Raw genomic sequence first — 131,239 nt, 5'->3', positions numbered from 1 at the left:
TGTACACATCAGCGAAAGAGTCATGTTTTGAGGATCCTGGTTTATTATGCAAGTGAAAATGGAGTCATGTTTTTGTAATTTGATTATGAATGAGATTTTAAGAAAAGTGTTTTTAAGAATTAAACCATTATATTTAAATGAAAAATTGTTTTAAAATTTACGATGTTACAAGTTGGTATCAGAGCCTTGGTTTGAGGGATTCTGATGCACCTTTGGGTAAATCTGGACTCAAACTGAGGAAGTAAGAAAAGTTTTCAAAGAAATAATTTTCTAAAGCGAATAAGAGTTCAAAGAGAAAGCGAGAAAGAGCATTGTGTACAATCAGCCAGAGCCCGAACGGTGATTTCCCAAAATACCATTGCTTTTGTGTTATGAGGTAATTATGATACACTTTATGAGATATTATTGCATGCTAGAGACAGGCTAGGTATTTCATATCTTAGGACTAGAGTGGCCTGATTTGTGATGCCTTAGCCTAGGAATTGTTGTTATATGCGATGTGCTTTTGAGTATGTGATGAGTGGGAATATTTAGATGGAATCCTTTAGGGGGATTTGAGTAGAGGAGTAATCTCGGGGAGATACCTAGATGAGTACCGTGGTACTTAGCGAAAGAATAGTTAGAACCCGCGAGGGGAAGAGTTGCAGAGTTCGGTGGTACTTTCGAGGATGAGCAGAGCAAGTGGAGTTATCACCCAGAGTGAGTCCTATGTATTCTTCAATGCTCGAATGTTGCTTGCTTCGTGCTTCGTGGAACTCTCGATGATGGGAATCAGCTACCTAGCGAATATGACGATATTCAGGAGGTAGATGGATGGCCTCATTAGGAGCTCTTCAGCAGCCGATGGCAGAGAAGTGTGGGAATCTAGGAAGAGCCTAGGGAGTAACCTTAGCCATATGAGTGTGCTGGCAGAGTAGAGAATTTCGTTGGGGAGTGAGCACGCGCGACGGAATTGGTGAACGAGAAGGTCGAGCAACTACTTAGGAGCTCCGGGATAGTCCGTGTGGAAAGTATGAGTAGATGTGGCAGGTAGTATGGGCCCGTACTACTGAAAGCAGAGGATCCATACTTGATACAGGGAGTATTCTGAAGGTTCTAATGAGCGGAATGAGGAGTGATGTTATGGTTCGAGTATCATACATCGGAGCAAATGGAGGAGTGATGTTATGGTTCGAGTACCATACATCGGATCAGATGGAGGAGTGATGTTATGGTTCGAGTAGCATACATCGGAGCAAATGGAGGAGTGATGTTATGGTTCGAGTAGCATACATCGGAGCAAATGGAGGAGTGATGTTATGGTTCGAGTACCATACATCGGAGCAGATGGATGAGTGATGTTATGGTTCGAGTACCATACATCGGAGCGGATTGAGGAGTGATGTTATGGTTCGAGTACCATACATCGGAGCGGATCGAGGAGTGAAGTTATGGTTCGAGTACGATACATCGGAGTGGATGGAGGAGTGATGTTATGGTTTGAGTACCATACATCGGAGCAGATGGAGGAATGATGCTATGGTTCGTGTACCATACACCGGAGCATATTGAGAAAAGATGTCATGGGACGAGTACCATGGTTCCTAGTGAATGATGCTCGTAGTTCTTCGGTTATCCGGTCATGATTGATGAGGTAGAGCCTTTCAAAGTATTTTGGTAAGGAGCCAGAAGGAGGGAAAAGTTTCAGTTTGAGTTGAGCAATCAATCGATCGAGGAGATGTCACCTTCTATGACCTGGGTGGTAAACCCTGCAGGTTGTTTAAGTTTTGGGTTTGGGGGTAAACCCTGCAGGTTGTCATTGAGGATGACTTTCCATCAGAGTATCAGGTAGCAGGTGTGCCGCGAGGCAGTAATTTACCATGAGCAGATAGTCAGTTGGGACTGTGATAGTCGAGGACCACGTTACACCTATTTGAGTATAGTAGGGCGTATTGTAGAGGTATCAGTAGGGAGTCCAGTCGATTTTATCAGTGCAGTGGTTTTCTATCTATGATTGGTTATTGAATATGGGAGTGGGTCCCTGTTCTTGGGAAGATCCATGTGATGGAACGTCGGTTGATGAGTCGAGATGGGGGAGTATGATGATTTCGTGGACCAGTCTATGAGGTAGTGATGTTATTGGACAGTTGAGTTGTTTGGTTTTGGATTGGTACGAGACTTGGAACGACTAGAGGCAGTCGTGACGAGAAGTTCTTTAGGATTTCATCTGAGGTTCAGAGTATATGAGATCGATTGATTTCCTTAAAGGGGATTATCAGGCATTGCGTAGCACTTTCCAGGGGCAGGTGCATTATTGCTGGTGAAAATAGTTTGTGAGATTGTTGATGTGTCAGATAATGATGGTTCGAACCCTAAGTGGGGGAGAACCGGATGGTTTATCGAGAGAACCAGAGATTTGTGCAAGAGCAGTTAGGAGATTGAATACAAAAACCTGCGGCTTGAATTCATGAGATCAGGGTCATTGGTGATCAAGGAAAGGTGCAGCGCGAAATAATGCATGTGGTATATGTCTGAGAGAAGGATGGGTGTCTCCACGACGGGTGGTCAATGGTCAGGAATCTGGTGGTGGTTAGAGTCGTTTCAAGCGGAAGACTTGTAATGATGGTATGGGCAGTTGAGAACTTCTGGGTTGAAATATGGGTAGAAGATTGTTGAGTAGCCAACTCTCGGGCTGGGATGTGTATTCTTGCTTGGATTTTAAGCAGTAGTGGAAAGGGTTTCGGAGGATCATCAGTGTGTTCTGAAGAGTTAGCGCCTTCCTTGTATTCCAATTGAGTGTTTGGATGCACTGAAGTTGCGCATTGAGTGAAATAGGAAATTATTATAGGATTCAGAGGAAATGTATTGATGTATGTGTATGGTGTTGGGAGTGAAGGAATCAGTGGTAGAGGCAGGACATTGTGATGCTCTGTTATGGTGTTCCGTGGTTCCGCGTATAGCGTCCCGATTTCGGAGTTATTTAGAGTCTTAGATTTAAGACGACTAATGATGTGTCATGTATCTACGGTTCCAGTGGGAGCCCTTCGTGTATTGTCATCAAGATGGGTTATTTAAGGAAGTGGATCTCCGCAGAGGTAGGTTCTGTGTTATGACGGTTGCCGCCAGAGTCTGTAATGCATATCGGGGCAAGTGTGTGTGTAACTATCCATTACCCAGTTGGTCCAAAGAAAAGAGAAGGGGCAAAGCAGCAAGGATACTTTCTTTCTGCCTCGGAAAAGAATGCGAAAAGGGAAGGGAAAGGTGATTTGACGGGGCGACACGATCAACATTAGCAGGTGAAGGGTTTTTTTTTTGGCTTTTTGGGGAATCATAGAAAAAAAGGAAAACAATAGGGGTTGTTGCCCTGTGATTTCGCAGTAAAATCTCACATGAAACTCGATGGATGAAACAGGATATGGCGAGGGATCTGCTTGGGATTCGAAAACAGGAGGGAAGTCGAAGGTTCTCTGCTACCTTTCTTCTCTAGTGAACAAAACTTACTACATTGTCCTAACTGGTGAAACAAATCACAAGTTTGTCTTATTCACTACTGTTACATAATCATTCACAGTAGGTTTACAAAATCGAATTAAACAGAGTATAAGTGAAACAAAGCATAATTTGAATAAAATATTGTCTGTTGTCATGTACCAATTTAGTCAATGGGTGGTGCGGAGCGGGTAAGAACTGGTCACATAACGTGTGCACACGATGTGTTTGTTGAAATGCTTGAGCATAAATCAAACCTAGTGCATATAAATATTTTTTTGCTTAGCCAATAAATCATTTTTCTGATTCATTTAAACTTAGTTCCCCTGTTTTTGTTACTGAAATCGTGGATTCATATAAATATTTTTGGAGATGATGTTTCGTCATTCTTTTCTTGATGAACATTCTTTTGCTGATGAACTTGTAATTGTGGGTTTAAACAAAGATTCATTGGTTTAAATCAGTGGCTTTGTGAATGCCTTTCAAGTATGTATGTGTGTGAAAGATGCAGGTGAACACAAAGAATAAGACCATGGGAATAAGATGTAGGCATTGAGAGAGAGAGAGAGAGAGAGAGAGAGAGAGAGAGAGAGAGAGAGAGAGAGAGAGAGAGAGAGAGAGAGAGAGAGAGAGAGAGAGAGTTTATATATTAAGTAATTATATTTCTTTTATTTTTTTAATTAACAAAAAACTTCATAAAATGGTCCATGTTTTGTGAAATGACGGAAATGCCATTTTATTAACGACCAAAAGATGATGGCGTCAGTTAAAATAATCATTTGTTAAAAGTTTTGAAACCACAGGGACCATCTGTGATGTTTTTTGAACTTAGGGATTAAACTTGATGTTTTTGAAAACCACATGGACCATTTTTGAAGTTTTGTCTTCTTTTAATTTTGAATTGAAGTTGTTGCTATGGATGGTTAAACACCGATGAAAAAAATAGTTGCTTTAATAAGTTATTTTCAAGCGATATTGACTATTTGTAGGGTTTTTTCAATTAAATTCCATTAACATTATGCAAAAGGTGTGATCATTAGGTGAAAATAGTTGCTTTAATAAGTTATTTTATTTGAATATAAGTGAAAAAAAAAATCAAAATAGTACAATATATTTAGCCCCTCCGAAGTACCATCAACGGAGGGCTTCGTTGTTCATGTTGGCATGAACCACAAAAACGAACACCACTCTGATATCTCATTGTTGCTCGTTGTCGTGAAAGATTGTAGTGGGGAGGACGAGAGACGACAATAATAGAAGCTTTTGGGTGTTTGACTTGGTTGACTAGCCGTTCAACGGTTAGTTTTTGATTTTACAATTCTTTTTAATAAAATCTTGCCTATAAATACCACTATATACAAACATATTTTTTGCAACAATATTCACTTACTCTATTTACATTCACACATTTGTATTATTTTAAAATCCAAAAACCATCTATCCCAATTAAAATGCCCCACGACATTGGTCAATCCACATGGATGCTTGAAGTAGCCCGTGCTACCCCATAATTTCGTTTAAAAAGATAATTTTTTTTGTAAAATTTTATTTTATACTGCAGTGTTATCCCGGTAAAAAAATATTGGATGACTTATATTATAAATCCAAAATATTTAAAATCCAAATATAATAATCAACTCTTTTAAAATAGCCCAAAATGATTAAGCTTGACCTTTTAATGAAATAATAGATAGTCTAATATCAAAATTCTTGTACCCATTTGAAAGGAAAAAAAAGGAAAAAGGAAATAAAAACAAAAGCATCGGCTACTCGACTCCGCCCTTGCTCCATCCGTTGTCCTGCTCGATGTAGTTGTTGCTTTCGTCATTCACTATTGTCGGCGACCAATGGCTTATCTCCATCCAACGACTTTGAGCCTTCATTTAGATTTACTTTCATATAATGATGTTCTAAAAATATAATTACAGTTAACCTAATGAATCAAGTTAACTGTAACAACAATAACGAAGAAGAAACAAAACATAACGAATCATAAAAAAGAAAAGAAGATTCTAAAAAGATATTGCAAACACGATTTCATATTAAGTTGATTCATACTAACAATAAAAAGAATAGAGAAGATAATGAAACCTGATGGATGATGGAAACCTGCATCAACATGGACGTCGAAACAGGAGCTGAAGAGAGATTTTTTTTCTTTTATTTATTTATTGTGTGTGCGCATGGAACTTATGATACATGATCTTATATAGGTAGATTGGTAAATTGTGTGTTATCTTTCTCAATGATTCTTTTCTATCACAATCTCGCCAGTTTGAAAGGAAGATTATCCTCTAATTTCCTTTCTTTTATTTTCAAATCATTTCAAAGAAAAAAAAAACTTAGGAATACTATGACTTATACTTTCTCTCCGATTGCCTCCTCCACTTCCCTAGTTAAATGATATCGGGAACAAGGGTGTAACATAAAATATGTAAAATAATCATATAATTTCATGATGAATAACATTTCACGAATTTACTTTAAGTTTGCAAAATTCATACAACGCAATATGAATTTTAATCTTTTAAAAGAGAGAAATTTACAAAAATAGCTATTTACACTAATGATATTACAAAAATAGTAAAAAAAAATCGAAATTATAAAAATGGCCACCCATTTCGCAGATGAGAAGGTCCCATCTGCGAAATGGACTTCTCATCTGCGAAAGTACAAGTACCTAAAGCACAGTTGTGCTTTAGGTACTTGTACTTTCGCAGGTGGTTTTAATATTTTTTTTAAAATTTTTTTGCTATATATATAGGGGTAATTTCGCAGATGGAATAGGTCCATCTGCGAAATCCTCTGACTCTATCTGCGAAATCGTTGTTATTTTTGTATTTTTTTTTTTAGGTTGACTATGAAATGGTTTGTATTTTTTAGGTTGACTATGAAATGGTTTGTTTTGACTTGTGTTTTACGTTAATGCTTTGTTCGTATTATGTCGTTGTTTTTCATGTAATTGTTGTGATGTTTTTAATGTAATTGTTGTGACTTATGTCGTTGTTTTTCATGTAATTGTTGTGACTTGTGTTTTACGTTAATGCTTTATTCGTATTATGTCGTTGTTTTTCATGTAATTGTTGTGATGTTTTTCATGCTTTGTTCGTATTATGTCGATGTTTTTAACGTAAAACACTATTTATATAGCAACCTGATTTCGTAGTCAAAATAAACCATTTCATAGTCAACCTTAAAAAAAAATAAAAAAAAATAACAACGATTTCGCAGATAGAGTCAGAGGATTTCGCAGATGGACCTATTCCATCTGCGAAATTACTCTTATATATACAACAAAAAATTTAAAAAAAAAATATTAAAATCACATGCGAAAGTACAAGTATCTAAAGCACAACTGTGCTTTAGGTACTTGTACTTTCGCAGATGAGAAGCCCATTTTTGTAATTTCGATTTTTTTTTTTGGCTATTTTTGTAATGTCAATTAGTGTAAATGACTATTTTTGTAAATTTCTTTTTAAAAAAGATGGTAATTCGGCTTAACAACAATCATTTTGATCATTAACTGGAGAGCCATTAATTTGTTCCACTCAGGAGCATTTCTAATCACTTTATTAACGTGATTTGTTTTACATGTCCAAAATGTGACAAAAGAGGAAGGGTTTAAGTGTGGTTTTTCAGAAAATATTAGGGTTATTGTTCATCTCATATTTGCTCCATAAAGCTCATAGTAATCATAGGCATCAAAAGGAATCGCAGGTATTTGATTTTACATACGACGCATTTTGGCAGAACACAGCTGCTTGTTATCGACAGAAGAACGCGATTTTATCTACTCCAGTGTCCATCTCCAGCCGCGATCTAAACCATCGTCACTGCCATGTTTTCTACATTCTAATGGCGGCGATAACCGTTAGACGTAATGTGTTTCTGTTGCCTATTAAACCACTTTTCTCGTTACAGGTACGCTTCATTATCTACCCCTCGTTTATCGAACATATTCATCTGGATATTTCGTTGAACACATTATCCGCAGTTTTAATATATTTTTTTTGCTGCAGGGGTTGTTCCATAAATTCGTCGAACTTGATGATTCTAAACCTCGACTACTTAGCGAAGACGATTATTTGATCTTCAAACCAGGTGTGCCACGAATAAGTCTGAAACTTCATTTAGTAGAATTCGAGATTTCTATCTTATACTTAGGTTTTTAATCACATATCGTTGCTGATTCATAGCTCATGAGTGGATAATGCTGCAGGTGAAATCAACGTTTCAAAATGGAAAAAGTTGGATTCAAGGTCCTTGGGGATAACTCGAACAATACCTCCATCCCCTTTTGCTGTCCTGCAGATTCTTCGTACCAGAGGTCACATCTATTTTATGCATTATATATGCATTACTTCCTTGTCATTAGTAGTATACGAAAGATTTACTCTATCCTTTACAGGGTTTGAAGCCTACTTAGTTGGAGGATGTGTGAGAGATTTACTTCTCAACAGGACACCAAAAGATTTCGATGTCATCACTACTGCTCATCTGGAACAGGTTTTTCTTTCTTTAAACTACCATGAATTGTGATTTTTACATGGTTCCAAGCTTTTAATGTTATTATCACTAATCCCTAAGTATGTATGTACTACAATTTCAGATTAGCAAGCAGTTTCATAACTGTGAAGTTGTGGGGAAACGGTTTCCTGTATGTAGGGTGTATATAAAAGGCTCCATTGTTGAGGCAAGTTGGTGGATTCCTGTTAACTGATCTTTTCATGTTCCTTTACGTTTTTTTTTCTCACAATTCACATTATGTAATCATATGCTCTTTACTAGGTTTCTAGTTTTGATACTTTGGCCAAGGAGACAGAAGGAAAAGAAAAGTTTCTGATCTCCCAAATGCCTAGAGGCTGTGATAAATTGGATCTTCTTCGTTGGAAGAACTCAATGCATCGAGACTTTACCATTAACAGGTACTTTCTGCTGCTTTGATGTTTCAATTAATCACTCCATGTTTCCTATGAATTCAAATTTTGATCATGAAATTGTGGAAGCAGCTTGTTCTTTGACCCTTTTATTCACACAATCTATGATTACAATGATGGAATGAAGGATCTATTGGAACTAAAGGTTAGATATAATCATATAATATAATCATCTTGCATTTATAATATATAATGCAAATGGTTTAATTCTATTGTTTGAATTGGTAAGATTTATTTGTGATTTGATTTCAGCTACGGACATTAGTACCTGCTCAACTGTCATTCACAGAGGACTCTGGTTAGTGTATTTCCCTCTAAATCATACATTTTGTCAAATATGAAACTATGGTAAATGTAAATCCTTTTTTTCTTATTAAATTTATAGTAGAACTTACTTGTGTTCTTACATTCAGCAAGAATACTTCGGGGTGTAAGAATTGCTGCTCGTTTGGGATTATCATTGTCAAAGGAAATCAAGAGTGCAATTTTTAAACAAACATCATCTATTACAAGATTAGGACAGGTGCTATTTTGAACTTCATGAGTGTTGATTTGGTATAATAATTGTTTTATATTTACCTTTTTAGTCTAATGTTTCTTTATTCAGTCCAGGACAATGATGGAGATAAATTATATGCTATCATTTGGAGCTGCTGAATCTTCATTCTCCTTGCTTCATAAATACCATCTTCTTGAGATTTTACTACCATTTCAGGTGAGTAATCAATCAGTGATTCTACTTCTACATTATTATTATTTCTAATAAAAAACTAACTTTTGCAATTGAAAATTGCAGGCTGCATACATTTCTCAACAAGCAACTAGGTTTGACCAAAGTTCCATGATGTTAATGGTATGCCAAGTCACTATCTTTTTATTTTTTGGCAACAAAATATAAAACTTTCATCTTTATATATATATATATATATATATATATATATATATATATATATGTTTTAATATATTTACAGAAACTGTTGTCTCATTTGGATAAGTTGGTTTCTTGTGATCGGCCTTCTGGAAGTCCCTTATGGTGAGTGATTTCTTAATTTGTACATATGAAACATCAAAAACAGTTTTGTTTAAATAAATATATATATTTTTTTAATATTTTTGATACAGGATTGGAATTTTAGCGTTCCACCTGGCACTAGTAAACAACCCCCAACACCCTTTTGTTATCTTGACTTTTGCATCTGTTCTTTATCACCAAAGTTGGAAAGATGGTCTTAAGTTTGCAAGGAAATATGGTCAACCACCGGTCAACTTTGATCCAGAATCTTTAGACACATATGATGAGTTCATTTCTGATGATGAAATTGCCACAAAAGTAAACCAATTAGCAATTATGGTTATAGATTCTGTTGATGTTTTGATGGAAACATATTGCCTAAACCATGCAATGGAAAATTTCCCTGGTTCTCCTTCTCCTTCTCCATGCTCTGGTTTTGTATGTAACTATTGTTAATCTAATTTGTTTCATGTTTTTTGTTAATTATTTATGTTTCTGATTGTTGTTTTTTTGTTTTAGGTATTTATATCCAAGAACATGGGTTATAGTGCTCAACAACTTTTTCATGTTCTTGCCCATAAATTGGAAGCCTACAATGAGGGAAGAACTTCTTTTGAGATAAACTTTGATCTTCTTAAAAAAGGGTATTCCCTAGAGACCAGGTTTGCTCTTGGGAAGATCATTTTGAATACATTGGGGTGTGGAATTGGTCAAACTAAGGTCAACCCTTGTAGTCTGGAAAATGAACGTTTTGTGAACAAAAAACATGATATAAAACAACCACCACTATCATTTAATATTAATTTACAACAAGAAAGTGTCACCAAAAGTCCAAAAATGATTACAAAACTTAGTAGTATTATGCAAGATAAATCCAAAGGGGTATTTTCAAAGCATAAGGAAGTAGTTGGCATTTCTTCTGATCCAAAGAACAAGGTATTGTATTGCTATTATGTAACTTTTTAAAAAAAAATATATAAAAATTCACATCAAGAAAAAAAGTTGGTTTGACTTTGACTTTGACATTCGTCTTTTTTATTTGGTAATAAATTGCAGGATTTAACGACAAATAAGCAAGAAATTGGTTCACCCATGGAAGAACTTATTTGCATGGTGGAAAGTTCAATTGATAACGATAAGTTAGAATCTCAAAATCATGAAGAGAGAAATAGAAAAGTCAAAGTAAACCAGTCAAACCAAAATGGAACAACAATGTTAGTGGAAAGAAGAGTAGAGAATGACGAAACTGGAATTAGTTCACTCTTAAGGTCTGTTCAAACTAATTTCAACATGGCAATTAAAGAAGCAAGAGATTCAATTCCTGAAATGAGAAAACTAAATCGGTTTCTTGAGAGTTTTGTGGATGAACAAGCGGAAAGAAAGAAGGAAAAGATTGAGAGTTTTCAAGAAAAGAGTATACAATTAGAATCTGCATCTAGTTTGGTATCTGAAGTAAACAACAGTAAGGAATTAGAATCATGTAGTAGTTTTGAAGTATCTTCTAATGTTACTTTAAGTACACCTGAAATACATGTGCAACACCTTGACCTTGATGAAAAAGTCAACAAGAGTAGTCAACATAAGAAAGTCATGAAGGTGAAGGGAGAAAGAAAGAAGCAAAAGGTTTGTTCTTATTGTAAGGAAGTAGGCCACAACAAAACCGGATGTCCTAAAAGAAAGGTAAATTAATAAATACATTGAACAAATTTACCATTTCATGAAAAATTTGAGAAAACAATTTACATTTTGTCGTGTTTAATATGTTGGTTATTTTAAGGTTACACATTACATATCAATTGCAGATTGAGGAAGCGTCTTTTTCTTGTCAGGTTGACACAGATTCAACATGAACTAAATGGATTATTCAAGTTTGCTCAAATCTTTCCACTTGTTGATTGATGTCTATAAGCTAAATATTTTATAATGGAAATTTTCAAGAGTTATTTTCCTTCAAGTTTTGAGGCACAATTTGTTAGAGTGTTTGACTTTTTAGACTGCTATATAGAAGAGTATATTTACATGTACAAGAATTTTGGATAAAAATCATAATTTCCAATTTTGGTCAACAATGCTTGTGATTTGCTAACTGTTCAAGCTTTTAAGGTAGCTTTGAATTTTTTTTTTTTTGTTAGTGACATGATTATATTGCCGGGGAGAACAAAGATAAGCAAAAGGGTATGCGAGATATTTATCGCCTTCATGACATAAGCAAAAGATAAACAAAATATTAGAGACTCCTCTTCTTCTATAATGTTCCCAACCTCTTGTAGACGGGCGATGAGAGCTTTGTGTAGATAAGAACAAGATACAACTTGTGTTGCAAGAGCTACCGAACAACAAGGAAAAAAGAAAACGACTACAAAAAAAGTAATTACTTGATTCCAAAGGTTTCACCAAAATGTGGGTTTCTCACTCAATTAAAAAAAACAAACTATTACAACTATATATACTAATTGAAACTAGATGAGAATCATGCGCGCCCGTTGGCGCTGAGTCATTTTATTTTTTCTTCTTTCAGGTTGTATATGTAATTGGAAGTGAGAAAATTTGTAAAACGTTCAAGTTAAGTCGTCCAATCGTTTGTTTACTACTTGCCCGAATTTTCAATTATCATTTTAGAATCTATCTAAAAGACAAATAAAATTTACACCAAAAGAATAACAAATGCTATAATAATTATATTGTTTTGCAAAGATGCTTTACCCTGAGAAGAAAAAAATCATGTAACGAAAGAGAGAAATCCCATCCTTCATCCGTCAGCAAGATAATCCTTCTGCAACATGAAGTTTTGTCCCAACATCTAGGCGGTCCATATTTGTCATCTACCTCAAGGGCAGTTCCACTCACATGAGTTGCTACAAAAAGCATAGTATTTACTCAAAGAAAGGTATTAAGTATGAAATCGCCCTTTTACTTGTATTAAGAAAGACATCGATGAGAGATGATAAAAATACTAAGAATTTGCAACTGAAAACAACCAAGAAGCAGAAAGTTCACTTGCCTAACTAAAGTAACTATCAAATATTCTCGATATTGTTTATAATGAAAGTTCACTTGCCTAACTAAAGTAACTATCAAATATTCTCGATATTGTTTATAATGAGTCGTAATTTCTAAAACAGTTTACAATAACATAATTGGGAAAATGACAAAAACCTTTCAGCAGAGAAGGCAAGATGGAGAGTCTGGAAATAAGCTTTACATTTTCTGGTTTGACATGAGAATGGTATATATGAAAGGTTAATCTTTAAAATAACTGGTTTTATTAGAAAGTAATTAATTCTTTACTTGGTACCAGTTTACCACCAATGTAATCAGTTCATAATATTTGTTATAAACAAACAATTAACTTATAAAAAGTTAGAAAACATATCAAAATATTGAATAGTTGTGTATGTGGCCCATAAACATGAAGTCTGGCTTGTCTTTCAAAACAAAAGAAGCAAGTTTTTGGATTGCCCTTAACTCAAGAAACCTAAATACATGATACAAGATTCTAATATTGAAGATACTAAATTTATGAGTCAGTCACATCTTGAGCCATTTGCGAGACAACATCAGCTAAATTTGAAGACACTTCTTCCTCAGAAATTCGCTCAGAAAACTCAACCAACTCCAGTGCTGGTTTACATCTGTGAACTGACAGCTCTCCTCTAACCTAACAATCAGATTCAAACACAAACATATTTACGATATGTGATAAGACACATCACAAACAAACATAAACATGATGATGGAATGTAATTATCTATTCCATTCCTTTGTGATACTCTTCCTTGATTTCCATCGTACAAAAAAGATCCTTAATATTATATTATTTGACAAAGAATGAAAGATTAATCTCTAAAAACCAAAGTTTTTTTTTATTTTTTATTTTTTATTTTTTATTTTTTTTTTAAATTTGAAATTTTCTTTTTAATTGATTGTTGTTGTGACTCAGCATCCACTGCTAAAAATGGATAAGAGGGAAATAAAATAAGCAACCTATTGCATTAGAACCAATCATTATTGATTATATATCTCTATTTTCGAAATAAATAAAGAAAGTAAATTGCTATTTCTTGTAATTACCTTTTCAGGAATTCTTTTATTTACTTCCAATGACATAAATGCCCCAATTGAGTGCCCCACCTCTAAGGAGATAGAAAATGAGTTTAGGTCATACGTATGAAACTCTTAATAAAAATTTAATCATACTAAATACCACTATAAGAGGGACTTCAAGAGCATGCCGTTCTTGCTGGGTGAAATTGATCTGAATGAAGAAAGAAAGGTGTTCAGATTTAAAAAAATGTAAAAGATTATCAAAACAAAAAAGGGAATGTTGGTTTTATTTAAAAAGGGACAAAATATTCAATCTTTATATAATTTCTTGCTACAAAGACGAATTTGTCCTCAGAAAAGCCGGATTCTTGAATTCAAGTGGACTAATGTTTGTTGCTATTTAATTAAGTTAAAGACTCAAAAAATATTACCTTATGATCAATTTGTTATTTTAGGCTAAACAACTTCCCATGCTCCCGATCCTAACAAAAAAAATTGACACAATTCCACAAAAGAAGAAATTAACTAAATTTTTTTTAACATTTTACCACTCTATAAGTACCAACCATTTTTAATCAATCAAAACTGATTCTCAATAAAAGATAGAAATGAAGAAAGAATTCCTTTTCTGAGTGCCAATTCCTGATCATGTACACAAAAAAATTCACAATCAGTCATCAATTACAACCCTTCATCTCTTCATTTTATAAAATTAAAATGTTATAGAACACTTAAAACCTGCAGTAAATGTGGAAGAAAAGAAGATAATACACAATAAAATTCAAAGTATATCCAAATCCAAATGTAGGTTCACTCATCTGAAAAGGAAAAAAAAAAGCAAAGTCAATTAGGATTCATTCAGAAATTTCTAAATTTTTATGAAAGGAAAAAAACTCATATGGTCTATATACGACATACCTCTTTACTACTACGGTCATGAAGGATACGAAATCCATATTGATTGGTAACATAAGAACCATCTATCTGTTTTATTTTCCAATCGATGTCTATTCTAGTTTTCAACATCAAGATATCGGAAACCCATTAATGATAAAAATGAGATACTAAACATTTATTGAAAGATTTAGACAATTTGACAGAGAAACATGATAATAATGTGTAAAACCCCACAAACCTTCTCAAATCCCAACCATTTCTTTCCCCTACCAACAACAATTGCTTCAATTTGCACCTATGTTCCTATAAGACCCGATTAGTCCATGCCAGCTTTCACGCACAATCTTCCCTATCTGAATCTCTCAGAAATGGTTTTCTCCAAATCAACAAAGGCCCCACCACATATAAAAAGGATATCTTTAGTATCCACCTGCAAATATTCCAATCAACATGAATTCCTAATCAGTATTTTAAAGAAAAGGGTAAATTAGACATTAGCCATTAAGGCAAATAAAAGACCTGAATGCCATCACCCTGAGGCTACTTTCGAGCTCGATTATCAAGAACATTAACAATCTGAAAAATAAACAATCAAATTTTATAAACTTTACAACTTTAAATAATAAATAATCAAGAATGTACATATGAATCAATACAACTCACAGTTCCTTCAAAGCTTTTTGAGCAATGCTTGTTGAACCCTTTCACCAGATACATCTTTGCCACTATTTAAACTTTCAGCCTGCATACATATTTATAAATTTTAACCAAAAACATATAAAAAAAATATATATAAATCTAAGTTTTCTTCCATGAATGCAAACAACACAAGACCTTTTTAGGTATCTTATCAACTTCATCTATGTACACAATTCCTTGTTGAGCTACTTCCACATTGAAGTCAGCAGCCTGAATCCAGTCAACCAAAATACACCAAATGATCAACACGTATATGCATAAAGTCAATGTTGACCAAAACTATATATTTATAACTTACCACAAGAAGCTTATACAATATTGATTCCACATCTTCTCCAACATAACCTGCCTACATAAGAGGGTAATGAATTATCAAGAAACTGATACATACATACATACATACATACATACATACATACATACATACATACATACATACATACATACATACATACATACATACATACATACATACATACATACATACATACATACATACATACATACATACATACATACATACATACATACATACATACATACATACATACATACATACATACATACATACATACATACATACATACATACATACATACATACATACATACATACATACATACATACATACATACATACATACATACATACATACATACATACATACATACATACATACATACATACATACATACATACATACATACATACATACATACATACATACATACATACATACATACATACATACATACATACATACATACATACATACATACATACATACATACATACATACATACATACATACATACATACATACATACATACATACATACATACATACATACATACATACATACATACATACATACATACATACATACATACATACATACATACATACATACATACATACATACATACATACATACATACATACATACATACATACATACATACATACATACATACATACATACATACATACATACATACATACATACATACATACATACATACATACATACATACATACATACATACATACATACATACATACATACATACATACATACATACATACATACATACATACATACATACATACATACATACATACATACATACATACATACATACATACATACATACATACATACATACATACATACATACATACATACATACATACATACATACATACATACATACATACATACATACATACATACATACATACATACATACATACATACATACATACATGCATGCATGCATGCATGAATTTTGTATCTGATGTAAGGTACAACTTATATCAAACCTGCCTGTGTCAAAGTAGTAGCATCAGCAATAACAAAAGGAACATTCACTACTCGAGCTAAGGTCTTTGCAAGTAATGTCTTCCCTATCCTTTCAGTCAAATTCATGATATAACAATCAAAACAAAAGAATTTTGAATACGATAAACAAAAAAGAGAATCAAGAAATAAGTGAAAACCTGAGCTAGTTGGACCCATTAACAAAACATTGCTCTTATCTAACTCAACATGATCCACATCTTGGTTTTTAGTTTCTTGATTTGTATGCATAGATGCATGATAAATTCTCTTGTGGTGGTTATAAACAGCAACTGAAAGGACCTGTCAGATTGTCCATATTGCATAAACGTTACAAATACAGAAATCAAAAAGATAAATCATTTCAATTGATACAACTCTACTGTGAACGTTACAAACTGACGCCCCATAATAATTAGTAAAACACGTACCTTTTTAGCCTGTTCTTGCCCAATTACAAACTCATTAAGGCCTCTGCATATCTCCTTTGGTGTTGGCAACTCTATCCCAAACTTTGATCTACCCGACCACCCATTGTTACCCTGTCCATCGCCACCACACTCTCCACGCTTCTCTTGCTCTTCCACTGCCACACCACCAACATCTACCGTCGGACCATCTACTGTATCCCCACCACCGTAAGACCTTAACTTTTCCCACATTTTAATGCCTACTTTGCTATTTTTTTCACCATCATTAGCAGCATTAGCATTAGCATTAGCAATAGTTCCCACATCTCCCTCCTTCCCGGCTCTAATCCTTCCAATTTCAATAAAGCTCCCTTGAAGAAGCGGGTCTATCTTAAAAAGAAGCAGTACACAAGATACCTAGAAAAGAAACCGAGACGGGGATGGAGAATAAGAACACATATCTCTGGGAAGTTCACGCCAATTCTAATGGACATAACGTTGAACGTAAGCTCATGGTTGATTATCTTCTTCTTTTCACCATTATTGTTCTTTAGTGCCTTCTATTTGCAATTATGAGCAGATGAAACAACGGATGTGTTAAATCACGCACCAAATATCAAATTTTGTATGAAGATTGACCCATAATCCAACAAAACAAAAAACCCTAATCCTGATGTTCGACTTAAGGTCTAGAATCGGGCTGGGGTGAGGGATCGAATTTTGATGAAACCAACCCTGTACAAATTGAATTTTGGGTGAAGAAAGCTGGAAGGAGGCTGAGGATTGGTGCGAAGATGAACAACCGCCATCGCACCACCACCATCACCAGCGCCGGTATGCGTTTTTGCTTGTCGAACGCATCAACTGGATGAAAGAAACTCCCAATCGATTACAGTAAGTGAAAGGATAGAAGAAGGTTGGAGAAGAGTTTTTTGCATCTCATTGGTGAGGATGGTGATGGAAACATAAAGATAAAGATGAGCCAAGGCGGTGGAAGAGAGGGAGGTAAGTGTAACATTAAAAAAAAATTTGTGACAAATGTTTAAAACCCAGAGAAATCTGTGGCAAAAATCAAAATCCCAAAAGTTTCCTGTTCATCATTCTTTTAAGGATTAATAGTATGTATAATAGAATCCTATCCAAACTCTAAAACAATAAAATAAAACTTAAATATGGAACTTTCCTAAAATGCCCTTGGTTTAATATCCGATTAACCCAACAATCACCCCCTTAATCGGATTTGTCATACGAGCCACTCGTTCAAAACAACGCCGATTCCTCTTCGGTTAGGCTCGCCTCTTCTTTTTCCCATTTAGGACACTTGTTGCTATAGTGACCAAGCTCACCACATTTGTAACATTTAATGTGACTTTTATTCCGTTGGAAACGTTCACCATCTCGACTTTTCTCGGACCCCCGACCTCTTCCTCGGCCACGTACAAAACCTTCCAGATTTGAACCTCCATTGCCACAATGCTTACAAACATGTGATTTTTCCTCACTAGCCAACAACAATCCACCTTGAGTGTCCTCCACTTTCTCGGTTCCTCTTATACGCTCCTCATACGCCTTCAATTTACCAACCGCTTCATCGAATAACATTGAATCCAACTCGAAACATTGCTCTATTAAAGCCACGATTTGAAGAAACAACTTAGGCATCGAATCTAGTAACCTTTTTATCAAATCATCTTCTTCAAGCTCATATCCAAGACTCCTTGTTTTTGAAGCTAAACCGGATAATTTTGTCACAAAATCATCAACCATTTCACCCTCCTTCATGCGTAAACTTTCAAGCTCCCTTTTCAAGGTTGCAAGCCGAGCCGTTCTCACCCGATCCACTCCCAAATACCGTGTTTTTAGCCCATCCCACACTTTCTTTGGTTCAATGTAACTCGCCATTTGCAACACCATATCTTCGGGTATCGCTTGAAACAAAAAGGCAAAAGCTTGTTTTGACTTCTTTTGATTTGATGCTTCACCTAATGCCTTTGGTTCGATCGTCTCCCATATGCCATGTGCATCCATAATCGACTTGACTTTGACCGCCCACACCGGATAATTCGTTTGAGTCAAAACCGGAACTTGATATGTCATCGAACCTTCTTTCATTGCCATTCTTCCTTTTTATAGCTTCAACCCTATTCCGATCAAACTTGTTCGAAGAGATCTATTCCACCGATCAAGAAAACAAGCAGCCCCGCTCTACCGTCTTCTTGCACCTGCAAAACGAACCAAATCCAAAGTCACCTGCTTTGACGGATCTCTTCCGTTCGTTTATTCCGCACCTCCCCGGTTAGTTTCTTCCACCCGAACAAGCCTCCGATCAAAGGATGAAGCCTACACCCCTTACTCGAACCAACCCTCTTTAACCTTTGCTTTGATACCAAGTGTAGATAAGAAACAAGATACAACTTTCTTGTGTTGTGTTGCAAGAGCTGCCGAACAACAAGGAAAAAAGAAAATGACTACAAAAAAAGTAATTACTTGATTCCAAAGGTTTCACCAAAATGTGGGTTTCTCACTCAATTAAAAAAAAACAAACTATTACAACTATATATACTAACTTAAATAGAATCCTACCCAAACTCTAAAACAATAAAATAAAACTTAAATATGGAAGTTTCCTAAAATGCCCTTGATTTAATATCCGATTAACTCAACACTTTGGAAAAAACTTCGAACCTGATGCGTATGTATTTTGATGCGTGCCATCTATAACTAGTAGGAGAACAATAACGTTTTTCAATGTCCCATTAAAAGCCCAAAGAAGATAGAAACTTAGAAGATGACGTCTTATAAAAATATCCAATACGTAAACTTAGAAGATGACGTGTTATAAGAAGTAGGCGATTTAAAAAAATGTATTTTTTTATTCGTTGAAGTTTATTTTACACATAAACGTAAGAGTTCGTACTAGAGTCCTATAACTAGTTCTTACATTTTGGCGAAAAGAAAACGGTCAACGCGAAAAGAAAACGGTCAAGAAGATGTGAGTTATAATAATTAGTTTTACTGATACTAATTCTTTTAAACACTACTATCTACATCTATATATTTTGTGCTCATAACTTTAGTATACAAGACTTATTGAAATCTATTGAGGAGCTCCATAGCTCTGGTGAAAAAACAAATCAAATATATCAAACACAAATGGTATATACATATATATATATATATATATATATATATATATATATATATATATATATATATATATATATATATTGTAACATCCCGAAATATCAAGAGTAGAGTTGAAGGGATAAAAGAGTAAATTGGGAAAGAGTGACTCGGCGAGTCAGTGTAATGGACTCGGCGAGTAGGCGCTAAGTGGAGAAAACCTTAATTCTCGGGGTTGAGCCTTATATAAAGATCATTATGTTTCCCTCCCAGCCTCTTTATCACCCCTTGAGCCCCAGAAAACCCTAAATCACGAAGAAGCACCATTGTTGAATGGATTGGAGCTTGGAGAAGTAATTGTGAAGGAATTTTGGGAGATTGAAGGCTTGGAGCAAGGAGCTTTGTTTGGATTCGAGTCTCATTTCAGTTGGGGCATTCCTTTGAGGTAATATCTCGTTTTTTTGAGTTGCTATTTCTTAGATGCATCATTTTGGGGGTGTTGGAGATCATATCTTTGGATGTATTGGAGTTTAGAGGTTAGATCTGAGGTTGCTACCTCAGATCTGGAAGGGAGAAGGTCTAGAGTGCATGAAAGTCCCTGTTTGTGAGTGGTTGATGGAGCCATCTTGTCCCAAATCCTAGCCCTATGTGCAAACGGCTTAGATCTCCTTGGATTCACGTAAAGTTTGCCACTTTACGTGATGGATGGGTTGTAGGAGGCTAGATCTATGTTTTGGATCAATTGCATGGCCTGGAGTGCTTCTGAATGGATTCAGACCAGTGGTACTCGACGAGTCACATGGGTGGACTCAACGAGTTGGATGAAGATGGCCTGGAACTCGACGAGTTGTATGAACAACTTGGCGAGTAGGTTGAAGATAGCCGTAGACTCGACGAGTCTGTTCTTGGACTCGACGAGTCTTGTCGAAGAGTCCCAAATATTTCCTGGTTGAGTCGAGAATCGGTGAGTCAAGGGATGACTCGGTGAGTTGTGTGTGAGTGGACTCAGAGTTGTGGGACTCGGCGAGTCTCGGGGTGACTCGGCGAGTTGAGTCGCGGATTGGGGAAGTTCTGAACACGGGGACTCGACGAGTCGACGGGTTGACTCGGCGAGCAGGGTCAACCAGGAGGATTGACTTTGACGGAGGACTTTGACTAGAACCAAGAGTTGACCGTTGACTTTTAGGGCTTGGTCAGCGATGTGGCCTTTGGGCCAAGAGAGGGGTAAAATAGTCCTTTACCCTTAAGAGGGTGCCATGATAGGGTTGATCCTAGTCTCGAGTGTTATATTCATGAGAGTATTTGCCTTACGTGTTAGGCGGTGGCGGGTTCGAGATTCAAGTGTGGGGATGTCTGCTTTTTGTTTGTCAGGTGAGTCTTCTCACTATACTTTACCTTGAGTAAGTAACCAGAGTTATGTGATCAGAGTATTTGTATGCTATATGTACGTGATGTGTTGTACTGCATTACTTCTATGTGATTTATGCTGTGCATGTTTATAGAGTTGGAACCGGAAGGTTCCCAGAGTTAGAACCCGAGGGTTCACAGAGTTTGGGTGCACGGACCCATAGAGTTATAGCCTCGAGTGGCTAATATGTGTTATGTGTGGTATTTTGGGGAACTCACTAAGCTTCGTGCTTACAGTGTTTTGTGTGATGTTTTTTTCAGGTTTCTTTCAGTATCACGGGACGGCACCGGCTTGATTGTACACACCAGAGAAAGAGTCATATTTTGGAGGATCCTGGTTTTTTATGCAAGTGAAAATGGAGTCATGTTTTATAAATCGACTATGAATGAGATTTTAAACAAGTGTTTCTAAGAATAAAATGATTATTTTAAATGAAAAATTTGTCTGGAAATTTACGGTGTTACAAGTTGGTATCAGAGCCTTGGTTTGAGGGATTCGGATGCGCCTTCGGGTAAATCTGGACTCAAACTGAGGAAGTAAGAAAATTTTTAAGGAAATAATTTTCTAAAAAAAAATGAATAAGAGTTTAAAGAGAAAGCGAGAAGGAGCAGTGTGTACAATCAGCCAGAGCCCGAACGGTGATTTCCCAAAATACCCTTATTTTTTTTTTGTGTTATGAGATATGTATGATGCACTTTATGAGATATTATTGCATGCTAGAGACAGGCTAGGTATTTCATATGTTAGGACTAGAGTGGCCTAATTTGTGATGCCTTAACCTAGGACTCGTTGTTATATGTGTTATGCTTTTTGATGGGTTTTGGTCATAAGACATCCTATGTGCTCATACAAACCCTAATGCTAGGATCTAGGTTTCTCTATTGTACATGCTTTGAATCCAAGACTATAAACCCTAATTCTAGCATACAAGTAATCATATTAATATGTAATTAGGTTTAAGATCATACCTTGATTGTTGTGTAGCAATAACAATCCCAATTCCTCCTTGTATTGACTTTGGAATGCTTAGAGTCACAAGTGTCACTCCTCTAATGGCTCACAAACACCATAAGCAAATGGAGAAGGTATAAAGAGAGAGGTGAGAGGTTAGAATTCGTATCTAGGACCTCTTGGGAAGGGATTCACGAATTCATGACCCTAGGGGTGTTTATATAGGTGTAGAGATAGAGTTTCAGTCATTATCCTTATCTAGTTGATTATCCATTAAGCAACCAATAAGATAATCCTTGAATCCTTATCATACTCGAATTCTAAGGCTTTCCAACCTTAAATTCGTCCACCATATAAATAAGATAATCCTTACCTTATTTTGTAACTATCACATAATTACAAATCAGCCCCTCTAGTTTAATTAATTACATTTGATCACAAAACTAATTCTTAATTAATTATTGACCAATATTAATTAAACAAATATGATTTCTCCTTTAATATATTATTCTTATAACATATTAATAAATCATATTATCCTCTCTCTCTTTATTCATTTCTCCAATCAAGTTGCTTTGGTGAAGGCAACCCAAAAGGACCATGCACCATCGGGTCAAGTACATACCAAAATAGTTATGGACTTAGACACTAATCCAACACTTTTGAGTATGTGATGAGTGAGAGTATCCAGTTAGAACCCATGAGGGGTAGAGTTACAGAGTTCGGTGGTAGTTTCGAGGATGAGCCGAGAAGGTGGAGTTATCACAGAGAGGGAGTCCTATGTATTCTTCGATGCTCGAATGCTGCTTGCTTTGTGCTTTGTGGAACTCTCGATGATGGGAGTCAGCTACCAAGTGAATATGACGATATTCAGGAGGTAGATGGCTGGCATCATTAGGAGCTCTTCAGCAGCTGATAGCAAAGAAGGGGAGGACAACGGAAGAGCCTAAGGAGTAACCCTAGCCAGATGAGTACGCTTGCAGAGTAGAGAATTTCGCTGGGGAGCAAGCACGCGCGATGGGATTAGTGAAAGGGCAGGTCGAGCAGTTACTTAGAAGCTCTGGGATGGTCCTTGTGGAAAGTATGGGTAGATGTGGCAGGTAGTATGGGCCCGTACTACTGAAAGCAGAGGACCCATACTTGATACAGGGAGTATTCTGAAGGTTCTAAGGAGCGGATTGAGGAGTGATGTTATGGTTCGAGTACCATACATCAGAGCAGATTGAGGAGTGATGTTATGGTTCGAGTACCATACATCAAAGCAGATTGACGAGTGATGTTATGGTTCGAGTACCATACATCAGAGCAGATTGAGGAGTGATGTTATGGTTCGGGTACCATACATCGGAGCAGATTGAGGAGTGATGTTATGGTCCGGGTACCATACATCGGAGCAGATTGAGGAGTGATGTTATGGTCCGGATACCATACATCAGAGCAGATTGAGGAGTGATGTTATGATCCGGATACCATACATCGGAGTGATGTTATGGTTCGGGTACCATACATCAGAGCAGATTGAGGAGTGATGTTATGGTTCGGGTACCATACATCAGAGCAGATTGAGGAGTGATGTTATGGTTCGGGTACCATACATCAAAGCAGATTGAGGAGTGATGTTATGGTTCGGATACCATACATCAGAGCAGATTGGGGAGTGATGTTATGGTTCGAGTACCATACATCAGAGCAGATTGAGGAGTGATGTTATGGTTCGGGTACCATACATCAGAGCAGATTGAGGAGTGATGTTGTAACACCGTAAGTTTCAAGACAAAATTTTCATTTAAAATTATCATTTTAATATTGAACACTTGTTTAAAATCTCATTCATAATTGAATTACAAATCATAGTTTCATTTTCACTTGAATAGAAAACCAGGATCCTCCAAAATATAACTCTTTCTCTGGTGTGTACAATCGAGTCGGTGCCGTCCCGTGTTACTGAAAGAACCTGAAAACAACATAACACAAAACACTGTAAGCACGAAGCTTAGTGAGTTCCCCAATATACAACTTACGCATATACGCCTTTCCAGGCCCTGACCTTCCGGTCCACAACACAACGCCTTCCGGCCCATAACGTATTGCCTTCCGGCCCATAACACATTGCCTTCCGGCCCATAACACCTTGCCTTCCGGCCCATATAAACATACACAGCACGCATAACAATTAACTTACCACATATAACACATATATCACATATCATATCCGACCTTCCGGTCACACAGTCAAACCCTTCCGGGTACAGTATAGTGAGAAGACTCACCTCGTGGATACTGAAAGTTAGCAACTCCTGAAATCACTCGTACTTGATCCGCCGAGCTACAAACTCCCTATAACATCATATATCTCTTATTAACACTTTTATCTTCCAAGTTAACTGACCCTAAGAAATCACACATAGGTCAACTCTGGTCAACAGTCCACGGTCAACTCGATCGGACTCGGCGAGTACTCTGGCAACTCGGCGAGTCTAGTCGTCCTTCAATCCTCTAAGGTTTCCCTTCTACTCGTCGAGTATCCTCGTTGACCCGACGAGTTACTCCTGGAAGAATCGCGGGGCCACCCCGACTCCACTCGCCGAGTCTGAGGAACAGCTCGACGAGTCCCAGTTATTCTTCAAGCTACTCGCCGAGTCTGCTCATCTGACTCGGCGAGTCCATGCCATGCAACCGCTCAAACTGCTTCCTAAGGTCATAAGTGCTCCGACCATTCATAGGTCTGGCCTTCCTCTACTGGTCCATTACGTAAGGTCTTCATTTAGGTGCTCAAGCTACACCCCGAGACTTATAATTCACGTGTTGACCTAAGGCATAAGGATTTCAATCCAAAACCTTCACCAATTCCCGAAATGCACAGATATGGGACATTCTGGACCTCCAAGGGTCCCAACACGGGGTTACAATCGTTTGGGGACTAAGGTAACATTCAATCTATCCACAAAAGGGTTCCATAAACCCTAATCCTCTAAATACATCACCATAGCAGAGTATACTCGAATTCTTACCTGGATAATGTACTCTCTCTGTCCCCAATCCTCAGAACGTGATTCCCTTGCTGTTCCTTTAGCCAAGCCCTTCTTTTCCTTGCACAACAACTCCTTCAAAATCACCAATGGCCTTTAATCTTGCTCTAGATGCACACAATCGATTTAGGGTTCTTCTCAGAAGGCTAAAACGAACAATGACGGCCTATAAGTCCTTTTTATACGTCCCAAAACTGAACGGCTAGGGTTTTCGCTAAACAGCGCAGACTCGCCGAGTCCCTATCTGGACTCGTCGAGTCCAGTCGCGAATCCGCGATCAGGTCTGCGATCCTACTCGGCGAGTCTGGCTCCAACTCGCCGAGTCCCCTCTTAAAACACCTCAAAAATATAATTTTAACAATACTTGAAATTCCGGGCTGTTACAGATGTTATGGTCCGGGTACCATACATCGGAGCAGATTGAGGAGTGATGTTATGGTTCGGGTACCATACATCAGAGCAGATTGAGGAGTGATGTTATGGTCCGGATACCATACATCAGAGCGGATGGAGGAGTGATGTTATGGTTAGGGTACCATACACCGGGGCATATTGAGAAGAGATGTCATGGAATGAGTACCACGGTTCGTAGTGAAGGTTGTTTGTGGTTCTCCGGTTATTCGGTCATGAGTAAGTTCGAAGAGGCGTCCCTTGAGAGGGAGATCGAGAGTCCCTCAGAGTATTTTAGTAAGGAGTCAGTGAGAAGGGAGAATTTCGATCTGAGTTGAGCGATCAGTCGATAAAGGAGATGTCACCTCCTATGATCGGGGAGGTCCTGATTATGTATGTGTGAAAATATGAGAAGCATGATGTTTTAGTTTTGGGTTTAGGGGTAAACCCTGCAGGTCGTCATTGATGATGATTTCCCACCAGAGTATCAGGTAGCATGTGTGCCGCAAGGCAGTGATTTATCATGAGCAGATAGTCAGTTGGGACTAAGATATTTGAGGACCACACTACACCTATTTGGGTATAGTAGGAGGTATTGTAATGGTATCAGTGGGGAGTTCAGTCGAGTTCAGCAGTGCAGAGAGTTTTCTATCCATGGGGTGTTGAATTTGGGAGTGAGTACCTGTTCTTGGGATGATCCCGGTGTTGGAGTGTTGGTTGATGAGTTGAGGTGAGGGGTACGGTGATTTTATGGTTCAGTCTATGAGCCAGGGATGTTATTGAGCAATTGAGTTGTTTGGTACTAGATTGGTACGAGATTTGGAACGACTAGAGGCAGACGTGACGAGAAGTTCTTAAGGAGTTCATCAGAGGTTCAGAGTATATGAGGTCGATTCATTTCCTTAAGGGGGATTATCGGGCGTTGTGTAGCACTTTCCGGGGGCAGGTGCGATTTTGCTGGAGAAAATAGTTATGGGTTGGTTGTGTGCTATTTGGTGATGGTTCGAACCCTAAGTGGGGGAGAACCGGGTGCCGTATGTAAGAAAGCAGAGATTTGTCAAGAGCAGTTATAAGTGGAGTATAGAGATATGCAGTAAGGAATCATGAGACCAGAGATGTCGGTGATCGAGGAAAGGGGTCAGAGTGAGTTAATGCGGGAAGTACTTGTTTGAGAAGGATGAATGTCTCCACGACAGGTGTTTATTAGTCAGGAATCTGGTATTGGTCAGTGTTGGGGCAAGTAGATAGAGAATGATTGGGCAGCCAACTCCCGGGTCGGTATGCGTATCCTTGTTTGGATTTTGAGCGGTGGGAAAAAGGGTTTCGGAGAATTATCAGCATATTTCATAGCGTTAGCGTTTCTTCGTATTGCAATTGAGAAATTGAATACACCGAAGTTGCAACTTAGGAAAAATGAAGATCTAGTTATGGGGTTTAGAGGGAATGTATTATTGCATCTATATGGTGCTTGGGGTAGGAGATCGGTGGTTATGGCAGGATCTCGTGACGTTCGGTGGGGGTGTTCCGAGGTATCCGGGTATTGATATCTTTATTTCGAAGTTATTCGTGAATCTTGAGTTGAGACGACTTGTGGTATATCAGGTATCTATGGATCCATTGAGATCCCTTCGAGTATGGGCATCCAGGGAGACTACTTGGGAGAGTGGATCTTCGCAAGGGTGGGCATCTGTTATGACGATTGCCTCCAGAGTCTGTGATGAATATTCGAGACGAGTATGGGTAGCCGCCTATGATATTCTGTGGAGCACGAGCTAGTGGAGTCAGAGGGTGTTGTGATACTGCGGGGAGCTGTAGTACTCACTAGTCAGAGGGTGTTGTGATACTGCGGGGAGTCGTAGTACTCACTAGTCAGAGGGTGTTGTGATACTGCGGGGAGCCGTAGTGCTCACTAGATGGCAAGAGAGTGTGGTGATGGAATGTTCTCCGATCAGTGTATGATGTGGAAGAGTTTTGGGCTTGAGTAGCCCTAGTATTGAGTCTTTGGAGCCTGGATGTTGGACGAGGGGCGAGACTGGGGTCCCCGTCTCTGTCGGGGAATGTGGTGAGATGCGCAAGGGATATGCGCAGCAGAAACCAGAGATCAGAGTGGAAACGATCCTCGGTTGGATTGTACTTTCTTGCATAAGGAAAAGAGAATTTCGTGACTTGCGTGTCACGGGGCCGGGATAGTGGTCACGGGGAGGAAGTTAGTGGGATATTTGGATCATGATTTGGGTGACCTTTGGAGGCTCAGCTGTGGAGTCAAAAGCTGACCTGGTGCCCAGTCTCGAAGAGGGATATGAGATGAGCTAGAGCTTATCATGATGATGTATGAGGACACCTCAGAGGGAGTGAACGATTCAGACGCTCAAAGACATGCTTCGGGCATATGTATTAGATTTCGGAGGGTGTTGCGGCACGTATTTATCCTTGGTTGAGTTATCCTATTTCAACAGCCATCATTAGTGCATTGGTATGCCACCCTTTGTGCTGTTGTATGGGAGGAAGTGTTGGACCCTCATTTGCTGGGGAAAGTGTTGATTCGTGGAAGTGAAAGTTGTAGTGAGAATGGATGATTTGGAGTATGGTGGTCGAACATTGTGTCTGTGATAGTGGTATGGAATGACATCATGATGGGATGTCTGCTGAGGACGCGGAAGGATTCTACGGATGTAGAGCCAAGAGTCTCAGGATGGATGCAGGGATGGAGTCTGGGACTCCCAACTTGATTCTGATCAAGGGCTGTGTGCGTAGTGGTGGTTTCTCCTGGGGATGTTAGAGATGTCATCAGTGTGACGGGTTTTCCTAACCCGAGAGTGCGAAGGTTGGTGTGGCATGGGTGTATGATTGCGAGAAGAGGACTCATGGGAGTTGCTCTGGGATTCAAGAGTGGGTCTTTCCGTCGTCACGGATTGGATAGAGAGGGATTCGAATCGGGGATCCGATGGTTCATGTCTTCTAACCCTTATGGGTCGAGTGATTGTTGAGATTTGGGGCAGTGATACTTCATGGGTAATTCTCGGATCGTTGTGTGTGGTCATCAGAGGGTACATCCGATGCCCGATTCGAGACAGTGGTCAGGACACAGTAAGGAAAGGGAAAGTGTGTTCGAGTTTTGATGGGTATGCCTTGTGAGATCTGGTCCGATTAAGGCCAGGTGGCACGTTGTGGGGGTATTTCCGGAGTTGAGTTGCTGTAGGCTTCGAGGACGAAGCCTAATTTAAGTGGGGGAGAATTGTAACATCCCGAAATATCAAGAGTAGAGTTGAAGGGCTAAAAGAGTAAATTGGGAAAGAGTGACTCGGCAAGTCCATGTGTGGACTCGGCGAGTAGAGTCGCGACTTGGTCGCGTGTTAAGTGGCCGACTCGGCGAGTCAGTGTAATGGACTCGGCGAGTAGGCGCTGAGTGGAGAAAACCCTAATTCTCGGGGTTGAGCCTTATATAAAGATCATTATGTTTCCCTCCCAGCCTCTTTATCACCCCTTGAGCCCCAGAAAACCCTAAATCACGAAGAAGCACCATTGTTGAATGGATTGGAGCTTGGAGAAGTAATTGTGAAGGAATTTTGGGAGATTGAAGGCTTGGAGCAAGGAGCTTTGTTTGGATTCGAGTCTCATTTCAGTTGGGGCATTCCTTTGAGGTAATATCTCATTTTTTTGAGCTGCTATTTCTTAGATGCATCATTTTGGGGGTGTTGGAGATCATATCTTTGGATGTATTGGAGTTTAGAAGTTAGATCTGAGGTTGCTACCTCAGATCTGGAAGGGAGAAGGTCTAGAGTGCATGAAAGTCCCTGTTTGTGAGTGGTTGATGGAGCCATCTTGTCCCAAATCCTAGCCCTATGTGCAAACGGCTTAGATCTCCTTGGATTCACGTAAAGTTTGCCACTTTACGTGATGGATGGGTTGTAGGAGGCTAGATCTATGTTTTGGATCAATTGCATGGCCTGGAGTGCTTCTGAATGGATTCAGACCGGTGGTACTCGGCGAGTCACATGGGTGGACTCGACGAGTTGGATGAAGATGGCCTGGAACTCGGCGAGTTGTATGAACAACTCGGCGAGTAGGTTGAAGATAGCCGTAGACTCGGCGAGTCTGTTCTTGGACTCGACGAGTCTTGTCGAAGAGTCCCAAATATTTCCTGGTTGAGTCGAGAATCGGTGAGTCAAGGGATGACTCGGTGAGTTGTGTGTGAGTGGACTCAGAGTTGTGGGACTCGGCGAGTCTCGGGGTGACTCGGCGAGTTGAGTCGCGAATTGGGGAAGTTCTGAACACGGGGACTCGACGAGTCGACGGGTTGACTCGGCGAGCAGGGTCAACCAGGAGGATTGACTTTGACGGAGGACTTTGACTAGAACCAAGAGTTGACCGTTGACTTTTAGGGCTTGGTCAGCGATGTGGCCTTTGGGCCAAGAGAGGGGTAAAATAGTCCTTTACTCTTAAGAGGGTGCCATGATAGGGTTGATCCTAGTCTCGAGTGTTATATTCATGAGAGTATTTGCCTTACGTGTTAGGCGGTGGCGGGTTCGAGATTCAAGTGTGGGGATATCTGCTTTTTGTTTGTCAGGTGAGTCTTCTCACTATACTTTACCTTGAGTAAGTAACCAGAGTTATGTGATCAGAGTATTTGTATGCTATATGTACGTGATGTGTTGTACTGCATTACTTCTATGTGATTTATGCTGTGCATGTTTATAGAGTTGGAACCGGAAGGTTCCCAGAGTTAGAACCCGAGGGTTCACAGAGTTTGGGTGCACGGACCCATAGAGTTAGAGCCTCGAGTGGCTAATATGTGTTATGTGTGGTATTTTGGGGAACTCACTAAGCTTCGTGCTTACAGTGTTTTGTGTGATGTTTTTTTTCAGGTTTCTTTCAGTATCACGGGACGGCACCGGCTTGATTGTACACACCAGAGAAAGAGTCATATTTTGGAGGATCCTGGTTTTTTATGCAAGTGAAAATGGAGTCATGTTTTATAAATCGACTATGAATGAGATTTTAAACAAGTGTTTCTAAGAATAAAATGATTATTTTAAATGAAAAATTTGTCTGGAAATTTACGGTGTTACATATATATATATATATATATATATATATATATATATATATATATATATATATATATATATATATATATATATATATATATATATATATATATATATATATATATATATATTTGTGTTTTGTCATTTTGTATGATGCAACTTTTAAAGCAATTTGATTCATAATAAAACAACACTATTTAAGCCCACTAAAGGAGAAACATTTCTTAGATCCATACATAGATGTTTCCTTTTTACGCATCTAAAACCAAAATGTCAAAAGTGTCGATCTTCTTTTCGATGGGTTAATCAATAAGTTTACTTATTTTCTTAATGGAAACCTCAATGCAAATAAATGTTTAAAAAAATCTCTTTAATTATATCGTATCAATATTTGAAATTCGAAAGCTCTCTACAACATACTATATGCTCCCCAACAGAGTCTAATTATGTTTTCGACAAACTGAAGATATTTCATCAACCAGAAATAATGGAATCAAGACAATAATGAAATATACCGGCTAAGACCATCTTTATGAATTGCCAAAAGAGAAATATGAGCTTTTGGTGTTTTTAGACACTTAAAAACTATTTTGTATTCAATTATTTCGAAATTCACTTTCATGTTGAACAATTTTATTAAATAAGATACTCATCAGATGCATGTTGGGTTTTAAGCATGACAATAATTTTTTTTTTTTTTTTTTTTTTTTTTTTTTTTTTTTAATCTTTTATAATATTTGCCTTACATCAATTTTGAGTTTCTAAAACCAACCCCGGTTAGTTTTCATCCGTTTTGCTGGTTAATATTCTTTTTGGTCTAAATTTTAACAAGTTCAAAAATTCAAAAATAATTAATATAAACCTTCGTAACCTTCTATTTATTTAAAATGTTTTTTTGGATTTACATTTTATCTAGTTGACATATCAAAACTTATATAAACTTAAAGAAAAACAATTTATAAATAAATGACTTGAAAGTGTCGATATGATAAAAAAAATGTCACTTGCATATTCAATAGGTACAATCTTTAATTGATTTACTGCTTAGCTTTATATTCGAACATCGATGCGTTTTGGTTGAACTATTTTTTCCCGATTGTGTCATACGATCTTCAAATGGGAAAAGTACGAAAGTATAAATACTAGGATTTGACTCGCAGACCTCCCTTTCGCCCTTCAATGACCTCCCGACCAATAACGCCGCCGTGGCAACTGCCCCCACCTTGACGTTTCCATGGCGGGGATATCCGTTAAACGCCATACCCTTCTTTCTCGCTTCAAAATCCTTCCATCACAGGTTTCTCTCCCTATCTGTAACATTAACCTTTTGTATTTTTTTTAAGCATTTCATCGAACATTTGGTGAGCAACGTATTTGTAACTTTTTAGCTGCAGTGTCTTTACCATAAATTCGCTGAAGTCGGAAATAAACCTCGACCCCGTAGCGACAAGTGCTCGGATTTTCAACCAGGTATGTTAGGTCTCTGTATATGCGACAAAGAAATTGTCAAATTGATACCTCATCACTTAAATTTTTTGAAGCAATTTGTTTGTATTGCATTTGGTATGATCAGATGCTTAAGCTTTGTATAATAGAGCTACACTTTGATTTTTTTGCATGTCCGACTTATATGTTCCTAGCAACGTTTATGTTGAGTTTTCTGCAATGTTAATTGTTAACATCAGCATTGTGCTGTTCGCCTGTTCGTATGACTCTTTATGAAGTTAACAAAATGTTTATCGGGAAGGACATCCAAATCAAAGTGTAGCTCCTTCTGGGAACTGAAGGAGCATATCATGTTTCTAACCTAAAATTAAGACGGATTATCCAAGCTTGTAATTATCTTCCTGGGTTCATGCTCATTTGCAATTCGTGAAATTGAGTTGAAGTACTTGATGATACTTTTCAGGTGAAATCAATATTTCTAAATGGAAAAAGATGGATTCCAGATCCTTAGGGATAAGCCGAACAATGGTCCCCTCGGCTCCCTATACTCTTCTAAAGATTCTCCAAACCCAAGGTTACTTCTGTTCATGTTACATTTACTTTCTATGGAGCATTTTTCCACTTATGAGAATGCATTTCCCCCAAAAAAGCACTACTTATTAGTTATTATGGTTTTGAACATAACCAGTTCTACCATTCTTTCTATGTTCTATGATAATTATCAGACCAATAATTCTCTTTACATCATATGTTTCAAGCTAAAAGTTGTATTTGTTTACAGGATTTGAAGCCTACTTGGTTGGTGGTTGTGTGAGAGATTTACTTCTAAATAGAACACCAAAAGATTTTGATGTCATCACTACAGCTGATCTTAATCAGGTTTCCTTCATTGAAACTACTCCATTCATATGCCATTTACATGTCTATGTAATCATGATCCATATTAGTTGTATCATGTATGTATGTATGTTGTATGTTGTATGCTGTATGTTGATTTAACAGTTAAGTACATTGCTATTTTTGCAGATTAAGAAGCAGTTTCATCGATGTCATATTGTGGGGCGCAGATTTCCTATATGTATGGTGCATATAAAGGGATCAATTATTGAGGTACCTTTTTTATATTCAAATTAGTTTTCTGTATAATGTTATCAAATTATGTATTTTGTATGTTTTATAATACCAGGTATCCAGTTTCAAGACTTTGGCAAAACATTCTGAAGATAAAGAAAAATTTCTTGTATCTCACATGCCTAGAAACTGTGACAAATCAGACCTTAAACTCTGGAAAAACTCCATGCATCGTGACTTCACTGTTAACAGGTATTCTTTGCAACTCTTGTGTAAGATTTTGGTTCTTTTATGTTTAATTTTTCTATGGTTTTGTTGATGCAGCTTGTTCTTTGACCCTCTTATGCACAAGATCTATGATTACTCCAATGGAATGAAAGATTTATTGGAGCTAAAAGTAAGACACAACACAACACAATACAATCATCTGCATTTTGCTCACTTTTGTTTTCATTGACTTTGACCAATTCAAGTTTGTTGTTATTCACTTATTTGTGATGTGATTTCAGCTAAGAACATTAGTACCTGCTAATTTGTCATTCACAGAGGACTGTGGTAAGTTGATTTCATCACTCTTGTAATCATATATTTCCATTTATCAAGAAATTTTATAGTTGCAAATTTTAGTTTCTGTTTTAATCTTGATGAACTAACCATGGATTTGTATTATTGTATTCAGCAAGAATACTTCGTGGATTGAGAATTGCAGCTCGTCTTGGGTTATCATTTTCAAAGGATATTGACTCAGCAATTCATAAACATGCTTCATCCTTATTGGATTTAAGCCAGGTATTATTATTATTATTATTTTAAATATGTTATTACAATTATTTTATGTTGTGATATAAGCTTGTTTATTCAGACCAGGATCATGATGGAGATTGATTATATGCTATCGTATGGAGCTGCAGAATCTTCAATCCGTTTGCTTCACAAATATCACATTCTTGAGATTTTGTTCCCATTTCAGGTTATAATTCAACAACATTGTAATATTTGCATTCTTGTTATGATTCATGAAAGAATGTAGTTAAAGTTTTTCAAAATGTTGGATTGTATTTGTAGGCTGCATATATTTCTAGACAGACTTCTGGATCTGAGCAATGTAGCATGATGTTAATGGTATTTAAATTTGACATTGCATCTATTTGTATTGTTATTAAGTTATTAATATTATCTACTTTCTTTCTACTTCGGCTCATTAATTGTCAAATGTAATTTGTTTTTTCAGAAGATGTTATCACATATGGATAAGCTTTTTAGCTGTGATCATCCATGTACCTATCGATTATGGTGAGTTAGCTAATGTACTTGAATTGAAGCTACTACTTATATCAATGAGTTACAATTTGAAGCTGTGTAAATGTTATTGATTTGAGTTTTTGACACAGGATTGGAGTTTTGGCGTTTCATCAAGCACTTGTAAAAAAACCACAAGATTCTTTAGTAGTCTTGACTTTGGCTTCTGTATTATATCATCAAGAATGGACAGCTGGTGTTGAGTTTGTAAGGCAATGTAGTCCATCACCAGTTAGTTTTAAACCCGAAATTTCAGAATCAGAATCATCTGACTTGATATCTGATGAAGATGAACTTTCTGAAAAAGTGAGCCAATTAGCATTGAATGTGTTGGATTCGATTAATGGTTTGGTGAAAGATACAGATAGGATGCATAAAACAAAGTCAAAACTCCCTCGTTTAGTAAGTCAATCTTATTGGTTTGTATTTGAAATTTTGAATGACATTGATTTAATTGGGTAGATGTTTGTTGCTGTATTTATTTTTTTTTATAATATTTTTTGCAGGTATTCATATCCAAGAACTCAGGACATGGTGCTGCACAGCTTTTTAATGTTGTTGCACATAATGTGGAGAATTACAATAAAGGAAGAAGTTGTTTTGAGATGGAGTATGGGTTACTTGGAAAGGGTGATGTTTCAGAAACTAGATTTGCCCTAGGAAAGATCATCTTGAATACTATGGGGTGTAGGGTTGATGATGAAGTAGATTATGAAAACAAACAGTTTATAGAAGAATCTGATTCAAGATTATGGTTACTTAATGATGCCCATATGAAACAGAAATGGAGCACTAGAAAGAAGCAAAATATACTAGTTACAGAGGTGAAAAAGATTAATAAAGATGAACAAGTTTTTGCAGTGGAGAAGGCAGAAGAGATGAACAACACATTTGAATCCAGAATCCAGAAACTGGAAGAAAGCATCATATCAGCAGGAAATGAAAAGTTTCCATCTGAATTAGAATTAGAAGCTCAAACAGAAACCCTAAAAGTAGATGAGTCAAAGTCAATAACTCAAGAGCAAAGCCTTAACAGAAGAAGCCACAAAAGGAAAGGATCATTGTCCATTCTGTCGTCTCTTTTCAAGTGAATCTTAATCTGGAACATCTTCACCTTTGCTTCTTCCATATCTTGTTTGCAACTAAACTCGGATAACATTTTGGGGCTGTTTGAGATGCCTCTTACTGGGCCTGGTAAGAGGCCCGGTCTGACTTAGTCAGATTCAGATTGTCTGTATCACAATTAGAAGCCTCTGATCGGTCATGTTTTCTCTGATATGTTTCTTTCTGGGTCTGATAAGAGGTTGAGTCTGACTCAATCAACAACTATCATATCATACAACTCCTTTGTCATATTTCATTTTTAGGCTATTAATGACATGTTCACTAAATCAAACCAATAATAGTGACTAGTGTAGTATGTTGATGATGAGGTAGGTGTACTGTTTTTAATTCATAAAAAATTACAGTGTTTGATTTTGACTATTTATTTAAATTGTTTTACTTCAATTAATCAGTCCGATATCCTATCTTAGATGATGATAAATAACTAAATAACAGAATTTACAACGGAATAAAAATAATTCTAGCCCTATTAGACCTTTCGCTACAAGTTGTTTTTCGTGAGAAATCTTGTAAAATTCTAACTTTAGTAGTAATGTTAAATCTTTGGTTATTGGCTAATTGCTAATCGACAAATTTACTGTGGATGTTTCAAGATTTTGCTGAAGTTATGTATCAGGTCTCTTATTTTATTGATATAAACTGATTAAAGGTTGTTGACTTGGTCAACAAGGGAGCTTTTTATTATTTTATGTCTTGAAGATAGCCAAATAAATTAATAAAGTATTCAAGTAACGATCATATATCATATTTTTAATCACAAATGTTGAGAGAAGATGAAATTCTTAAACAAGTAGTCATCTTGAAGAAATTAAATTACATACTCGTTTCTAACTTTAAACGACCAACATTGAACCCTCTGTAATAAACCAACAACTTCTAACGATGTTAATGTCCACAAGTTTAAAGTACAATGTTTTATCATATGATCCTTGGTTGTACAGTACAACTTGGTGATGCACAGTGAGTGAGTTGTAAAATGACATAAAAGCAACCCCACTGGAAATTAGGTGGTTTTCTGACAAGCTAATAAATTAAGGCAAGAGATAGGAGCTGTGTATTTGTCAGTCAAATTATTTCATAAAAAAAACCACATTATATGCTTTCTGTTTATTTAAAGAATCAGTAATATTACAATAAAAAACAATATTAGTTAATTCTTTTATTTATTATCATTACTTTTCACAATACCATCCAATACCATTTTGATGTTATAACTACTAGGAAGGGATGAAAAATTTGACATGACATAGACCTCATATCAAAATAAATAGGTTTGGATTGAATTTTTTTAAGATATTAATCTACTACAAAGAGTTCATATTCAGTTTTATAAATAATTTTATGGGTTGACCAATGAACACGATGATTTTATTAGATTAACAAAATTGAAAAGTACGTTTATCAAATAAAGGAGAGAGTAAAGACTCATATAATTTTTTTTTTCCTGTGACCGACAAACACGAATTTGACCCGCAAACCGGTATAATTAAACGAGTTATATGGGTCGTGTCTAGGTTTGATTTATTCAGGTTAGGATTGAATAAGACGATACAAATATTTATATAAATTCCGTCCAGATTGAGTTTTCTGATCCACTAACCTGTCAGTCGAACACAACACAATTGACACCCTATAGTTAGGTAAATCTTTTAAGTATATAATATTTTAAAAAGAAAAGATTGAATGTTTTGATAGTTTGGATAAGAAAAAAGAATATTAATAATGAAATATTAAATTTTTGATTGATTTTTCAAACTAGATTATCTTAATAAAAAAAGTTTAATAGTGTTGATCCAAACAAGTGGTCGTTGAAGATTCTTGAACATTTCCTTTTATGTAAATACTTTGTTGCTCCAAATAAAACGCCAAGATCGATTGCATAATCCCTCAGAGATTAAAGATTTAATGTGGATAGTCGTTGATCATGATGTAAGTGTTTTAATAAACATGTTAATCATACAAATAGTTTCCATTTTTAATTATTCTTAAAATCTAACATTTTCTTGAAAATTTGAATTTCCAAATTTATTTATTTATCAACAATAACTAGAAGTATATTGGAACTTATCATTTCACAATTTTTTTTTCATAAAAAGTTGTATTAAGTATTTTATTCATAGAAATCTAGCCATTACATTAACTATTACAAATTACATATAAAACGAAAATTATAAATTTTAATTCTTTATTTATATATCGTTGAAAGAGAGCTAACATGCGCCCAAACTCCAAGGAGGAGGAGCCGGATTGTAGAAGACAAATTTACCCTTGAAAGTGGGCAAGAGCGCCTCTTTGGCCCTTTCTAATTCTCTCCTCATCCAAAAAGTGCAAACTCTATCAATTATTATATTACTCTACTAGTTAGATTTATGTTTTCAAAAATAAAATCGGTGTTAAATAGAAACAATTTATACTAAATTATAATTACTTTTAAAAAAAACTCTAAATACTAACTACTAATTGACAAAAAAAATTTACATATCTTGTCAACAATATTATATGAATATTTAGAGTATTATTACTTACTTAATTAACGTGTACTCAAAGTAATTTTTATTAAAATATATTTTCACCTTTAATATAGTTACCATCTTTTGTCAATATATAATGATTTGCTTCTTTATCAGATTTCATAATTTAGTTTTGAATATAAAGAAACCTATTTTTATGTTTCAGTTTTATCATATATTTTTAACTTTTTAGATAAAATCAATGCTTTGTAAGTTACTATATAAAATCGCAAATAATTAATTTATAATTTTATAACTAGAAGTGATTATTACAATTTTGTTAAAGATAACTAATAACCAATAATAGAAATAACGAAATATTACCTTACTTAATTTTAACATAAGTTTTAAAGATTATTGTTAATTTACCAACATATTATTTTAATTTAAAGTCCAAATAAAAACCTTAACTTCTAGAAAGAAACGAGACACCGATATTTATTTCTCAGTCTTGCATTTTGTATGAGAAAATAATAGATACTTAATATAATTTAAACAAAGTTATTTTTTAAATAGGATATTACATTATGCATAAAAGATTGCTTTTTATACAAAAATTTACTGTATTTCTATTATTTGGAAATAAGGGAAATAGGAAATAATACTTATTACTATTTTTATGATCTCAATCATTTATTAGGCTATTCTTTATGAGCAATATTCGTAGAAACGCGTACATGACACGTGTCAAAAACCTCAAAGGTGACCGTTGCTGTACAAAGACCCTTAAAAAGCGCCACCCTTTTTTCCAGATTAAACATTAACTATTTCAGATCATAATACAGATTTTGATGAAATATACACATGACTACAAAGCATAATAAATTTGAAATTAGCAAGTTTCACTCTGGAAAAAGTAAATTCATACAATTCCTATTACGCAAGCCGAATATTGTAATGAGATTGATTATCTTAAATCCAACGGACAGATTTTCTAGCCGTTGATTTCAAATATAATGGCCACCTTCATACACACTTCTATTCACTTCTTCTGATTTCATCTTCTTATCATCTTCTGTAGATTTCATTGCCGTTTTCAGAACTAAATGCGATTGGTTTGCTTGCGTTCCGAGATTCTTTGATTTGTGGGTTTCTTGATATTCAAGATATTTCATCAAAGAGATTTTCAAAGTTGGGTTTTTGATTCTTCATCAATGGAGATTAATTCTGTTGAGAACAATCCAGCTTTGATGAAACCCACAAATAAGCAAGGTATCTTTTAGCGCCATTGACTTAAGTTAGATCCATATTTTGCGGCATCTTCATTACTTCAATGTTTGAATCTTGACATCTGCAGATTTGAATACGAATCTGCGTATTTAAATCCGAGCTTGTTTACAATATCTGGGTTCTTGTTTGATTTTTATTTCCATTATGTTTCTTGGGGGTATATAGGTAAAAAAGACGTTATGGGTGGCGGAAAGTTTGGTACGGAAGTTGTACATAACCGGAGAGTATTGGGTGTGATTAATCAGAATTTGGGTGGTGCCGGCGGCGGCGCCGGCGGATTTCGAGGAGGAGCTCAACCTCATCCTTGTGTTGCTAACAAGAGAGCTTCATCGCAGTATGTTTATTATATTTTATATTTATTTATTTATTTATTTATTCATTGATAGTGTAAGACATTCAAGTTGAGTTTCGCATTCAATCATATTAACTTCAAATTAAAAGTTTACTTTGATCTTTTTAGTTTCTGGCCTAAAAACGTTTTCCAGTTAAAAAGATTATCTAAGAAACTTGGTTTGATAAATCATTCAAATTGACTCTTTAAGTCAAAACTGGATTTTAATTCGGAATAATGTTTATGATCTTTTTACATTCTGGACTAACAATTTGATCTGATTTTTTTTTTTTTTTTTTTTTTTTTTCTAAAATAAGGAAACTTGCTGCAAATATTGCGAACAAGAAACAGTGTTTCCCTGAGGTACAATACAATTCATCTGATTCTAAATTCTACAAACCATGTTGACGTTTCACTACTTAGTTAAAGATTTTGACTCTTAATTCAAACAATTTACCAGGAGATTAAGTCAGATCCCTCAAATGACGACTTTGGTGTATGGGAAGATCAACCTGTGCCAATGTTCTTGGAAACATCAGAAACAACGTCGGATGAAAGAGATCATCATATGGTATTTGTTTCAATTCAATCTTTGTGTTTGACTGAAAATTCTTTTAAGTTCATTAGTTGACTTTTTGCGAAATTCGGTAGGAGGAGGTTGAAATGGAGGATATTTTCGAGGAATCAGTAGTCGATATTGACAGTTGTGATAATGAAAATGAGCTTGCTGTTGTTGAATATGTTGAAGATCTTTATGCTCATTATAGAAGGATGGAGGTATAAAAAAAACCATGCTCATCACTCATCACTTTCTTTGATTTGATCTTTGAAACAAAATTTAATTCATGTTGTTTGCAGAGTTGTAGCTTGGTGTCACCAGACTATATGACACAACAATTTGACATAAACGAGAAGATGAGAGCTATACTAATTGATTGGCTCGTTGAGGTTACTTTTAAATTTTCAAAAATTTGAAATTTGAACTTGATTAGTCGATTAACTCCCCAATATCATCGATACCGATCAACGATTTTCTATATCTCTTACTGAATTCAACAAAAATCAACAGGTACACCACAAGTTCGACCTTCAACATGAGACATTGTTCTTGACAGTCAACCTCATTGACCGATTTTTAGCTAAGCAATCTGTGATTAGAAAGAATTTGCAATTAGTTGGTTTGGTCGCCATGCTTTTGGCTTGTAAATACGAAGAAGTTTCAGTCCCTGTTATTGACGATTTGGTTTTCATATCAGATAGAGCTTACTCAAGAAGTCAAATTCTTGAAACGGTACTAAAAAGTCAACATTTTTCTTCATCAACGTTGAATCTTGATCTTACTTATTAAGGCTTATAGGATTTGTATCTTTAAAACTAATCATTTCCCATTTTGGCGACAGGAAAAGTTAATGTTGAACACGTTAGAATTCAACATGTCGTTGCCAACAGCGTATGTGTTCATGAAAAGATTCTTGAAGGCAGCTCAATCGGATTCAAAACTTGAGCAATTGTCGTTTTTCTTGATTGAGCTTTGCCTTGTGGAATACGAGATGCTTAAATTCCCACCATCGTTCATGGCTGCAGCTTCGATTTACACAGCTCAATGCAGTCTTTATGGGGTGAATCAGTGGTCCAAGACTTGCCAATGGCATACCAACTACACTGAAGATCAACTTCTGTAAGCGATTGATTGATTTGATTGATTATTAACCTTGTAAAGATTTATGTAATGAGTTTGACTTTCTAATATTGGATTTGGTTTGACTTGTGTTTAGGGAATGTTCAAAGATGATTGTGGGGTATCATCAAAAGGCAGGAGTTGGGAGATTGACTGGTGTTTATAGGAAGTACAACACGTCGAGGTTTGGGTATGCAGCAAAAAATGAGTCAGCGAAGATTCATGTATAGGAGATCAATTTTGCTACAGTGACTTGTACCATATGCAATGGAACTAGTATGAAGATGGGCTATTATAATCCACAGTCCATGTGTGTGCTTTAGGAAATAATTTTAGCAACTTCCTTTGTTGCCCATGGTTTTGGGGGAGGGGGGAGGGGGTGGTTTTGTGTGTTGACTATTTGGGGATTCTTGTGATGTTCATATTGAACATATTTTTTTTTTACTAATTTGATGTTATGATTTCTTTGTTTATTTTGACAAAAAACAAATGATTATACAAATTGATGTTATGATTTCTTTGTTCATTTTGTGGGTTTTAAGTGATATTCTATGCTTTTATTAACAAACAATGGATTACTTGTTTGTGCATTGGTTATCAATAAAGTTAAAAACTTTGATAAACAATTTTTAAACAATATTAGAATACACACCTTGTGCATTTTAGACAAAATTAGATAAGATGAAATTTACCCAAAATAAAATAGAAATCTATAAATAACTAAGTACCCCTAATCAGATAAAAGTAAACTAACTCTTAATTTCAAGTTTTTTCATCAAAGTGACAAATAATTGAAATAACCTTAACTTAATGTTTACTTGTTTCATTATTGAAACCTAAGAAGGAAATAAGCCTAATAAATAAGTCTAATTGCTATTTTCAAGTTTTCAATAAAATGACAAATAATTGAAATAACCAATGCTTAAGTTAAAAACTTTGATAAACAATTTTTAAACAATATTAGAATACACACCTTATCATGCATTTTAGACAAAATTAGATGAGATGAAACTTACCCAAAATAAAATAGAAATCAGTAATAACTAAGTAGTAAAACCCTAACAGAAATGAGATTCGATCCCTTTTCACTAGTGACGCGAGAAACAAAAAGTATGTAACTGAAAATGAGTGAAGACGAGCTTATGCCAGTATAATCCAATATTGGATAATTATTATCATTGACTTTTGTTAATGACCATAACAAAATAAACTACTATGGGGGAATTGCCTCCACTGAAAACGAAATGAGATTCTTTTATTAGATGGAGTTAAATTCATGCAAGGTATATAAGTAGTCTCGATAAAGAATCTAACATATATGATTCAGGCTTCAACGACATTTCTTCCAAGCCTAACCATCTATAATCTAGTACCATTGCATGGTCCTTTGGTTTGGTCGATATTACAAAGTAATATGACCGGAACACCTATTTTTAGTGTAAGTTTATGATTGGAAATTCTAGATGCCTTAAAACCATTCAATACAACTGAAGAGTAGATTGATTCCTCAAAAAAACTTGGTAACGCTGTACCACATAAAGAATTTGAAGTCGTATATGTTTTCCCTTCATCTTTCATCAATCCTAAAATGTAGTCATTGGTAGCATCAAATTCTTCATTTGTAGGGACCAAACTAGCTTTATCTTGAAAATATGATCGATCATCAAGATGGTTTTCAAATGATGGATAAATGGTGGATATAATTGAATGAATATGGTCACCTATAGAGCGAACACAACGTCTTCTGAAAATTCAATTTAAACTTCACCATCATTAGGGCCGCCAATATTACCTTCACCAATTCTAAGAATCCACTCATCAAATGCTTTTATATCATCCAAATCATTAGTTAGACAACCAAAATAAATCTCATGTTTACGGTTACACATAAATCTGTACATCACGCCGTAATTTGGATGAATATGATGCATGCACATTATCTGAACAATTGCCTCTTTGTATTGCTAGAAGAATTTGTCAAAAGCCATCTCCAAATAAAATGGTCTTGGCTCCAAACGATTCTTAAAGATAAATACCTACAGAGCAATGATATCCTCTTTGTTGACCATATTTGATGTATAAACTTCATTATTGTTGAACTGTTCGTCAGAGTTCACTAATACTTTTGTATTGTCACTTATTATCCCTCTAGACAATGTCATATAAAGTTGGCCATGCATGAAACCGATTCTAGGAGATAAATACCTACATTTGGAATTGTTTCTCTGTAAGCTTTATTGATTTCCATCGCAAAACATAATTTGATTAGAAATTGTTTTCGTATCAGCTTGAATGGTAATATGTCATCTTCATGCGGACATAGAGGAAACCTTGGAACAAATCTCTAGATAGTTTATTTTGACTATTAGTGATGCAACAATACCAAATAGTATCTTTTGATGATCAGTTTCAGACGATTATTTAGGGGTTTAAGGTTTAGAGGGAGGGTGTGTTGCAATAAATATTAGCAAATTGGTTAAAAAATGAGACTTATTTATGAATGCAAATTTGCATATGTTCTTAGCAGGAACATGCTATACTTTAAAGAACATGTAATATATTGTTCTTGTATCATCTCCTATTCATATATAAATATATATTAATCCTAAAAAATAGTTATTTTGTCAAAATATATGTTTAAAAACTAAAATAATATGTGAAGTTTATTTTAAAATGGATAGATGCTAGTACTCTTTTTCGTAATATGATTTTCATATATGGAAAACATAAACCATGATTACTTTTATAATTTGAAAAATTAAAACATGATTACTTTTATATATTTGACAAAATTTGCGTAAAACAAAACATTAGAACATAATTAATCGTTTAAAGATCATAATGAAATATTGAAATAGAGAATTAATTAATTGGTTGCTATCTTATTGTTATTTTTATAAGATGGTAATCTCGTTATGTCTTATTCAAAAACTTATATTATAATATAACTTATATATATATAACTTATATATATATATATATATATATATATATATATATATATATATATATATATATATATATATATATGAGATAAATACAAAATAAATTAATATACTGTTATCATGCTACTTTTTTTTTTTTTAAATTTCAATACTATAAACAAATTTTTCCTAGGAAATTGTCATATTAATGACTTACTAATTAACAATTAAATTTATATACTATATAAATGGTTTAGTTGTGAACAAAAGTACACAAATTGTCCATATTTGAAATGTTTTTCTTACATAAATGGTCTATTACGCGAAAGAAAATAAAAATATATTTTCCATTAACAAATTGTTTTCAAAAAAATCCTATTAATGAGCTCTAATGTAGAAAAAATACATTTTTTCAAGATTAGCCAAAAAGAATACGGAAAAGTCATTTTTTGAAACTACGATGCTATTAATGAACTTTTTTGCAAAGTTTAATGCTATTAATGATTTTTTTTCCTAGAAAACAATCATTTAAATGAACTTCAATATACAAAAAATGTAAATTTCCATATCAACTAAAAATAATCCAAAAAAATCATTTTTTTAAGAGTATGATGCTATATATGAATTTTTTTTTCAAAGTTCAATATTAAAAACAATTTTTTTTTTCAAAAAAAGGTCCTAATATAAGGTTTAAAGAACATCTTGTAAAATACTTATCGATCTACATGAACAAGAATTAAACGTTTCCATCAATACCCAATAACGTATATCAATCATGCCTCCTTTTGTAATGAATTCCAACGCCCCACAATGTGGAATCACCTCAGTCGTAGCATTCCACAACTCAAACCACATCTGATAATCAATACGAAGTGAAACTGCAATAAAAAACAATAATTGTCACCATCTTATACAAATATTAGAAATTATTGGGATGTTAGATAGTGTAATAACTTGCAATTAAATATAATTTTCAAAGAAAACTTAGTATGAGAAACTAACCAATGTGATCAAGGGTCAAATAAGATATTATAACTAAAACATAAACAAAGAAATATTAGGGATGAAACATGAAACTTTAAGGAGAAACATACAAATTTAAACCATGAAGGATAACAAAAATCGACAAGTATATTTTTTAAGTAATTTAAACCAATATATTTTTAAAGTAATTTAAATCGGGCCGTAGGTTTATCCCAATATTGTTCTCTTAAGCATTTCATCGAACAGATAGTAGACAGGTAGATCAAACAAAATTTTCAAGTCAAGGTCTCAAATCCTAACACATCCAAAAAAACGAAAAAGAATCAGATTTGTGATTTTAACAACCAAAAGCAAAGGATATGACGCACATTGTGTATGAGTCTATTGTTTTTAATTTGATTGCTCAACATATTGAACAATTCGTCAAAAGTATGAAAAAAATGGGGAATCCCATAAAAAGGTCCGATTCAAATTTCTAAAAAACACAACTGTGAGAATTAATTTTCAAACCACAAAATTTGACATCATCATAACATAAAAATCAAAATATATTTTACTTACATTCACAAGGATGAATTCGACAATTTCTGTTGTTCGTCAACTCCAATTTCGACCTACAAGAAATCCAAAAAAAATCAAACAACTTGAGTAATAATCATTCTCATGTTGTCACAACTTTAACACAAATATCGATAAATAGTACAAATATTAGTTATAAAAAATAAGCATATATGAGATGACTAAAAAGTTGTCTAGTGGAATTTGAGTGATTTGTTTTCTTACCTTTCTCTAATGTATTTATAATTTCAGTTGTTCGACTACAAAATCTAAATCGTTAAGTAAAAATCAAAACAACTTGTTTTCCCTCATTTTCTTCTCAACTACTAAAACTTAGGTTGGATATATCATGTAAAGAATTGACTGAGGCGGGGTATTTTTTCATTTTATTTTTTGTGAGATTTAATTGTCATTAATAGAATTTTTAATTTAGTTCATTTTATTTTTGGTGATATTTAATTATCATTAATAAAATTCTTAATTTAGTTCATTTTATTTTTAGTGATATTTAATTCTTATTTTTGGTGAGATTTAAGTGTCATTAATAGAATTCTAATTTAAAACATAATATACGCTTTATAAAATCTATGGATAAAAATAAAGGGTTTGACAAAGATGATTTCATCAAATAATTCAAAGGTGGAACATATATAATTGAAATGCAATCAATTGTCATGATTTCTTTAGTTTAGAATTAAAGGTTCTCTTTTAATAATATTTAGAGATGTTGGATTTGTTCAAAATACTCTTAATGAGAACATTTAAAAAATTGGTTCTTAGGGTTCTTAACATTAAGTGTATTATATAAATCATATGTGTGTTAAATAATAAATCATTAAGTGTATTATACATATTAATCTTGAAATTCTTGATTTTTTCTCCTTTTATGACAAATTTGACCAAGTTTGACCGAATTGGCAGAGTTTGACCGAGTAAGCCTGAGTTTGAGAGATATTGACCGAGGTTGACCAATTTTTGACCGAGTTCGACTTAATCTAAGTTTTTTTGCCGAGTACACAACTCGCATCGGTGGAGGGCCGATTCTACGTACTTGTCCGAGTAGGTCGATTTTTATGACACTGAATCCAACTAATGAGATTATAGTAGGCAAGTACACTAAGACTACCCCCATTAGGGGTTTATTGCGATCCACTCGTTAGAAAAAAAAAATATTAAAAAAATAAAAATGTGGCAATCCTTCATGATCTAGCTCGTGCCCACAATCTTTGCTCGGCCTAGATTGTAATGAAAGTCATGCTCACGGTGCAATTTTATTTGAGGAAATTAATTATTTTTATATCAAAAATTAACTTTTGTTAATAAATAAAATTAATATTTAATATAAAATAAAAACAAAATATATTAAAATACCTAATTTATTTTTCTCTGTAAAATAAGACTAATATTGATATAATTTTATATAAAATAAGTTGGGTTGGATTGCTAATGAGTGTAAATACTTGGAATGAGTTGTATTGTATAAATTAAATAGAGAGAAATTATTTTTTTATTGAAAAGTTGGGTTTGATTGAATTGCTAACCAGGGTAGGCTGCTAAAGTGTCAAAGAATTAGTAATAACACTCGAGATCATAATTATGTATAACATGGAACACATTGACTCATTGTGAAATTACCAACTTACCCTCATTTTGTATTATTATTTTTAGGGATAATGACTTGGGAGGGTAATAAGGTTTCCAGCTTGTCCGTATTAGGTCACTAAGGTTTTTTTTTGTGCGTATTAGACCAATATGGTTGTTATTACCGTTTAGAAATAGTCCTTTTACCGGTTTTAACGGGTAAAAAGGACTATTTCTAAACGGTAATAACAACCATATTGGTCTAATACGCACAAAAAAACCTTAGTGACCTAATACGGACAAACTGGAAACCTTATTACCCTCCTAAGTCATTAACCCTAATTTTAAAGATATTGAGAATATATGACCATCAACAGTAAACTACTTCGTTTAGAACTCGCGTCGTCCCATATAACCTGCTACTCCTCTATATGGCGAAGCTCTTCATCTATAGTCGTCCCTTTGGGGACATCCGATAAAATTGGAACGATACAGAGAAGATTAGCATGGCCCCTGCGCAAGGATGACACACACAAATCAAGAAATGGTCCAAATTTTTTTTTAACACTAATTCCCTTTTCAAATGCTAATAGAGTTCAATTGCAATTCTTACGTTTCAGTAGTTCATCTACTGAAGTCATAATCAGACAACATGTGGATTCTATAGTCAGATTGATCTTCTTGTTGATGTCTTCAACCATTTGTGGCAAGTAAAAGTGATCTTTCTTTCTATAAAGTCTCCTTTAAGTTTTTTACTTTTCCTGTCATTAAGTTTCATGCTTTATAAACTTCCGTTTATGTGTTGTATATAGTCTGTATATGTTTGTTTATGTGTTGATTTTGATTAATTTTGCAACTTCAGTTTCTTAGTTCATGTTGTGGTTTTGCTTTTTATAAAATAATTGATAATAGACATCATCTGCAAGTCCCTGTTGGTTTTACATTTCCATTCGTTATCAAATGTAGATATTGATGGGAGGTATCAAAGTGATATTTTGTTTTTGTACATATGGATGTGTTCATGTAAACATTTAAATGACAAAAAAGAAGTTATTGATAAAAATGTTGCATATTTATGTAATGAAGATCATCAATCATATGAGTTTCTGGACTTAGAAGTTCTGGAAGGATGTGAAATAAGTTTAAATGGAAGCAACTATTTTCAGTCAAACAAATCAGTCACATTGATTAGTAAGCATGTTTTCTAAATAATTAAGGTTAATGACTTAGGAGGGTAATAAGGTTTTCAGTTTGTCCGTATTAGGTCACTAAGGTTTTTTTGTGCGTATTAGACCAATATGGTTGTTATTATAATTTAGAAATAGTCCTTTTTACACGTTAAAACCGGTAAAAAGACTATTTCTAAACGGTAATAACAACCATATTGGTCTAATACGCACAAAAAAAACCTTAGTAACCTAATACGGACAAGCTGGAAACCTTATTACCCTCCCAAGTCATTATCCCTTATTTTTACTTGTTGCATTTGGAGCGAAATATAGAAAAAACACAAGGGATTTGACACAATAACAAAAGTGACATACATTACAGTATTGTAATCAGATTCCAAATTTAAAGTAACATAATATAGCAATTCAAAAAAAGAAAAGGTTAAAAAATAGTTAAAAGTAAATATAAATATCAGGCTGCATGATGATTTCCATCGATTGTTTCTCTCATTCCATCCAATTTTTGAAGAACATATTGGACTTTTTGGCAGCAAATTTCATTTGATATTCTTGCTATGTAATCACACTTCTCAAATGGACGATATTCACATGCACTCTTGATTTCTTCCCTTAATGTCACTTGTATATCCTAAATAATGAAATGATGTTTAAGAAAATGTTAGTAAAAAAGGTTTAAAGACATCATTCATTTCCCTAACTTTCTGTATTAAGTCAATAAGAAGAAATGTGAAAGAAAAGAGTAAGACCTTGATTAATTGCATGAACTCACTGCAGTGACTGTTGACCAATTCCTTCCTTGGTCCACTAGGATTTGAGAATTCTTCCATCACTCCACCAGCAAGTTCCAATACTCTAACAATCCTCTGAAAACAAAATCAATTCTTTTGTTAAACTACTTTTCAATTTTCATTTTAATCAATCAATATATTATTATTTACATATTACCTTTTCCACAGTTTGGAGACGTTGTAGTGATGCATTTTGGGTTTGTGAATCCATGATGATTTCTAATTCTATTCACAAATCAGCAAATAACAGCACAAATGATCATAAATCAGCAACATATTTCAGCACAAATCAATAAACACATTATCAACAAGTTTCACCAATAGATTTCAGTTATGAATCAACAAAATCAGCAACTTATTTTCAGAAAACAGTCAAATTATAATTAACATCACAACATATTTTAGAAATTAACAAGAAATCAACCCATATATTTCAGAAATCAACATAATTTTAGAAATCAATGAAGAATTTTCAGATTAGAAATATCAAAAAAAAAAAAAAAAAAACGACAGCATCTTCAAAACTTGAAGAAGTATGATTTTGAAGAACAACAGGAAAAAGAAATGATACAAAAGAGGAGAAATATGGAAGCATCTTCTACATTTGAAGAATGTGATTCTGAAGCAACATCAGGAAAAAAAAACCGAGAAGAAAAGAGGAGAAAAGAGAAGAAAAGCGAACGAACCTTATGATGTTGCTGGAGTCGGCGACGGTGAGGATTGCGGCGGCAGGAGATGGCGCTGGGGAGGGTGGCGACGGCGGCAGAGATGACGATGGGAGGAAGGTCTTCGGTGGCGAAAGTATAACGAGACGATGGAAGCGAGAGAAGCAAGCGAAAGCTTACTTAGCCGGTATCCCCCATGGCCAATTAAACCTCTTGTTTGGACATTGGGCTTGTTTTTCTTCGGCTAACTAGGTGATTAAACCTTTTAATTTTTTTTTTTTTTTTTTTTTATTTTTTTTATTTTTTTTATTTTTAAATTTGTACCGGTTTTGCTTGTCTATCTATGTGTTTTTTATTTTAGTTTATTTTTTTATTTTTTATATTTTTTTTATAAAGTCGGGTATTTAGTTTGTACAGAATCATGATTTTTGATTGAAGGGGATACAATTAGCTTTCTTGATTTTATGTTTGGAAAGATCCTGTAATTTTTCAAGTTGATTCATGTTTTATACTATTATTTACAAATCTTCAATTTTATCAAAATGATTAACTAAATTATCATTAGAAATTTTGCATAAGGTAACAAAAAGCTAAACAATTAACACGCAAATAAACTAAACAAACATTTATAAATAGATGGGTAACTATCCAAAAATGGCTAACAAATGTTTGTAAACTAAAAAAGCTTTTAGGTTAAATAAATAAGTAAAAAGAATTACAATTATTAGGAAATGACAATTCCATGTTAATAAAGCACATTAATTCAGAAAGAGAAATTAATATTCTCCTACATTTTCTTCCTACTTATCTTCCTATCCATGTAAAATGATGACATGTGTTATATTTGGATAAGATTAATGATATTTTAATACATTTATCATTATTTTAAATGGGTAGGAAGATATATAGGAAGAAAAGTAGGAAGATATTTAATTTTTCATTCAGAGAGTCTTGAGGCAACACGTGAATGTTATATCTAGCTAGGTGGAGAATTAAAAAAAAAACAAATAAAAAAGTAAATTTATAAGAAGACAATCTAATAAGTTAGCAGCACACGACACTATTAATCTTATAGATATTGGAGAGTTTGAGAGAAACTCACAGTGAGCTTTTGAGAGAATAAGAATAAGTTGCACATCAGAGGCGACAACCAACAATAACGAGTGGTAACGGGGAATGGCGACCAACTAGAGAAGGAGAGAACGTCATCTGAAAGATTTAGGGATCAGATCAAAGAACACATGGGTCTTCGAGAGGCTGAGGCGTGAAGGAGATTCCAAGAGGGTGAGTCTCAGACGGTGAGACCATAGACGTGAATCATGGAAGCGCGATTTGTGGCAATTTTTTCTAGGTTATGATTTTTTAAATTGATCTATGAAGTTGTAAACTCTCTTATGATTGAATTTCTTTAAATATTTTGAGAACTTTTTGGCTAGGATTTCGACTTTTTGTGATAGATTTAAGGTTTTTTATTAGATTGAATTTGATTTTCTTCGATAGATTCTCTAAATAATATGAATTAATTTCCTATTTTCATGGCCTCTTCTTCAAAAATTACTAGTTTCCTTTTCTTTTTCAAATTGAAATGGTTTTTAAATGTTTCATATTATATGGACTATTTTAGACAAGTTAGGGATGGCTGAACACCCGTACGCCCATGTACTATCTCCGCTCTTGTTAGTTTGTACTAAAGAAATGCCCATTATTTTGGGGTTCTACTTATATATAAAAATTCAAAAGTTTTTATAGTTTTTAAATTTTTTTGAAGGGTATCAGGACTACTAACATCCACGTTCCTGCCACTTAAATATACAACCGATTTATTTGGTTGTCCGCTTGGAAATCACTAGATTCAAAGTTGTTAAGATTTCAATCCAGACATAAGATCCTACGACCCTACCTGTGTGAAAAACGATCTATATTGTAATGCGATTGAAGTTAGCATAAGACCACATTTAGGATCGTGAAATAGGATCGTACAATTCCATCAAAATATAAATTCAGTCTTTACTCAATAGGTTCATACCCATTTACCTTCAATTTCATTTCATTTTTTAAACCGTAAAATACTAAAAGGTAAAGTAAAAACAATAGAAACTTTTTTTTCTCCCTTTAGCCACCAAGAAACCTGTCACACCCTAAAAATCCTAAAAACCAAATGAAGAACGAAAATGAAACTCAAGAAAAGAATCCGGAAGCATCTCCAAAAAAATATAAATAAATAAAAAATATAAAATAAAATAAAATAAACGTTTTCCTCTATACATTTACATGGCTAGTAGTCCCTATGTACATTTTCACGTTCCAATTCCTGTCTATTGTCACGTATCCACATGGTCAATTATACGCAAACTACAACAATAATGGGCATATTGGACTTTAGACTTTAGTTGGTACATGTTGCTGCAACATATCGTCAGTTGTTATGTTGTAATAGATTAGATAGTGTTTGTTATAACTAATGTGTGAAATTTAATTATAACTTATGAACGATAACCAAAAGTTAGGTGGTGTTTTCAGTAAATAACCATGAAATTCCGAGTTTCGTAAAATAATCATCAGATTCGCAGAGGGGGCTCTGCGGATTACTTAGGTGTTGTTTGTTTTTTCGAAGCCAAAAGATTTGCAGTCTGCGGACCACATCTTCAACCCTCTGTGGTAGAAGAGGTGGATCAAACGACTGCAGTCTGCAAGAAGACGATCGTTTGTTTTTTTAACATCTGTAGCTTACTGAAATAATTTTTCAACACCAAAATTTAAATAAGTCTAATCCTACAATACTAAAATAAAATTCATACAACCACATAATAATTCTTGTCTTACAAAATGAATGGAATTAACACAATACTAAAACGAATGGAATTATATTTGTTTAAACGATAAAATAACTATTTTATCTTAATTTTAAAAACAAACAAATGACTTTTTTTTATATAACAAATGGTTAAAAGTTAACTTGAATACATGATCGTATCGAACACCATATAATATATTAGAGCTTGATTATTATTTATAATAGAGAAATAAAGGATAATTAAAATATTAGGTATGAAAAATTAGAAATGTTGATAATGCATGACAAAGAAAAAATAATAAAATAAAATAAAAAGTGAATCTTGATATGAAGAAAAGTAGCAACAGAAAAAGAAAAAAAAATGGCTGCGACACAAAAAAAAAAATGGGAGCGTCTTAATATAAAGCCCTCAAATCTGTTGTTTTATTTATTAAGGAACGAATAAAGGAAATTGTGGGTTGCATAATGTGTTTTTCTTTAAGTGGGTGAGAAGATGTTAGAAAACACATGTTCATGTCTACACCACGAAGAGGATGCGTAGATATTTTTAGGCATGCGCTCTTCTAAAAAACAAACGGTCTACAAGAGCATATGTTTGCGCGACGTAGACATAAGAGGTCAAGAAGAGGTTTTTGAAAAAAAAACACCCCCTTAATGTCTCTGAGGAACTTAGCACACCTCTGCGGAAATTGCATGACACCACTAAAAGACAAAAAAAAATTGGGGTTCGAATGGTTCAACAAAGATGCCTCTGCGGATCACTTAATGTCTCTGAGGAATGGTTAAATACTTAAAAATCCCAAAAAAAATCTCTTAAAAAATTGTTCATACCTATTCCTCAAAGACGTTAAGGGTGCGTTTGGTTGTGGAAAACTGTTTTCATTTTCTAAGAAAATGTTTTTAGAAAATAGAATTGAGTTTTATTTGTAGTTTTCAATGAAAATGTGTTTGGTTGGAACCGGTGGAGTTTTCATTTTTCATCTTAGAAATTTGGAAAACTATAAAAATCACTTTTCTAGTTTACATACAATTTGGAAAACCGAAAATTTTCATTTTCTTAGAAAACTTTGGAAAACTGGATGAAAAAAAAACGTGTTTTCAGAATTTCCGTTTTTCTTGGAAAATTTTCCTAGAAAACTGAAAAAAATTTCACAACCAAACGCACCTAAACGATCCGCAGAGGTGTTCACAAGATCCGCATACACACCTCTATGGAACCTTAAAAACCCCCCAAAAAAATTATCTTTTAATGATACCACGTCATTTCCGCAAAGGTGTGCTAAGTTACTCAGAGACATAAAGTAATCCACAGAGTCCCCTCTGCGGATCTGATGGTCATTTTATGAAACTCGAAATTTCATGGTTATTTGCTGAAAACACCTCCAACTTTTGTTTATTTAATGAATTTTCTCTTTTTAATATTTATAAACTTATTACTATGTCATTTTTTGGTAGCAGTTTATGATCAATTCTATGTTCCTTTTCCATTTTAAATACATCACATCTTTCATTTCTTTCAATCAACTTTTGATGTGGGATCAAAATCCTCACATACATAAAATCCCGGGATCAAAATCCTCACATACATAAAATCCCGGGATCAAAATCCTCACATACATAAAATCTTCAATATTCCTTGTATTTTGATCACAAGTTAATTTCATTTTTATTATTAAAAAAAGGGATTCCTCCATAAAATCTTCAAGTCGAGTCCAGAAACACTTGGATTCGGTTAAAACACATCCTACAATTTACATATTTAGTACCGCAAAAGTTAAAGTTGATGCACTTTTGATAAAATTTCATTTCCAGAAATTTTCACAATCATTTCTTTTCTTTGAGTTAATATAATCATTTAAAAAAACAATTCATCCATCATGTGTACCTATTTTACTTACTTTACTCAATCCAATCAATCAATCATCATTAGTTTCATCCTTTGCTTCTTCAAACTCTTCTTCACCTCCATCTGTATCTCTATCTCCATTTACCTTCACCTTCACCTTCACCTTCATTTAAATTCAAGCTTAAACCTACATTGCTTTTGTTCAAGACTTCCCTTTCTACATCAATATTCTCAGAAACCTGAAACAATATCAAAGAACTGAGAATACATTTTCATTTCCCTAAATTGCAAAAAATGCAATATGTTGAGTTCAGGGCATTACCTGATTCTCTTCCATTGGTATATCATTGATGTCAAGTTTTTCATTCTTCAAAGATGATTCATCATCTGCTGCAGCAAGCGAGTCACTCTCAACAGGTTTAGGTTTATCTTCATCTGCCTGCACCTCTGCTTCCTCATTATTTTGTTCCCCCAGTACAACTATCTGATCAATTTCAACCATCAACAACAAATCCATAAAACAACATACTTTAGCAGCCATGGATAAATATTCAAATTGAAGCCTGTGACTGTTATTAGATTCAACTTTTAGAAAAAGTATTGGAAATTGATTCTTTTAATGTACAATTTGGACTCAATTTGGATTATAAGTTACTTAAGGTAGCTAGGGCTACAAATTGGATTCAATTTCTTATACGAATTTATACTCTAGCATTTGTTTTATATGTATCCTATTTCAACTTGAAATTCCACGTGATCTTCAAATATAATATATTACATAAACATACAGATAAGGACAAACACAAGCTAAAGTTTAGATCGAACAAAGTTAAATTAAATAAAACAAAAATCCAGAAGAGGAGTGTTGGAAATGTACCGTAATATATTTCATCTTACGGCGGGGTGGCTCTTCGTCCACTTCGGCGACACCACCGTCGTCTTTGGCGTCACCATTGCTATTGTTGTTGGCGGAGGTGTTATGATTTTGACGAAGTGGCGTCCATTTGTAAAGCAAAAGATGAGAGGCAGAGCCATTATTATTGTTGCCTATTAGAAGAAGAGTTACCGTTAGATTTATGTTGATGATGATGATGATTGTTTGACGCTGCGGTGGTGGGAGGCGTTACGTGGATCCACTTCTTCTTCCACTTCCTAACTGGACCTGTAAACACGGTGGCCGGTCCGTAGTGAGTTGAGGATCTGCCGAGTCGAGCTCCAACACCTTCCATATATGATTTATTTGCACGGATCGGCGGTGGTTGTATCGGTGGTCGGAGATTGGTCGACGATTTTCTGTTTCTCTGTATACAAAGTAGGCGTGGTCCCGCCCCCTCTCTCTCTCAAATTACTTTTGTATCAGTATTTTATATATTAGTAAAGATCTAGTACGGGCGGATGTAGACTATTTCGTGGTGCCTTGAATAAGAGCCCCCGATAGTGATCCCTCCTACCACATTCAACGTATCCTCAAAATATCATGCCAAATACTCTACATCTCCACCCACGATTTTCATCTGCTAATAAAAAATTCACATTTTTACGCTTAAAATAAAAATCATTTTTCAAAATTTTTTCACCTTTTTTACTGCCATTATCGATTTTCATCGGTTAATAAAAAAAGTTACGTTTTTGTTCAATTAAAAAAAAATAGTTAAAAAATTGCACATGTGATGCAAATAAGCATACAATGTTGATTCACACATTTTGTGACATCCCCAAAATCACGGCCAGAAAAGACCGGTTTTGTTTATACTTTCTTTCAAAATCAGAGTTATCTTTAATAAAAAGATTGCGGAATTTGTCCCAAAACAATAATATGATAAAGATTTATCAAAAGCATTTCCATAGAAATGTATTTCATTAAAAGACTCGGGATGTCATGTTCGTACAGATCAAAAGTATAAACAATACAATATAAGCCTTACTACATTATTTCATATCTACAAGCATATATCCGTAATCCCTCGTCCAAAACATCACACCTATGCTCATGCGCCACTACCTGTAATACATAAAACTGAGGGGGTCAGGCTTGGGAGCCTGGTGAGCACATAGGGTTTTCAACCCACAATAAATAAGTTTATTAATTTCATCAATCAACAATAACCCGATTACCCGTTCCCGTTATCCTCACTTTACGTCCCTAAACACCTATCATAAGGGACCTAGCCTAAGGATCATCATCGGGACGGACACTACTGCTAAGGGGATTCCTCAGCAATAAATGTCCTAATAGGCAACCATGTGGGGGATGGAGTACACCGGTGAACACATCGTTCACAACACCTACAGGTTGCGAGCCTGCTAGTGTTCCACTGGACTGTCTAGAAGAGTCCGTGGTCGTCATCTATACTCTGCTAGATGACTGGATCAACAACAACAACATCGAGGCCTCTCATCATTTTATCACACATCACCTATTACATCTACCCATGTTTTACCCCAATATTTTCGTAGATATAAAATACGTATACAGTTTAAATCATTGAAAATATGTATAACAACGTTCATCTAGCATAGATAGCAAGTATTCAGATAATATGCACACATAGCACGTAATTTATATAAAATACTTCATATCTATGTGTAAGTTGAAGGTAACTATGCACTCACCTGATTAGGTGGTGACTCAGCACTCGGACAGCGCTTCGATACTCTCAAAATGATATTCCTCCGATAAAACCTAGTATCGATACCACTAGGGTTTAGTCTAATGATAACCGTGACAAATTAATTGTCTGAGTATTATTAAGCATTAATAATACTCGATATATCTCATAATAATAGCCCAAATAATTATTTTAAGGACCTAATAACATTCCTATAATTATTTGAAAGCTATATTAAAAATTGCATAAGCGTAGCATACTTACAGCGAATTTTATCGAAAACCGGGACTTAATTGGAGCAGCGTTTCGAAACTGAAAAACTCCTTTTTCTCGGGACTCCGGGAGCCTCGGGGCTTCCTTAGGGTGCTAGGGGTTTAACTAGGGCTTAGGGGTGGTTTGGAACCTTAGAGAGAGAAAGAAACTAGAGAGAGAATGAGAAATGGTGTGAAAACTGAGGGCACCTTCAGCCCCCTTTTATAGGCGCGAGGGCCTCGGATACGCGACGCGTCCAGCAGCGCTACGCGGGGCGTAGCTCGGAGGTGGCTACCAGCTCGCAACAGCTGGCTCGCACTCGGACTCGGACGGATAAGGCCGAAGGTACGCGGGGCGTACCGGACCTCATACGCGGGGCGTAATGCGAGTCATCGTGGCGCGATCCGGAGCGAAGCCTTGGTCAGCAAGCAACGGCTCAGAAGCGGCCACGTCATCATCTTCGCAACAAGTTTCGCATTTTCGAGTCCTAACTTCAAAAATTCGTAACTTTCGCATACAAGCTCCGTTTTTGACGTTCTTTATATCCACGTGAAGGTGGGAACATACTCTACAACTTTCGTTTAGACTTCGTTGGCTAATTTTGACTCGATTTTAAATTTTATTTTATCAACGGGTCGGGATAGGATTGGTCTGTTAAATCCTCATAACTTCTTCATCCGACATCCGTTTTCGCCCATCTTTTTCTCGTTACGTTACTCTTAACGAGATCTTCGATTCTTGTTTAGTTTGTGTCGGCTAAAAACCGCTCGATCAAACATTTGAATTTCGGGCAGTACACTGCTAGTCCGAAACTTCGAAAAATCGTAACTTCTTCATACGGAGTCAGATTTGGGCGTTCTTTTTATCGATGATCTTAGTTTAACATATTCTACGACTTTTGTTTATATTTCTAAGGCTAAAAAGTCTTCTATCGTGAATTCACTATTTTATGTCTTCCGGTGCCGTGTCCTTTTTGCCGTAAAACTTCGGCGGGTCATAACTTCTTCGTTATAGCTCGGATTTCGGCGTTCTTTATATGTACGAAACCTTGAGACATATTCTACAACTTTATGTAGAGAGATCGGGATTATCTCACACTTTAATTTTGACGCTCATTTTTATTCTTTATTAATTATACATTTATAATTAAACAATAAACACACAATCACACATAATTCACATAATACTCAAATATTTCATATTTATTACTTCAAAAAGAGTTACAATAGTTGACCTAGACTATTACATTGACAAAAATGCTTAGCCCTGAAAACCCGGGCGTTACAATTCTCTCCCCCTTAGGATGATTCCGTCCCGGAATCATGCATCAGCAAACAGATGTGGATAACGACTCATCATGTCATCCTCTGTTTCCCAAGTGAGATTCGGCCCATTCGAATGTTTCCATTGGACTAGCACTAAGTCGACCATCTTGCGTCGTAACTTCTTAGTCTTACGGTCAACAATTGCCTCGGGCTCTTCGATCAGCCTTTTATTCTCATCCATCCTTAACTCTGAGATTGGAATTATGTCGGGAACATCTCCCATGAATTTCCTCAAATAACACACATGGAAGGTGTTATGAATACCATTGAGTTCTTCGGGCAATTCCAGCTTGTAAGCTTGGTTCCCAATCCTCTGAAGAACTTTGAACGGTCCAATAAACCTTGGACTCAACTTTCCTCGTTTCCCAAATCGTATAAGTCCCTTCCACGGTGAGACTTTAAGTAAAACGGAATCCCCAACTTCGAAGGTTATCGGTCGTCTTTTCTTGTCGGCATAGCTCTTCTGACGATCCTGAGCTGCTAACATTCTTTCCCTAATCACCTTCAATTTCTCAGCAGTCTCATGGACTATCTCGGGGCCCATAAACTGCTTCTCTCCGGCTTCAAGCCAACAAGACGGCGTACGACACTTCTGTCCATACAAGGCCTGATAAGGTGCCATCTTGATGCTCGAGTGAAAACTATTGTTGTAGGAAAATTCTACTAGAGGTAAGTGGTCGTCCCAATTCCCTTGGAATTCAAGGGTACATGCTCTCAGCATATCTTCCAACGTCTGAATCGTTCTTTCGCTCTGACCATCAGTTTGCGGATGGTAAGCAGTACTCAAACACAACTTTGTACCCAAATCCTCTTGTAGACTCCTCCAAAACCTTGACGTGAAACGACTATCACGATCTGACACAATCGTAAGAGGGACACCGTGAAGTCTTACAATTTCCTTCACGTAAGCATTTGCGAGCTTATCCATAGACCACTTCTCGTTGGCTGCTATGAAGTGTGCACTCTTGGTGAAACGATCCACGACTACCCAAATCATGTCATGTCCGTTCTTCGTTCTAGGCAGTTTAGTCACAAAATCCATGGTGATGTCTTCCCATTTACCCATGGGTACAGGTAAAGGTTCTAAACTCCCATACGGTTTCTGATGTTGTGCCTTAACCCTCGTACATGTTACGCACTCAGCCACATACTTCGCAACATCGAGCTTCATCGTCGGCCACCAGTAGTAGGGTTTTAGGTCCCTATACATTTTAGTGCTACAGGGATGAATCGAGTACATGGTCTTGTGTGCTTCTTCCATTAGAAGATCTCTTATTCCTCCCGTCTTAGGTACCCAAATTCGATCTTGGAATACCTTCAGTCCTCGACTGTTCGTACCGAACACTAACGTTTTTCCCAAACGTTCTTCCTTTCGGTCATTCTTTTCTAAGGCTTCTTCTTGAGCTTTCCTGATACTTTCCACAATCGTCGAGACGACTTCAATTCTTAACGCTCTTGGCCTTTCTCTTTCAAGATTGACTTTCCGACTGAGAGCATCAGCAACAATGTTTGCTTTACCTGGGTGGTAAAGTATCTCACAGTCGTAGTCTTTGAGAAGTTCTAGCCAGCGTCGTTGCCTCATGTTCAACTCCTTCTGATTAAAGAGATACTGGAGACTCTTATGATCAGTGAAGAGCTTGTACTTCGTGCCGTAGAGGTAATGCCTCCATATCTTTAAGGCAAATACTACCGCTGCCAACTCCAGATCATGAGTGGGGTAGTTCTTTTCGTGCTCTTGCAACTGTCGAGATGCGTATGCTATCACCTTTTCTCTTTGGGTCAGAACACAACCCAACCCGACTCCAGATGCATCACTATAAACTGCGAAATCTTCGACTCCATCGGGTAGAGAAAGTATCGGTGCTTCACATAACTTCTTCTTTAGCTTCTCGAACGCCTCATCGTGTTTCTCACTCCATGTATACGTAGCTCCTTTATGGGTCAAAGCTGTTAATGGAGCAGTTATCGAAGAAAAACCTTGGATAAACCGTCGATAATATCCGGCTAATCCTAGAAAGCTTCGAATCTCCGTGGGACTCTTCGGACGTTCCCACTTCATTACAGCCTCGATCTTGGCGGGGTCAACCATTATTCCTTCTTGGTTAACAACATGACCCAAGAATTGGACTTCCCGTATCCAAAAGTCGCATTTGGAGAACTTTGCAAAAAGCTTCTCCTTCTTTAACACCTCCAATACTTCTCGTAGATGCTTGCCATGCTCCTCCTGGCTTTTCGAGTAAATGAGAATGTCGTCGATGAACACTATCACAAATTTATCGAGGAATGGTTTACAAACCCTATTCATCAAATCCATGAATGCTGCGGGAGCATTGGTTAGTCCGAATGACATAACCAAGAACTCGTAGTGTCCATATCTTGTTCTGAATGCAGTCTTCTCAATATCCTGCTCTCTCACCTTCAGCTGATGATATCCTGACCTAAGATCGATCTTTAAGAAGTAGCTCGAACCTTGAAGCTGATCGAATAGATCATCAATCCTCGGCAATGGATACTTGTTCTTCACCGTTGCCTTATTCAACTCTCGGTAGTCTATGCACATCCTCATGCTTCCGTCTTTCTTCTTCACGAATAACACCGGAGCTCCCCAGGGTGATGAACTAGGTCGAATGAATCCGCTGTCCAACAACTCCTGAAGTTGCGTCATGAGCTCCTTCATCTCCGTCGGTGCTAATCGGTAAGGTGCCTTTGCTATCGGTGTTGTTCCTGGTAACAAGTCTATACGGAACTCCACTTGTCTATCAGGTGGTAATCCGGGAAGATCTTCGGGAAAGATTTCCAGATAATCGCACACAACCGGTATATTCTGCACCTCTTTCTTTTCCTTCTTAGCATCGATTACGAATGCCAAGTATGATGCACATCCTTTGGACAAACATTTCCTGTCTTTCATCAGGGAGATGATTCCAGAAGTTACTCTGCGTTTGTCCCCGTACACCATAAATGATTCCTTTCCGGGTGGGTTTATCCTAACTATCTTCTTTCGGCATAATATCTTGGCATCGTTGGCGCTAAGCCAATCCATACCTAAAACGATGTCGAAACCGTTTAACTCTATGGGTAATAGTTCCTCATGGAATTCGTTTCCGTTTAGGTCAATGACGATGTTCCTAATACGATTACTAACAGGTACGAATTTGCCACTGGCAACTTCTACAATTAGGTCGTTATCAAGTTTTTCTACAGGTAATGCTAATTTCGCACTAAATTTATGCGACACAAAGGAGTAGTTGGCTCCGGAATCAAACAGTATATTTGCAGGCAAACCATTTACAAGAAAGGTACCTGAAGCGACGTCTGCTGCCTCCTTTGCAGCATCGAGCGTCATCTGGAAGGCTCTCGCCTTCGGCTTCGGTGGTATGTTGGGTCTTCCTGCCTCCTTCTTCTTCGGGCAGTCCTTCAAAATGTGCCCTTCTTCATTACACCCATAACAGGCCTTCTGGTTAAGGGTGCATTCATTGGCATAGTGCCCAGGCTTTCCGCATTTGTAACAAGTGACCCCTCCATCACACTTCCCAGAGTGCTTCTTCTTGCACTTGTCACACCACTTTGCTTCTGATCCTCCTCCTCTCGAACTAGACTTTGAGAATCTACCTTTCTTACCGGACCTCGAGGATCCGTCAAATTTCCGTTTCTCTCCCACTTCCGCTCTCTCCAGACCCTTTTCTCGTATCTGGGTCTCCACATTCTTAGCAGCCCAGATGGCAGCTTTTAGAGTGGTAGTTTGCTTGACCATTGGACCGAAGTCCGCTGGTAATCCGAGGGCAAATTTGTTAACCTTGGAGAGTTCAGTTGGGACGAGGTGAGGAACAAGCTTCATTTTCTCAGTAAAGCTTGCAGCGTATTCAGTAACGCTCATTCTTCCCTTCTTTAGATTCTGGAATTCGTTGCTGATCTCCAGAAGATCCTGCTCAGAGCAGTATTGCATCTTCAACTGTACCAGAAAATCCTCCCACGACATTTTGCTTGCTTCACCTTTGAGCATTGAATCAGCTAATAGCTTCCACCAGCTTAGTACTCCAGATTTCAATAGAGGAACTGCAAGAGCAGTCTTCTGCCTATTGCTACACTCGCAACTCTCAAACATTGTCTCCATCTCAGAGATCCAGTTCATGACTTCCACCGGCGTCGGGCTTTCGGATAGACTCGGTGGCTTGGATGCCATGAAATCCTTGTATTTGCATCCACGTCCATCATTTCCTCCATCCTGGTGGTTTTGCCTAACTATCGGTGGGTTGGCTTGACCAATAGTCCCACTGTAGTTTCCTTCTTCAGTCTGCCCTTCGTTCAACTCGGGTTGTTCGATTTGAATAGTCGCTTCCTTTCGATTTTGCTGGAGCAAACGCCTGGTTTCCTCCATTTGACGATCCAACATTGCCTGGATCATCGCTTGCACTCCTGCCATCGTTATTGGTCCGGCAGCGGCTTCCACAACTGGTATTTGCTCGATCACGGGGGGTTGGTGTCCGTTCCCATTTGCGTTTACGTTTCCGCTACGGGTCCTTACCATCTTGATCTATACACCGAATAAGGTGAATTCAGATCTTTATTTAGGAGAGACGTTTTAAATCGTCCTTATCACTCCGAAACGTTTACATGCTAGTTCTAATAGCGTAGTCGTACGTTTAGAATCCTAAACACATAAGGTTTCCAGTTCCGGTCGGCAACAGACCATAGATCCGAACAAAATAACAGCATATCATGCATAAAACATTTAGCACATAAAAGCATTTTAGGCACAATTCCTAAAATAAGCTAGTGCTCACACCTCACCATCATCGCTTAGCATTCTAAGTTTAAGTCTAGAAATCCTACAAATTCCTAGTTCGCTTAAACTAATGCTCTGATACCAACTGTGACATCCCCAAAATCACGGCCAGAAAAGACCGGTTTTGTTTATACTTTATTTCAAAATCAGAGTTATCTTTTAATAAAAGGATTGCGGAATTTGTCCTAAAACAATAATATGATAAAGATTTATCAAAAGCATTTCCATAGAAATGTATTTCATTAAAAGACTCGGGATGTCATGTTCGTACAGATCAAAAGTATAAACAGTACAATATAAGCCTTACTACATTATTTCATATCTACAGGCCTATATCCGTAATCCCTCGTCCAAAACATCACACCTATGCTCATGCGCCACTACCTGTAATACATAAAACTGAGGGGGTCAGGCTTGGGAGCCTGGTGAGCACATAGGGTTTTCAACCCACAATAAATAAGTTTATTAATTTCATCAATCAACAATAACCCGATTACCCGTTCCCGTTATCCTCACTTTACGTCCCTAAACACCTATCATAAGGGACCTAGCCTAAGGATCATCATCGGGACGGACACTACTGCTAAGGGGATTCCTCAGCAATAAATGTCCTAATAGGCAACCATGTAGGGGATGGAGTACACCGGTGAACACATCGTTCACAACACCTACAGGTTGCGAGCCTGCTAGTGTTCCACTGGACTGTCTAGAAGAGTCCGTGGTCGTCATCTATACTCTGCTAGATGACTGGATCAACAACAACAACATCGAGGCCTCTCATCATTTTATCACACATCACCTATTACATCTACCCATGTTTTACCCCAATATTTTCGTAGATATAAAATATGTATACAGTTTAAATCATTGAAAACATGTATAACAACATTCATCTAGCATAGATAGCAAGTATTCAGATAATATGCACACATAGCACGTAATTTATATAAAATACTTCATATCTATGTGTAAGTTGAAGGTAACTATGCACTCACCTGATTAGGTGGTGACTCAGCACTCGGACAGCGCTTCGATACTCTCAAAATGATATTCCTCCGATAAAACCTAGTATCGATACCACTAGGGTTTAGTCTAATGATAACCGTGACAAATTAATTGTCTGAGTATTATTAAGCATTAATAATACTCGATATATCTCATAATAATAGCCCAAATAATTATTTTAAGGACCTAATAACATTCCTATAATTATTTGAAAGCTATATTAAAAATTGCATAAGCGTAGCATACTTACAGCGAATTTTATCGAAAACCGGGACTTAATTGGAGCAGCGTTTCGAAACTGAAAAACTCCTTTTTCTCGGGACTCCGGGAGCCTCGGGGCTTCCTTAGGGTGCTAGGGGTTTAACTAGGGCTTAGGGGTGGTTTGGAACCTTAGAGAGAGAATGAGAAATGGTGTGAAAAATGAGGGCACCTTCAGCCCCCTTTTATAGGTGCGAGGGCCTCGGATACGCGACGCGTCCAGCAGCGCTACGCGGGGCGTAGCTCGGAGGTGGCTACCAGCTCGCAACAGCTGGCTCGCACTCGGACTCGGACGGATAAGGCCGAAGGTACGCGGGGCGTACCGGACCTCATACGCGGGGCGTAATGCGAGTCATCGTGGCGCGATCCAGAGCGAAGCCTTGGTCAGCAAGCAACGGCTCAGAAGCGGCCACGTCATCATCTTCGCAACAAGTTTCGCATTTTCGAGTCCTAACTTCAAAAATTCGTAACTTTCGCATACAAGCTCCGTTTTTGAAGTTCTTTATATCCACGCGAAGGTGGGAACATACTCTACAACTTTCGTTTAGACTTCGTTGGCTAATTTTGACTCGATTTTAAATTTTATTTTATCAACGGGTCGGGATAGGATTGGTCTGTTAAATCCTCATAACTTCTTCATCCGACATCCGTTTTCGCCCATCTTTTTCTCGTTACGTTACTCTTAACGAGATCTTCGATTCTCGTTTAGGTCGTGTCGGCTAAAAACCGCTCGATCAAACATTTGAATTTCGGGCAGTACACTGCTAGTCCGAAACTTCGAAAAATCGTAACTTCTTCATACGGAGTCAGATTTGGGCGTTCTTTTTATCGATGATCTTAGTTTAACATATTCTACGACTTTTGTTTATATTTCTAAGGCTAAAAAGTCTTCTATCGTGAATTCACTATTTTATGTCTTCCGGTGCCGTGTCGGTTTTGCTGTAAAACTTCGGCGGGTCATAACTTCTTCGTTATAGCTCGGATTTCGGTGTTCTTTATATGTACGAAACCTTGAGACATATTCTACAACTTTATGTAGAGAGATCGGGATTATCTCACACTTTAATTTTGACGCTCATTTTTATTCTTTATTAATTATACATTTATAATTAAACAATAAACACACAATCACACATAATTCACATAATACTCAAATATTTCATATTTATTACTTCAAAAAGAGTTACAATAGTTGACCTAGACTATTACATTGACAAAAATGCTTAGCCCTGAAAACCCGGGCGTTACACATTTGAATTAAATTGTATAAAAATGTTAGAAATTACCATAATATATATCAGAATATTATGTCTTATGCTATTATGTTGTATTTCTCAAATAGTATGTACATAGTACATAACTACATATATGTACTTCAGTAATTATAAGGTTAAAGAAATGGCCCAGATACAACATTCAACCTTTAACCTTTCTATGATGAAATATTACTTATTCTTAACATGTGGTTTTTCAACATAATTAATAAAAAAAAAATCAAATTAATCACTTTATATTAAATACCGAAAACCAATTACTATGATCTTAAATCACAATAATCATTTTAGATCCTACTTACCCTTCTTTACACTACACAATCACTTCTTTAGCCCCTAAAAATTACATTAACATACCATGTTGGTCCATTCATAACCATGGCCAAATTACCAACTTTCAAACAAAATTCCCTCCCACCAAGCTCTTCTCTTCGACTCCAATAGCAATTTCGTTCCGAAAATGACAAAAACTTACAAATTTTTTATTATCTATACTCGAGTCTATAATACTTGTAGTTGAATATGAGTTAGTAAATCTCTTATAAGACCCGAACCATTTAGCATGCACGTACTCATGTCTTCTCCATGGTGGTACATGCATTTGTTGTTGGTTCATAGACAATCTAATAGCATCACACATTATTCTCACAATTTTTTTGAGCTCGATGACTTTGCAGACTGTAATTTGAGAGAATACATCGAACAATAAAACGTAATATTTAGTTGGTCTTGCTATCTCGAATTCTCCTACTATCAATATGTTAATCATGTAGCGGGTCCCATTTATATTAACGTATTCGTAATGTCCCGATGGAACCTTGCCATCCCTTTCCCATTTTGATTTGCAAAGTCCTACATATTCATATGCAGTTTGTTTAAACACAAACGCAAATTTCGTAAAAGTCATATAAATTTGTTTAACAACTATATTTTAGTTTCGTCCAGCAAAATCACCTAAGTTTAAGAGGGTTTTTTTTGGAGCGCTTTGACATACCATGACTTGATATAACAAATTAAAATTGTTACAGTACAAAACTTTGTCAAAGTTTAATGACTTTAGCGAAAAAATTAAAATCAAACTTTGGTAACAAGTATTCCATTAAAGCCACTATATTTTTTATTAAATGTTTTACACTTTAATGTTAGGTAGCATGTCAAAATGGTCATAGAAAAATTTATCAAATTTAAGTGACTAAATAACAGTTAAAACCCAAAAATAGTCAAAATATAGTTGTTTTTATGTATTTTGCCTAAAAATAGATACAAAAACACTCTATTTTATGTTAATCAAAATGTATTTTACTTATTTGGTGATGGTAAAATAGACATGTCAAATGAGTTTCATAACTTTATTTTTATACAAGATTTTACAAATAATTAATATTTTAACAACATCCCACAAATTACTCTCAAACTAATTATCTAAAAAATATCAAAAACATGATATGCATTTTGGTATTCGTTTGACATATTTTTCAGCTAAAATTTTCAATTTACCATTGATTAAAGTACATTTTGATAATACATTATAAATTTATAATCTAAAAGATAAAATCTGAATCCAAATTATGTTTCCATGTTTGACACACGTATACAAAAACATGTTCTCGAGAGCTTAAAATCCTAAATCTAGCGGAGTATTATTGTAAATTTAGCGCTTCAACTTTGGAGAAAAATGAAAATGGTAGCCAAAATATATCATAAGGAGAGAAGGTGTATCTGCGTTGAAACATTGGTGACGTAGCTGAGTCATCAACTGCCATTTTAGATCTGACGACGACGGCGATGAGTTAGTTTCGATCACGCGCCACCATGCCTTTTGAACTTCTACTGTAACTTTTCTCATTGCTTCATCATCGTTCTCAAATGCAAATAATCTCTTCAGCGAATCCTTCATTGTATTCTCCACCACATCAGAATCTTCATCGTCATTGGGATTATGATCGTCGTCGATATTTCCGATTTCTTCATCAACAACAATGTCGTAGCCTTTCTCGATTACCGTATCGACAAAATCAAACAAATTCATCATTCAAAATTAAAAATTAAAAAAACGTATCAAACTTTACAAAAAATTGAAGGTTAATTGTTCGAAATTAAACTAAAATTTTAGATGAATTTTTTATAATGAATTTTGAATGTTGTTAAAATGAGGAGAAAATGTTGACATGAGATTAATTTGGAAAAAAGTGATAATTGGAGAGGAAAATGATGGCACTTTGATGAATCTAGACATGGTTTTAGTATGTATACAATATAATTATTATTATTATTATTATTATTATTATTATTATTATAATAAAAGAGTTGTCTTGACTTAGTTACTCCATGTGATCAGGTGTTCTAAAGTGGTATATGGATTAATCACAATAAATGATCATTTTCCAACAATTTATTTGTATAAAAATAAGACTACAACATATGACGAGTTGAATTTTAGTTTTTAAAGATTCTTCCCTCTTCGGTTGTCATTTGCTCTTGTTCAGTTAGAATTTGATATATTCATGATCACTTTCTCCAATTCGTCAAAGAATCTATCCATCTTCTTTAGGTAAAAAAGAAATCATAAACTTTACAACACCCAACGAAGATCCTGCTGGTGATTTTAGTGTCACAATGTCATTTTAAGTAACTGGAACCAACATGTGAGCTAAGGGGCTTCATGATTTGTACTCTAATATATGTACGGGGTTGTGCCGAGTGCACGCATGTATAAGATTGAGTCAGAAGCTGGTTCGATGACTAGTCGGGTGTTCGGGGTTTCCAAAGGGGCAGCGCCCCTTTGGCGGGGTCTAAGGGGTAGAGCCCCAAAACCTCACCAAATTTTACATATGGGAACATAATGGAAAATTCAATTTCTTGAGGGTGATTATGGTAAAACTAATGAAACTCGTTAGTTTTTGGTAACACTAAATCCTCATTAAATCCGGATTGACATTACTTGCTTCCAAAGCAACTAATGACGGCCCAACCCTAATGAAACCCTAATCGTGTTTAATATATAAAGAGCTCTTCCTCTCCAGAAGAGGGTTACAATCTTAAGCTCTCATTTTCATCATACTTTCACAGAATCCTTTAGCATATTGGCTTATGTTTTCTGTGCCTAGAAACGTAAGTGTCCACTTGGATTATCCTAGGATGAATTTCTTGTAACCCAGGCATAGGGTAGAAATATTAGTTCGAAAAGTGATATCACGATCCAAGTTGGTATCCAGATCTCCACCACAAACCCTAAACTTACCTACATATCCATTTCGATAACCTCCCCTCTTCCCACCCATGACCAAATTTCCCACCTCATATTAGATCAAAAGTCAGCATCTGAAGCTCTCAACACTTTTCACCCACACCCAATCCACCTACAGAGCTCTAGTCCACAAGCTCTGTACTTTTCGTCATTTCGACACTATCCACCAACTGCTCGATGAAATGCCCAGCTCAATCGGCTCACCCCCAGATGATACTATCTTCATAACCATCATTCGTGGGTTAGACAACACTCATTTGGTCAGACAAACAATCAATGTTCTTGACGTAGTTTCAAGATTCAAAGAAAAACCTACCCTGAAAGTCTACAACTCAATACTCGATGTTGTTGTCAAAGAAGATATTGACATAGCCATAGGCTTTTACAGACGTAAGTTGATGTTAAAGGTGACATTTACACTTTCGGGATCTTAATAAAAGGACTTTTCATGACAAATCGCATATCAGATGCTTTTAAGCTTTTACAATTCATGAAGAAAAACAGTGTCATATACAACACCTTACTCCATGCTCTTTGCAAGAATGGGAAACTTTGGGTAGGAAGGGCCAGGAGTTTGATGAAAGAGATAGTAGATCCAAACAGTGTAACTTTCAATATCTTAATAACCGCATACTATAAAGAAGATAACATAATTCAAGCAGTTGTGATGTTTCAATCTTGGATTTGTCCTTGATGTCATTAGAATAACCAAAATAATGGAACTTTTATGTAACAAGAATCGTGACATGGAAGTAGTGGAGGTTTTAGAAAGGGTAGAGAAGAAAGGTGGTAAGATTGATGTGGTGGCTTACAACACTCTTGTAAAGGGTTTCTGTAAAATCAAGAAACCAAAGGCTGCTTGCACATATGTTTTTAAAGGAGATTTAGTTGAAGGGTATTCTTCCAAATGCACACACTTATAATTCTTTGATATATGGATTTTGTGAGTTGGGTTTGTTTTTATTCGGCTCTTGATATGTTTCAACATATGAAAAGGGTCGGTATCATTTGGAATTTGATAAATTTGATATTTTAATTCGTGGGTTTTGTTCAAAAGGAAGGGTAGAAGAGGGGTATAAGATTTTGGAAGTAATGGAGGATAGTAAAAGTGGTTCTTTAAATCATATAAGTCCTTATAACATCATTATATATATATATATATATATATATATATATAAAGCGAACCGAGTTGACTCAGCTCTTAACTTTTTAACCAAGATGGGGACAAAATTTCCGAGAGTTGTTGATAGAAGCAAAGAGATATTAACATTATGCGAGGAGGGTAGAATGGGAAATGCGAAAAAGATATACAATGGGGGTTGTTTATGTAAGTTTGATTCGAGGGTTTTGTAAAGAATAAAATGGTGAGAGATGCTTTTGAGATTGTGGATGTGATGGTGTCATGTGGTTATGTTCCTGATGTGGTGATTCTTGGGGTTTTGATTAATGGGCTTTGTGTTGAGGGTAAAGTTGGAAGTGAGATGCTATTATTGGAGGAGGTTGGGAGGTGGATTTGGGTAGTTATAGTCATTTGATTGATGGGTTTTGTAAGAGAGGGGATTTGATGTTGTTTATAGAGATGGTGGAAAAAGGAATTGTTCCTGACTATTTTGCTTGGAATTATGTAGTTAAGTGTGTTGTTAGGGTAGTAGAAGAAGGGAATAAAATGTTGGAATACCTCATTGAAGCCTAATTATGAATATGAATCGGTGGTTTTTTAGATGTAGAATGGTTTCAAATATGGATGATTTATGTAATTGACTGACTCAGTGAGTCAAAAAAATAATAGCTAAAATAAAAAGGATCATAATTTTTTTACATTGATTGATAATTTATAAATTTAAAAGAGAAAGTAAGAAAGGTTGAAAATGATACAAAAATAATGGATGGATACATGTGTGTTTGTTTGATTCCATTTCCATCTACATTCTTAACAAAGGAATAAAACAAACAACCAATATATATATATATATATATATATATATATATATATATATATATATATATATAAAACAGTCATATCAAAAGTCAAACATAGTACAAATCAAAAATGTAAATGCTATATTCTTCAAGATTCACCAAATTGCCTATCTTGTAGTATTTGTCCTAGGTTATTATACAACACCCTTTGCTCTATATTCATCACAATCTGAGTACACATGCTTACATTAATACAATAATTAATTTAATACATTTAAAAAAGAAATATCATAATACCTGGTCAAAAATCATCCCAACTAATACACTTTGAGCTACAATAAATGACTGATGGTAGATGTAAGCAAAGACACCCATCACCATCTGCATGAGTAAATCAAAGAAGGTTGTTATTTCTTTTCTTGCATTTAACCTTAAAAAAATAAATGGAAATAAAGAAATGTTTTGAATTTTTAATGGGACAATCCATTCTCTTTGTCATTCCACCATGTCCAGGAATGTTGTCCCCAAAATCTGTGACAATCGTCAATCTTGAATCAAGTCAAGTCATCAGGTCAAGCCGGTCAACTCGATTAAACATTGTGTATTAGGGTTTGTGTTATGTTCGTACTGTATAACTTGCTATATTAATGGGAAAACATCACTTGAGAAAAGTCTCGTGTTAAAAATTTCCTAAGCCCTAGTGCTAATCAATGAACTAAACTGATAAAAACCATGTTGCATACTCATTGGGAGTGTGTGGGATCCTTAACCATGACTTAACGGGGCTCAAGAGACTTGCATTGCGGAGCCAAACACTCACAAATGCCACACTTGAAATCTCTCTCAAATATCTCTCTGTATGAGAAATCTCTCCAAGAATGTCAAATCTCTCCCAAATCTCTCCAAGTATGTGAAATCTCTCTCAAATATCTCTTTGTATGAGAAATCTCTCCAAGAATGTCAAATCTCTCCCAAATCTCTCCAAGTATGCGAAATCTCTCTCAAATATCTCTTTGTATGAGAAATCTCTCCAAGAATGTCAAATCTCTCCCAAATCTCTCCAAGTATGAGAAATCTCTCCCAAATCTCCCTCAAATAGTTCCCGTAACTTTTTAGAATCATTTGGGTCATTCCGGCCCTTAACCGGGTCAAAAACGGCTTAAAACGGGGCGAAAACGAGAAAAATAGGCTTTAGGAACCGAAACCAAGAAGAGAGGCTTCTTAGGCGAGGACCGAGCCTCTGTTGGTTGTGGCATGCGAGGACCGAGCCTCTGTTGGCTAAAGAATGCGAGGACCGAGCCTCTATTGGCTGTGGCATGCGAGGACCGAGCCTCTGTTGGCTAAATGCACGCGAGGACCGAGCCTCGGTTCTCTGTCGCCTCATCTGCTCCCTTCTTCTCGCTCTGTCTCTACCCGCCTCTCTGTCTTTTCCCTACTCTCGGTCTCTACTCCGCCCCTCTGTCTCTTCGCACCCTCTGTTCTCTCCTCCCCCCCTCTCGGTTCCTTCCCTCTCTCTTCTCCCCTCTCGGTTTCTACCCTCCTTCCTCTCGGTTTCAGCATCAGAAGGCCGAACCTCGGCCAGACTTCGGGAATTTGTCACTTTTAGCCCATTTTTGATATTTTTAACATTTTAAGCCCGTTTTTCGTGATTTTAAAGCGGGATTTTCTCCAGAAATTATATTTTAACATAATAAACTCTAAATATTCATAATTTAAACATATTTTTATGAAAATCATTATCTAAATAATAAAGATCTAATGGGGGATTTATTTAAGGTGGAGTGTTGACTTTGCCTTAACTTATGACACAAGCAACCACCCCACACCCACTCTATGACCAGCCATACCTCCCACCTTACCTATGTCACTTCAATGTCCCCTTACACTCAAATTTCAATCACTCCCACGTTTTTTTTTGAGTTGGAACAAACAACCACACTCCTCATTTTCTCTCATTTCTCTCATTCCACTAAGTAACAAACACCACTTTTCTCTCAAACTTTTTCTACACAAATTTTCGAGATTCAAGGCTGATTTCAAGTGTTCTTCCACTCTTAGTAAGTAAAAATTCATCCTTCCTATTATTATTTCACTTCCTTCTACTCAAATCTTTGATTGCTTACACAAACTCCATAACCATAATGTTAGATTCTCGAAAACCTTCAAGGCATCTCCAAGTGTTCTTGAATTAAACACTTCCATTATTCAACAATCATCTACTGAAATCACTTAAGGTGAGTTCATACCCCTACATTTTCATGTTTTCTCAAGTTTTCAGGGGGGAATACAAGTTAAAACACCAAGAACATAACTAAAATTTTCTAACAGCCTTCATCAGAAAAGTTCAACTCCATTCACGGACTGTTTTGGGCATCTTAAACATTTTTGTTTTCAAAACTGTACAAGGTGCAAATAGTTCATGTTTGTAGATTTAAAATGACTACTTGCACATCTCCATACGATTTTTCTACAATTTATGGTGATTTTTACAAAACTGCCTATCATTTCAAACAACAATCCGGACCAGTCTGTGATTATGGACTCTTTCACACAAGTTGAAGGTCATTAAAAATCGTGATAAAAATTATGAGTAAACTAGACACATTTTATGAACTCTCAGAATTTACGGATCTAGTTTTCGACTTCGTATGATTTTTCTATGATTTTTCCAAAACAGGGCAGAATGGCTAAAGTTAGCCAACAGCATGTAAATATCATAACACTTTGTATTATGTTGAGCAAAGTGTATAATCATAAGTTCTAATATTTGAATGTGTTTCCTTGTTAGTTTATCATTATGAACTGAAACTAAGTCATTCATACTAAATATTATTCATTCATTTTGGAACACGTATTATTTAACTATAAAAAGTATAGTTTGATAAATTCACAACACTAATACATTTCCATAAAAGAATTCATACATATTACATACATTTTAGATAAACTATAATAGGTATAGTTTATGATACATCACTCAACACACTCGTACAAAAAGGGTACATTCATACAAGAAAGATTTATATTCACACACATTTCACGTAAACTTGTTAACCTATGTTGTGAGACTCTCTCTCTCTCCCCGTACGTCCGAGTGCGGGATATAATTCCTGGTAGTTATAATCAGAATCTCCTTGAGGGAGAACGTGATACTTGTATATAGATCTATATTGGGTTTGACACCCCACACCTTCCTTCTAGCTACAGTGGGACCTGCAGGTCTACGGGTGACAAATGTCATTTCATTTTCGCGACGCCTGAGAAACGTTGTGGCAGGTTCACATAGTCACAGTATGATTATAGCGACTCACCTAAGGAGTTAACAATTCATAAAGTTTACGGGATTTCATAAAACCGAAGTAGGTTTTAGGTTGATTAAAAATTTACTTTCCATATCATTTTAAACTCACGACATTTCTACTAAGTAATGATGATTTCTTATACATTTTGGCCTTTGGTTATAAGGCAACATTTTACGGATTTCAAGGAAAATATCGGATTTTTCTGAAACAAACGCGACATTTACATGTGAAAGACTTCTACTAAGATTATTAATAAAAGCTTATGAACTCACCAACCTTTGTGTTAACACTTTTCAAGCAACTTGTATTCTCAGGAAAACACTAAACAGGTAATCAAGTGCTTTTGAGGATGGGACGTTAAGGCGTCAAACTTTTCATATTTTGACAACATATTGTAATTGAATTTGAAACATGTAATTCATACAAGTGATGTAACTTTTTCAATTATATATATGTTGGTTGTGTTTGCTTAAATTACTATTGAAATTGTGGTTATGATACTATACATGAAGTCCTCCACCCCCAGACGTTTCCGCCATCCTTGGTTTGGGGGTGTGACAAAATCCTATAGAAAATCAAAATAAATTATAGTAGGTAATTACAACGAGTAATATAATATGGTTACTTACTGAGAAAGTGTTGATCAGAAAAAGATTTGTCTAAGTAAGAAATTATATTGTTTGATTATACATCTGACTGAATGTCCTGACTGATTTTACCCAGATACTCTTTATGTTTCTATGCAAAATAATAATAATAATAATAATAACAACAACAACAACAACAACAACAACAACAATAACAATAATAATAATAATAATAATAATAATAATAATAATAATAATAATAATCAGTGTTATACATTATATAAAACGTTTGAACAAATATAACACAACAAACTTCTAGCATAATGGTAATGATGTTTCCCTGTGACTATGAAGTGATGGGTTTGATTCTCGTTGCCCCTTTTTCCTTTACTGAGTGCCGAATTTTTAAGGGTAGCATTGGAAAGCCCTTATTCCTTTCTCAGTCAGCCATCTACTAACTTCTTTCCTAGTCAGATATACACCCAATTTTTGTCTATCAAACACATTTAGTTGACCGAGTCAGCCAAAAAATGTCTGACTTGACTCGGTCAGATGCAATTTTTATTTATCAAACGCATTTAGTTGACCGAGTCAGCTAGAAATGTTTGACTTGACTCGGTCAGATGCATATCAAACAGGTCTTTAATCTAACTTTCTCCTTCTTCTCTACATATAGAGATGTTTAGTTCTACAAAGAGTTATACGAGGGTTATTGTTGTTAACCCCTCATGTGCCTCCTACATGAGGGTACATTTGTCTTTTCACTTATAATAGACCATTTTGCACCTAAAAAAATATATCCCCCTTATTTAAAAGAAAAAAAATAATATCTATTTATTTATTTTAATAATTAAAAAATAAAAGAGGTATTTCTCTCTCACTCTCTCTCTCTCTCTCTCTCTCTCTCTCTCTCTTCACACACAAACATACATAACCAGATGAACTCATTCATCCTCCAGTCCACTCTCTTAGATTTCCTGAATCTCCAAATTCACTCCTAATGTCCTCTTCGTCTTCCTCAATATCATGACTGGAATCATTCTCTTCACCTCCAACTTACCCAACCACAATAAAATAGAAGATCAAAAGGAAAAATCCCAATCGATTTCAATCAACATGGATCCTCCATTCTCCACCGTATCATATCTTTTAACATATGCGATCTGACCCCGACGCAACCCCTCTTTTGCCATTACCTTATCCTGAATCGGATCATGTTGAGCCGATGATCACATCCCCCGTTACCATCAACAATCAACAACCCTTGAAGTTAAAGAACATATATAATATCAATCGAGACTAGAGACCTGAATCTTTGATCTGCCTTAGCCTTTCTCTATATGTAGTTATTTGCTTCGATTTATAGTTGTTTAGAGTAAATTACATGTTTGATCCTTGTGGTATGCTGATCTTTTGCTATTCATTTTCATTGATATGTTGATTTCAATTAACCTTGATCCTTTGGTCATCATTTGTTCATCATCTTTACCTAGAAATATGAATCGATTTCAAAGCTCAAGAAATCAAACAAAAAAAAACCGATGTGTACAGTTTGGGTGTGATTGTGTTGATCTTCGTGACCTTCTTTCACAACAAAAGAGAAACTAACGCAATCAGGAAAGGATTCTAACAAAGCGGATTGAATTGGAGTGACTGATAGGATTCTAACCACCACTCATTTATTCCTCATCTTGTTGATCGGGGTAACCGACGGTTGAAAGATGTTGTACAACACCCAAGCGATGACTGGAACTTAAGAAAGCTCATTCACACAAAGATCTTGGGTCTTTTTGTGCGTGTCTGTTGGTATTTACAAAAAGATCTTAAGTTGTAGGTGAAATTACCCTTTCTCTTTCTGTAAGTGTTTGTATTCGATAACAACAATCAGAGGTAAAGTATGTTGGTGAGCAACATGGAGTTGGGCTCTGATGGTGACATGACAATGAAGGTGAACAACAATGGTGATGATGGTGGTGGTGTTGATGAGTTTTTGGCAAGGAATATAGGAAAGGGATCGTGAAAGAGAGTTTAGAACGAGGTGCAGATGGGTTTCCTAATCTAACACAAAAATGAGAGAGAGAGAGAGAGAGAGACCAATTAAAAATAAATAAATAAACATGTATTAATTTTTTTTTTCTTTTAAAAAACGAGGATATATTTTTTAGGTGCAAAAATGATCCTTATAAGTGAAAAGACAAATATACGATCATGTGATGAGATTAACAACAATAACTTAACGGAAGTTATGTATAAGGACCAATTCTACGTACAAACTAAACCAAAATATCATAAATCCAAAAAAATCGAAGTTTGAATTGAAAACCCAAAGAAATGCATACCAAGAGCCATTTTTGCAAATTTGTCTTATTTTATTAACATATCTTAAATATTTTGTATTATATTTATTGATACGGATTACAAGAGGGCGTATAAATAAAAAGGCAAGGGTCTTCTCTCAACCGGTCTACGTTTCGGAATTTACTGTGTGCACAGAAAGAAAGAGTTCCTCCTTCCCCAAGTTTCCAAAGCATTTCGATTCTCCAATTCTCAGGTTTTCGAATCAGTTCATTGATCGATCAAATAGCTGCTTCAATTCGATTCTCACACAGAGATTCTCCAGCTATTTCTTCGTTTTTCTTCATTAATTGCTGAAAAAAACCTCGAATTTGGGGTGGATAGGATGGGCGGCGGAAGCGGTGATGATGTTGTTACCGAAGGTATTGAATCAAGCAAGGCTGAAGGTGGCGACGCCGTTACCGTTAACGTACGGTGCTCGAACGGAACGAAGTTCTCCGTTCAGGTATCCCTTGAGTCGTCGGTTGAGTCGTTCAAGTCTGTTCTTCAACAGAGCTGCGAAATCCCAGCGGAACAGCAGCGATTGATTTATAAAGGTCGCATCCTCAAGGACGATCAGACTCTTAAGAGCTACGGTACTTTCAGTTTACCATCGATTTCTGTTCACTGATTATGATCGTAATGTTAGGCTTAGTGTCATTGTGGTCTGAGTCGATTCAATTCGTATGCTAGTAAATTGATACACTCCTCAATTTGTATTATATTTAACCGTTCTATCATACATGCGATTCTTGATAACAGGAATGCAATTAAATCTTCTAGAACCCTAGAGTTTGCTATCATGATTTGGAACATAAATTTATTTGGACGAGTGTGTTACAAGCAACACTATGTTTTTGGATGTCAAGCTGCAGACATTTCAGTTTTCACTAAAATATTTCTATATGTGGTTTATAGGTTTGGAGGCGGAGCATACAGTTCACTTAGTACGTGGATTTGTCTCTGCTACATCTACTCCAGCAGGTGCTCCTCCTACCACTACCAGAGCAAATACTACTCCACCTGTTGCAGGTGCGGCTGGCTCAGTTGAAGGTGGTGGAATTGGGCTTGGTGCTTCACCATTTCCTGGACTTGGATTGGGTGGTTTAGGTGGTAATGGTGGCATGTTTGGAGGTGGACTTCCAGAATTGGAACAAATGCAACAACAATTGACTCAAAACCCCAACATGATGCGAGAAATCATGGATCTACCTCTTGTTCAGAATCTATTAAACAATCCAGATGTTATGCACAACATGATGATGAACAATCCCCAAATGCGTGAAATCATTGATCGGAATCCAGAGCTTGGTCATATGCTCAATGATCCTGCAATCCTCAGACAAACAATGGAAGCTGCAAGAAACCCTGAACTCATGCGTGAAATGATGCGTAACACAGATAGAGCAATGAGTAATATCGAATCCTCACCTGAAGGTTTCAACATGCTTAGGCGAATGTATGAAAATGTCCAGGAGCCATTTCTGAATGCCACCACAATGGGTGGTGGTGGTGGTGGTGGTGGTGATACAACAAATGATTTGAACTCAAATCCATTTGCAGCTCTTTTGGGTGCCCAGGGTGGTCAAACCCGTGGCCAGGCGGCTAACCTTACCAGCACCACCACCACTGGCGGTGATACTACTGGCTCTCCTGCTCCAAATACCAATCCACTCCCGAATCCTTGGGCGGCTGGTGGTGGAGGTAACCAAACAAATCCTGGTGGGATTGGTAGGTCACCACCGCCAGTCGGTGGTTTAGGTGGCCTTGGTGCTCCAGGTCTTGAGGGATTGTTTGGTGGTGGTGGTGGTATTACCCCTGATCCAAATTCAATGAGTCAACTCATGCAAAATCCAGCTGTTTCACAGATGATGCAAAGCCTACTTTCAAATCCACAGTATATGAATCAGGTACTTGTTTTTTGCTTACATTAGTTCAAGATTTTCTTTTTTATTTGGATATGTAGTTACTAAAACTTTTCATTTTTTTTAAAGATACTTGGCATGAATCCACAGATGCGAAGCATGCTTGAATCAAACCCACAATTAAGAGAAATGATGCAAAATCCTGACTTCATTCGCCAATTAACTTCTCCAGAGACAATGCAGGTATATATGACTATGAATCTATTTTCATGCACAAGTTTGAATAAGGAAAAATAAAAGATCATTTGTTTTTCCATATCGAAAAGGTATAATAAGGAAATACAAGATACTTTCATGTTATGTTAATAAAGCTTTCGAATATGACTCTAGAAAATATATAAAAAAAGAGAAGTCACACATATTGATATTGATACTAATTAATGCATGTGAATATGCGATATTGAAGTAGCACGAGGAATACATGTCATGAAAGATGTTAATTTGTTATTATCATTTAATGTGAAAAGCTTGTTATATTTGTTATTAGTAAGATAGTAATACATTGGTTTCTTATTTTATCATGTTTACTGTTGTTACATTTTACAGCAAATGATGACACTGCAGCAATCTCTTTTCTCTGGTAGACAACCACCCACTCGGTAAAACTTTTATCTTTTTTTTTTCTTATTGGTCAACTCAACTGTTGACTTTTACTTTCCCGTGTAGTAATTTGTTATTTGATATCAACTTTCTGTTTCTATAATATATTCAGGGAAACAGGTCAAACCGGTGTAGCAACAGGTAACAAATGGTTAACACTTTTTATATTTCCAAATTTATAATTAAATCATAATAAATATTAATAATAATCATTTTTTAGGTGGCCCCGATAACATGGGATTGGATATGCTTATGAACATGTTTGGTGGGCTTGGAACTGGTGGCTTCACAATGCCAAACAATTCAAATGGTAACCAACATATTATCAAATATCTTTCATATCTGACAAATGAACTCATGTATTTATTAATTTAAAAAAAAAATAAAAAAACAGTGCCTCCGGAGGAATTGTATGCTACACAGCTGGCACAGCTACAAGAAATGGGATTCTTTGACACACGTGAGAATCTTCAAGCACTGACAGCAACAGCAGGTAATGTTCATGCTGCAGTTGAGAGGCTATTGGGAAATCTTGGTTGATAAATATATTTATGAGCTGTTACATATTATATAAGATTAATATAATATACATATATAATATACAATATTATCATGGGTAACAGTCAAACTCAGGTTGCATTCAAAGATATTTCTTTTAATTTGGTGCATGAATGTTCCTTTTTCTGGATGTTCTTTAGAGATTGTTTTGTTTTTCCTTGATTGTAGTTTCGTAAGACATAATAATTATGTAAGTAGATTTTGCTGCTTTTTCCCTAATTTATCCTTTTTAACGAATGATTTGAGTCGAGAAAAAATAGCTGTCGTTTTGTAACACCTCAATATGGTTACAAAATACACATGAAAAAATGTAATGATATTCGTATGTATGCATGATGAGCTAGCAACAAACACTGTCTAAATGCAATCATTTCATACACACAAGATGTTATGTTTACCGGATAATTTTACATTTAACCAACTAGGACACCAATTTAGGGTTATTGAACAAAATAATAGCAAATCAAGCATCAATCTTGATGTACTTATGTTAATAACATGTTATCAATGCCCAAATTATCATTATTTGTAGAAGCTTAAATTTAATTTCATTCTTCAAATCTATTAGTTTCTTCAATGAACAACTTAGAACACCATAATTCGCACATTAGTTCACACATGAGTTTTGGGAGATGTATGTGATGTAATAATGGCATCCGCAAACATTAAAAACCGTGGTCAAATGGTAGGTCTAACCTTTTCCATAATTTGGCGAAACCCTAGCTTTTTACATTTGATCGTCGTATAAAGGTAGTTGAAGTTTGTAATCCCACTCAAAAACCCTTTAAAATAATATAAAAATGACATAAATTCACCCCTAAAAGCTTCATTTTAAGTCTGGAACACAAGTGACAAAAAATATGACAAAAATACCTTTTATCTCATTAGATTAAGTTATTTTTTCAACCAACACATGGTGCTTGAAGAAAAGACAATTTGCGCTTGTGAATTCTTAGACAGCGCATCCTCGTGCCTAATACACAAATTTGTCATTTTTCCCACAACTCCTTTATCTATCATCCAATTTACATGGTTCCCTTTTTTTTTTTTTTTTTTTTTTTTTTTGCATATTTACTTCATTTGGCTTTATGTAAACACTAATAACCAAAACACTCTAATTCTAACGAGAAATTTATAAGTCAGAACTAAAACACGTAACTTATGAAGTTTTCCACTTTATAGCATTCTATTTTAAAGAATTTGTTAGCACTACTTACATGCTAGTAAATCACTACATCATACTCAGTGAGTGTAGCCGGGATTTTATTTTAGGGTATGCCAAATCGTATATAAAATATGAACGAGTGGCAAAAATTTTCAAAGGATAACAATATGTATTAATATATACATTCCTAATTAAATTGTTTATTTTAAGTTGTACACGATATTGTCTTGCGTCATTAAAATAATCTAAAATGAAGTGTAATCGACATAGACAACAATGTTTTCTCTTATACTAATTTCAAGCTTTGAACGGTATATGCCATATTACAACCCTAATTCCTTTTATTTAACAAAAATATATATTGTACATACCATATATATATATATATATATATATATATATATATATATATATATATATATATATATATATATATATATATATATATAAAACCTTAATTTTGTATGGGTGGGCTAAGACCCACTTTTGCTCTATAGTAACTACACCCCTGATCATACTTATCATACAAATTCAACATCATGATCATAAGTTGATCATAAGTGTTCTAAAGCTTTTATTGTAAACTTATGGGTGTTACATGCTTACATATTTAATGTCAATATGTAATGTAAAGCAATTTAATTTTGTTGGTTTTTTGAATTAGAGGGCTTGTTTTTGGAAGTTTGTTTCTTTAACACTAACATCATAACTTAATTATCGTCGACATAGTTTATTTCAAGTATGTGACGTTTCTTATCATTAAACTTATTGTTCGATTTTCAATTTTTTGTCACATATAGTCATTTTCTAACCATTTAAACATGATTTAAGATAAACTCACAACAATGTTATTAGATTCCTTTGAAACTGTTTTTTATTTATTTATTTATTTATTTTTGTTTCCAATTAGAAAAATTTTCAATCATAAAATTAATTTGACCCATAATAATTGTATTATATTTCTTTGAGATCGAAGGTTTTGCATCTCCTAATTTGGAATTGAATAATAATGCAATGCTTTGGGATTATATTAAATGAGTTATTATTAATCTGACTATTGATGGGAAAAAAGCAATGAATGAATGTAATGATATTATTATAGATCACATCATTTTAAGATTGATAACATTTCCAATGTGAAAAACATAAAAGCTTAAATTATATTTGAAATACATATTAGCGTTTGGCAGCTGCTATTTTGCTTGACTCTAAAATCAAATTAAGATGTCAAGTCGGACTAAATCGTCGTTTTTCATCTAATACAATCTTTGAGTATTATACAAATAGATTTTGATACATATTTTACCAACAAGAATTGTACACAACATCATTTTTATTTATTTTGAAAAAATAAAATGTATCAATTAGATTTTATTGTTAAAGCCTATCAAAAACACCATAAATGGCATATGAAACACATGAAAACTATGATCCAAGACAAAAAAAAAGGTCCAAACGAAAAAGTTTGGAAAAATGTTAGTTTTTAAAAAAAAAAAAATTAAGTTAACAATTTTTTTGAAAAAATATGTAAAATCGAAAGCTTACCGATAAACACGCTAAAATAACCAAATAGGGAAAATGAAAAAATATAATAGCTTTTTTGAAATAAAAAAAAAGACAAAATGCAGAAAAGCACAATTATTTATCTGCGAGCATTTAGAAAACCCTTACATTTTGATTATATGCAGAAAAATCTTTACATTTTAATTACCATTCACATTAACCAAAATATCCGGTTTTCTTAAAATATTAACGATTACTTTATGACATGACATTTATCTTTTTCATTTTCAGATTAATATGGAAACAAAAATATATTATGCTGCCTGTTGTGTAATGTAAAACATAAGAAATAGATCATTTACTCAAATAAATATAAGTGACGTCGTTTATTTTTTTCTATGTTAACTTAAAAGCAAATAAGATAAATATCATGTCACAAAACAACCGACACCTGCTTAAAAAATATTTGAGTAAATTTGAAACGTAACTAAAAATATAAGGGTTAGTCTACATATAAAAAAGATGTAAAAGTTCTTTTGAATGCTGATAATAAATGGTCTTTTTTTTTTTTTTTTTTTTTTTTTTTTTTTTTTTTTGTATTTTGTCCATAATAAAATATGTTTAGAGAAATGGTAAACAATAAGGTCTTTGGAAAATGACTTGCGGGGATAATTACCATTTCATCTTGTTCACTTTAAGCAACTTCATTTTTCTTGTATACATTTGACCATTTAATTTGTTAAATGTGTTCACATATTACCATTGTCACCTACTATAGCAAATGACAATGATAATATGTGAACACATTTAACAAGTTAAATGGTCAAATATGTTCAAAAAAAGAAAGTTATCTAAGTGTGAATATTTTTTTTTTGGTAAGACTTTTTATAATTTCTCACAATATTTTTATGATATTTTTTTCCTATAGGTTTTTCTAATATAATGTTTTAAACTTTGCTTATAAATTTTTTTAAAAACTTTTTTATACTTTCATATAATTTTAATATAATTGCTTTTAAACCAAATATTTTATAAATGTTTCAAATTTTTCTTACTAATTTTTTAACTTATATATATATATATATATATATATATATATATATATAAAAGTGTCATACAAAAGCTGCGAAACATTTTAAAAATTATTTAAAATAAAGTTTAGAAATAACTATATGAAATATATATATATATATATATATATATATATATATATATATATATATATATATATATATATATATATATATTTCATATAGTTATTTCTAAACTTTATTTTAAATAATTTTTAATGTTTCGCAGCTTTTGTATGACACTTTTATATTTTTTTTATAACATTTTAACATATTTTCGTTAAATGCTAGTTTAAAACGTTGTATTAAAAAAACTACTAATTAAAAAGTTGTAATAATTTTAAAACATTTACATTATATAGATTTTTTTTTTGTTTTTTTATTTGCTAAGTAATATTTTTGTTTTTATTTTTTTAAAAGACCTTCTATACTTATTGTTACATATTTAATTTTATTATTAGATACTATTTACTTTAAAAATATTGTATATGCTTAAAAACAAAAGAAAAAAAATTATAAAAAACTATATAAAATATTTCACAATTAAAACAAACACATATTTATTAATTACAAAGTAAGGTTTAGAATAACTCAAACTTTTGAATTCCATCAAATAAACAAAACATTTTAGTTATCATCATACAACGAATGAGAAGACAAACATGCAACAAATTGTGCCCATAAGCACTTTTGTATGGTAAAATCAATTCTACTAAGAAGCTCCATCGTATTCGGCGCAAGGAAACCAAACGAATCAAATGCAAATGATATGAACACATGTTGATTTTCTATGCATAGTTTCTCATGTTTAGCGACCTTGCATATAGCAGCTTGCAGCGTGTTCCGCCTTGAAACTCCCGACCCTTAAGCTTACGAGAGGGGATACCACTGTAAGGTCCAAACATGCGTGTTTCCTTCTAACCTATCCAAAAATCAAAACGTCAGCTGGTTTAAGGGTTGACATTCCTTCTATCGGGTTAGCCAAGAAATTCACAGGAGTCTCTTTCTTGACGGAGACCCTGACACGCTTACATATGTCGATCAATATTTAATTAATATTTAGGAAATTATGGATATTTTAAAAATAATACAAACAAATATGAAAAATAAAATCGCTATTGAAAATGGGAAAAATGGTTTAAATCAGAGTAATTAAAATTTCGTTTGTTTTTTTACACATTTAACCATTTAATTTGTTAATGTGTTCACATATTACCATCATCACTTGTTATAGCCGGTGACAATGATAATATATAGTAAAATAGTGAAATGTGTAAAAAATAAAAAAATACCTAAAAATGAATAAAATGACAAATATAATTACCTATAAAGTCATTTTCCCTAAGGTCTTTTATAGAAAGTAAAGTGGAAGTCAACGTAATGTAAATATAGGAAAGTACAAGGGAACTCAATGTAAATAACTCCATTTGATTTTGTTAAATCCAAACAAGCATTCCGAGATTGGAGTCGTTCCGTTATAGCATTCTGTTTTTCCAGTTATTGCGCTCTTCTTCACTCTAACTCCATTTCTTCTTCGATAAAATTCTCTTATAAATCGAGAAAAAACCCAAATCATTGCCCTAGAATTCAATTCTATTCGATTTCAATTCGTTTACAATTCAACGTAGGAAAAGAAACAATCAGGAACGATGATGGTGAAGGCTCATCCCTCCCAGAAACTCTACACGCGTATGAGGTTATGGGAGTTTCCGGATCAATATATCGTTGAACCCACTGATGGTTCTTCTGGTTCTTGTTTAGCTGTCAATCGTGTTAATGGCTCCATGTCGCTTGTTGGTTTGTTCTCGATTCTGTTCTTTTGGTTACGAATATTTATCAATTTCTGATAGTGTAATGATCGCCTTAGATGTACTGAAAGGGGTTAATGCGATTATGATTTTCCATGGGATTTGAAGAATGTAATCATCTGGAGGGTTCTGATAGTACTTGATTAACCATTAATGTAATCTTCTGTTTATGTAGATGAAGTTCCGCATTGCACCATGGTTCGTGTTCCTAAAATTCAGACAGTTTTTGGTGTTGTTGGGATGCTAAAGCTATTAGCAGGTTAGATGATCATCATTATGCTAAGGATTTGAATCAGTTTAACTTCTAGGCTGCATGATAGTCAATGTTATCAAGTTTTCATGACTCCTGAACTGTATCTCCATCTCTATGTTGTAGGATCATATTTATTAGTGATTACCGATCGTGAATCTGTTGGAACTTACTTGGGGCATCCGTTCTTCAAAGTTTTGTCACTCAAAGTCTTCCCTTGTGATCATTCCTTGAAAAATTCTCCCGAGGAGCAGGTCAAATTACCCTAGGTCACTGTTTTTTTACTTCTTCATGTTCGTTAATCTTTATGATAGTGTAAACAATCATCTTACAATTCCCATTTCTGACAGAAAAGAGTGGAGTCTGAATTTTCCAATCTGTTAAAAGTTGCAGAAAAGACCCACGGACTCTATTTCTCATATGATGTCAATATAACACTAAGGTCCTTCACCTTCTCTACATTGAACTCATGATTAAATCACCCAATTCATATAATAATCTAGAAAACTTATATAAAACTTGTTTCTCACAATTTTCAGCGCCCAACGTTTGAATGATTTGGGTGATGAATCGAGGCTGCTTCCTCTTTGGAGACAAGCAGAGCCACGATTCTTGTGGAACAACTATATGTTGGAAGTTTTCATAGATAACAAACTTGATCCATACATGCTTCCTGTTATTCAAGGATGTATGTATCCTTTCTATCAATTCCTAATTTACTTTTTTTCGAAGTTATTGTTCGATAACGAATGAATGCAAATCATTTCTTATTTCCTCAACTTACCCCCAGCTTTCCAGACGTTTCAATCAGCAATCGGATTAGAGATTATAGACGTCACATTGATCGCAAGAAGATGCACTAGAAGAACAGGGACTCGGCTATGGAGAAGAGGAGCTGATGCTGATGGTTATGTAGCAAACTTTGTCGAAAGTGAACAAATCATACAGCTAAAAGGTTTTACCTCATCATTTGTGCAGGTTTGATTAATTTCATATACATCTTTTTTCCTCTTCGAATTCACAAATCACACCGATTTCCTAACCCTAGATCGATTATATGCTGCTATTGATTTGGTTTTGTAGGTGCGAGGTTCAATGCCTTTTATCTGGGAACAAATTGTTGATTTGACATACAAACCTAAGTTCGATATTTTGAGACGTGAGGAAGCGGTATCTGCAACTTTCTTTTTTGCGACACTTTTCAATTGTTCTTATTTCTCCGGTTAGTGACAGTTTTATTTTAATCGTTTCTGCAGCCTCGAGTTGCTGAACGCCATTTTCTGGATTTAAGGAAGAAATATGGAAATGTTTTCGCTGTTGATCTTGTCAATACGGTATACAAATACATATATAATCATATATATTATATAATATATAATTTTCTCATTTCATATTTTTGGACTCAAAGTTTTATATTTTTTTTATGGTTTATAGGATGGTGGCGAGGGACAATTGACTCAACAATTTGCCAATTCAGTGCATAATATTCTTAGCAATGACGTCAGGTATATATTTATATATTTTCTAATCATATTTTTTTTACCAATTTGTTCGTGGATTATATATTTTGATTTTTCTAAATGGGTTGTTGACTTCCATTGTGTATAGATACTTGCACTTTGACTTCCATCGCATTTGTGGACATGTTCATTTTGAGCGCCTATCTATCCTTTATGAACACATTGAGGATTTCCTCATTAAAAATAGGTATTGTACTATTTATGTTAATATCTTTATTTGTATATCCCATAAATGTCTTTTTTTTTTTTTTTTTTGAAATTGTAGGTACTATATGTTAAATGAAAAGGGTGAAATAGTTGAAAAACAAATTGGAATTCTACGCACAAATTGTGTTGATTGTTTAGATCGTACAAATGTCACACAGGTATATATATATATATATATATATATATATATATATATATATATATATATACACTACTCACTTTTACACCATTATTAAGTGAAAAAAAAAAAAAAATTTAATATTTTCTTATTTGACGTGTTTTTTAGAGTATGATTGGACGAAAAATGTTGGAATTACAGCTTCAAAGGCTTGGTGTTTTTGATGCTAATGAAAGCATTAGTACATATCCTAATTTTGATGACCGTTTCAAAATATGTACGTATTTTCTTACTTAATATTATGTATTTTTAAACTTTTAAATTTATATTTATATATACTTAAATATAACAGTGTGGGCTAACCACGGGGATGATATAAGCATCCAGTATTCCGGTACGCCTGCTTTAAAAGGAGATTTTGTTAGGTAAAATTTACCTATTTGCCCAATGTCATGGTTACTTAAGGGTATTTTAGATATTTCAACTTTCTTTTTAAAGGCTAAAGTGTGTTCTTTTTTTTTTTTATTTATTTTAAATAATAGAGTTGGTAAGAGGACTACTCAAGGGATTCTTAAAGACGGATGGAATGCATTGATGCGATACTACCTCAACAATTTTGTTGATGGTACAAAACAGGTAGATTTTTCTTTGGAAAATAAATAAACATATAATTGTTTTTATAAATTAAAAAAAGTAATTCATTAATTATATGTTTATGTAGGATTCGATTGATCTACTCCAAGGTCATTACATTGTTTCTGTCTCACGTGATTTGGTTTCTACTGCGCCAAAAGGAGGGATTGAAGCCATTGCTGTAATTACACCTTACAAATTCCCTTGATTTTTTTTATTCATGGATTTCAATTTTTACAATTTGTGTTTTTGGTTTTTTGTTTTTTTTTTGCAGTCTCTTCCTCTTGCTTTGTTTCTGATCACAATGGGGTTCTTTTTTGCGATGATGTCACTCATGCGAGGTGAGTTGCTGTTATTTTTTATAGGTTAAAATAGTTTTATATTTAAATAAAAACAATTATAATATTATCATAAATTTTGATGCAGTTGGGGATGATATATGGCAATTATTGTTTTCTTTATTCTGGGTGGGACTGAGTGTAGGTGTAGCATCGTTCGTGAAAGCCAATGGTCGAATTTTCTGTAACCGACCTCGTTTGCATAAACCTCCCCGTTGATTTTATAATGAACGTTTTTAGTTTTTAATTTTTTTTAAGAAAAAAAAATCTTCATTTGTTTTTAAGTGATTTTTGTTTGTAGTTAGTTGATGATGTGCATTGGCCATATTAGAAGTCATGTGTAAGTAACTATCCATGTTCGTGTACCTTTGGCTTATTTTTACGTTTAAATTTTTAGTTTTTCAAAAAAATTAAGTATTTTTAATGTTTTATTTATATTTTTAGTTTAATATATGTTAGTTGTATTGGAAAATAATAAAAATTGACCAAAGGTTGAAAAATGAGTATTTTCTTACAAGGAATGAGTATGAAATGTTAAAAGAGGAAAATAATATGGTGTTTCATATGACTGAAAACTTGAACGGATGAAAGGCGTGCATGATGCTTGTGAAAAACAAAGTTTACTACGTCTTTCGATCGGATGCCTAATTGGTGTTTGCGAAAAGGTTTTTATTACTTTTTGACTTTGTTAACAAGTAGTAGATATATACCATGACTTTATGTATTTACTTTTCCATTTAATTTCAAATCCAAATATATTTGCTGGGAAATTCTTACGAAATAACCATTTATCTTTGGATTTTGGGAATATTTTTGACTTTATAAAATTACCTTATCACATGTTCCATCATGTAATATTTTTTCATTTGTATAATCGATTAGCAAAACAACTTCAGAGAATAAAAACACTTTTTAGAAATTGCAAAAAGTAGTAACGTTTTACTACAATGGTATGTCAAATCAATTTTACAAATCCAATTTTATATAATGAATAATTATTTTAAGGTTTATTACCAAAAGATCCTCAAGATTGAGTTTCTTTATTTTATTTTATTTTATTTTTGCTAAATTAAGCCTCTTGTTCCCTCAAAAAGTACTCATATTTGATCATTTGAGTAGGCATCTTTGTAAATCTTTCGATTATATATATATATATATATATATATATATATATATATATATATATATATATATATATATCTTTACTACTTATAAAAGAAATCTAACTATTTCTATAAATAGATTGAATATAATAATATTATTTTTTTAAGACGTACAAACGATTAAGCTAATATTACAAACAACCATTAATAAAATAATATTAAATTTTAAATTTGTTTTGATTCCTTATATTTCTCAGCAAAATCCTAATTTCATGGTCATTCAAAATTTAAAACCTTTTCATCCTAATACGCTTCAACAAATATCCTTTAAATGTTGCATTTGCAGCTGATTAAAATATCTCATAGCAGACGTGTGTTTGTTCTCTCCACCTTATAAACGCTGCTATAAATCCCACTGCCATGAAGTATTTCCCTTATAAACCCTAATCGTTTTTCTCCCTCTCTTAGACGAAGACAATGTGTTTTTTTTAAGAAAAAAAGTTTGAAAATATTCCAATTTCTCAAAAAAATTTACCCCAAATGCGAAACTGGGTAAAATTTTCCATTTTGCGAAATGAAAATTCTGCACTTTTGTCTTTTTAGATGCGAACACAATCCAGATCTCCGACTCCAAGCTTGCGAAATCAAAATCAATTAACCTCAAACAAATCGTGAACTTCTTATGCGAACTGTTTTGACCCACAAAACCAAATGCGAACTCAATTGATGTCATATGCGAACTGATTTCATAGATGCGAACACAATTGATTTCATATGCGAATCCACATCCATCGATATGAAACCAATACCAGTTACAAGCAATTAGTAGCAACCATCGATCCTCTAATGAGGAAACAGTTTCCTATTCGATTGTGCTTTGCAATGACAATCAATAAAGCTCAGGGACAAACAATTCCATATGTAGGTATCTATCTTCCAGAACCAGTATTCTCGCATGGACAACTTTATGTTGCATTGTCCAGAGGGGTTTCACGTTGCAATACAAAAGTATTAGTAAAGCCTAACGAAAATTCAAAAGGTGATGGGGTTTATACAGCAAATGTGGTGTATAAAGAAGTATTGCACGATTAATATTTTGTGTCGTCTTGACTGGTTGCTTTTTATTGGTTATTTGATGCATGATGTAACAAATAACACCATAGTTTGATTATATTGTCTTCAACATGTACTTTTTTTTAACATAACAATTTTGTAATGGAAACATATCACCGAAAGAACTCACGTGCCCCGCCGCTTTGCGCGGGTAGACGGCTAGTATATATATATATATATATATATATATATATATATATATATATATATATATATATATATATATATATATATATATCTTTGGGTAAATTACATAGATCGTCCCTTGTATATGTGCCAAAACACACATTTAGTCTTTATTTTAAAAAATTAACTTGGACCGTCCCTCGTTTGGTTAAAAGTTGCACTCGTTATACCTTCGGACATAAAAAGACGATTTTGCCCTTAATAATTTATTTTTTAATTTTTATTTATTATTTTTAGATTAAAAAAAAGAGAAAATAAATATGCACCAACCCACCCTTCCCCTTCCCTTTCCTAGTTTCCTTCCCTCTTTCTCACTTACTCTCAACAACCACCTAAACATCAACTTATCCTCCTCTTTTTCCTGACGAGACCAACCACATGTCCACATCTACTCTTTCTCTTACATTCTTTTCTGATCGCCGAAGAATAACATCAGAATCCAGTAACTTAGTCGCTCAACAGGCTCGAATTTCTAGTGAAGTAACTAGGCTACCATCACAGCCCACCAAGCTCTGTTTGTGATGCAATGACCGGATGAGGCGGATGTGGAGATTGGGACAGGAGAAGATTGGTGTTGAGGAAATCCAGGGTTTTGTCACTGATGACGGACCTGAAGCCACCGATGAGGCCATCGGTCTACACCTCAAGCCCTCATCGGAGTCATTACCGCCGTCGGAAACCTGCAGCTCCTCCGACACCACCACATATAAGCGTCAACACCAACTCCTCCGATACTACCGCCTGTCACCGCGAACACATTCCCCTTCCTTTTCCTCAATTTTTTTCTACCTTCGTCTCCTTCTCACCCATCCCCTATCTTTATTCTCCCCTTCGGCCTTAAGAATACAAACAACCATCGAAGCTACCAATTTCAATCTATCACGAGTTCACGAAGTATCACTACAATCGAAATTAGGTCCAAGACGAATCCATCGAAATAAAATCAAACTTAACCAGAAACTCAAAATCAATATGGAAACCTTCATCGGTTTCAAATTTTGGATTTGAGAAGGACGAAGAAGAAGGGAACTGCCATTTTCATCGAGTTTGTCTCTTCAACCTATTTCTCTCTTTGTATCATGCTACATCTCCATCTAACTTTCCCTCTATCTCGATATTGCATCAAACACATATGTGTGTGCTTACTGTTATCTTCGATCAGTAACAATAGTGTGAGGGTTTGGAAGTGAAGGGGGTAGTTTGGTTGGGGAAACTGAGAGTGGATGTTGAAGAAGAATGAGAGAGAGATAGAGGAGGTGGTTGTGGTATTTTTCAAGGTAACTGAGGGAGAGAGAGATTAGAGAGAGCTGTTTTTTTTTTTTTTTTTTTTTTTAAAGTTATAAATAATAATAAATAATATTAGATTAATTAAAATAATAAATATCCATGGACATTATAGTTATTTCAAATGGGTCGTGGACTACATTAACAATAAAATGCATTTAAGGAGCAAAACGTGCAAATTTTAAGCAAACGAAAAACAGTCCTGGTTAATTGTGACATCCCCAATTTTACGGCAAAAAAAGATCGATTTGTTTATGATTCGTTTTATAAAATCAGAGTAATCATTTGATTAAAAGAGATGCGGAATTTGTTCCCAAACAATATATGATAAGAATTTATCAAAACATTTCTTTAAAGAGAAATGTATTTTCATTAAATAATAAAATCTCGGGATGTCATGTTCTGATACAGACCAAAAACATAAACAATACAATACAGACCTTACAACAGTTATTTACAACTACTGGTCTATAATCAAATATCTTGATAAGTCATCCAACTTATGATCTCGCGCCGCTACCTGTAATACAAATAAAACTGAGTGGGTCAGGCTTGGGGGCCTGGTGAGCATATAGGGTTTTCAACCCACAATAATATAATTATTATATTCAATAATCAAACAATCAACCTAATTACCCATCCTCATTATCTTCTTTATTTCTTAAGGATTTACCGTAAGAATCAATTATCCTTTATTCATTCGTTCCTAAGGATTTACCTAAGGAATTGGCACAAAGTCCATTGCTGCCCGAGGTTCTTATAACAAACACTAAATCCATAGCTGCCAAGGTTCATCTACACAGTACTAAATCCACAGCTACCAAGGTTCATCTACACTGTACTAAATCCATAGCTATCATCGTATTATTATAAGGCACTAAGCCTATAGTTTCCAGGAATTTTAGAGTACACCGGTAAACATCAAGTCCACAATACCTACAAGTTGCGAGCTTGCTAGTGTTCCACTGGAGTGTCTAGAATAGTTTGTGATTGTCATCCCTACTCTTCTGAATAACGGGGGATATCGTTTGGGTGAATGTTTCACTCATTTTTCACCTGTCACCCTTATATCATGATCTATATCATCTTTCGTCACATCCTCAAACTCATCTTTCATCACACACCAACTATTTCGTCTACCCAACATATTTGTAAATATAAATTACATATACAGTTTAAATCATTTAAAAACTTGTATAAAACATTCATTCAACATCCATCTCAAGTAAACAAACAATATATAAACACATAACACGTATCTTATAGCAAACACTTCATATCTATGTGGTAGAAGAAAGTAACTACACACTCACACATAAGATATATGTAATACATTCAACCAATACTTGTATTAAAATCGTGTTTATGAAAGAGACTATACACTTACTTGATTAGATGATGCTTGGACAACACTACGACTTGTAAAGTAGTATTCTTCGATGAAACCGGGATATTTTCATACACCGGGCTTCTCGCAGGCAGAGCTTCGGCTTGAAACTCTTTTCTTCTCGGGATCTTCGGAGCGTCTGGACTCGCTTCGGGTATTGGGATGATACCGGGGCTTTGGTGGGTTAAAAGAAGGCTGAAAGATGAATAGAGTAGGAGAGAGGTTGAGAAATTAGCAACCAAACCCAACTGCCTTCGGTTTCTTTTTTATAGGGATGAAATTTCAGATTTCACGTCGTGAGCTTCGACGTCATGGTGTTCGTCATCGCAACTTGGGTCTACCAGACTTTTAAATGTCAAATCACTGAGCTCACGTTGTGAACACTGATTTAGTGTCGAAAATCATATCCTGAACTTTAGAAATTCATATCTTTCGCATGCGAGCTCCGTTTTCGATGTTCTTTATATCCACACATAGGTGAGATTATGCTCTATAACTCTCTTTTAGACTCCGTCGACTAATTTTGAATTTATTTTTATTATATTATTTTTAGTAGGCCGGGACAGGAAAACTCCGTTAGAAATTTATAACCTTTTCATCCGATGTCCGTTTTCGTCTGTCTTTTTACCGTTGGACTACTATCGACGAGATCTTTGATTCTCGTTTAGATTGTTTCGGCTAGAAATCCCTCAATCATATTAGAACTTCGGGCTGTATACTGCTAAGTTGAAACTTAGAAAAATCATAACTTCCTCATACGAAGTCAGATTTGGACTTTTTTTATCCACGCTCTCTTCATATTCTACGACTTTCGTTTAGATCGCTAAGACCAAATATCGCTCTATCGTAAATTCACTATTTACGTCGCGTTGTGTCGTGCCGGTTCTGTCGCGAAACTTCGATAAGTCATAACTTCTTCGTTATAACTTGGATTTCAGCGTTCTTTATATGCACGGAAACCTTGTGACATATACTACACATTTGTTGAGATTATTTATTCCAAATAATCATGTAACATCCGGATTTTTACCAGGTATCTTGTAAGTTGAATTTTTATATATTGTGAGAGAGACTCGGCGAGTTGGAGCTCGGACTCGCCGAGTAGGGACGCGGGATTGATCGAGGGTGCGCACTTGGACTCGGCGAGTCCAGGGTATGGACTCGGCGAGTCTGCGCTGTGTTATGAAACCCTAAATCTCCGGGTTTGAGGCCTATTTAAGGGGCCTTATGGCCGTCATTTGTGCTCACCCAAACCCCAGAGAGTGTCCCTAGAGTTCTTGAGCGTTTTGTGAAGGAAAGAGAGCCAATCTTGATCTTGTGTGTGTTGTTTAGCAGGAAGAAGGAGGCCCTAAGCAAGAGGAAGCAAAGGAGGTTGCTATTTCGTGGATTTGAAGCTTGGATCATCAACCTAGAGGTATTATTTTCGGACCATTTTCTGTTTGGTGAAGTTTGATGCAATTTAGGGCTTAATGTGGTCATTTATGGGGTGATTTGGTGCCCCTTTGGTTCCCTCTTTGAGTTGAGACCATGGATCTGGATCCATAGAGGTCCAGAGGGCCTCACTCATCAAGCTTTATGGGTGGAAATGGATCCTTGACCTTGTGTTGAAGTATTTGAGTCAAAAACATCATTTATGGTCATGTAGAGGTTATATGTGCATCAAGATTGTGACTTTACGTGCTAAATAAGCTTGGAGGGACTGGATCTATGGATTAATGGACTGGATCTGGCCTTTAGAGCAAGATTGAGTCAGTGCATGGCACGGACTCGCCGAGTCCGAAGAACAGACTCGGCGAGTAGCTTGAATATTGCACGACCACTCAGCGAGTGGCCTCGCCGAGTTGGGATGAGTGAACTCAGTGGGTCAAGGGGGAGTCAGGATGGTCAGGTGGACCGAGTCAAACCGGACTCGCCGAGTTGTTCTTGAGACTCGGCGAGTTGAGTCGTGGTGGCCCCACAACTCGTGCCAGGTGGAGCTCGTCGAGTTGGGGGAAATACTCGACATGTCAAGAGAGGATTCCAGGGAAATTGGTGTATGCGCTCAGACTCGCCGAGTCGCTATAGTGCACTCGCCGAGTCCGGTCAAGTTGACCGTTGACCAGCGTTGACCTAGATTGTCTTGTTATAGTGTGGTCAACCCTAGTCGGGAAAGTGTTAATTAGAGATGTATTGTGCTATAGGGGGACTTCAGCTCGGCAGATCGAGTGTTTAGCGATTTCAGGGTTACGGTTTACCGAGACACGCGAGGTGAGTCTTCTCACTATACTTTACCTTGAGTAGGTAACCAGAGCTATGTGATAGAGTATTTGTGTGCTATATATATGTTATGTGTTGTACTGCATGATTTCTATGTGATTTATGTGGTGCATGATTATCAGAGTTGGAACCTGAGGGTTCACAGAGTTTGGGTGCACGGACCCACAGAGTTATAGCCTAGAGTGGCTAATATGTGCTATATGTGGTATTTTGGAAAACTCACTAAGCCTTGTGCTTACAGTGTTGATGTTATTTGTTTCAGGTACTAGTGACGACCGCGGGAAGGCGCCGGCTTGATCCGTACACACACGTTTGGAGCTTGACATTTTGATCTTGGGATTTTGTACTATTTTGTTGAACAATTAAAATGGTTGTTTCTATGAATATTGATGGAATTATGTTTTTATAAAAATCAAAAAAAAAAAAAAATCATTTGAAAATTTGGTGTTACAAATCATCTATAAAAAAAGTCATATTTGACGCTTATCGTCTCTAAATTGACTTGCCCGAATCTGCGGACGTTACATTAATTTTTGAAAATAGAGACTAAATGTGTTTTTTTGACATCTACACGATGGACCACTAGTGTAATTTACCCTATATCTTTTTGAAAAATATATTCTAACTCCTTTTTTTTACGAAAAAACCCTTATGTTTTGCAACTTTTTTTGTTTGGACCAAACCTTTTGTTTTGATTAATAAATCATTTGTTTTTCATGCTATGCTATTGTTTTCTTGATAGTTGTCAATACTAAAGTATAACAGAGACGGTTACTTTTTTTCATAACAATGAGAGAGACATTTACTTGTGTTATCGTGTTTGGTTGTTGTTGACAAAATGAATATCAAAATCTATTTACATGATGTTGTAGATTGTAGCAGGTGTAGAACAACGATCTAAGTTGATTGAGTGACTGGTGTCTTTGACTACTTGGAGATTAGAAATTGTCTTTCTATTTAATTCTTAAAACAAGCTAACGTGTCAACCCAATTTAGACAGATAGTCTTCGCTAGTTATAAATTCCGACCATCCTATGAATAGATTTCGATATGCATTTTGCCAACAAAAATCGAACGTTAGAATTATTATGGATGAAACCACTTTTAAGATTGAAAATGTTTAGAAGGAAGAAAATATGAAAGTAGAAATTAGATTTCAAACATATATATATATATATATATATATATATATATATATATATATATATATATATATATATATATATATATATATATATATATATATATATAAGAGTTTGACATCTTAGATTGTTCTAGAATCAAACATAATGATAGTTTTCAAACCTCATTCTATACTTGGAATCTAATTTTAGCTTTCATATTTTTCCATTATTTGATACATAATAATTCATATGTTTGATTTTTGTTGGTAAAATATATATCAAAATCTATTTACATGATGCTTGAAGATTGTAGCAGGTGAAGACCAAAGGGTCTAAACTAGATTGTCATCTTAGCATGTTTAAGAATCGAATAGAAAAACAACTTTGAAATTTCAAACGGTCTAAGATACCAAATCAACTTAGAGTGTTCACCTCTTTAACATTCAAGGATTTTGTAAATAGATTTTGATATTTATATCTCTTTGTTTTGAAAAGAAAAATCAAATATCTTGTTATTTTAATATTGAAAACTGCCATAAACATCATAAATAACAGCATGAAAAACAGATTGGTTATTAACAAAAGCAAAAAGGTTGGCCCAATCAAAAAAGTTGCCAAACATGAGAGTTTTTTTCGTGAAAAAAAAGTTAATTTTTATTTTTTTATTTTTTTTATGTAAGATAACCAGTTAAAAAGGTCAAATCGAAAAAAAAAATGTAATGACTTGTCTAAAAAAAATAGCGTTGTAGGTTAATCCGAAGGAAAAAAACCTAGTACATAAAATGTTTTTTTTGTAATTAACCTAATTATATTATAATACTTAAAAAAGCGACCATTTCATAACTTTCATTTGATAATTTTAATAACTTTCATTTGATAATTTTAATAATTTTAATGAATATCCTAAAAACTACTAGGTGATTTTATTTTTATTTCAATTAAGGATGAAATAAAAAATGAAAAAATAGTATCAAAATTCGTCGAATGCTGACTTGTCATTAAAACCATCAAATGATGATTGCTTTTAACTTTTGACTCCTAGGTACCAATTAGTGTTTTCTTACCAAAATTCTAATAATATTTTCTTCTTTGTTCTACTCACGTCAATTCAGGAGAACTTATAATCATATATTTATTAGGAACAGGACCTACAAAACAAAAATCATAAGCCGTGCAGAGATACGCAGTCACGGAATTAATTTGTTTCTTTGTATAAATAGAACCGTTGTTCTAGTAGGCTCTTACAGTCTTACTCTTATTAAAAAGGTAAAAGTATTATTTTTAACAATAGGAAAAGAAAAACATAATCATACAACTAGCCTTCCATCTCATGTAGAATTAATTCTACAAACAACGAAGCCAAAGATATGTTCTTGATGAAGTTTAGGGTTTAGAAGATGCATAAGGCCAATAAAGATGAAACTCAATCTTGTACGTAACAGTCAAACCTACAAGATTGACCGGAGATGATGTGACATAACCTTGAACAAACAAAAAGTCACCTGTGCCTCCGACAACAGGGTGATTTGCATGCTTGGTGTTATGCGTGACCCCAACAATGGATATAGACCCTTTGCGTTTCTTCACATTCAAAGCGATTGAGGCAATAGAGATGCTTTGAAGCCCATCTAGTCCTGAAGTGATCGAGGTTCCTTGAGCCATTCCAACTACTTTGGAAGTATAGTTTGGTTTAAGAGTTAAGGGATCCTGAAAAGCAAACAGCGTCCCAAACGGAGTGGTGGTTTGGCTTACAGGTGGACCAGCCACTCCATTAACAATGATGTAACCGGTTTTGTTTATGGTTTCATGTTGGAAAAGTGCAAAATGGAGAGATTTGAGTCCATTATGGTTGTGGTGGTGGTGGTGGTTGTGGTGGTGGGAGGTGACCTCAAGTGGAGGGAGAGCAAAGAGAAGAATGGTAACAATTGAGTAAAAATGCACGAAGGAAGACATTGCAAAATGAAAATGTGAAAGACCATGGTAAGATCAACATATATAATGAAAGACCAAGACTTTATGACAAAAGAAGATAACGTGTAGATCTGTCTTGAATGGACTACTAGTCAATGCCAATTTGCCTAGGTTGTTGGTGTGTCTTTCTCATCATAGGACCTGATGAAAACAATTTAATTGCAAATTTGAACACCGAAAATATGGTAAACAAGTATTGTATCATTATTATAAAGTATATTTTCTTATATGTTACAAGTACGAGTACGAGATAGAACATATGATTTCAAACATCGTTTAGTAAAAGAGACGAATAAAGTAATAATTATCATTATCAAAAATAAATTAGTGGTAATCATTTGAGATTTGAACATTTTAAATAGAGTGATTCATGTTTGATTCCTATAATTCTACAGGCTTTAATTAACTTTGGTTGTTCAGATATTCTAAAAAACTAATAAATTAATACATAAAATATCAAACTAATGCATTTTCTATAAACACCGCCTTTCCATGCAATGACTAGCAGTTGAAGGTGTATTTACGTACAGGTTAAAAAGCTTAGGGTGTTTTCTGAAGTTAACCCATTTATATTTTTTGGTTGGTTGGTAGGTGTCATGATCAACCTCTTCTTTCTAACTTCACAGTAGAGATCCTCGCTTCAATAAATTGGAAAATGACTTGTACATTTTCGACTGTTTATGTTTAGGTATTTTTTTTTATATGTGTGATAATTTAATTTGTTAAATGTTTTTAATATTGTAAAACTAATCGAGTTGGCTGATTACTCATCCGAGTACTTTCTACTCGGCTTCTTACCGAGACGAGTTATAGAATACAAGTACTTCCCAATCAGCCTCTTGACCAACTCGGTGATTAATATGTATAATATACTTAATTATTTATTATTCAATACACATACATGTGACTATATATATATATATATATATATATATATATATATATATATATATATATATATATATTAAATTTTCAGCAATTATTCACGAAATGAAACTATTGTGTGTTTTTTCATTTTTATGTATTCACATATATGTAATTTGTTATATATTTATAATTCGACATGAACTGTCGAATCCGAGTAGTCACCGAATACTCTCGAGCTCGTTACTCGGTAGTCAGGCTGAACAGCTACCGAGTAGCGAGTTCTACAACAATGATGTGTTAACATATTACCATTATTACCTGTTATAGCAGGTGGCAATGGTAATATGTGAATACATTTAACAAGTTAAATGATCAAATGTGTATAAATTTTTTAATTTTGTTTTTTTTAATAATTTCTTCTAACATTTTTATGATATTTTTTTCCTATGGGTTTTCCTAATATAATTTTTTAAACTTTGTTAATATTTTTTTTGATTTTTTTTGTACTTTCATATAATTTTAAAACAAATGCTTTTAAACCAAGTATTTTATAAATGTTTTAAAATTTTCTTACAAGTATTTAACTTGTTTTTGTTTTTCACTCAATTTTTTGTATAAATTTCATACATTTACTTCTAAACTTTCTTTTACAACATTTTAAAAGTGTTTAACACATTTTATATGATAATTTATTTCTTTTAATAAAAATTTAAAACATGGGTGACGTAGTGGTTATTTTTTATTTTGGGATTTTTCTTATTTAACATTTTGTGGGTGAGTTTAAAGAACCGTTGTTAATTTTATGAATTTTAAGACTATGAATTTCCGATTTAGATTACCCTTCGTGGAATTTCTTTAATCACAAAGACTTCAAAAAAATCAATATTTGTGAATTTTTATTTATCACTATGATTTGTTTCATAAAACTGATTTGGTTTTGAAAGAAGAGAATCTCAACATTTGATGGCAACATAGTCATTCTTTAAGAGGATGCAAAAATATTTGATATAGAATAACTTTTTAAAATAAAAAAAATCATACTCCAAGAAAAAAAAAAAGATTGGAGAGGTGGTGGATTAAATGAAATCAACAACCAATAAAATGGAGTTTTTGACCATAATGGTTCTTGAAAAAAGTATTTATCATTTTAATGTTTTTTCAAAAGTATTTATCATTTTAGTTTTTTTTTTTTTAGATTCCTTTTCAGTTTTTTTGTTATTTTAAATATCTTATTTTTCTTTTTTACTCTCTCTCTCTCTCTCTCTCTATATATATATATATATATATATATATATATATATATATATATATATATATATATATATATATATATATATATATATATATATATATATATATATATATATATATGACAGCTTTCATTTTAGTTTTTTTTACCCTTTTTTATTGTTTTTTAAAATAAATGTTTTTTTCATCTTTTTTTTCCTTTTTTTTTAATATTCATTTTTCTTATACAACATTTTTACCAACAAATTTTAGCCTCAACATTAAAAAATCATCAAAAAACACTTCTACAATCAAATTTTAATGCGCAAAAATTCCAACATTCACATATAATGTTTTTAAAATGAAAAAAAAGACACCTCAACATTGTTTCTTACAAAAAGAACACCACAAAAAGAAAAAAAAAACTCCAACATTGTTTCTTACAAAAAGAATAGCACAAAAAGAAAAAAAAACTCCAATATTGTTTATTACAAAAAGAAAATCATCACAATTAGCTTCACCTTGAATCGGTAAAAAATCAGTACCTATAAAAAAAAAGAAAAAAAAAATAAGAGAATAACCACAACAAATACCATAAAAATTATATATATATATATATATATATATATATATATATATATATATATATATATATATATATATATATATATATATATATATATATATTAAATTAACTTGGCATAGACGGACATCGTTTTCGATTATGTCCCGGTTGCCTACAAATTCCACAAAGATTGACATTTCTTCCTTCTTTAATATCCATGCCATTTTTTAGTCTTGTTGAACGAGGACGACCTTTTTTATTTCGTAATAGTTCTAAATTTGGAAGTAATTCATTAAATGGTGATTGTGGCGAATACGCTTCATGAGGAAGCGGGGAGAACTCAGATGCCCAAGTAGCATAATAATATTCAATTGAGTAACATCTATCAACGTATTGCCAACTATTCAAAGAGAGTTTGGCACATGCACTCAAGACATGAGAACAAGGATATTTAAATGCCTCCCATTTACCACATGTGCAAGTTTTTTGTTCCAAATTAACTACTTGCACATTTCGACCTCTTTGAGTTATCAACTCAAATATACCTTTTTCTCGGCTAAAAGATCTTAAGGAATGTGCACTTGCTTTTGCCATCAAAGCTACTTGTTTTACAACAACATGTGGAGTATGTGTATCTCCATGAGCTTGAGAACTAGATCCTAAAGGACGTCTCACCTCAAAATAATGCACCATTCTATAGAATGTAAGTTGCACACAAGCTATGATTGGTAAGAAACGAGCACCTTTAAGTACACTGTTGAAAATCTCTGACAAATTTGTTGTGAGCAACCAATATCTCCTTCTACCATCCTGTGCAAGTGTCCATCTAATAAGTGGATGACTCACCAACCATTGTCGAGCACATGGATTTAACTTCCTAATTTCTTCCATGATGGAGTTGAACTTTCGAATTTGATTCTGACTCCTGGCACGGTAAGCTAAAGCTTTCAATTCTGAATTACGAAACTTGTCATAAAAGTTGTTGATGAAATATCGTAAACAATACCTTTAAAATTAAAAAAATAATAATAATGTAAGTTAATGAAGCAAGTTGTTGAAATGTCCTAAAAGAATAGTTAAGAAATATAACAATACCTATGAAAACCACGTGGCTCTAACCATGGAGATCCATGCTCATTGATAGCCTTAAGAATTCCACCATGACGATCAGATATTAGGCATATGCCTTCACGGTCTTTCACCACATGATTCTTGACATGAGAAAGGAACCAATCCCAAGTATCATAAGATTCATTTTCTACAATAGCAAATGCAAGTGGCAAAATTTGATTATTGCCATCAACTCCCATTGCAATTAGCATCTTACCCTTGTATTTACCATGCAAGTGTGTGCCATCAATACTAATCACCGGTCGACAATAGTGAAACCCTTTGATAGAGGGAGCAAAAGCCCAAAAAACACGCCTAAATTCAACTTCATCCACATTGTTCGATCTTGAAACACACCATTCAACTATAGTTTCTGGATTGAACTTTTGAAGTGCACCTAGATATTTTGGTAAAGCGACATAAAACTCTTCCCAGTTTCCAAACACATGTTCAATTGCTTTTTGCTTTCCAACCCAAACCTTCTTATATGAAGGAGTATAGCCCAAATTTTCAACTATTTCAGCTCTCAAAGCCGGAATACTGATAGAAGGTTGCTCTTTTATAAGGTGTCTAGTTTCCATAGCAATCAAGCTTGCATCTAGGTTCGGATGGTCTTGAGAAAGCTTATAGTGTAAACAAGTGTGCAGACCGGTATACGTTGTGATTTCAAAATAACCACTACGTTTACGTTTACTTGCATGAAGCTTCCATTTGCAACCTCATTGTAAGTACAACTTGCATCTTAGAGTCCAAATAGTTGGGCGTGACTCAATGACCTCAAATTGTCTATGTGTCCTAATGCTATGTATCTTGATTGCTCTAACAAGTTCCTCTTTATCCTTGAAAGAATCTTTTCCCAACTCTCGCGTAAAATCATTCTTACTCGTTGATTGTGTCATAATCCAATTTTCATCAATAGTCAAATTTGTTCCTTCCATATTAGTAAAAGTTGAGGGTAATTCAACATTATTGTCAAAAGATGTTTCATCATCATCTTCATCTCCAATTCCATCTTCCAATATTTCATTTAACTCAACATCATTGTCTATATTCATCAAATTAGTCACAACAGCAGCTTGAGAAATTATAGAAAAATTCTCATTGTCGATCATATCTATAATAGAATTCATCTACAAACAAACAAAAACAAGCAAAAATTGATCAAATGAATTTGTGATAACAAAAAAAAAACATAATGCAATCAATTACATCAAAGACTAAAAAAACAAGCTGTGAAGATGGGGAGGGAAAATCAAGACATAAATTGATCAAAACAATAATCAATTCCATTTACAAAAGCAAATAATCAAAATAGAAATTGATCAACAATTCTTCCTAACTAGAAGCAAAATTGAGATAAATAAGAATATAGAAGCAAAAAAAGCAAACATAAACTTAACAATTGGAATCCAAAAGCAAACAGAAAACTGAAGAATTGGAATCAAAATCGACAACTTCACATACCTTGTAGTTGTCGGCGACGATGGAGGAGGTGCAGCCAGCTGCCGACAGATGGAGGAGATGCAGCGGCCGGAGATGGTGGACGACGACAACACGATGAAACAGCGAGCCCTAGTTTGCGTTTGCGTTTACGATTTTTGTTTTTTTTTTTTTTTTTTTTTTTTTTTTTTTTTTTTGTTGTTGTTGTTGTTGTTGTTCCAGCGTTCCAAACTTCAGGGAAAATCAAAACCGTGTTTTTTTTTAAACAATAATATTAGTATTAAAATTAAATAATACGATTTTGGTAAATACTTATGAGATAACACTAATATGGGAAATATTTTTTGTCATAGCACTATTATGGTTAAAAACTCCAATAAAATGTAGACTATATGGTAAGTGAATTGAATTAGTTGGGGTGACCAAACGCTTGTCCCTCCATTGGCTCTGCCATGTTTTTTCAATAATTTTGTTAAATAACAATTTAAAATGTTGTATTAAAAAATTAAAAATTTATAAATTTTTAATTAAAAAGTATTAAAAGGTTGAAATAATTTTAAAACATTCACCTTATATAGATTTTTTTTTGCTAATTAATATTTTCTTTTTATTTTTTTTAAAAGACCCTCCATACTTATTGTTATATATTTAATTTATTTGATTTTATTGTTAAATAGTATTTACTAAAATATTGTATATGCTTAAAAACAAAAGAAAACATATAAGAGGCTATATAAAATACTTTACAAAATAAAAACATATTTATTAATTAAAAAATAAAGTTTAAAATTGATCAATGTTTAATTAATATTTAGGAAATTATGGATATTTGAAAAATAACATTTGAAAACAATAATAAAAACAAATATGAAAAATAAAATCGCTATTAAAAGTGAGGAAAATAACTTATAAGGATAATTATTTTTTCGTTTTGTTCATATTTAGACAACTTTTTTTTTATTGTTAATATGTTTATCTATTACCATTGTCACCTGCTATAGCGGACGACAATAACAGTATGCGAATACATATAACAAGTTAAATGATCAAATGTGTAAAAAAAAATTTACCTAAATGTGAACAAAGCGATAAAACTGATTACCCTAGTAAATCATTTTCCCTCAATAAAATGTCACATATTTAGGTCCCGAACCTTTTCTACCATAATTTATATATATTTTTAAGACTTTAAAAATGAAAAAAACCATATTTTTTAGACAAAACCTCATAAATGCTCTCCGTGGTTTTATAAAATCTGAAGTTTCATCCCTATCTTTAAAAAACCTCATGGATGATCCCTGTGGTTTCAAAACTTTGAACAAAAGGTTCTTATTGATAACTCTGTTAAATTTTATCCGTTAAGTGAAGGGTATTTCCATCGTTTCACTATTACAGGGACCATTTATGAGTTTTTTTTGTTATTTTTAAAAAAATATTTTAATATACATGGGTCCTATCTCTCTTTCTCTCTCTCTCTCTCTCTCTCTCTCTCTCTCACTTTCTTCCTCTAATATACATCTTCTTCCTAAATGGTCTAACATGATGCACAAATCAAAAGAGTGAGAAAGCTTTAAGCTTTATACCTCCAAATTAAGCTCCTAACACAGATATACTTAGATCTATAGCCTGGACTCCCACTCCTTCTTCTCCAAGGATCCTTCTTCACTCCAAGAACACACAAGATCACTTAAAAGCTCTCAAATGGGCACACACAAGCTCAATGAACGAGGATTAGGGTTTGAGAGGGTTGTTTGTCTGAGGATGGTGGCTAGGAATGAAGCTATCATATCATTTATATAAGGACACACCCCAAATTAGGGTTTTCACTCTGGTCCTAGTACACCCAACTTACCATCTGGTATGCCCAATGTACTAGGTGGCTTCCGCGTTAATAACACGCACATGAGTACGTTGAGCGTACACTCGTGTACGCCTCGCGTACTCATTTACCACCTTTTTCTCTATAAGGGCTAAACTTGACAAGTACCAAAAGAACAAGGGTTTATAAGGTATACCTGGACTTGGGATGTTACAAATCACACTTGGAGAACTTGGCGTACAAGCTCTCCCTCCTCAGAGTATCCAACACCTCTTGCAAGTGCTCCTCATGCTGCTCCTGTATCTTGGAGTAAACCAATATTTCATCATTAAAGACGATCACAGACCGATCCGGCATCGATCTTCATACACGGTTCTTGAGGTCCATGAACATGACAGGAGCATTGGTGAGCACAAAGGGCATCACCACGAACTCGTAGTGGCCATAGCGAGTCCAGAAATCCTTCTTTTGTACATCCTCGTCTCAAACTTACATCTGGTGGTAGCCTGAATGCAAATCAATCTTGGAAAACCAAGATGTCCCCTGTAGCTGGTCGCAGAGATCATCAATCCTCGGGAGTGAGTAACGGTTCTTCACCGTTACCTTGTTCAGCTACAGATAGTCTATGCACATCCGATGCGACCCGTCCTTCTTCTTCACAAACAGGATCAGGGCTACCCAAGTCGAACTGCTCGATTTAATGAATCCCTTTTCTAACAGCTCCTGTAGCTTTGTAGAGAACTCCTGCATCTCGGGAAGAGCCAACCAATATGGTGCCTTGGCTATCGGAGCCGCACTAGGAACTAGGTCAATCATGAACTCCACCTTTTTCTCCGGAGGTATCCTAGACAACTCCTATGGAAATACATCCAAGTACTTCCGTACCACTGGTACATCACCCACAATCACCTTACTCACCTACTGGGTATCCATAACGTAGGCGGCATACCTTGCGCAACCCTGTTGATGGTAGCGCCTAGCCCTCACTGCTAAACACGTAGTTGGTCCGTGTTGCGGCCTCTTGCCTTGAATCACCAGCTCTCCCCCACTTGGGGTCCTGACATGTGCCAACTACTATGCACATTTGATCACCACACCATTAGGGCTCAGCTAATCCATGTCGATGATAACCTTGTTACCGTGCAACATAATGGGAACCAAATCCACTAGGTAGCGTCGGTCATACAACGTCAAAACATAATCTCTAAAAACCTCTGATGCCCGGACAAATCGGTTGTCAGCAATCTCGGCCTCTAAAGGGCAATCCAACATGCCCGAAGACTCAGAAAACCTCTTGCTAAGAGCAAGGGAGGCAAATGATGGGGTAGTCCCCAAGTCAAATAACACCTGTACTGGAATGTCGTTCACATGGAACGATCCTAACAAAATACATAAAACATAGAACATAAATAACATAAGTGAAATGTAATAAGAGTTAGGGAAAAGAAAACATATCTGTCACCACATCCGGTATGACACGCACCTCCACGACAGTCAACTGGAAGGCTCGACTCCTCACTATTGGAGCATCCGTCTTGCCCTGTCAGCCATCCGTGATCTGCAAGGTTGCTGGAGTTGGCGCCACCACTGGCGTTGTTGGTATTAATCTCAGACTGTTGGCCTTTTTGTGGCCCTTCTGATTGCAATGAAAGCAAATCAGCTCTGATGTCTGAAGGGTGGGAGTAGGGGTATTACAATCCTTACCAAAGTGCCGAAGCTTTCCACACTTATAGCTGCTCGATGGCCCTAGTCTACAAACCCCCTCATGTGTCTTGTCGTACTTCCCACAACGGCTATGGACCTGATGGCCCTTCAACCTAGTGTTGGATCCCTTGGGTTTCTTCCCCGAAACCCCAATCATCTGCCCAACCTCCACCTTCCTCTTCTGGTTGTGTTCTATATCAATCTCTCTCTCTCTCTCTCTCTCTCTCTCACCATGGCTATCATGTCCTCCAAAGTTAGGCATGCTGAGTAGCTGACATGTTTCCTGATGTCAGCTTTCAACATGTCATAGTACCGGGTCTTCCTCATCTCATCGTCCCCCGCATACTAAGGCACCAGTAAGGCCCTCTCCCTGAACTTGGTGGTAATCTCCGCCACCGGCTCAGTCGTCTGTCTCACGTCAAGAAACTCCCTGGACAACTTCTGAATCTCCACAGCTGGCGCAAACTCATCCCTAAACCTGGTCACAAAATTCGACCAAGTCATAGTCTCAATGGTTGGGGCTCCTAGAGAATCACTGACTACCTCCCACTAGTCTCTAGCTCTTTCCCTCAAACACCCTACAACATACTAGACCTTCGACTACTCAGGGCATAGGCTCATCAACTGTGCATACTCGATGTCTACAATCCATCTCCTGGCCACAGTGGGGTCCTTCACCTCGTGGAAGTCTGGCGGCACCACATCCCATGAGGTCCTTGAAGGAGAGTGTGCATGTCCCTGTCTGGCCAGATACTATGTCGCTCCTAAATGCCCTAACACACTCCTCCATTAGCTCAATGATTCCTTCTTTGATCGACTCGAAAATCATGGTGGTAGCCTCAAGGATTCCTCTCATAATCTCTTACGTAATGAACCCGCGTAACCCATAATCAACCGGTTCGGAACATGCACCTGAACCTGATCCCAACCCTGAACCTCCTCATTACAAGAAAAATACCTTTTAATGACGTGCGAACAATGACACTCACTGATTTACGATACTCATTTTTGTGTGTCCTTAAAAATAATGTCAACCTTCCAAAATTTGAAGAATAGAGGTCACGCACTTTTGCGTGCCTTAAAATTAATGTCCAACAAAAAAAATACAAACACGGAAGGCACTTGTTTTAAATGTGTGTCCTCTAGAATTGTCGCTTTATATATATTTTTTTTATCAAACGCGCGTTTTTAAAGGGCAAGAATTTTGAAGTGCCCGCTTCTTCAGTCTCTCCTCTGTATATCCCTTCATTTAGGGCCTTTTCAAGGAAATTCAAAACGCTATCCGACCCTCAATCGGTTCTCCCAGGCCTCTACAACAATCGAAACTAGTTTGATTTCTACCCTAAAACCTGGTACGACTTCTCCTAATCCTTTCTCCTAGGCCTCTTCGTAAATGTTTTTAATTTTTTTGAATTATTGATGTTATTTGTTTTTGTGTAATCTGAATGCTGAAGTTTCATGTTCGCGTGCTGAATTTCGTATTTTAGGTATACGATACTGACAATGCCAATCAGAAGGAGAAGTTTGAGGCCGACTTGAAGAAGGAGATTAAGAAACTTCAGAGGTACAAAAAAATGCTTTCTCTCTCTACCGTTTCTCTCTAATCGGCGGTGCGTTTTTTGCTTCGGTGAGATTTTTCGTCTCATTGGTGAAGTATCTTCTCATCATTTCCGTTGTTGCGATAGGTGCTTCTTCTAAGAAGGATCGATTGAAGGATGTAAAGGTTAAGCCTCCTGATAAAGGAGCGGTGGGTCGATTTGTGCGAACTGAGGTCGATTTAAGCGATGTTATTCCTCCTGGGGTTGTCGATCAGTCTTCGTCTTCTATCTATCGTGCCCGACGAAACCCAAATCATGGATCTTGGTCCTCTATCTATTCTCGATGTGGGTTCCTTCTTCTTTATCAAAAAAATTCAAGTGAGTAGAGAAGTGTGTAAATAATGATAGAATAACTACCGAGGAAAAATCCACCGATGATTGGCTTCCAGTGACATCCTCCAAAAACGCAAAGTGGTGGTACTCAGCCTTTCACAATGTCACCGCCATGGTTGGTGTCAGTGTCCTTAGTCTTCCTTACGCCCTATCTCAACCCGGATGGTATCACTTTTCCTTCAATCCAAGTCTTCTTTGTAAGATTCTTTTTTGGTTTAACCGATGCACAGAACATGTTCGATGAAAATCCACACACAAAATCCACTTTCATAATATAGAATCTGTTTGATTCAGGGGCTTTGGAATCACAGTACTAGTCCTATCCTGGGTGATTACACTCTACACACTATGGTAAATGGTGGAATAGCACAAAATGGTTCCAGGAAAAAGATTTGACAGATACCATGAGCTAGGGCAACATGCTTTCGGTGAAAAACTCGAGCTTTATGTTGTAGTCCCTCAACAGCTTATAGTGGAAGTAGGCACATGCATTGTCTACGTGGTGAATGGAGGAAAATCTCTACAGAAGTTTCAACAATCAATTTGCCTTGATTGTAAACCTCTAAGAACAACTTACTTCATCTTGATTTTTGCCTCTGTTCACTTTGTACTTGCTCACCTCCCAAATTTCAACTCCATTAGTGGTGTCTCTTTAGCTGCTGCCATCATGTCATTGAGGTAATAAACTAATAATAAATCATAAATCATTCCATTGATCAAAATTCATTATGAACTTATGGCAGTTATTCAACTATTGCTTGGGTGGCTTCATGGAAAACGGGAGCTCATGATGACGTGGACTATAGTGCAAGGTCAAAAACTCCTGTGGGACAAATGTTTGGGATGCTTAGTGCTTTGGGTGATGTGGGTAAACTAAAACTATTTATTTATTTTATTATTATTATTTTTTTTTGAAAATGAAAAATTATTACATTGTTGAATTGTAGGTGGGACGACAGCTGGCAATCGTTGGGGTGTTGTGATGTCGAGAAACTCTGGATACTCTGAACAGCTACTGTAATTCTGCCCAAAGTCATTTTCTACCCCCTCTGTTGCAATATTTTTTAAACATACTTTCAATTACCTCTATCATGTCTCTGTTAGTTCATTCTCCACCAATTACCTCTATCATATATGAATGTTTGTTTTCTTTTTTCCTTTTTTAGATATTCAATGATGAAATTACACTTGATAGTATCAGCAGGTTGAGCTTTCAACCTTTCTTGTATATGATTATAATATATGAATGCTTGTTTTCTTTTTTCCTTTTTTAACCCTGATGTGTTGATTAGGACTCGTTTAGTGAATATGTGTAAGCATATGGGAATCCAACCCTATGGGACAGATGCTTACTTGTCATACATGCTTCACAAAAGATTGAGATGATGAGCTTTGGTTCTTATTTAATACTAGTAATAATGTAGTTAAGTTACACTGGTTTACCATTTTATTACCATGTTTCAGTTTGTTACCAATTTGGTAAACTGAATAGTTGTAGTGTGGTTGCAATTACAATGAGAGTTTGGTTTGTAGGATAAAGAGTGATGATACGATGATTGAATCAGAGGGAAATGAATGTGAAGCTTCAAGGCATATCAAAACTGAAATTCTTGTTCAAATGCAGGTCATTTTAAAAAAAAAAAAAAAAATCCATTAATCTGTTACTAAACTACCCCTTAAAACTTAAAACACACTTGTTTTTATTATTTCAGGGTGTAGGACACAATGATGACAAAGTCCTAGTTCTCGCAGCCACAAAAACACCCTACAAGGGTATTTTAGTAAATAAACAAAACTCTTTTTCAATAGCTAATTGTTTCAGGCTATAAGGAGGTGATTTGATAAGGGTATTTTAGGACACATGATCAGGTCTTTTAGTAAATAAATATATAAACAACAATTCCCAGATAAGGGTATTTTAGTAAATAAACAAAACTCTTTTTCAATAACTAATTGTTTCAGGCTATAAGGAGGTGATTTGATAAGCGTATATACATTCCCCTCCCGAATATGAAAGCAAGACAGCACATGTTCAAAGTCATACGAGGGCAGATATGTAATTTTCTAAATATTTTATTATTCTAAAACCTTATTAATTTTTTATAGGTGCATTTAGGGGATACGCCTAATAACTTAACTGATAGTGACTTTGAAGCTTTGGGTCGTAAAACCTTATCATATTTTCAGTATGCAACATAGTTTTTTTTTTTTTCTCTCTTTAAGCCAGAATATGGAGTAAAGATGGTACATTTAATTAAACTACTTTTTTGCATTTTCAATATGGGTTTTTTAAAATAAAATTAATTAAGTTAGGTTTATTTATTTATTTAGGGGAGCTGGTCAGTACATTAACAAAACATAAGGGGCCAATATTCTCTTTAAAATGGAACAAGAAAGGAGACTATCTTTTAAGTGGCAGTGTAGACAAAACAACAATTGTTTGGGACATTAAGACTAGAGAATGGAAGCAACACTTTGAGTTTCATGCGGGTATTGTTTCTTTCTATTTGTTTTATAATTTTTACTTTTGTTTTAACTTATTTAGAAGTGTTTAATTTTTTTTTTACTGCATCTCCTACTCTTAATGTTGATTGGCGCAACAATGTCTCATTTGCAACTTGCTCAATGAAAACATGATTTAACCAATTTTATACAAGTATGGGTTGTACTGAAGCTTGGATTCTTGGAAAAAGGTATGTTACTCCATGTGTATTAAATTTTAATATTTTATAACAGAGATTGATGATGCTTGAAGCCTTTCTAAATACTAATGTGTTGATGATGAAAATAGGTATCATGTGGAACAGAAGCATAACAATAAGTAGAAACAAGGTGTTCCTTAATAGCAATGTAGTATTAGGTTATATAGCTAGGGAAAACCTCTTAATAACAATGTACTATCGAATTCCCTTAATACCAATATATTACAATTTTTTGACATGATGTTATGGATGAAATTGATTGTTTTGGTATATATTTGTTTCCATATTTTTGTATTATGCGTAAATGAGTATAGTAAAGACGCGTCGTAAATGTATATCGTAATTGGTTGCGGAAGTTTATGACACGCAAATGTGTTTCATCTTCATTTATGACAGGGGCTTTAATGATACACAATGTGTGTCCTAAACGTGCGTCGTAAGGTTACGATACACAAATGAGTGTCGTCTTCCTTTATGATAGGGGCTTCTTTGATACGCATTGCGTGTCGTAAAAGTGTGTCGTAAATGTGCATCGTAAATGCGCGTCGTCTATAGACGACGCGCAAAAGCGTGGCGTCTCTCGTTATGATAGGGCCTTCCTTGACATGCATTTACGCATCGTCTGAGTGTTTTACGACACGCATTGCACGTCGTAAAAGACTATTTTTCTAGTAGTGCCTGCTCCGAAACGTGTCACCACCATTCGGAAACAAAACACATAATCGTCAGGTTCATACATAATCTCGAAAGGTCTCACACACTCTACAAGTTCTCTGGTTCTATCTTAGCCCTCCTTGATTCGAGTACAGATCCTCTACTTTCGGTAGTATGGGCCCATACTACCTTCCACATCTATCCATACTTTCCTCAAGGATTGCCTTGACTTCACCAAGTCCCTTTCACTACTACTGATTGTTGCACTAATTTCATCCTAGGCTTACCCTAGGGTAACTCTCCAACCCACTCTCTATCATCAGCTGCGTAAGAAGTCCCTACTACCTTTACCTAACTAGCTCGTGAATACCATTACATATCCCTAAGACTAGATAATTCTTCGAATAAGAGGTCCTACTCTACAACAGTTAGACTCAAAAAAGTGCTGCGAAATAGGGCTAGACCTAACCTTCAGAAATTATTTAGTCCTCACAATATGTAACTTACATATTCATTTACTACTTAGTTAAAGATAACTAGATCTCCAAAAAGCACAAAGTAAGTAGCATTCAGGCATTGAGTAATCCGAACCAAGCATATCCTATTCAGGCCATCATATAACTAACTAATCAATTCTATCATGTAATTCAATAATCACATATAGCAGTCACATAAGGTATCTTCGTTGACCCTTAGCCCTAATCTAGCATGTAGTTTTCATACACATACAATAGGCATACAAGGCATCCTTCCTAGATCCTTAGCCCTAATCTAGCATGCAGTTCTCATAATCATATCATTTATCATAACATAACATGTATGGTTATCATGGGGAAGACTTACTTGAGCTCGGTCGATCGCACACATCACACACCTTGTTCTTTCTCAAAACTCTTTATTTTAATTTTTAGGAAAATTATCTTCTTGTAAAAATCTTTCAAACCCTCGGTTTGATTCCATACACCCCCGAAGGTGTGTCTAAATCCCTCAAACAAAGGCTCTAATACCAACTTGTAACATCCCAAAATTCTAGACCAAAACTTTCATTTTGATATAATGATTCACAAAACAATTTAAAGAAACACCAACAAGTTATTTAATACCATAATAACTATAGATCATATGTCTCTAAAGCATGTCATAATATAGCAACAATGTCAGAGTACAAATACCAAGAATCTTATATGCGGAAAATCGTATGTTTGATGTGTTGCTACCATGCCAGCTCCTTTCCATTCGCGGAAGAAGTACCTGAAACCAAAACTGAAAACCGTAAGCACAAAGCTTAGTGAGTTCCCTCATCATACCACATACCATACATAGCATATACTGTTTAACATATCTGGGTACTAGCTACTCCTTCAGTTTCTTTCAATCGGTAACTTTCCGAGCATATAAGGATGTCGCCCTACCCCTTCGGTCCTTTCGTCCGGTAAATTGTCTAGCATATTAGGGTTCTGGCCTACCCCTTCGCACCTGTCGACTATTACCTCGCCTAGCACATCAGGGTGCTAGCCTACCACTTAGGTCCTTTCGACTGGTACCGGGGACTATTTTACCCCTACTCTTACCACATAGCATTTTAGTGCATAAACATGTAAGTTATATAGTGCCTAGATTATCTGAGTGCTGGCATACCCATTCGGCCCTATCGACCGGTACTGGGGTCTATCCTACCCCTCCTACCACTATCACAAAGACAATCATCTCTAATATAACTCTACTAGTGGGTCGACATTGGTGCCTTCGACCCACTTCTACTGGAAGGTAACTCACCTCAATGTCGTAAAGTTGATGAACTATCCTTGGTGCTGGGATCAACTCCTCTCAAACTCCTACGCATAACAATCTCCTTTAAATACTCGCTCATACTCATAACCCCTTTAAGGGTCAACCCTGGTCAATGGTGAAAGTCAAAGTCAACATCATGGTCAAAGTCAACATCCTGGTTGACTTAACTCACCGAGTTGGTCCATCAACTCGTCGAGTTCCATAATCCATTACTCGTTGAGTTCCATGATTCATAAAACTATTAAACCCCCGATCCTAATCGTCGAGTTTTTTCATGAACTCGTCGAGTTTTTCCTTATAACGTAGTCGGGACCTTTTACTCATAACTCATCGAGTTTCTCCTTGAACTCGTCAAGTTCTCCTTCATACAGATTTGGTACATGTTTCTCATAACTCGTCGAGTTCCTCCTTTAACTCATTGAGTTCTCCTTCAATCTTCAAGCCCAAACATGTCCAACTCGCCAAGTCATCTCCTAGACTCAACGAGTTTACGCAGTAACAGAAAAGGTTGGGGGACCACGACCCAACTTGCAGAGTTGTATGAACAACTCGTCGAGTCCCCCATAGTCTTAATCCATACGGTTGTTTTTAGTAGGGCTTAATGCATCCAAAATATAGATCTAGTTCCTTAGGGTCGATATATCATGTAAAGTTTTTAACTTTACGTGCATGCATGGGTTATTTAGCTCAAAAAGCCCTAAAAAGTGGTTCATATGATGCATGGGACTCCCATGTCCATAAAGTTGGCACATTTATGCCATTGAGTCCCTCAAAGTCTGGGTCTAAAGTCATGACCCCAAAACATGCTTGCATCCAAGAATGGTTCCATAATATGCTCCATATAGCCCTAAACTATCCCATGAAGAGATCTAGTAAATGAATAGACAATGTATAGACTTAATACCTCAAATGCACCGGAAATGAAGTTCTTATTCTGGATTAAAGCTCATTCCTTCAACCAAACACTTCTAGCTTCCAATCCTATAAGGAAATACCAAAGAATCACTCTTTTTTCACTCACACACACTCACAAGGCTCAAGATCATGATTTAGGGTTTGTTGGACTAAGGGAGGAGATAAGGGAGGCTAGAAGGAGGTGTTCAGGTCTTTAAATAGGGTGCAAACCTGGAAATTGGTGTTTTACTTTGGCAGCCCTAGTCGTCGAGTCGAGGCTTATCGACTCGTCGAGTAGACTTCCAGTCCTGCATCCAAAAATCCCATTCCTACTTGACGAGTTTGGGGCTTCTAACTCGTCGAGTCCCTTTGCAAAAATAAATCATTCTTATTAAAATACATACCAGGAACCAGGCGTTACATCGAGGCCCAAATGACGCGAAGCCCAAATACAGTGAGTACGCGGGGCGTACTCCTCTGTATGCTAAGCGTACAACTTGCATGGCTTGTACGCTGTGCGTACGGGCTTGTATGCCCATCATACTACCTTGTTAAGTCATAATCTCCGAAAAGGCTTAATCCCTTAAGACCTTAAGCTTCAAACACATATCTGAGTTCAGTAAAGTGTTTTAACCCATAAAGTCTATTACTTGGTGGCTTGCAAACCAGCAAATGGACCCAAACTTGAAATAAGGAAACTAACTTTTATGGGTATGACTAAAACTCATGCATGGCCACAATAAGACCTTCAAGATAGAAACTTTTATGTTCTTGGGACTCATATAGAACTAAGGGTGGCAACCCTAAGCCTAGAAACGAATTTGGACCATAAAAATCGATTCTTAGGACCAAAAAGGTCCAAAATACAATTAACATAAATCTAAGCATACATGAGGCAAGTTGTGAGCTTTTTACCTCAAATGAGTGCTAAATGGTGATTCTATCTCAGATCCTTGAGCTTAAGTTGCTCAAGTTCTTCTTTACAAACTTCTTCTTTCTCTTTCCAAGCTTCAAACCACTAAAATGGACTTCCCAAGATCAAAATCACACAAGGATGAAAAGGGTTAGGTTCTAGGATTTCTGAGTCAATGTGGTGGGTAAGGAGCCTAGGGTTTGGGACATAATGGGGTATTTATATGGCTTAAACTCTAAAAATTAGGGTTTTTAGTCTGCTCGCGTATGTTACGCGTACGCGCATCAACCCCCGCATCTAATGCCTTCACTACTCCCCGCGTAAGCCAAGCTTACACCCAACGTGCGTCTTCAGATGGCCCAAATATATAACGACCCACTCATTAAGGCCCAACTCAATAATCCAACATTAATATTATAGTCCAATAATTAATTACAAAGAAATTGAATAATTATCATTACCTCAAATCACGGGTGTTACAATGTGGTTGATTTACTGAAACCTACATTGTATCAGCCAAACCAATCTCCTCCCATGTAATCGTCGATTCTCTTTTTTCCCTTACTTTTTCCGATTTCTTTCTTCCTGGACCCTGTGATCATGTCGACATCTATTGATGGTACGTTCTCTATGAATACCGTCTTGCACATGATACCAATTAAACTTTTTTCAACAAATTATATTTTTTGTAGAAATCAGATGTTGCTGCTTTTGACCTATGAAAAGTGTATGCCCCACATTAATGATAAGTCTCTTAAACCATCAAAGATCATTGGAATTGGCAGCAAACCAACCCATAATCCAACTCATTCTGCCTGGACTGAACTTTATCATCAGATGGTCATTATCCTTAATTCCTCTTTAAACGAAGAGGCAACATCAGAAGACCTTGGTTTCTCTGATTCTTGCTCCATATGGAAAACCCTGGAAGCCACCTACAACAATTCCTCTGTTGAACGCATTCACTCTCTTCATGATTCCCTACGCCATATGCAAAAGGTAACACCTCAGTCTCTGATTTTGGTCGAAAATTCAAGATTGTATGTGATAAATTGGTTGTCATAGGCCAACCTGTTGATGATATGGATAATATTTATTGGTTTTTTTTTTGGCCTTGGATCTTCATTTGAGACTTTCTCCACAACTATACGTACCTCAAATCCATATCCTGCTTTTCGATACTTATTATCTCAAGACGAAAACCATGAGCTCTTTTTTACAGCCAATTTATGGTTCTTCAACCCCTATTGTTTCCTTTATTTTTCAGTTTTGTAACAGCAATACAAGCGATCGGTCTTCATATTATCCTTGTAGAGGAGGGTCTCATGGAAACAATAATAGTGGGGGTAAAGGACGAGGAGGCAGGCGACCTCCCTATTGCTAGTTATGTCACAATAATGGGCATTATGCCTCCTCTTACCTAAAACTTCACACATAATCATCCAACTCCATTCTGTCTGCTGAAAACATTGCTCAAGCAATCCATTTGGAATGCCATGTAACTCAAGGAAATACAAATTGGTATGTTGACTTAGGGGCTACTTCACATATGACTTCCTCCACAAACAATGTGTTTCAATCGGCGCCCTATTCAAGTAATATGCATGTTCTTTTTGAAAAGGGACAAAATCTTCCTATTTCTCATATTGGTAATTCTATGGTTTCTAATAAGCTGCTGTTACGAGATGTCCTGGTTATTCCTCACTTAACCAAGAATCTTCTATCTATTAATAAACTTACTATGGATCACCCAGTTGATGTACTTTTTTCTCAATCGTTCTTTACTATTCAGGACAGGAAAAGCAAACAAGTGATGACATAAGCCTGACGTGAGGATGGTCTTTACATGCTTAAAGATGGTCATACGACTTTGGTGGCTTCTTCTCCAACTTCAACCAATGCTTCTTTTGAACTATAGCATGGTCAATTAGGATGCATTTCCTTTAATGTTATTTCTAGTTTACATAAATCGGGTGTTTTGCATGTAGGGGTGAGCATTTGGACCGACCCGGACCGGACCGGACCGGACCGGCTCTTGGACCGGACCTGTAACATCCGGATTTTACCAGGTATCTTGTAAGTTTAAATTTTGTTATTTTGTGAGAAGGACTCGGCGAGTTGGGGTTCAGACTCGCCGAGTAGGGACGCGGAATTGATCACTGGTGCGCGCTTGGACTAGGCGAGTCCAGGGTATGGACTCGGCGAGTCTGCGCTGTGTATTGAAACCCTAAATCTCCGGGTTTGAGGCCTATTTAAAGGGCCTTATGGCCGTCATTTGTGCTCATCCAACCCCCAGAGAGTGTCCCTAGAGTTCTTGTGCGTTTTGTGAAGGGAAGAGAGCCAATCTTGATCTTGGGTGTGTTGTTTAGCAAGAAGAAGGAGGCCCTAGGCAAGAGGAGGCAAAGGAGGTTGCTATTTCGTGGGTTTGGAGCTTGGATCATCACTCTAGAGGTACTATTTTCAGACCATTCTCTGTTTGGTGAAGCTTGATGCAATTTAGGGTTTAGTGTGGTCATCTATGGGGTGATTTGGTGCCCCTTTGGTTCCCTCTTTGAGTTGAGACCATGGATCTGGATCCATAGAGGTCCAGAGGGCCTCACTCATCAAGCTTTATGGGTGGAAATGGAGCCCTTGACCTTGTGTTGAAGTATTTGAGTCAAAAACATCATTTGTGGCCATGTAGAGGTTATTTATGCATCAAGATTGTGACTTTACGTGCTAAATAAGCATGGAGGGACTGGATCTATGGATTAATGGACTGGATCTGACCTTTAGAGCAAGATTAAGTCAGTGCATGGCACGGACTCGCCGAGTCCGAAGAACAGACTCGGCGAGTAGCATGAATGTTGCCCGACCACTCAGCGGGTGGCCTCGCCGAGTTGGGAAAGGTGAACTCAGTGAGTCAAGGGGGAGACAGGAAGGACAGGTGGACCGAGTCAAACTGGACTCGCCGAGTTGTTCTTGAGACTCGGCGAGTTGAGTCGTGGTGGCCCCACCACTCGTGCCAGATGGAGCTCGTCGAGTTGGGGGAAATGCTCGACGTGTCAAGGGAGGGTTCCAGGGAAATTGCTGCATGCGCACAGACTCGCCGAGTCGCCATAGTGCACTCGCCGAGTCCGGTCAAAGTTGACCGTTGACCGTTGACCAGCGTTGACCAAGAGTGACTTGTTATAGTGTGGTCAACCCAAGTTGGGAAAGTGTTAATTAGAGATGTATTGTGCTATAGGGGGCTACAGCTCGGCGGATCGAGTGTTAGCGATTTCAGGGTTACAATTTACCGAAACACACGAGGTGAGTCTTCTCACTATACCTTACCTTGAGTAGGTAACCAGAGCTACGTGATAGAGTATTTGTATGCTATGTATGTTATGTGTTGTACTGCATGATTTCTATGTGATTTATGTGGTGCATGTTTATCAGAGTTAGAACCTGAGGGTTCACAGAGTTTGGGTGCACGGACCCACAGAGTTATAGCCTAGAGTGGCAAATATGTGTTATATGTGGTATTTTGGGGAACTCACTAAGCCTTGTGCTTACAGTGTTGATGTTATTTGTTTCAGGTACTAGTGACGACCGCGGGAAGGCGCCGGCTTGATCCGTACACACACGTTTGGAGTTTGACATGTCGATCTTGGGATTTTGTACTGTTTTGTTGAACAATTAAATGGTTGTTTTATGAATATTAATGGAATTATGTTTTATATAAAAATGAAAAATTGGTTTTAAATTTTCGGTGTTACAAATTGGTATCAGAGCCTTGGTTTGAGGGATTCGGGTACACCTTCGGGGGTATTTGAACTCAAACTGAGGAATTAAAGAGATATTTTCAAAATAAAAAAAAAACCAACATTTTCTAAGAGTAAAGGGTTTTCCAGGAAGAAACGTGTGTACGATCAGTTAGCGCCCGAACGGTGAATTCCCAAAATATCTTTTGTCATGTAATAATTATTATTGTGATGTGGTTGCATGCTAGAGTAGGCTAGGTATTGCTGATAGGACTAGAGTGGCCTGTTTTGTGATGCCTTAGCTTAGGGAATGGTGAGCTGCTACGAGACGCTGAGAATAATTAGGAAGCAGCTAGGGCTTTGTGTGAGATCTGTTTCAGAGTGATTTAAGTATAATAGAGTACTTGGGGACTGGGATCCGAAGAGGACGATTTGGGGTGTGTACTGAGACGGTGCGGACAGTAGTATTGGGCCCGTACTACTAAAAGCACCGGTGCGGTACACAGCCCAAATAAGAATCGGGGGATGCCAAGAATCAAGGAGGGGTGGTTTGTTGAATGTAAGAGTGTTCGAGTGAGTTCTAATTATCGCATGTTGTATTTCAGAGGTTGATCATGGTGAGGACACGTCATATGCCGGAGGACGCCGGATCTAGTGATGAGGAGATTCGACAGATCATTCATGAGGAGGTGGCTGCGGTCATCAGAGCTGAGATACCAGAGATGTTCGGGTCTGTTAAGACCGCTTTGATTGAGACGTTTGATGAGCGCTATGCCGCTCTTTCTGAGGCTGCGGTTGCAGCGGCTACCGCAGCGATTGCTGCGGCGAGACCCCAGGGGGGTGATGCGATGTTGTTTAGGGAGTTCAGCAACACCAAGCCACCAGAGTTTGATGGTACGCAGGATCCGGTGGCAGCTATGAGGTGGATATCTGATATGGAGGGATGCTTCTTCACTTGCTCGTCCCCTGAGCATTTGAAGGTTCGGTTCCCGCTGAACCAGCTTCGCTTGGGAGCGAAGGACTGGTGGAAGTTTGTGACTGCGCATTTCACACCGACTGAGCTTTCGGCAGTGACCTGGGAGAGGTTCACTACCATGTTCTGAGATGAGTACGTTCCTCAGGTGGAGAGGGAATGTCTGGCGCAGGAATTTCTGACCCTCAAGCAGGGTACCGAGTCAGTTACAGCGATTACGAGGATGTTTCATGAGAGGGCAATGTTCTGCCCTGAGCACGTGTCCACCGAGCAGGCACGTATGAGCCGTTACCTGAGCATTCTGAGGCGGGATATTCGGGAGTTCGCTGCGAACTCCTCGTACCGGACATTTGCCGAGCTTCAGGCAAATGCTCGGAAGAGGGAGATTGAGCTTGAGACTCAGGCCAGGGAGGAGGCGGAGTCTCTGGGGAGGGATCGGCGGCCGGCACAGTCCCAGCCGGCAGCCAAGCGGGCCAAGCCCGCTGATCCCAGACCCGGGAGCCAGAAGGGCCGCACTTGTGGGAAGTGTGGCAAGGGTCACGATGGCGTCTGTCGGGCAGGGTCTTGCTACAAATGTGGCAAGGAGGGGCATATGGCTAAGGACTGCCCCAAGGGATTTGCAGTGTGCTTCCACTGCAACCAGACTGGACACCGGAAGGCGGAGTGTCCGCTGCTGCGCGGGGCATCTCAGGGGTCTGCTCCCGCCGCCATCAGAGCTGCTGCTACAGAGAGTCGGCCCGTGAAGGCCGAGGCACCGAGGGCTCGGGGAAGAGCCTTCCAGCTGACTGCGGAAGAGGTCCGCGCTGCACCCGACGTTGTGGCTGGTATGTTTCCTTTTCATTATTTATTTATGGTGTTGAGATATTATGCTTATATTATGCTATGCATAGGTACCTTCCTTGTGAATTCTGTACCTGCTTTAGTGTTATTTGACTCGGGTGCGAGTCGATCTTTTGTGTCTTTGGCATTTAGTCAGCGTATCAGTGTTAGTCGTGGGGCATTGAGCCGGCCCCTGTGGGTTTCCATAGCCGCCGACAGAGTGATTTGTGCTACAGAGGTCTTCCGGGGATGTGTATTGGAGATCTTCGGGGTTGAGTTTCCGATCGACCTGATTCCTATTGCGATGGGTGATGTCTGTGTTATAGTGGGCATGGACTGGTTGAGCCGATTCGGTGCGGTTATCGATTGCGAGCGTCAGCTGGTGACTATACGAGATCCTAGTGGGGGAGTTCTTTCAGTATACGGAGAGGGTACACGTTCTGGATCAGCCTTTTGTTCGGCTACTAGGGCGAGGCAGTGTTTACAGCAGGGCTGTAAGGGTTATGTAGCGTATGTGATGGATACGCGAGTGATCTCTGAGAGATCGGGCTCTGTGGATGAAGTTCCGGTAGTGCGGGAGTTTCCAGATGTATTTCCCGAAGAGTTACCAGGTGTGCCTCCCGTGAGGCAAGTGGAGTTTGGCATCGATTTGGTTCCTGGAGCCGCGCCTATTGCCAAGGTGCCGTATCGCCTTGCGCCTCCAGAGATGCAGGAGTTATCCTCGCAACTTCAGGAGTTGCTGGGGAAGGGGTTTATTCGGCCGAGTAGCTCGCCGTGGGGAGCACCCATCCTGTTTGTGAAGAAGAAGGATGGCTCGCATCGCATGTGTATTGATTATCGGGAATTAAATAAGCTGACGGTCAAGAACCGTTACCCGCTGCCGAGGATCGACGATTTATTCGATCAGCTACAGGGAGCGTCTTGGTTCTCCAAGAGTGATTTGAGGTCGGGCTACCATCAGGTGAGAGTGCGGGACGAGGACGTCCAGAAGACAGCATTCAGGACTCGTTATGGGCATTATGAGTTTGTGGTGATGCCTTTCGGGCTCACCAATGCCCCGGCTGTGTTCATGGACCTCATGAACAGGGTATGTCGGCCGATGTTGGATCGTTCGGTGATTGTTTTTATTGATGACATTCTGGTATATTCGAGATCCAGAGAGCAGCACGAGGAGCATTTGAGGGAGGTTCTTGGGGTTTTGAGAGCGGAGAAACTTTACGCAAAGTTTTCCAAGTGTGATTTCTGGTTGCGGGAGGTCCAGTTCCTGGGACATCTCGTTAACCAGAAAGGGATATTGGTCGATCCGTCCAAGGTTGACGCAGTGATGAGGTGGGAGGTGCCGAGATCACCTTCTGAGATCCGAAGTTTCCTTGGATTGGCAGGGTATTACCGGAGGTTTATTAAGGATTTCTCCAAGATTGCGGTCCCACTCACCAGATTGACCCGGAAGGGTGTGACATTTGCATGGGGTCCCGAGCAGCAGACCTCCTTTGAGACGCTTCGCCAGAGGTTGTGTGAAGCTCCAGTATTAGCCCTTCCGGAAGGTATGGAAGGTTTTGTGGTATTCTGTGATGCATCGATCCTAGGATTGGGAGCGGTATTGATGCAGAAGGGTCATGTGATAGCTTATGTATCGAGGCAGTTGAAGCTTCACGAGACGAGGTACCCCACACATGATTTGGAGTTGGGGGCAGTAGTGTTCGCCCTCAAGATTTAGCGGCACTACTTGTATGGGGTTCGTTGTACGATTTACACGGACCACAAGAGTTTGAAGTACTTGATGGACCAACCTAACCTAAATATGCGGCAGAGGAGATGGTTAGACGTGGTCAAGGATTATGATTGCGAGATCTTGTACCACCCGGGCAAGGCTAATGTGGTAGCCGACGCATTGAGTCGCAGGGCGGAGAGTACTCCCCTGCGAGATGTATGTTTGAGATTGACCGTGATAGCTCCAGTTCTGGACGCCATTCGTGGGGCTCAGGCCGAGGCCGTGCATCCGGAGATGCAGAAGAGAGAGCGGGTTGTTGGGATGGTTTCTGAGTTTATATCGGATAGTCGAGGCCTTATGACTTACCAGGGCAGGATCTGGGTACCGTTTGTGGGTGGTACCCGTGCTACATTGATGGAGGAGGCTCATAGATTGAAATTTTTGATCCACCCCGGGGCCACGAAGATGTATTTGGACCTAAGGAAGGAGTATTGGTGGCCCTGTATGAAGAGGGATGTAGCATGGTTTGTCGAGAGGTGTTTGACCTGTCGAAGGGTAAAGGCCGAACACCAGAGACCGCATGGCAAGTTGCAGCCATTGGAGGTTCCCGAGTGGAAGTGGGAACAGATCACGATGGACTTTATCACCAAATTGCCGAGGACTGCCAGAGGAGTTGATGCAATTTGGGTGATCGTGGATAGGTTGACAAAGAGCGCTCACTTTCTTGCCATCAGTGAGAGTTCTTCAGCGGAGAAGTTGGCGGAGATTTACGTGAGAGAGGTTGTATCTCGGCATGGGGTGCCGATCTCGATTGTTTCAGACCGCGATGTGCGTTTCACTTCCCGTTTTTGGAAGAAATTTCATGAGGAGTTGGGTACTAAGCTGCATTTTAGTACCGCATACCACCCCCAGACCGACGGTCAGAGTGAGCGGACGATACAGACACTCGAGGACATGCTTCGAGCTTGTGTACTGGACTTTGGGGGTAGTTGGGACACGTATTTGCCTTTGGCGGAGTTTTCCTACAATAACAGCTATCATTCGAGCATTGGTATGCCGCCCTTTGAGCTGTTGTATGGTAGGAGGTGTCGGACTCCCATATGTTGGGGAGAGGTTGGGCAAAGGGTAATGGGCAGTACAGAGATCGTGAATCAGACGACAGAGCAGATACAGCTGGTCAGGCAGAGGTTACTGACCGCTCAGAGCCGACAGAAGAGTTACGCGGATAGACGCCGGTCCGAACTGGAATTTCAGGTCGGCGACTTTGTTCTCCTGAAGGTCTCTCCTTGGAAAGGAGTGATCCGGTTCAGGAGGAGGGGCAAATTGGGGCCCCGGTTTATAGGCCCGTTTCGTGTGATTGCCAGGGTAGGCCGGGTAGCCTATCGGCTGGAGTTACCAGCTGAGTTGGGGCAGATTCACAACACTTTTCATGTATCGCAGTTGAGGAAATGTATAGCCGATGAGTCGGCAGTGGTTCCACTAGAGGATATTCAGGTAGATGCGAGCCTGAACTATGCGGAGAGACCAGTGGCTATTAGGGATCGGAAGATCAAGATTTTGAGAAACAAGGAGGTACCTCTGGTATTGGTTCAGTGGCAACATCGGAAGGGATCCGAGATGACCTGGGAACCGGAGGGTATGATGCGGGAGCAGCATCCGGAGCTGTTTTAGAGCGAGACTTCGAGGGCGAAGTCCAATTCTAGTGGGGGAGAGTTGTAACATCCGGATTTTACCAGGTATCTTGTAAGTTTAAATTTTGTTATTTTGTGAGAAGGACTCGGCGAGTTGGGGTTCAGACTCGCCGAGTAGGGACGCGGAATTGATCACTGGTGCGCGCTTGGACTCGGCGAGTCCAGGGTATGGACTCGGCGAGTCTGCGCTGTGTATTGAAACCCTAAATCTCCGGGTTTGAGGCCTATTTAAAGGGCCTTATGGCCGTCATTTGTGCTCATCCAACCCCCAGAGAGTGTCCCTAGAGTTCTTGTGCGTTTTGTGAAGGGAAGAGAGCCAATCTTGATCTTGGGTGTGTTGTTTAGCAAGAAGAAGGAGGCCCTAGGCAAGAGGAAGCAAAGGAGGTTGCTATTTCGTGGGTTTGGAGCTTGGATCATCACTCTAGAGGTATTATTTTCAGACCATTCTCTGTTTGGTGAAGCTTGATGCAATTTAGGGTTTAGTGTGGTCATCTATGGGGTGATTTGGTGCCCCTTTGGTTCCCTCTTTGAGTTGAGACCATGGATCTGGATCCATAGAGGTCCAGAGGGCCTCACTCATCAAGCTTTATGGGTGGAAATGGAGCCCTTGACCTTGTGTTGAAGTATTTGAGTCAAAAACATCATTTGTGGCCATGTAGAGGTTATTTATGCATCAAGATTGTGACTTTACGTGCTAAATAAGCATGGAGGGACTGGATCTATGGATTAATGGACTGGATCTGACCTTTAGAGCAAGATTGAGTCAGTGCATGGCACGGACTCGCCGAGTCCGAAGAACAGACTCGGCGAGTAGCATGAATGTTGCCCGACCACTCAGCGGGTGGCCTCGCCGAGTTGGGAAAGGTGAACTCAGTGAGTCAAGGGGGAGACAGGAAGGACAGGTGGACCGAGTCAAACTGGACTCGCCGAGTTGTTCTTGAGACTCGGCGAGTTGAGTCGTGGTGGCCCCACCACTCGTGCCAGATGGAGCTCGTCGAGTTGGGGGAAATGCTCGACGTGTCAAGGGAGGGTTCTAGGGAAATTGGTGCATGCGCATAGACTCGCCGAGTCGCCATAGTGCACTCGCCGAGTCCGGTCAAAGTTGACCGTTGACCGTTGACCAGCGTTGACCGTTGACCGTTATCAAGAAAAAGGATGTTGTTTGATATTTTCTCTATAAAAAGGATGATGAACATTTTGATGATTGGCATGGTAGATGAGAACATGATGGAGGTGGGTACATATCAAGGTCGAGATCCCAAAATTCAATAAGAATCTTGAAATAATGAAGCACTTTCGGCTGGTTCTATGAATTTTGTAAATTCTTCGAAATCATGCATGGATATTCCAGAAGATCCACATACAAAGATCATCTCCTAAAAAGTCTATAAAGGAAGTGAGAGCTTGGTAAGATAATTCCTAGGATGCATGAAGGCGACAAGGAAAATGTATGATGTTTGAGTGACACCACACGTTTCGAATCAGTGTTAATTGTTTCCCCCATGACTACGAGATAATGTTATTTTAACTATACCACAACCACACTTATGAAAATGGATATGTTTTGTAACACCGTAACTTTTAAACACCTATTTATATTAATAAAATTTATTTTTATCAAAACATTAAAATATTTATCAGATTTTCACAACCTTCGGTGTTACAAAACAATATCAACAACCACAACAAAAGAGAAAACGATTTAAAACCCTCTATATATCTTTCGTCACTTTCATTGGTCGTACCCATCTTCTTCAATTCCTATACCTTGGTACATAGCAAAAAAACTACATAAGTCCGAAGACTCGTGAGTATATTGGTTTTAGACTGTGTTTATAATTCCTCATGTTTTCAAACATGATCTAATCCAATGAAAATTATTTCCGAAATTAATAGTAAACACAATAAAATATCAATAAAACTCAAGCAAGTCGATCAGAACTGTCAAGGCTCAAGTTGTAGGAATCTGCTTACAAGGCCTGATTCCCAAAACAAGAAAACAAAATCATACAGATTCCATACATACAAAAACGTGGAATTATTATCAATTCTGAATCTACAGGGGATCAATCCTGTATTTTTGCAATAGCCTTGCAACTCCTGACTAGTCCAATCCAGCCTATGAGGGAATCCCCTCAATCATGCGGGCTCAATACTTTTGCATATATATATATATATATATATATATATATATATATATATATATATATATATATATATATATATATATATATATATATATATATATATCCGAAAAATACAACCAATTTAAAATTTTCAAAACAACCTGATTTTCATTAAAATGTTTACAAAAAGGTTTTCAATACAAGTCATTAGAGTATTCCCAGAATCACATTGCTACAAAATCATGAGGAGCGGTACGATCGTGCCTTCGCCTTGCCACAGTCTCCTGAAGAACCTGAAAAACATTAAACCACAACCGTAAGCCCGAAAGCTTAGTGAGATACCCCCAAAATACCAACCACGTAGACGCCCTTCCAGGCTGCGACCTTCCGGTCCAAAACGTATAAAACATACATAACATAACAGAACATAGAACAGCCATGCATATCGGGTCTACCGTTTGACTGGTCCGCCGTATCGGGCCTTCAGTCCAACGGATCCATCCTCCGGGTCTAGTCATGTCCTTCGAGTCTACAGTGGGGTTGGTCCGCCCGCATCGGGCCTTCAACCCACCTGGTCCACTCTCTGAGTCTACAGTGTGACTGGTCCGCCCGCATCGGGCCTTCAGTCGGCCTGGTCCACTCTCCGAGCCTCGGCACGTCTGGTCCGCCCTCGTGGGGCCTACAGCCTATCCGGACCGCTCGCTGGGCCTTCGGAACAACCGGTCCGCCCTGGGTATCTTGGCCTACAGCACAAAGCAGGACCCGCCTCAACCCATCTCCAGTCCAAACAACCATGTGCACAAAACATACATTCATATAACAGTCACAGTCAACAAACCGAGCAAGCATATCACATAGCATATCATTACCCTAACCGGGTTACCGACCTAACCGGTCACTAGCATAGCATCACTCTGTATATCGGGAAAACTGACCTTAGCAAGGCCTCCTAGCATGTACCATCCTAGCTACCAGGATGCAGACACATCAAACAATAACATAATAACCATAACCGAATCTCAATACAATAAAGGGTCGGCCTTGGTGCCTTAGACCCTGTTGATATAGTGAGGATAACTCACCTCGAAACTGCCGGCTGAAAAGATAAGATCCCGCTGCTCCGAACTCTGGCACGAACTCCTCCACTAAACATCAAAACATACAACTCAATAAATACCCTTAATTACCTAAATACCCCTGGAAGACAACTGGTCAACCTTGGACGAGTCAAAGTCAACCCCTGACTGACCCTACTCGCCGAGTCATCCCGATGACTCGCCGAGTCCTTATGCTCAGAACTTCCCTCAATTAGCGACCCAACTCGCCGAGTCACCCCAAGACTCATCGAGTCCAACAACTCTGAGTCCACTCGCACCCAACTCACCGAGTCATCCCTTGACTCACCGATTCATCGACTCAACCAGAAACATTGGGACTTCCTCGACAAGACTCGCCGAGTCCAAATGGACTCGTCGAGTCCAAGGCCATCTTCAACCTACTCGCCGAGTTGTTCTTCCAACTCGTCGAGTCCCAGGCCATCTTCAAGCAACTCGTCGAGTCCACCCATGTGACTCGTCGAGTACCACCTATCTGAATCCATATAGAAGCATCTCAGGCCATGCAATTGATCCAAAACATAGATCCAACCTCCTACAATCCATCCATCACATAAAGTGGCAAACTTTACGTGAATCTAACGAGATCTAAGCCATATTCACCTTAAAACCAAGGTTTGGGACATGGTGGCTTCACTAAGCACTCAAACACAGGAACTTTAATGCACTCTAGGCCTTCAATATTCCAGATCTGAGGTAGCAACCTCAGATCTATCCTCCAAACTCCAAAACATTCCAAGACATACTCCCCACAAACCCCAAAATGATGAAACTAGGAATGCACAGCCTAAGGACGAAGATATTACCTCCAAAAGATGCCTCAATAGCAGCCAAACTCGAATCCAAGCAAAGCCCTTTGATCCAAGCCACTTCTCCTTCAAGATCTCTTCAAACAACACCTCTCCAAGCTCTAATTTGCTCCACAAATGATCTCTCCACGAATTTAGGGTTTCTGGAACTCAAGGGGGGGAATAAGGGAGGCTGTGGAGGGGTATAATGCTCTTTATATAGGGCTCAACCCCGGAAATTAGAGTTTTCTCCATACAGCACCTACTCGCCGAGTCCATCCTTGGGACTCGCCGAGTAGGCCACTAGACACGCGACCATGACCGCGACCTAACTCGTCGAGTCTATCCATGGACTCGCCGAGTCATCCTCTAAAACTTACACTTTTAGCCCTTCAACTCTACTCTTACGATTCCGGGATGTTACAATATATATATATATATATATATATATATATATATATATATATATATATATATATATATATATATATATATATTCTGTTGGTTCCTCCCAGCACTACTACTTTGAAATGGAAGATATCTTCCAAGTAGTACTTTCTAATTGTGTACGAACCTATATCACGAAAACTATGAATGCATTCATTTCAACATAGGAAAGCTCATCATGAACCACTAAGTTCAATCTAAAAATCTCACTCTTCATGAGTGATCAAAACCAATCCTAAATAAAATATCAATTATGAAAACTCATCTTGAGTAATCAATAACAAATCTCAAATCAATTATCCAAAACAATAACCATCCTATCCAAAAACAAAACAAAACAATAACCAACAATGTCATTCTTTTCTGAACAAATTATATTTCAGATCGTTAACGACTTAGCATGTTGTTATTTCAACCCTCGATGTGTTCTTTT

At 36.3% G+C, this 131,239-nt stretch overlaps 10 protein-coding genes, 1 non-coding gene and 3 pseudogenes across 15 annotated transcripts; 8 read left to right on the top strand and 6 right to left on the bottom strand.

The window, feature by feature from the left end:
* Positions 1–7,073: 7,073 nt before the first annotated feature.
* Positions 7,074–11,976, top strand: LOC145031789 (uncharacterized). 3 transcript variants are annotated; one of them, XM_078980420.1, is made up of 16 exons: positions 7,074–7,389; positions 7,488–7,569; positions 7,688–7,795; positions 7,877–7,974; positions 8,078–8,161; positions 8,257–8,393; positions 8,478–8,550; positions 8,658–8,703; positions 8,819–8,928; positions 9,013–9,120; positions 9,202–9,258; positions 9,377–9,438; positions 9,528–9,855; positions 9,937–10,353; positions 10,474–11,097; positions 11,550–11,976. In XM_078980420.1, exons 1-16 carry the CDS (start codon positions 7,324–7,326, stop codon positions 11,550–11,552), a joined length of 2,403 nt encoding a protein of 800 aa, XP_078836546.1. In that variant the 5' UTR covers positions 7,074–7,323; the 3' UTR covers positions 11,553–11,976. The 3 variants fall into 3 exon arrangements, with proteins under 3 accessions (XP_078836546.1, XP_078836545.1, XP_078836544.1); XM_078980419.1 differs by lacking the exon at positions 11,550–11,976 and adding an exon at positions 11,247–11,503; XM_078980418.1 differs by lacking the exon at positions 11,550–11,976 and adding an exon at positions 11,220–11,503.
* Positions 11,977–12,820: 844 nt separating this feature from the next.
* On the bottom strand, positions 12,821–17,616 carry LOC145030159 (CLP protease regulatory subunit CLPX1, mitochondrial-like). Its single transcript, XM_078978568.1, has 13 exons — positions 17,542–17,616; positions 16,829–17,224; positions 16,559–16,700; positions 16,382–16,465; positions 15,356–15,402; positions 15,193–15,267; positions 15,022–15,100; positions 14,878–14,934; positions 14,380–14,788; positions 13,893–14,279; positions 13,622–13,672; positions 13,489–13,550; positions 12,821–13,075 (listed from the first exon to the last, which is right to left on the bottom strand). The coding sequence occupies exons 1-7, from the start codon at positions 17,614–17,616 to the stop codon at positions 15,029–15,031; spliced, it is 891 nt and encodes a 296-aa protein (XP_078834694.1). The 3' UTR covers positions 12,821–13,075; positions 13,489–13,550; positions 13,622–13,672; positions 13,893–14,279; positions 14,380–14,788; positions 14,878–14,934; positions 15,022–15,028.
* A 451-nt stretch (positions 17,617–18,067) lies between these two features.
* Positions 18,068–18,925, bottom strand: LOC145030158 (uncharacterized). Its single transcript, XM_078978567.1, has one exon. The coding sequence runs from the start codon at positions 18,923–18,925 to the stop codon at positions 18,068–18,070; it is 858 nt and encodes a 285-aa protein (XP_078834693.1).
* A 12,899-nt stretch (positions 18,926–31,824) lies between these two features.
* LOC145031788 (Polynucleotide adenylyltransferase family protein) lies at positions 31,825–36,061 on the top strand. The gene is made up of 14 exons (XM_078980417.1): positions 31,825–32,053; positions 32,145–32,226; positions 32,666–32,776; positions 32,984–33,081; positions 33,229–33,312; positions 33,389–33,525; positions 33,598–33,670; positions 33,783–33,828; positions 33,953–34,062; positions 34,136–34,243; positions 34,339–34,395; positions 34,505–34,566; positions 34,665–34,974; positions 35,079–36,061. Exons 1-14 carry the CDS (start codon positions 31,991–31,993, stop codon positions 35,661–35,663), a joined length of 1,926 nt encoding a protein of 641 aa, XP_078836543.1. The 5' UTR covers positions 31,825–31,990; the 3' UTR covers positions 35,664–36,061.
* A 3,094-nt stretch (positions 36,062–39,155) lies between these two features.
* On the top strand, positions 39,156–41,972 carry LOC145031787 (G2/mitotic-specific cyclin-2-like). Its single transcript, XM_078980416.1, has 9 exons — positions 39,156–39,419; positions 39,603–39,771; positions 40,086–40,131; positions 40,229–40,339; positions 40,420–40,545; positions 40,627–40,716; positions 40,838–41,059; positions 41,169–41,446; positions 41,544–41,972. The coding sequence occupies exons 1-9, from the start codon at positions 39,362–39,364 to the stop codon at positions 41,674–41,676; spliced, it is 1,233 nt and encodes a 410-aa protein (XP_078836542.1). The 5' UTR covers positions 39,156–39,361; the 3' UTR covers positions 41,677–41,972.
* A 5,977-nt stretch (positions 41,973–47,949) lies between these two features.
* Positions 47,950–48,052, top strand: LOC145033081 (U6 spliceosomal RNA). Its single transcript, XR_013677324.1, has one exon. It is a non-coding gene; the product is annotated as a U6 spliceosomal RNA (small nuclear RNA).
* Positions 48,053–48,992: 940 nt separating this feature from the next.
* Positions 48,993–50,354, bottom strand: LOC145029127 (mediator of RNA polymerase II transcription subunit 11-like). Its single transcript, XM_078977745.1, has 4 exons — positions 50,158–50,354; positions 49,629–49,696; positions 49,430–49,546; positions 48,993–49,311 (listed from the first exon to the last, which is right to left on the bottom strand). Exons 2-4 carry the CDS (start codon positions 49,680–49,682, stop codon positions 49,135–49,137), a joined length of 348 nt encoding a protein of 115 aa, XP_078833871.1. The 5' UTR covers positions 49,683–49,696; positions 50,158–50,354; the 3' UTR covers positions 48,993–49,134.
* Positions 50,355–54,636: 4,282 nt separating this feature from the next.
* Positions 54,637–56,174, bottom strand: LOC145029126 (uncharacterized; annotated as a pseudogene). Its single transcript, XR_013676384.1, has 3 exons — positions 55,654–56,174; positions 55,099–55,260; positions 54,637–55,015 (listed from the first exon to the last, which is right to left on the bottom strand). The product of XR_013676384.1 is annotated as an uncharacterized LOC145029126 (transcript).
* A 12,279-nt stretch (positions 56,175–68,453) lies between these two features.
* On the top strand, positions 68,454–71,225 carry LOC145030157 (pentatricopeptide repeat-containing protein At2g17525, mitochondrial pseudogene; annotated as a pseudogene).
* A 6,565-nt stretch (positions 71,226–77,790) lies between these two features.
* On the top strand, positions 77,791–80,995 carry LOC145031786 (ubiquitin domain-containing protein DSK2b-like). 2 transcript variants are annotated; one of them, XM_078980415.1, is made up of 7 exons: positions 77,791–78,271; positions 78,594–79,585; positions 79,691–79,783; positions 80,147–80,199; positions 80,313–80,341; positions 80,421–80,510; positions 80,595–80,995. In XM_078980415.1, the coding sequence occupies exons 1-7, from the start codon at positions 78,022–78,024 to the stop codon at positions 80,738–80,740; spliced, it is 1,653 nt and encodes a 550-aa protein (XP_078836541.1). In that variant the 5' UTR covers positions 77,791–78,021; the 3' UTR covers positions 80,741–80,995. The 2 variants fall into 2 exon arrangements, with proteins under 2 accessions (XP_078836541.1, XP_078836540.1); XM_078980414.1 differs by having other exon boundaries at positions 77,792–78,271; positions 79,670–79,783.
* Positions 80,996–85,956: 4,961 nt separating this feature from the next.
* On the top strand, positions 85,957–89,736 carry LOC145031785 (phosphoinositide phosphatase SAC7-like). The gene is made up of 17 exons (XM_078980413.1): positions 85,957–86,293; positions 86,480–86,563; positions 86,681–86,808; positions 86,905–86,996; positions 87,094–87,242; positions 87,345–87,532; positions 87,638–87,724; positions 87,811–87,888; positions 87,989–88,059; positions 88,163–88,261; positions 88,340–88,439; positions 88,568–88,676; positions 88,752–88,824; positions 88,942–89,035; positions 89,121–89,213; positions 89,307–89,373; positions 89,459–89,736. The coding sequence occupies exons 1-17, from the start codon at positions 86,146–86,148 to the stop codon at positions 89,587–89,589; spliced, it is 1,791 nt and encodes a 596-aa protein (XP_078836539.1). The 5' UTR covers positions 85,957–86,145; the 3' UTR covers positions 89,590–89,736.
* Positions 89,737–99,014: 9,278 nt separating this feature from the next.
* On the bottom strand, positions 99,015–99,783 carry LOC145029125 (dirigent protein 19-like). Its single transcript, XM_078977744.1, has one exon. It carries the CDS (start codon positions 99,774–99,776, stop codon positions 99,207–99,209), a length of 570 nt encoding a protein of 189 aa, XP_078833870.1. The 5' UTR covers positions 99,777–99,783; the 3' UTR covers positions 99,015–99,206.
* Positions 99,784–102,266: 2,483 nt separating this feature from the next.
* LOC145030155 (uncharacterized) lies at positions 102,267–104,144 on the bottom strand. The gene is made up of 4 exons (XM_078978566.1): positions 103,549–104,144; positions 102,585–103,459; positions 102,381–102,433; positions 102,267–102,278 (listed from the first exon to the last, which is right to left on the bottom strand). The coding sequence occupies exons 1-4, from the start codon at positions 104,142–104,144 to the stop codon at positions 102,267–102,269; spliced, it is 1,536 nt and encodes a 511-aa protein (XP_078834692.1).
* Positions 104,145–104,334: 190 nt separating this feature from the next.
* Positions 104,335–112,299, top strand: LOC145030154 (lysine histidine transporter 1-like; annotated as a pseudogene).
* Positions 112,300–131,239: the final 18,940 nt, after the last annotated feature.

The sequence above is a fragment of the Lactuca saligna genome, chromosome 2, assembly GCF_052625555.1.
Source record: "Lactuca saligna cultivar CGN05327 chromosome 2, ASM5262555v1, whole genome shotgun sequence".
In the NCBI taxonomy this organism is placed as follows: domain Eukaryota; kingdom Viridiplantae; phylum Streptophyta; class Magnoliopsida; order Asterales; family Asteraceae; genus Lactuca; species Lactuca saligna.
Note: the sequence above shows the minus strand (reverse complement) of the source record. Positions and strands in the feature narration are given on the sequence as shown.

Excerpts from the sequence above, each read along its gene's own strand:
- LOC145030155 (XM_078978566.1), bottom strand. The coding sequence starts at position 104,144 with ATGGAAACTAGACACCTTATAAAAGAGCAACCTTCTATCAGTATTCCG. Across the intron at positions 103,460-103,548 it reads GAGCCACGTGGTTTTCATAG|GTATTGTTTACGATATTTCA; the intron begins GTATTGTTATAT and ends TTAATTTTAAAG. Across the intron at positions 102,434-102,584 it reads ACGATGTCCGTCTATGCCAA|GTACTGATTTTTTACCGATT; the intron begins GTTAATTTAATA and ends TTTTTTTTATAG.
- LOC145031789 (XM_078980418.1), top strand. The coding sequence starts at position 7,324 with ATGGCGGCGATAACCGTTAGACGTAATGTGTTTCTGTTGCCTATTAAA. Across the intron at positions 9,439-9,527 it reads CCTTCTGGAAGTCCCTTATG|GATTGGAATTTTAGCGTTCC; the intron begins GTGAGTGATTTC and ends TTTTTGATACAG. Across the intron at positions 11,098-11,219 it reads CCGGATGTCCTAAAAGAAAG|ATTGAGGAAGCGTCTTTTTC; the intron begins GTAAATTAATAA and ends TATCAATTGCAG.
- LOC145031787 (XM_078980416.1), top strand. The coding sequence starts at position 39,362 with ATGGAGATTAATTCTGTTGAGAACAATCCAGCTTTGATGAAACCCACA. Across the intron at positions 40,132-40,228 it reads AGAAACAGTGTTTCCCTGAG|GAGATTAAGTCAGATCCCTC; the intron begins GTACAATACAAT and ends ACAATTTACCAG. Across the intron at positions 40,340-40,419 it reads ATGAAAGAGATCATCATATG|GAGGAGGTTGAAATGGAGGA; the intron begins GTATTTGTTTCA and ends GAAATTCGGTAG.
- LOC145031788 (XM_078980417.1), top strand. The coding sequence starts at position 31,991 with ATGGCGGGGATATCCGTTAAACGCCATACCCTTCTTTCTCGCTTCAAA. Across the intron at positions 33,082-33,228 it reads CTACAGCTGATCTTAATCAG|ATTAAGAAGCAGTTTCATCG; the intron begins GTTTCCTTCATT and ends CTATTTTTGCAG. Across the intron at positions 33,671-33,782 it reads AAGATTTATTGGAGCTAAAA|CTAAGAACATTAGTACCTGC; the intron begins GTAAGACACAAC and ends ATGTGATTTCAG.
- LOC145031785 (XM_078980413.1), top strand. The coding sequence starts at position 86,146 with ATGATGGTGAAGGCTCATCCCTCCCAGAAACTCTACACGCGTATGAGG. Across the intron at positions 87,725-87,810 it reads TTTTGAGACGTGAGGAAGCG|CCTCGAGTTGCTGAACGCCA; the intron begins GTATCTGCAACT and ends TCGTTTCTGCAG. Across the intron at positions 88,440-88,567 it reads ATCGTACAAATGTCACACAG|AGTATGATTGGACGAAAAAT; the intron begins GTATATATATAT and ends CGTGTTTTTTAG.
- LOC145029125 (XM_078977744.1), bottom strand. The coding sequence starts at position 99,776 with ATGTCTTCCTTCGTGCATTTTTACTCAATTGTTACCATTCTTCTCTTT.
- LOC145029127 (XM_078977745.1), bottom strand. The coding sequence starts at position 49,682 with ATGGATTCACAAACCCAAAATGCATCACTACAACGTCTCCAAACTGTG. Across the intron at positions 49,547-49,628 it reads GTCTCCAAACTGTGGAAAAG|AGGATTGTTAGAGTATTGGA; the intron begins GTAATATGTAAA and ends TTTTGTTTTCAG. Across the intron at positions 49,312-49,429 it reads AGTTCATGCAATTAATCAAG|GATATACAAGTGACATTAAG; the intron begins GTCTTACTCTTT and ends TTCATTATTTAG.
- LOC145030158 (XM_078978567.1), bottom strand. The coding sequence starts at position 18,925 with ATGGCAATGAAAGAAGGTTCGATGACATATCAAGTTCCGGTTTTGACT.
- LOC145030159 (XM_078978568.1), bottom strand. The coding sequence starts at position 17,616 with ATGGCGGTTGTTCATCTTCGCACCAATCCTCAGCCTCCTTCCAGCTTT. Across the intron at positions 15,268-15,355 it reads TATTGTATAAGCTTCTTGTG|GCTGCTGACTTCAATGTGGA; the intron begins GTAAGTTATAAA and ends GACTGGATTCAG. Across the intron at positions 15,101-15,192 it reads TTGATAAGATACCTAAAAAG|GCTGAAAGTTTAAATAGTGG; the intron begins GTCTTGTGTTGT and ends ATATGTATGCAG.
- LOC145031786 (XM_078980414.1), top strand. The coding sequence starts at position 78,022 with ATGGGCGGCGGAAGCGGTGATGATGTTGTTACCGAAGGTATTGAATCA. Across the intron at positions 79,784-80,146 it reads CTTCTCCAGAGACAATGCAG|CAAATGATGACACTGCAGCA; the intron begins GTATATATGACT and ends TACATTTTACAG. Across the intron at positions 80,342-80,420 it reads TCAAACCGGTGTAGCAACAG|GTGGCCCCGATAACATGGGA; the intron begins GTAACAAATGGT and ends ATCATTTTTTAG.